At 34.6% G+C, this 119,572-nt stretch overlaps 2 protein-coding genes and 1 long non-coding RNA gene across 3 annotated transcripts; 1 reads left to right on the top strand and 2 right to left on the bottom strand.

Moving 5' to 3' along the window:
- The first annotated feature begins 9,705 nt into the window (after positions 1 to 9,705).
- Positions 9,706 to 39,837, top strand: LOC128238042 (uncharacterized). The gene is made up of 21 exons (XM_052953608.1): positions 9,706 to 9,809; positions 14,467 to 14,566; positions 18,113 to 18,250; positions 20,535 to 20,867; positions 22,662 to 22,757; positions 24,309 to 24,358; positions 24,480 to 24,545; positions 25,198 to 25,311; positions 27,135 to 27,183; positions 27,694 to 27,746; positions 31,010 to 31,028; positions 32,173 to 32,204; positions 32,466 to 32,537; positions 34,884 to 34,926; positions 35,317 to 35,360; positions 36,074 to 36,191; positions 36,352 to 36,414; positions 36,586 to 36,825; positions 37,437 to 37,520; positions 37,907 to 37,966; positions 39,468 to 39,837. The coding sequence occupies exons 1-21, from the start codon at positions 9,729 to 9,731 to the stop codon at positions 39,518 to 39,520; spliced, it is 1,908 nt and encodes a 635-aa protein (XP_052809568.1). The 5' UTR covers positions 9,706 to 9,728; the 3' UTR covers positions 39,521 to 39,837.
- A 7,224-nt stretch (positions 39,838 to 47,061) lies between these two features.
- LOC128238043 (uncharacterized) lies at positions 47,062 to 83,596 on the bottom strand. The gene is made up of 17 exons (XM_052953609.1): positions 83,549 to 83,596; positions 81,428 to 81,511; positions 79,172 to 79,231; positions 78,846 to 78,896; positions 74,375 to 74,417; positions 73,885 to 73,928; positions 73,100 to 73,217; positions 72,824 to 72,886; positions 71,601 to 71,684; positions 66,125 to 66,211; positions 63,911 to 63,997; positions 61,701 to 61,784; positions 55,359 to 55,442; positions 50,403 to 50,462; positions 50,189 to 50,248; positions 48,807 to 49,859; positions 47,062 to 47,651 (listed from the first exon to the last, which is right to left on the bottom strand). The coding sequence occupies exons 1-17, from the start codon at positions 83,594 to 83,596 to the stop codon at positions 47,062 to 47,064; spliced, it is 2,700 nt and encodes an 899-aa protein (XP_052809569.1).
- A 9,891-nt stretch (positions 83,597 to 93,487) lies between these two features.
- On the bottom strand, positions 93,488 to 96,265 carry LOC128236742 (uncharacterized). The gene is made up of 6 exons (XR_008261425.1): positions 96,100 to 96,265; positions 95,262 to 95,383; positions 94,810 to 94,958; positions 94,474 to 94,568; positions 94,122 to 94,253; positions 93,488 to 93,941 (listed from the first exon to the last, which is right to left on the bottom strand). It is a non-coding gene; the product is annotated as an uncharacterized LOC128236742 (long non-coding RNA).
- Between the last annotated feature and the right edge of the window lie 23,307 nt (positions 96,266 to 119,572).

The raw sequence follows: 119,572 nt of genomic DNA on the forward strand, positions 1-119,572 counted from the left end.
CTAAACATTCCCTTTGGCTTACTTCTAATTACCTAATGAACAAATCCAATCCTGACTTCATATATGCGACATTAATTCCCCATTATAAGGAATGGGTGGGCCCCACTGAAAGTAACGTATAGAAGTAACTTGTTGATGTCAGAAACCGGTTAACGAGGCGGCCGAAATTATCTCCGGTGCAACACGACCTTTCATTATATCAATTTTGTACCTGAAACGGGACTTGAATCACTAAAAGAAAGAAGGCGGAAACATACACTAACCTTATTCTACAAGGTTTCATTCTCTTACACCGTATACGTTTCTTTCAATACTTATTCCCATCAGAGTTGGAGATAAAAAACTTCTACACTCTTATGAAGTCTATTAACCTTATATCGTACATTTAAATCACAAGTATCGTCCATGGCCGCTCGTGTAAGATGGGTTCATCTAAACCCGAGCGTAGGGTGTTTTGCGGAAACGAGGTTTACCGAGAAACTTATCCGAGGTGGGAGAAATCCATGTTCTTATTTCCATTTACCATATCATCTTGGGATGCTCTATCACAAGATGGTCTTCTCCATCGTTGCCTTCTTACAAGCATAAACTAAACACGAATAAAACTACAGTACCCCAAGTCTATTATGATGGTGATCCCAAACATAGTGTTGCTCATGTAAGACTGCAATTGCATTGTAACAGTCTTAACGAACCAATGTTCTCCAAAAGCATATTCGATAACCCCAACTGCTAATGCGGTGAAATCGAGGACACTTATTATTTTTCTCTACCTGTCCACTATATCATGCTCAAAATATCATCTTCTTGACCAGTAATCCCATATAAGACATTTTTCATACAAACATTGATATTCCCACAAGTTTAGCACTATATTCGACAAACCGAACGTATCTGATGTACTACATAGATTTAAGCAAACTTGAGTCCACTTATGACCTTACTTGTCTATATCCCCAACTCTCATCGTTGTTTTATCCTTTTATTGGTTCGATATTATTCGCTTACTCCACTTTACCATTCTCTTGTGTCACATCCCCCATCTTATTAATCATATCGCATTTTTGTTAATACTCGATATTACATAACAGCTTAACAACCATTATAAGCAGTTTGACAGGAATGACAGAAACGAGACATAGATAAGCTTTTAAGCCTTCTTATCTATTCTGTATTTTCTTTTGTTGCATGCAAACTGAGCACAATTTGTAATTGAAATATCCGAATAAATATTGTTAAATCCAAAGTTATTCAAAGCTGTCCAGACACTTATTGACTAGGATATAGTGTGTACGACCCTAAAGAAGTAAAAAAAACAACATATATCTAATAAAACAACAATTGTTGCATTTCAGTTTTTGTCAATATAGTTTCGGGCACGACTTAGAAATATTCTTACCATCTGTTTCTTTGATTTCAGTCGTTCTTTTGGAAGTGTTACCAGGCCAAGGCAAATACGCTTTAAAAACTTGTTGGACGGCTGATTCCATCCAAAAGATTTACATGAAATGTTAATTAAGTAAAACATAATATAGTTAGCCGTTTAAAAACGATAATTCAAATGTTTCCTCAGATAATTTATATTCTCAGCTATTTTAAAAGGTGACGGGTTTAACCTCCAGTTTTGAAAAAAATGTGCATATCATTTTCCGAGCATCAACGTAAAATGTACAAAACAAAATCGGGAACCAACATTTACAGAAAATGTTATTTGAATCTAACAGTAAATAAAAGGTCTGAATTACACTAACAAGCACCCGATTTATATATTTCTTATAAACAATTAACTAACAAATAAGGTTCATAGTTCACTTGGCATTTTTGACTCACGATATAAAGGATGGGACCAATGTCAACTATAAACAAAGGCCCAAGATGTAGGAGAATATACTTTAAAACGTCGTATACACAGACGAAAACGAACAATAACCGAAACCGATTAGAAAAAAATACACAATGCTATAAAGGAGATCGACAACTACTACTTTCGCGAGTAAGTATTTTAAAGTGTCAATAAAAACACGTCGATATTTCCAGAAAATACGCTCAAATGGTATTCGATGTTGTTTTTACGTCCATGACTTAAACTCCGTTCTGTTTGGCCATATTTGTCGATGTTACGTCATGTCTTCTAATTTGATTTGAATCAGAATACGTCAGTGTATCAAAATATTTATGTAGTTTGTTTTCGGACTATCAGTACCCGTGTACATTTAGCGCACAGCGCATACCAATCCAATTGACCGACAGTCATCGCGGGTAATAACCAGCCAATGAACATCAGTCGCCATTGGTTATGTGTTTTTCGTGACTGAACATCGCATGAACCCAAACATTTGTTTTCGACGATATTGTGCTCTACATAATTGGATTATCGGATACTATTTTAATATTACATTTTTTATATTGCACTTCTACCTTGGCATTCAGCGTTTGATCACGCAACGTCCACAAATTAATGGCGGGTCGTAGAATCTGGATCTTTGGTCATTCTTTCGTTCATCGTCTACGAAGTATCTACAAGTGTCCAACGACTTTGATTTAGATTTCTGTTTCAGGCTTCTTGCTCGGTTCGCTATTCGGGATACCCATGTGCTTAAATATAATACTTACGGAAGCAATTAGAAGTAATAACCTAATTTCAACCGGACAACGTCGTGTTATTTGTTGGAACAAATGACCTGTACCATCCATCTTTATCCCCTAAACCTATCGATACAGACATCCTCGAACTCATGCAAGATCTGCATTTTTGCTGTCATGTTAAACATGTAATTTTCCAATAAACTGTACACAGAATACGAACAGCACCTACGTTTCTAGCTTTTAAGGGGTTTTGGAGCGATGGGACAACGGTAGGCTCGTTATCCGACGATTAAGTTAATCTATCTGATGATGGGCACAAATCTTTTTACCATAATATGCGTGTGGTCAAAAATGCACTGTATTAGCCTAAATCTATGTAAATGACTGTTAGTGCCCTCAGTCTACTATGTTACGGCAGTAATGTTTGCATAGCCACGACATATTTTGTTGCTTACCGTGTCATCTCAAATATAAGGTTTTAACCTGGTGCTTACATGTGATTACTGGAGACTAGGTATCTCTAACATATTCCGTGAGGTGTTTCCAGCGTTCACAGTCTCCGTCGTAATGTTATTTGTTTGTTTCCTATTAACAACACAGTCAGCCGACACTTCCAGTGTTTAAATAGGGTTAAGTGTCCCAAGTTAGTCGTCCTGATGATTTCTTTCCTGTGTTACTTTTGTGATAATGTGCTGACCATTTATTCACAGTGATATTTTATAAGTGTACCTACGGTTATACTGAGTATTTGCATTCCCGTACAACCCTGGTATGCACAGCGAGTTGGTGTAGAGTCATGGCGCACCAGTATCTAAAATTGCAATAATAAACTTTGTGCCAATCACATCTTATGCCAAATAAATTCGTTTGCATTTTGATTATTGTGTTATAGTTTAAGCACGCACTTATTTGTGTGTGTTTTTCTGTTTTAACCGTAATGTCACATTGTTTCGAGAGAAGCACCTAGCCAAGATAAGGCACCTGGTAACATTTGGACTGTCCGAGGACTTGCTTCGCTTAATCTTTGCATTTCTGTTTATCTTAACCCCCATAATTCACTTTTCAGAAGAGCCTCGCCACCGCCCAAGAAGAAGGTTAAGGACAAAGCAACCACCGATTGATCCATAGGTTCTACCCACACTTAGCCAAATCCACAACCGGAAGTCATTGCACCAGGCCCAGAAGAGCCTGAAAATCATCATATTCCCGCACAACATGTGCCCCACCTTCCAAAGCTCTTCAGCTTTTCAGTGATTCCTCGGATGAAGATTCGTTAGGGTATGGCTCACCAACCATTTTATTTCTCAAGTTAAAATATCTTTAATTCATGACAATTTGGAAGAACAAATTCACTGATCACAAGTTTTGCATCCAAATGAACAAAAAAGCCCAACGGTGCATTGTTCTTCAGAACAACAAGCAGATCCACTTCATCGAACAGTGGACAGCAGCTTACTTACGTTTCGTTGCAATCTACTTACCATATTCCCAAACGGGCCCAATCTTATTAAGTATGCGGAAACAGTAAGTTGTCTTGTATCGAAATGGCCAACTGTCATTTGTCCTATTTGAATCCAGGTTCGCTTGTTTTGAGAGCGGTTCCCTATACCATGGGAGAATATTCACATGGCGTTCTAGGGTATGGCTGTCACAATGTCCAAACCTACCCAGCCGCCCTATCGTTCCACGCGTTCAAGGCTAAACAAACAAACCGCTCAAGTCGGTTTCTCAAAAACACATGTTGGCCATTCAACAGAAGGTTAGTGTGCCATAACAAGCTGTGCTTACACATTTGCGGTTACTGCCGTGGACAACACCCGGCATCAAAGTGCGCATGCACAAGCAAAGACCAAGTAGCACCTCACCAAGCCAAACCCGTATCATTCAAACACAAACCTCAATAGCGGGTGAACAGTAAACACTCCCATTTTAAGCTTGGTTCTTATGCGCTTTAAGTTGGCTGACTACCTAGTACACGGATTCAACCATGGTTTCAATTTAGGCTACATTGGTCAGCATTCGGCATCTTGCTCACCAAATTTAAAGTACTGTCAGTAACTTCATGACACAGTTAAGTAATAGATGGACCAAGAGGTTGTTGCAGACCGCGTCAATGGTCCGTTCTATCCCCTTTTTTTCCAATTTACGTAAAAGCCCCTGGTGAAAACAGCTTCATCTATCATGATCTTAGTTACCCTAAATGTTCGTCTATTAATGATGAAATAAATTGAAACCTGTCCAAAGTTCCGTACTCAAAATTCGACGATGGTCTACAACTGCTCTTCCGCTAAGGGAGAGGTGTCTTTCTTGCAAAAAACTGACATTGCCAATGACAACGAACAACCGTTCAAATAAGACATCTTACTACATTACCTACTATAAGCACATATTGAAAAAAAGAGCGATATCAAATGGTATATCTTCTCAAAAGCGTTAGAAACGCGATTTCAATTTAAATGATTTATAGGCTTGTTAAACAAATATTCTTAAATGAGTATCTGACAGAGGCTATTTGGTTTTTGTCATTCTAAGTAGGTAAACCAACTCAATTTTGCAAACATTTAAAACACTGATGGCGCCACTAGTACGACATGTATGCACGATTCCTTTAAAGACATCACATCATGCTCAATTACTAGAACAGTTTTGCTATCAACATAAAATATTCTCAATGGAATCAACAACACCGAAACTATCATTATTTGACCTGATAGACAAACACATAGGGAACGGCCTAAATTTTAAGAAATGTATGGTTGTTAAATACGTGAAAAGCTAAAAATGGCATATCATTCAATCTGAAATGTTGCCTATTTACATAGAAATGTATTTAGAAATGAATAAGAAGTGTTAGTGATAGTATTTAATATGCATGAAATATAACAATTTATTTATATTTCGTGCAGTTTTTCTACAATCTGATGCCATCAAAAAGTTATAAATCTTTGTTTCGTAGGCCAATGGCAAAACAAGGCTTATTTTTTTCTCCTTAGATTGTTATAATTGGCTAAAACTAATAGGAAATTATATTCATTTTCCGTGACATTCATACTGCATTAAGTACAAATTATGGTGATGCCTTCCTGTTTCAATCAATAAACCGTAAAAAGAAACACGAAGTTTTGTAAGTGTTATTGTAAATTTCATCGTTTGTTTTGCATCAATGTAATTTTCTTGCCTAAGTTAATGTTTACTGTATGTGTATAATTCTAATCTGTTTGATTCATTAATATCTGCATTCCTTGTTGTTTATTTGACGCTATTTTTAAACTTACTGAAATTTACATGGTAGACAACCTTTGTAATTTTCAAATTATAAAAATGTGCAAAAACTGCGAAAAAAGCAAGTGTCGTACGCGATTTGATACAACAGAAAGAAAGATTCAATGTGATGTGCAGAACGATTTTAATTTTATGTTAGTTTTTGAAAATAGACTTTTTGTCTGGTAAGTGAATCATCTGGTGTCTTGTCCCTTTAATGCTATTTCTTTAGCTGTGTGAAATTCGAATATTTCCGTTAATCCCTTATGAATGATAATGATATTTTTATTTACAAATCGAAGTATTCATGCAAGACTTCTGTAACTACCTGACTTTAAGGAAAGATATACTTCTATCTTGCCATGCACTCGCCGAGATATCTGTACCGTATTAATAATACACGATCAGGAGATCAGAGGTTTCCCTCTTATAAAGTGAACTTTGATTTGATCAAGTACCATTTACACGAAGGTAAGCCGGAAGTAAAATGTGTTTATCATTAAATAAAATAAGATCCGTAGGCCAAGCAAAACACATTTGAGTTAACATATATGTTGGACTTCAAGATTTACTATAAAGTTAAGTGGACTGCTAAAGTGATAATAAAAGAGTATAAAAGTAAAGTCAGAACAATATAATATCTTTAAACAAAGGGGTATTTTACAACACCATAGTTCGCATTAAATATTTAACCGGATGACATGCACCAGCTAGCACCAACTTGACACAATTGTCGTTATACATCTAAGGCTTGATTAAGATTAAAATTTTCTGTAAGAAATTCAAATGTTATAAAAGTCTGAACCCCGAGTGAACTCCTGTTTCACTTTAATGTTCCAAAGCGTTTACTCCAACATTAACTGATTAAGATATGTTGATGCATGTGTTGAAAAATTGTGTTGTTTGTACTTTGCGTTTCTCTCATTCAATATCAGTTAGCCTAAAGCCCAAGCCATGTGCCTTTTAACGGGTTTAGTTAATATTTGGCTATTTGGCTTGACTTTATAGTTGCTATTGTATTATTTAATTGATTTCCGTGTTTTCACTCTCGTCAAGTTGGTACTGGCTCCGAAGAGTCGTAACGTTGAAAAATTGCTCGAGGCATGTTTTAGGCTTAACGCTTAATTACACCCCCCCCCCCCCATTATTTATAAAAAAAAATAGACTGATTCCCAAACATTCATAGATAACGTAAATTTGATGTTTGTGTAATCTGTTTGTTGTCATGGTACGTTGTATGTGTCTCGTTAAGTGTATGTTTAGTATTCGCCCTTGTGTCTTTTTACATTGTTTTTTTGTCAAATCGTATGCTACGTGACTTGTCCTTGTAGTTTCAATTGTATTATTATTAGCTTAATGCTCTTTTATTGATATATACAGGGACAGGAGATAACCGATTTAATCCACCACGTGTACTCGTGTTTTGCTGGCGGTAGGCGGTATCCTCACCATTTGTTGATAATGATATTGTATACGTAATAGTCTTTTATTTATGTAATGCTAGTTTGAACTAGGATTGGATACGAGAATAACATATTTGTATTTCTTGTCCTGATTTATCTTCGTAGAGTGTCTGTCGAGTTCATCAGTATTGTTAACATAAAAATACGTATATTCAAAAATGTCAATAAAAAATATTGAAAAGATAAGATTTATTCAACAGGACTTGGACTTGTTCTAAGAACTGATAATCAAAAGCATTTTTTTCCGGAATTAGCGAACCCAAATATACGTTATATGTTACGACGGTTTGTATATCCACTAGGGTCATTTAACCTGGCAATACTTACACAGCATTGCAAACAGAAACGTAAAGTAACAGTGCAAGGATAAACCAAAAAATAAGTCATCTGACAACTAAGCAGCGGTATACCAAACACAGAAACGTTTGGCAACAAAGCAACGACATTACGAACACAGAAACGTTTGGTAATAAAAGAAAATTATACCGAAACAAAACATTTGGTAACGAAGCAAAGACATACTGCCTTATACCGTAGCAAAGATATGACTTTCAAAACTAGTATTATCCATATACAATGCATGCCCTTGTCTTAAACTTAGCGTTTGTGTTTATTTAATTAAACCTAATTTCTATTTCTGTTATATACTCTGTAATTGCGCATATTAAGTGCACCACTGACGACGATAGAAAATTGACTGCCTAGATTAATGAGTGTTTGTATTCAAATCCTAAATTTGCAATAACTAGGCAGAAATAAAATTTACATCCAATTATAAACCAAACGTTACGTAAGCTGCTGATCAGTTATCATGATAATCAAAATATAAATAAATGCGATAAAAGACAATAAACACAACGTTTATTTCTTCATGAAGTGATGTATTTTGGCGTGCTACGCGGGAGAGGTCTAATATTCCTTTTCAGTTGTCCATATATTGTGAATATTTCAACGCTGATTCGTCATTGTGAAGACAGTAAACAAAAAACGAACGCGGATAGTACCTAGACATATTAAAGGATATGTCTACATTCTATTGAAACTTTCGCAGATCTATTTGTTTTTGGTTTCTTTGTAGTATGTTACAAGAGGTAAATAAACATCAAAAACGATGTTTCAAGACACATCCTGTCGGTATCAACAAACTCATCTCGACGATGAAACGAACGATGAAGAAGGCTGGAGGTAATCCAAACAATCGGCTCCCTAATCACAGCGCCAGAAAATACCTCGTCCAGATATTGAATGACAACTATGTTCCTGCAAACAAGATTACGCACATATAGGAAAAAAGAACATTGCATCTATGAACAACTATAGCCACATAAATCCAAATCAACACAAAAGGAAGTATCCAACATTTTTTTCTCCAGTGAAAATACCCCGTCTACTTCCATGCAAAATGAACAGTTTATAAAATTTGCTTATAATGCTCAAGTGCACACGATTCAACATCAAATCTGATTTTGTCTGGTGGATTTAAAAATATTTTTGGTGCTCCAATTCACGCTACTTAGTTCATGTTCCCATCATCAAACTGACAAAAAATCCATGCTGTAATCCACAAGCTTCAAACCAAATTTGCACTATTGAAAGCGATTGTGACTTTGACAATCGGTAAACTGTCAAATGACATGTACACACTCGCGTGATTCCTATGGACGTCACGCAGTTTCTTTGAAAGCATGTTTGCCTAGATTTCGACCTTATGGAATTATATGTTATAAATAGAATATCAAATTAGTGAAAAAATTGTATCAAATTGATTTACTATTTTTTTTAAAAACGTAAAAAACGGCTGTCTCGTCCTTACCGTTTTTAAAATGGACTCGTTTAATACACTCGATACCAAATAAACATTCATTCGAGATTCCTGTATAAAGTATTTTTTACCAAAAAATACCGGCAAGTTATTCCATTCTTTCAAAATTTTGAAAAAAAATACTTGCGCAAATAGATATTGACCGCAAAATAGATATCATAAAACTGTTTACATATAAGGAAATGAGCTTTCTAATCCTGGAAACAACAAAACAATCTACCAAATGCAGACTACCAGTCTATAAAAATCCTCTTTTTTGGCCCTTTCCCTTGTTTTACTTGACACCATTTAAACTTTACGTTTAAGTTCTTACATATTCTGTAAATGTACTACTACAATCTACCGCTAAAGTACTACTTCTAATATTTTCAATCTTTTGGATTGATATTGATGTTATTGTTTTGTATATGATTGTAAAAAGGCATCAGCTAATGCAAACAAAAACCTTAAATGTCAACAATATACAACTGAGGTATGTCCTCAATATGATAACCATATTGGATCTCATTCGTTGTCATCCGATATCGTTACACTGTGTGTTTTTTTATCTGTAGCTTCGCCGTCTTTGTGGGGTAGGCCATTTTATTTTTGTGAAAATGTTCCCTGGGTTCTTGAAAAAGAAAATCAAAGAGAAAAAGAAGGGAGTAATATATGGCAACGTTGAAGGACCATATCGCGTAAGTGTTGTTTCTTTTGCTATGGTAAATTAAGTTCGACAAGAATGACGGTGATTTTTTTTACTTTTATTGTGAAACTGTTTTGTACAAAGTACTACTACTGCTGCTGCTGTTACTGCTACCACTACCTACTACTACTGCATATACGACTACTACTACTGCATATACGACTACTACTACAACAACAACTACTACTACTACTACTACTACTACTACTACTACTACTACTACTACTACTACTACTTCTACTACTACTACTACTACTACTACTACTACTACTACTACTACTACTACTACTACTACTACTACTACTACTACTACTACTACTACTACTACTATTACTACTACTACTACTACTACTACTACTACTACTACTACTACTACTACTACTACTACTACTACTACTACTACTACTACTACTCCTCCTCCTACTACTACTACTACTACTACTACTACTACTACTACTACTACTACTACTACTACTACTACTACTACTACTACTACTACTACATCTACTACTTCTTCTACTACAACAACAAATGAGAATGAATATATTAAAGTGGCACTCTGATTCAAAATCAATACATACACAATCAATACATACACATGTATACGTTTTGAGTGATATACCTTTAACTTCTTACTAAATAATGCATTTATGGTAAATATAAATTACTAATAACAAGATTGTAACTGTGCATTTAATAGCTGAAAACTGAAAAATATTAAATGATTGGTGAGTACTCAAATATTAACTTCCATATAATATCGTAGGTAGAAATACTTATTTTCTGCACATTTTTTTTCCAATTAAACTCGGTTTCCTTAATAAGAACCATTGTTTTTACATTTATTCATCCTTTTTGGTATATTTAAACAAGTGTATTAATTGTGGTTATTATTTTTTTTGGGGAGTAAGATTGCATCTTTAAATCTCTTTAAATAACTGCAACATTGTTTTGTCAATTGCCACTTTAACAGTATCTTGAATGCTTCAATTTATCAGCATAACTTGGTTGCGTATAACCCTAGGCTTTTGTGATTTAAAGATTAAAATCCTAATAATTGGTGTATACTCTTTTTCAAGGACATATAATTGATCGCATAGTCCTTAGACAGAGGTGCATGATATTGAAACTCAGTATATGAAGAGAAAAAGTCTGTTTAACGATTATTGAAACCCTTTATGTATCGCCATTTAATTAAAACCCATTTCCATAAAACAATTTTGCTAATAGCCATTTATAAAACATAGGCAACTTATTGTCTTTATCATTCAAATCTAGTGTGTTACTTTTTCTTGTGACTGGAGAAATAAAGATATTTTAACACATTTTGATGTCAAAACAGGCTAACAAAAATCATCAATTCAGAAATTCGATAGATAATGATGCGATTTTTTATATGCCCGGGACGCCTTATGGTTCTGGTATCATTTGAAACGGTTGTATTTATAAGAGAGTATGTTAAATTATGTCATAATAAAATACTTTTGACCTTGGCAATATTGCACAAAAAATAATTTTACGTCTGAATTCAGTTCAAATAATGACCGTTACAACTAAAATCGCCGCAATGTGACGAAAACATTTTTGTAAAATAAAACATTAACATATTTGGGCAATGATTATCACAAAGCATTGTGTTACCCTTATTATTGAAGTAACAAATGTTTAAACTTATTAATAAAATTGCTTGTTGTATATATCATGTATGTAGTGTATTGGTCGTGTGGTTTTGTGTTGTTGATCCGTGTTTCTGGTTTGTAGTGGATTTTTTCTGTGCTCATCATTGGTGTTGACCCTGTGTCATTGAACGGAGGTTTATGTTTTATGTTTTGATTTCCAAATTTGTTTCTGTAGTTTTTTTATATAAATATTGTATATAAACGCAAATAACATTAAGCTAACTTGACTAAATATCATGGCAAAAGAGGGTTAGTATAACTTTTTGAGGTCGTCTTCTATCTGCAGACGCTTACAAAATGGTTTTGATTAATAACATTTGGAGGGCCTATTAAACCAAGATTAACGCCAGAACAAGTAATATTATTGCTAAAATTGCATGAATTATTATGTCAAAACTAGTATATTCTTAAATGCACAACTTAATTTGGATTGCGGTTGAAACTGGTATTAAGGCGGTATAACAACGGCTGATTTTTATCTAGACATGAACTAACCTACTTTTTTTCAAAAGGTTATTTCTTTGTGCAAATAATTTAATAGTTTGTCTCAGTTACTCGTCTAATTTACACATTTTACTGAGTTTTCAGAGTCATTGCTTGGACTATTCCCGGTTTCCTTAAATGGCTGTTTGTTGAAAGTGGTGTCGGCGACCCATTTCTTGAGCAGTTAATACGTTTTCATTACACCATATACTGTATATTTCACATCGATACATATTCTGTTTTGCACTTTTAACGTTATATCTGGAAATACTCATATGGCAAACATGCATTGTTCTTGAACACTGACTTAATCTTTAACTGGGATTATTGCTTCCATTCCGATATATAAACATATGGAGATTATTTCACAAAACAGTTTCAGAATCGTTGTAAGTTATGTATCCAAACCAAAATAGTTATTTTTAGCACACAAGATCCTCCATGTTTTCATAGCGAAATTATAATATATAGCGGAAGAACACAACGAGCTTCCGGGAAAGCCTAACAAACACAAGAAGCAGATGTCGTTTTGAATAACATAACAAGGATGATTGTAAAAAGGTCAACAAAGAAGCTGCAAGAATAATTGCCGGTGCAACGAGACTAGTATCATTTGCAAATTGATACACTGAAACAGGACTTGATCGTTTGATAAAAATTCTGCGACGAAAACACAAAATACTTGTTTAAAAGATGTATAACTCCCTCATTCTGTTAAATTTGTCAGAACACATATCATCAAGAGACGGCGTCACAACATCATAAATTTTCGTAAATCATCCAACTTGATGATCTTAAACTCACTTTTTGTCTTGTTCCTTTCTTGCGTCTACTATTTCTGAATGGAATGCCCTTTCGTAAGATGTTGGTTCATCCGCATTCTTGCCGTCTTTCTAGAATACACTAAACAAGAATATCAAATCAGTTCCTGATTTCTGCTACGATAGAGACCGCAAACATACCGTTCATCAAGGCTGCGCATGCATTGTAGTTACCTAAAAACGAAAAATAGTAAAAAACTTACTGCCAATTTGAAGATACTGAGGACACCTACTATTACACATACCATTACTTTTTAACTTGTCCACACTATCACATTCACACAAGGTATGTTTCGACCAATTTCCAACATTTTGATACTTTTCTTTCCAACAGCTACTTTTCGGTATAAAGAATGCAACAATTGAATTTTACAAGACACTAATTGTCATGGTCAGGCTTACAGCAGTCAAACCAAACCTTTCTTAACATAAGTTATAAGTTCATACCACAACTAGGCCATTTCGAACTTTTCTCTTTCAACTTCATTTCTTTATCGTTCTTTCTACTAATCTTTCATATGTATCATTAGTATTCATTACATCAGTTTAACATAATTATTCTTATCAACATATATTCAACGAGATTAGTGTGGACAGGTTAACTTCACCCCAGCAGTCCGTTTTTGTTATGTCACTTTTGCTATCCATGCACTTGTCATTCGTTTAGCTCAGGTAGTCTACATGTATGTACGATGTTGTGTATGGGGTGATGTATTAAACTGATTTATATATATATTATTTATCAATTTGTTTTAAAACATTCAGTTTATTATATAACTTTCTGAGAAGTTTATCGTTTCTTATCATGGTGAGTTAATTTATGTCGTTAAATAGTTAATTTAAATAACATAATACGATGTAAAAAAACAAAAAGCACATCCGTACAAATGGTTTATTTATATTAGATATAATTTCATACAAAAGACTATTAGCTAACTATATAACGACATAAGTTAACTCATAACAAAAACGGACTGCTGGGGTGGAGTTAACCTCTCTACACTAATCTCGGAAAATATATGTTGGAACGAATATGTTAAACTGATAAGTATTGATGTTAAACATTAAGATTTAACCTAGACGTCGCTTATTATTAAAAGATAGTGTCAAATATGAGTACAGCTGCATTTTGCATTGCATTCTGTTAAAGTTGTCTTTTATCAATTTGCTAACATCGTATCAAGCCAAAAAGAATACCATGCCTGTCAGACCATGAAGTGACATACAATATGATGGGAAAACAATTCGAAGAGGATCTTGCAGCAGGCGGTGAGAGGTCAATGCAACTAATCTTCAGATCAAGAATAAGATCATTCGGTCAAGCAGTTCGTGAGGAAAAGTCGTCTAAAGATTTTGTTTACAACTTGATAATGATATCAGGCTGCCATAAACGCTCAGGATCTATAACAGTTGCCTTAAATGTCAATTTCTTTCAATAATAAGCGACGTCTATGTTACATAATCAGGTTCAATAAAAGCTCCGCTCGTTGTTTCAGATAAAAAGTAGTTAATCTTTAAATATCTTTAGCATGCCTGATGTGCTACCACTACTGATTACAGAGCACAAGTTTGTTTTGACCCTCATAATTTTTTAAGCACTAGTGTTATAACAATAGTTATTCAAAATAAAGCATGTTGAAATATTTATATTGATTAAATTTTACAGAATGAAGAACCGGAATATCTAAAGCTGGTCGAAATTTACAGAGGGGATATTCGACTTCGTTTGATTCCGAAACAAATTTTACACTTGCTGTTTTTAATCGGTGAGTAATGAAATACTGAGCAAACATAATAGAAGGATATACACATATAATTCACAACATTGCATGCAGTTATTCAAAGCACTGATAGTGGTATTCAGATTCAACTAAACTTGTATTCTAGTGTGTTATTCTACAATGCCTGTTTACTTAATTTTAAGAAAATGTAAGCACAGTTGTAGTACATGAAATACTCCTTCATTTTCAGACAAAGCTTGAACAGACAGCAAAAACACATAAATTATTTACAAATGTACATATTTAGACCATTTAGAGAATCATTATAAATATTCATTAGCATAAAACTCACATACGCAGGGGTGAATATTGCACACAAAAACATAGTAATACAGGGGAAAATTACCAAGCTTATTAAGAAGTTGGAGTATGAAGGCCAATACATGTATGAAATCTCGTATATAAATGGATAAAGATACAGGATCTATGTTATTCCATATAACAAACAATGCTTCTTGGTATAGTTCGACCATTTAGTTAATTTCACTGCTAGAGACACCGACAGAAGGGAGAAAACCGAAATGAAATAATTATCTATTGTATATCTGAGCTTTCTCCCCTGTAGTATATTATTTATACAATTTATAGATCCAATGAGATCACACAAGAACTGCAAGGAGTGCAATGAGTGTTTTCAGTTTATAGGAGTTTTCCATTTCATATCCATGTTTTTATACGTGTGTTTTACTTTCAATAAACGCATTTTATTACATACTCTTTGTAACACAATGACCCTCGCCAATCTGCTAAGGTTATTACTCGTGTCTTTAGCTACTAAGTGGTCAACATGCCATAGCGTTATTTTCATTGGAGCTTCATTACCGTTACCGGCAGGTTTCATTTTGGTATTCTAAGAATATATGGAACAGTTAATCTCGTTATCATATGTTAATAACGGACCTAAGGCTTGGATAATAATTATCAAATGATCTGCCTTCTGATAAACTCATACATTACTTGGTACCATCGAAGATCAATCAGCAACGGCTAAGGTCAATCGCTAATGGCTATTTTACCTTCTTTACTAAAATCCTATCAAAGGGGTTTGGTCTAGTCCATTTTGACGTCACTAAATATATCGATTGACAAGCTCCTTTTTGTGGCGATAGCCAGTAAGATACTTTGGTTATTGTCACGTGAGATTAACTGTATCACATGATCTCATTAAACTATTAAGGGGAAATAGAAAACATTTCAGATTGGTCAACTGCAATTTGGGTCAATTGTGAAATATAAAACACTTACTGTATCCGGATTTTAAAAGGAGGAGTTTGGAGTCTGCTTCTCGTTAGGATAGTCGAGAATGTAACTGGGTTTAAATCTTCAGGTATACGGACTGAGATTAGGCAGTCTGCCAGCTTAAGATCTCAAAGTCAGCTTTGCTCTTTGTTAATAGAACAAATTAATTGAAACTAAGAAATAAATAATTGCTAACAATAAAACTTGTATCATCGGACGTGGTTAGTTTTAACTTTATTTAATTTTACAACGATTGTGAAACAAGCTATTACAACTTATATTAATCACTCTCGTTGGCACGATGTTGCGCGAGAGTGTGGTCTTGTGTTGTGGGGGTAACCGGAGTACCCGGAGAAAACCCACTTGTCCGGCTTGGTGACCACTAACCAAACTCACATGCGCCCAGGCGGGAATCGAACCCGGGTCGCCTTGGTGAGAAGCGAGTGCGCTAACCACTGCGCTCTCGCTTCTCACCAAGGCGACCCGGGACGTGGTTGTTTTGACTTTATAACTATACGATTGAACGGCTTAGTGTAAAAGACGCAGTTTAAAAGTGAGGGTGCTACATCTTACATGAACTGATTTTGTAAATAAAACATTATTCCAGGTGGTATGATTTAAAGTCTGATTTTAATTGAATTCTGGTACTTTCGAGTATGTTGTTTAACTCTACATGCACTCAGTCGATTTCTAAAGCTCAACCTTAAATCTTATAAATATTTTAATGGCATATGTTTCGGATTATGGCAGTGTTTCGAGTATTATGAAACACTTCGTTGCATTCAACAATTAAAATCATCTGAATTCAATACGTTTTAAAAGCGTGTTAACGTTTACCTTTAATTGACGTTTGTATTCAAAACAACTTATTTTCCTCATATTAGTATAAATGCCATGTAAACACGTCCGATAATCATATTTATAGTTGTAAGATGAATACAGCATCTAAGGGCTTGACGCATAATTGCCAAAATAAATAAGGCAGAGTGAGACATACCAAGAAAACGTTTGCCCCGGACAATGCAATCTTGGAAGTATATATAAAAAACAACAGTTATGTTGTGGTTCACAATATATTTATATTATAGTAAATATGTTACAGTGTAATGATTTATTGTTAAACCCGTGTAGAATAACAGTGATTAAAGTTAACATTATATTTTACTGCACTTTATGCACAAGTAAATTGTAACCACGCCCCCATCGGTCCGGGGAATAGAGGGAACTTTGAATTTCGGTCCAGCCAATCCAAGGTAAACATCGACGTCCTGTGGGGACAAACTGCTGGTAAAATCACCGCAAAATGTCCCCGCATCCTGGGAACATCCAATTTAAGGCCTACACCCCGCATTCCGGGAAATCCTACTCAAGGCCTATACCACCGCTATTTCTAGAGCAAAAACAAAACCACCGCATTCATTCGGCAATGCGGAGCCACCTGGAAGGTGGAATTTTTCCTCGCTATCCCCGATATACCCCCGGACCTAGGGGGGCTTGATTACACTTGTCTGGTGCTTTCTAAGTGAAAAGAAAAGCCATCTAAATATGACGTCAAACAATTTCTAAAACCAATGAAACAAAACGATCCCTAACCCTAACATTTGTAGGGGTCTTATTCTTGTTCATGCTTATTGAAATATTTGTATCTCAAATCTCTGACACTGTTAGAACTTGAGTACACTTGTATTTCCTTACAATCTGAGATCATGAAGAGTGAGCCCTTGTCTTGCCTTCAAACAAATATAATAGCATTTTGTTCTTTTACTTTTGGTGGGAAACACAATTGTATAACAAGGGCAACTTCAACCTTTCAAGGCTTTTAAAATAAGAGACTGATTTCTTCTTAAATTAAAATTGAGTCTAATTAGTATATGTACATGCATATTAGGTTTAAAACAGTAAGTAACAATTATAACGTATATTCTACAGACAAATAAAGAGAGTGCTGCATTTTATGCACTACTTCGTCCAAAAATGTTTTCATTGTACACATTTAGATTTAAATTTGAGATTCGAGGAAAGTCATACATGCGGTTATCTTCGAGTCTACATGTACAAGTTTAATGAAGAAGTTCGCAAACGACCTTTAATTTCAACTGCAACTTTCAAACATATGTGGTACTACACGTTTAAATGCACGTTCACGTCGCGTGTCACAACCTCCTTTTACTATCAACTATAGTGGCTTACTGCAAATGTACAAAAAACAATAATATAATTCAAATATGTGACAGATAATTTTACCTTTAATATAATTTGTGTATCAAATTAAAAGTATAAACTTTTTTTCAGGTGAAAGCGAAAAAGAAAAAATAAGAAAAATTGGAGATATTGATCCAGCACTTGCAACAGACCAGCTTCTGGATTGTATAAAGTCTTCATCAGATCCAGGTCGATGGCGCGAGTTCCTAAATGCTCTTGAGAAATCCAGTATGTTAACGCGGCTAGAATGTGCTTCAAAATGTATTGCCATAGATAATAAAAAATCTGATAATGACCACTAGTTATGTACGTGAATGTTGTAGTGTAGTTCAGCATAATTTAAACATAAGGCAAAGTGTACTTTTAAACAAGAATAAGGGTATGAAAAACGATCTTTATAGATAATTACCAGTTTCACACCACCAAGCAGGAACGCGACGTCGAATCGAAGTCGGATCGACGTTTGAATTTATTTGCGACGCCGGCGTCTATTCCTTTTAAAAAAACAACGTCAGAATACCGACCAAAATCCAACGTCTATCCGTAACGTAAACTTTGCAGGACTATTTTTACTTGCCTGCATAACGTTTCCGTCATTTACATCGAACGTCATAACAGATAAACACGCGAAACGCCGCCGTATTCATGGTAGATTGGGAAACACAAAGCTTTAGTTTATGTCCTGTACAAACTCCATTGCCGTGAATTTACTTAAATAAGGTATTGCAACTATATTTAAATGTCTTACTTGTCGATTTTCTACATTTTTTTCGAAAAATGTCTATAAGTTTATATGAATTGAAACCACAAGGCCTCTAAAGGTACTTTTGAAACCCAAAATATAGTCGTTTGCCTTAAATATCCGAATGTCGTCGCTTATTATATATTTTACAATTCCTTTCAAAAGATTCGTTTCGCCTTGCGAAAGGATGATTCATTGATACCAAAAAAATTAGCTTTTTAAATATGATTTCCCTAAGGAATCGGATGCAAATAGTCGTTAAATCATTGCTGTCGCAGGTTAAACAAACTGTGCGGTCGTCTGCATCCGGAATCCATATATTTTGTTTCAAAATGTTCTCAAAAACATCATCACCAACAATGACAGACAATATACTGAATGGAATCCCAAAATTAAGTACCATTACCGTAAGGAAAGAAAATACTGAATAAAACCTGGTTTGTGTCAAAGGCGCCGTGGTCATTCACATTTATGCCTTCGCCAACTTTCTTGCTCCCTTGTATTGAACCGAAATCATATAAAAAAATTTTTTTACCCTAACGGTAGCAAAGAAGGAAAGGGTGTTAAATGGAAATTAAAACACAAAAAAAGGATTAAGTAGTATACATTATTATATAATATGACATGGAGTTAATATGTATGAGTTCGTGCGTAATAAGTCTACCAATTAAATATTTTATCGTTTATAATCGACAACTAATTCTAAGGCATATTTACCTCCGATATATATAATTTCACTTTGTATTATTTTTTGAAGACATTTTGTTAAATGCCACCATTTTTTTGTTTGTTTCAAACATTCAAAACTATTTATAAACAACATATTGAAACTCAAATCAAATCAAATTGCTGTCCGTTTATATTTACCTGATTTTTTTCGCTAGTAGTAGGGCTCGCTTCAAGCATAATTAGGTAGCATAACGGTAAGATTACGTTTGATAAAAGGTCAAAATTGGTAAAGGGTCGGTCGCTCTCGGTCGGTTTAAGATCTGAAATGGGTAAGATCCCACCGTCGGATAAAGTCATTAAAAGAGAAAAAGGTCATTAGACGTCGTATAAACGTTTTGTGCCTGCTGGGAAAATAGTTAAAGCCTATTTAGTATCAGTCCAGAAATTTATATAAACTGCAATTCTCTTTAAGTCCAACTCGGACTTTCATTGCCAAACTTGTTAAAACCTCTAGTTATTGCACACCGGTAATCGTAAAGCTCTACCGTTTTAGGCATGCATATGTAAAGTTACTTTACAAAGAATGCCGTTTGTTCCGACAAATTCACAAAGGTAAGATGGGTAAACGGTCATAGAGGAAAAAATCATACACAATTAAATCCATAAAGAGGCAACATGTTTAAAACAAAACCAGTTTCACTAGCGTAATTAAAAGAAAACAGACCAAGGAGTTTTCCAAAAAAAAAATAAAAATAAATGATATTATTCGTTTAAAAGCACATACATAAACAAAACAAATCACTTCGATAAAAAAAGACAGAACGGCAAACTAGTCATTATCGCAAACCATAATTGAACAAAATCAAACACACAAGCGATAATCAACTATCTCCTGTTTTGCTAATTCAAAGTAGGTCGGACGGAGGGCATATCTCGACCTTTATATAGGTAGAGGTAGGATTTTAACAGGCATATTGACTTGACATTTATAACTTTACTTGTATTTTCCTAATGTGAATCATGTCAGTACATTGAGTTTCATTTGTGAAGACTTCAATTATTAAGTACTTCCAATAATTAAACCACTTTATTCTGATGCAGAGTTTATTAGTCTCCTGAAGAAAATAAGACGCCGAGATGTTGACGATGACACGGAACAAAGAAATTACGTATCAGTAATGATGCCGCAGCTTCGAGAAATGATTAATCCTCGAGAAATAATGGCACATCTTTTGTACCATGATCTCTTGATATCGGACGACAAGGAAGAAATAGAATGCGTGATGAACAACAAAGGAGCCATTGAAGCTTCGGAAATGTTACTGGAACGAGTGTCTGGAAAACATCCGAATTGGTATCCAGTACTTACAAAACTGTTTATGAAGCATGGACACACGGGCGCTGGGAATATGCTCTTGGATGGTTTGTGCAAAGGTTAGTCTTTTCAGTACTGAAAAGCCTAGCCAATTTTGATGAAACTTTACAGCGTTGTTTCTTGGGTGGTGCGCTTTTATTTTTGTTCAACGAATTAAATTCCATGTAGAAGTCTGGTTACCATGGCAATCAAGGGAAACCTTATTTGAAATAATTATTTACAAAAACCATCGGGCCCTGAGATAAGATATTTGGACAAGTTTCTTACATACTTACATACGGTAATCTTTGAAAAAACTTTTTGTCTGAAACCGCTTGGCCAAGACCCACGATATTTTTTATTTACCATCCTTGTTTACAAGGTTCGCATATAATTATAAAAGTAAAATCTCTGAAAATCTTGTCTTAAACCGCTAGGCTCAGACCCTTGAAATTTTATAGGGAGTATCACGCAGTGGTCCTCCGCTAAATTTGTTAAAGTTTTGCCTCAAATGGCAAAACAGGCCAAGCCCTGGGGTTCATGATTAGCATATAGACTTATGACCGGATTTCTTTGACGTTTTGATACTGCCCTGGGGGTCACAAGTTTCTTACATACTTACATAGGGAAATCTTGTCTTAAACCACTAGGCCCAGACCATTGATATTTTGTATGCAGTAGCATACAGTGGTCCTCCATCATTTTTTTTTATCATAATATGCCCTGGGAACAAAATTTGCCACGCCCTGGGATTCACAATTTTCCTACCGCCTTATAACGGAAAATCTTTGAAAATATTCCTTTTTGATTTGACATGGCCCAGACCTTTGATTGTTGATATGTAACGCCATATGATGACCCTCTAGTCAAGTTTGTTCTTATTATGTCCCTGGTGTCAAAGCCGCCTCTGACCTACATTCTTAATTTTAAAGCTACATTATTGAAATTTTAACCATGTACACAGTTTTGAAACAAATATCAATGTTGTCCTTGGATGACATTGACTGTTACCTTTTGACCTACCTTATTACTTTTGAAAATTCAGTAATAAAATTTGGACCATATGTACAGTTTGAAAAAAAAATATCAATGTAGTCCTCGAATAAATTTACTACTTCAACATTGAACAATGTTCGATCAAAGTGGTATGCTTTACCTTATTATTTATCAAAGATCCTTGTTAGGTTCTCATGTTAAGTTAATTCGATTTAACGCTAAGCGCAATTGACATAGACAGTTCCATGTAATTAACAATTCATTTAATTTAAACTTGTATTCAAGCCTAAGTTACAATACTACTAGTTCTGATAGAAAATCAAAAGGCAGGAAAAACAAGGAGATCAAACTCCAATATGGTACATCATTAGATTATTGACGAGTGATATATGGCCCATTTTTTTAATTTTAATGTACAAATCCCGTTAAATGGCACAGACATAGAACACAAAAACAAATAATCACAAACAAGAAACATGGAGCAACAGCACAAAACTCAACAAACAACATGCTGCTCAGGCTGGAGGCTTAATTCGTTTTTAGCAGAGTTCTGTATATGGTCATTTAGTTTTTGAAATGGCTTTTTTAGTTTGTATTTTTTCTTATATTTTGCCTTAAATTGGATACCCACTTCCATTAAGCTTTTATTATTTTTCTAATTAAAGATTTATTTTCGCATAAATGTTGTAGATTTAAAAAAAATATTGTTGAATCGCCAACCGAACTCATGTTCCACAGACTAGTATGTCTGTTTTGATTTGTACGTTGTACGTTCTGATTTTACCTTTATATAGAGGCATTGTTAAATGTTAGACTGCAGGGGTCTGTCTGTGTAATTTATATTGTTCTGTTTGACACAAACGATTTCGCAATTACAGAAAATACACCTTTGGGAAGGTTTCTACCTCGTTCTGAGTCCGACTCAGAGTTATTGCGAACCGATTACAAATCAACAACAGCAGAAAAAGGAACCAGTAAGTTAATTCGCTTTATGTTCATAACCTAAAAATAAAGATTGCAGCTTGTTTATTTAAATTTTAAAGTTATATTTCATTCGATTACATGCACGCTTTTCGAATTTGGTGATCTGACTATAGTTTGCCGCTCGTTATTTATTACTTCATTTACAATAACAAGAAATGTTAATTATAGATTCTTCGTATAACTTTTGAATATGATTCTGTACAAACCCTTCATTTCTGTGTAATTTAGTGCAATACAACCAGTAAATAGACATTTTTGCCTCATGCATTCTTTGAAGGAAAAGTTACCAATTTAAGTATTCTACCTCGAAACGACCCTCTTTTGACAAAAGTATTAAAGTCCGAAGTACATGCTAAAAGAAAATGAATTGTTTGGATAGAAACTTATTTTAGCACAATACAAAAAAAATATGGCACATCTATTGAGTCAAACATTTGAAATTTTGGGGTTTATTCTTTATAAAACTAATACCAAACAACACATGTTTTCTACACATGCATCGTAAACCCCCATAGCACCCAAGGCCAATTCTATTTTAACTACTTGACATATTCACCTGATTTTAATTTCAAATACACACAAATTAAGACCTTATAATTTCACGTTTTTTCTAAACTTTTCACTTAACACATCCTTTAACATTTTGTTTTAAATACATACGTTTTATTGTTTACTCTCTAACACTTTTTCCCATTTTCCATCATGTCACCTTTAGCACATTCTTTTTCACACTTAACCTATTCACGGGTTTCACTCACATCCCTTCAATTTCGGGTTACGGCACCATAACATATGGCAGCGTTTACTATAGGTCTTTGATTTATAGACCAATTGACCACACTAATTTTGATTTCGTACATGACTAAACTATATTTTACGTCACATTGAAAATTGTTTTATGGTTTAACATATCATGAGAATAAAAACACAAATATTTTTAATTCATCCTTCAGTTTACAACAATCAAAATTTTCCATAATTTCACTTACAATATCTTTAATGTTAACATTAACTTTAACTAGTGTAATATTTGTCCCTTTGTTAAACCTTTTAACATAAGGCCTTATAACTGACACATACTATTTATTTATACTAAGAAAATAATCGCCACAAAGTATTGTAATACTCGTGGAAGACATGTAGTTACCTAACATTGGTGAGGAGCATATATATATAATAAACTGTAAATAAAGTGAAGTGACATCCGTAAGGAGCATATGTATAACCCATAAAATAATGAACCATAAGGAGCATAGCTCAAGTGATAGAAAATTAACAGTAGTTAGCAAACACTTAATAAATCGTTACACATTTACTTATTGACTAAAATGCAAAACAAAATATTATCAATCGATATCCGTGTATTGTCACGACAATATGTTAATATGTAGATGTAAAAATCGTCCTAAGCTTTTTTAAATCAGACAATCGGGCTTTATGTAAAATAAGTTTGTATATACAAATGAGGGAATAATCCCACTTATTTCATTCAAAATCTCGGATTATGAATTTTTATAACAATTTATTTCATATTCTTACAGAGAAACGACATGCAACACATTCAGAAAACGATTATACTGATAATGAATTGGTGAGTATTTCTTCTACGTATATTTGTAGTCCGTGTTTGTTGAATGCTCCTGTATATTAAATATAAACCTTTTAACTTATATATGATATTATAAATTTGCTTATCTGTTTTTTTTCATTAGCGAACATGTACTGATGAATGGGATGATGAACGGATATACGCGGATATTGGAGAAGGTGATCTTGATGTAAGTTTTACAGATCTGATTTGCGCCTTCTGAAAAAAGCAGCATAAAAATACAACTTTTGGCGGCGTCGGCGTTATTGGAGTGTTGAAATTCATAACTTTAAACTTTTTAAATTTGATAAAACGCCTATTTTGGCCAAAATTTACCTATTCAATGGCGTTATACAAATAAAAAAAAGATATCAATACAAATTAATTAAAGAATTTACATAATACTACTTATTTGTTATCAATTAAAACAAAAACAAGATCTGAAATAATACTTATGAATTAGAAAGTCCTTAAATCTATGTAAAGCTCATTATAATACTACTGAATAAAATATTGCATTCATGACTTACAAATATATTAAACAGAGCTTTAAAGACAAGTTATTCCCTTATAGTACCTACAAGGTAAAACTAAAATCAGTTTTATTAATTCACATTAGTTCCAACTTATTCTCAATGTGATATGTGACAAAATTATGTTTGTGATGTTATCAATGTCCTTGTATGAATTTTTGTTTTAGAACGCCATATTATAATGGTGATGTGTCTTTAGCAGAAAACAGTTGTGCGTTTTTTTTACAATTTCCTCTCATGAATGTTTAGAATATGTTAAGCGCACAACAATATTCCAATATATTTATAAAACTCCTTTCTTTTTTCCAGAGTCTAGATGCCAACAGATATTGTTATAAACGTGGGCTTAAAGATGAAGGCATTAACAAATCATCGTCAGACAGATACGTAACAACGAAACCACCAGTGAAAATGCGCAATGAGGTATTATATTCAATTATATATGTACTGTTAGAACTTATATTGTGCCTATATCTACTCAGCGGCTACTTTGCCATACAGTAATTGCTACAACCACGAACGTCATACGATGATGATAAAAACACGTGACGTAATCCAAAAGGTTAAAATTGTTATTTTTTGAAAACAACGTTAGTTAATGGCACTTTAATTACAATATTGCATTCATACGTCTGTATATATATATATGTATATATGCACACATCACCATATGAGAGAGAGAGAGAGAGAGAGAGAGAGGGGGGGGGGGGGGAGAGAGAGTATGTGTGTGTTTGTGTGTGTGTTGATTTCAGTGCCAGATCGTATTTTATTTCACGAGGGTAATATTAATAAATATTTTTACCAGTGGCGAAATATTTTTCTTACTTCTAAAGTTTGTTTCATGATGCATGTGTATTCAATCATCCATCACTGTCAGACACCAGCCTAATTCGTTTGAAGACAGGTCGTGAAGACCACGCTAGATTGTTGACACATTTTGAGGCGTGGGTTGGGTAAAGATCAGTTAATATGTTAATTGTTGAGTGAATATACAGGAAAGTTCGTTTTGCGTATTAAAAAACGACTCATAGTTCAAAAACATATTTTAACGATGATATAAACTTGTATATCTGCTCGAGCAGTTGTTTTCGTCTGTTATTTGTTTAGTGTGAAAACGAATGTTCAACTTCAACGTTCAAGAAAATGTTTGAAATACAGGATTACCGATTTGTATTTCCAGTTATGTCTTTATTTAAACCTCCGCAAAGGTTTTTAATTTCAAATTATCTTTTGCAACCTTTTATGGTCCAAAGGAAAAGTGTTTAGTTTGGATCAGGGGTGAGTAACTCAAAAGTAGTTTTGAACGTTAACATAATCTTGAAGGAAATATATATATCTTCGAGTGTGACAGGTATAACGTATAACTCAGAGGCGTATCTCTGTTAATATATCGTAAGCATTTAAAGTTTCTTGTTTATTCCCGCATACGATTACATTGAATTACAAAATTAATCACTTTATAATGTACAAGTACTGCGTCGGTCCTAAACAAGGACCTAAACTTAGCAATCGTTTTGATTTTTTTTAATTAAAATTACTTCATTTAAGCAGAAAGTAATACGTATATAAACTACATGTTAAAATTAATGATGTTCATTCTAGTGAAATATCATCCTGAAATGGTGTGTCGTATGTAACCCAGCCGACTGTAAGGTAGGGTTTTGAGTGATGCGCATACGCTCTCTTGAATGAATGCCTTAGAGCACAATGGACGTGTTCTCGAAATAAGAGAACTTGAAAAGCAACGATAGAGTTATTCTGTGGTGTTTAAAGGGTTCAAGTTTAGTGTTAAAGGGAATTTAGGACGAAGGGAACCAGGACACCGAAAAAAACATCTGTCATCAGTTTTGTTTCGAATAAAGGAAAGCCAGAATACAGGCTGAAACTTTGCCTTTACGTACAATGTACTTAAAAAATCAATAATGATGAATCACGTCCGGGCGAGACTTAACTGACTTACGACAATGGAGTTGTTGATCTCACAATCGAATGATAATTTATTATTTCCATTTACCTGTTATGTCTGAATTTATTTGTGTAGACAAGCTCGATGCTGAGACATGATTGGTGACACAATGATCTTCATTTTTGCATCCATGTACGTGCGCGTTCTGAACAAATGCTTAGAAATAATAAGGTTATTTTGAGCTTAATGTATGAAATCACGTGTCATGCAAAAATGAATACAATGCATTAAAACTTCGTTATAACATGTTGCTATCATTTTAAAAATATTTTATTTTCAGGTAGAAGCAAGAGTTCATTTCAGTGGTGGAGCAACCTTTTCAGAGGAAGGTAGGTTAAGCTTTTAAAACGGGCTTTGAGGTTGGTTGTAGAATTTTGTCAATTAAATACAAACGATTTTTTTTTCTTTCAACAATAAATATCGTTCGTGTTTATAAATGTTGGCCGGCTCTCACGCTCAAATTAAACTTGAGCACGCACAGGGCTGGTACACAATTTCAATGAAGTCATTTCCGAATGGCTTGAAGCATTTACCTAAACATCTTCAATGAACTGTCATTTTATTTTTATTTTGAGCATATTATTAAACAAAAATCTGTTTGTTTCCATATATAATCGCCGAAAATATCATCGTGTGAACGCCACAAGTAAATAAATCACTCTTGTATACACGAATCGCAAATTTGAGCGTTTAAAATAATTTGGTGTTATATATTGCGGTCGTAAACGCACAAAAACACAACTATTTGAGGGGAAGCATTATTATAAAATGCTATGTTTTTATGCATTTTCGCAGAAATCTTCTTAAAAGACTGTTGTTGTCATGTTGTTGTCTTCTAGGTAACCAATATACCTCCGAGTTTAAAGCTGCCGAAGCCTACCAATATGCATATGTAAGTTTTTATCTGATTTGTCATCCACGTTAGTACTTACTTTTGTATATAGGACTCGGGCTCCCACTTTACACATTCAGAGAAATATGTGAAGTAACATTCCACTTGAAGAATTTGGGGCAAACAGTTTGATTCCCTTGGTACAAAAAGTGATGTATGTACACTAATAATAGCTGTAAGCGTAAATTTCAGTCTTTAATAATTTACATATAACATAGACAATTCGGTATATATTGTTAGATAGTGAAGATCAAGATAAAATATTTCTCGCTTCAAATGACAACAAATAAAGGTTTGCACAACGCATTTAAGAAATAATGCTGCACTTTCATTAGAACTATTTAAAGAACGGCATGACTTTTGACAAAATATTAATTAATGCGTGCATATCCATGACAACCACTAATTATCACATATCTATACGCAGATTGTTTTCACTACGCACAAAAGAGTTCCAGCGAAAAAATGCATTTTAATTCTATTTTGTTTTAAATGGGGTGGTAGAATAAACATTTACCATGGCCGTTCGTGTAAGATAGTTTCATCCTAGCTAGATTTAAGAAGAACAGATGAGGTTAACAATTAAAAAATGTTAAGAGACGTAATCAACGATATGTTGTTTAACTTAAAGTAAATTTGTCTTGAAGCGAAACAATAAAAAATAAATATATTTACATGTGAATAGGGCACAGTCCAGTAAACATAAGCAAACGTTACCAAAACCGTATTCCGAACCACGCGTTTCATTACTTATTAAGAATTAAGAGTAAAGGCGCCTTTGAATCCCCAACAAAAGCAGTTGCATGGCTAGTGCGTGTAAGAAGTCTTTGTTTGAGTCAAGGGTTAAGTGCTCGTCACAATCCTTTAATAGTCAGTACAGTTTTAAAAGTGGTCGTAAAACTGCACTTTATTAAAATTAGGTGGTTTAATATAATTAAAGTAGGTTTAAATTGTTCTTGTTTCTCAGACTATGCTTTTGTTTATTTCATTGGCATGGATTGACTTTTTCAACTTTCTATCTATATTTAATAGACTCGTTCGGCTCTATATATCTGCTTTTCACAAATGGCTTGTCTTACATTCTAAATTCATTTTCGCTGTTGCGATACGGAAGCGATAGTAGTTTGAGCTCGCGATTCGTTTTTGTCTCTCTTCAAACCACCTTTGGATTTGCGTTTGTCCTCTTGCACACATCTTTATTGCTACTACTTCACTGTCAGTGACACTCACGAGTTTACTGACCGAGGAATGTTTATTTATGAGTACCTTTACAGTAGTCGAGATCTGCTTCCAAACCAAACTATTACCCAGTTCAAATGTTTGAAAACTTGGAATTTCGCATATAATCTTGAAAGTGGGCACACTTTCCGTTAATAAGTGCTTGCCCTGTAGGTCCTTCCCTCCAACCACATTCGCACTGTGCCTCATTCACAAAACGATTCCTTCTAAGTTAAATGTTTACACTGTATTGAAGTCAAACATATCTGTCGAAGAGAGGCGATAAAGAGCAAAAATTGTTATTCATATAGTTCAACAACTTTGGCAACTTTCAATCAGGTCTTTCATTTTTCCTGATAGCTTTGCTTTTCGTTTCGTCAGCTCTGTCCGTAGCTGACTTAATGATAAAATTCTGCATTTTGGCTTAATCATGGACAGCTATAGCCAAGTTATGTATTTCTCCATTTTCACATGCTATGGACATCCTCTTGAGGTATACTTACATAAGCGTTGCTTTTAAGGACTCTATATAATTTTGTGTGGTCTGCAAGGAGACGGGGCATTCTTAGAACTACTTCTGATACATCATTCATATAAATGACAAACATGAGGGAACATACGTTTGAGCCCTGAGGCACTCCATGTATAACATTGCTGCACTGAGATGTAGATCCATCATTATTATTCCTACTACTATTTTTTTTCTTATACCGAGAGGAATCTTCTGCTCCATTTGAACAATTTCATAAGCTTTCAGTTTATGTAGAAAACGACGGTGTGCTATACTATCAAATTCTTTCGTATATATTCAACTATCAATGTTTCATCCAATGATGCTGTCCAATCTTCCAAAATTATTATTCATATGTCTATTTAATCACCGTGATTCTAATCATTACAATTGTGATTTTTGTATGATTTTTGATATAGGATCAAGTATACGGATGTTTGCAAGCTTTTATGCAATGTCTTCGTAGAACAATAAGCACTTTCGATGTCTTGTTTCTGAGTATACAATACTAGACAAAGTATCTGTAATTTCTTGTATTTGAAATTATTTTCCAAGCATGGTATTTTTTTTCACCGCCCGTACCGCAAACAGAAATAATACATCCATCTTGGTTTGATGAATCTCCCTTTTTTGGAATCGAGAAGAATAAATTATCAACACAGTGTTGTATATTTTTATAAAAAGTGTTCCATGAAATGCTTACTTCAAAATATTTCATTTCATACCACTCAAATACATATTTGCCCAATATAAAATAAAAAATTCTAACTTATGTGATTTTCGTAACATACAAATCTTCTTATTCTTACAAGATCACTTATTTTGGGACTTTCAGAAAGTTAAACCACTATGGAATGCCTGAAATGACTTCATTAAACAACGATCCATATCGTTATAACGACAGAAATAGCCTTTTTCGGTATTTCTTATCTTATTAATGGAAGTTTATATATTCTCAATGAAATATCGAAATACTATCCCATCATTCAATGCCTGTTTACAATACTCTCCGACAAAAACTTGAAGGAGATATTGAACAAAACGATAGATATGATTCCCACACTCTCAAATGGAATGTATTAAAAATTATGATTTTTTTATAAATAATTAAAATACTGATTGTATGTAGAACCAAAATGCATATCATATTCCTTTTACACAACCATGTATAGTAAAAAGCACCAATAAGTGAAAGGGACGTGCGGGTGTGTGTATTTGTCTGCGTGCCTGCGTGTGTGCGTGGTGTTTGCGTGCGCGTGCGTGATTAGTTTTGATCGTCTGAAAATATGAAACACTATAGATATGCTTTTGGTTAATAATATCTTTGAGATTGTTATTCACTTATTATAATATCAATGTACAAAATAAAAGAGAAAAAGTAATAGTCGTAGTAGCATGAGCTGTAGCAGCAGGAGGACATCAGCAGTGGGGGCGATAGAAGCAGTAGTTATAGTAGTAGAAACACACACTTGACACATTGTTTAGTTTTAGTTAGGGTTTTATGACACTGTTTATAATTTATTTCAAATTTCAGGGCTTTTATGATGATACAGGTAAGATATTTTTATGACAATTACGTGGAACACATTTGATTCGTTGAAATATATATGTTTTTTAAACAGACATTTTAAATAGCCAGCTTATTGCAACGAAGATAACAGAACATTTATCTTAGAAAAATGCGTTCGAGATGCATGAAAAGCTTTTAAACAATTGCTTAGTTAGGTTATTACTTTACCATAACGTGAAAAATACTTGTATTTTTTATCGAACGTATCACTGTGACATGATTTCAAAACTATTTGTATGTGTACATGTTCATATGGTTTGTTAATATTATACGTTTGACAATGTTGTCAACTTTGTATAGCAAACATCATGGAAATATCTTCATTACATAAAAAAGTCCTTTTTATTCCTGGATTAAAGGTGTTACATTATAATAATCCATGGAAAACATACAAGTTAGGCCATTTCCTTTAAGTGTAAATAAACGCAGTTTGAATTATATTCTTTTTTTTTCTTTCTTATAATTATCGTCTATAAGACAATGAGCAGTGGTTGGACAACTCAAATTATTCCGGATACTACATTCCTGCAATGCTTATGGCGCTGAAATGTAATTCATTTTCAGCTTGTGCGATTGGGCTTATCATCAGTTAAGGTGAAATAATAAGGTCCATTTTGTTATTTCTACCAATAAAATTGATGTTATATAACGAGCATTCGTCATCATATAAGACACAACTTTATTTGACTCGTCCATGTATTACATGACGACTCGTGACAGATTATATATGTTTACTATTGCACGATTTATATTCTCCGTACATAGTATTATATCGATCATTACTAAGAACAGACCTGCATTTTTTATAATGCAGAAATAAAAGGAGTACTGATAAAAAACAACGCCGCATGATAGTATGCCCAAAATACGTTAAAACTGCCCTCACCAATCAATTTAAAAGCTGTACGTGTAGGTTTTTTTTAAAATATTATCTAGTTGTTTACATGAGTAAATGATGCCTGATACAGTTTCATAGCAGTTTGTGTGTATATTGTTTTCAAATGCCCCTCATATTCCTTTATATCTCGAATGTATGCATAGCCTCGTCGTCGTCATCACGACAAAATGTTCCTAACTTTACATCATTCTTATTGCAAAGTAACTGTGTTTCTGTTCTCTTTTTCAAGCCAATGAAGATGATAAGAGCAAACGAACACAGGTAGATATTTTGATTTTACCTAGCGCTGTTCAACAGCATATCCATTAATTTGTATGTTTAGAGATGATGAATAAGTATGTACATGCGTATACATTGTTGTGTCTTTATAGTTGATATATTAAGGATAAAAAAATCCAAATGTATATCGTATAAACAGCATCCTTAATAAAATATTTACAGTACCATTTTGTTCAGAATGTAAACATTGCCTTACTTTCCTATAAACAGTTTAAATATTGGTAATTTGATATGAATTCCCAGATATACAGCCTGATATCACCTACGCCGCCATTGCTCCCACCCCGTGGGACTACAGGGACAAGGCCGGATCTGGTAAAAATGCTAGTAACGTGATTAAAAGTTTGAAAAATTATAAATGTTGCGTACCAGTGTATATAATATAACAAACAATGTTAATCTGTTTGTACAGCATGACATTCATATGTATCACGTTTGATTTTGACAATTTTGAGCATTTCTTTTCACATCTTTACAAAGCTTGATAACGATATTTTGTCACATTTTGTTGTTATCACTCTTTTTTATTATGGTCCGTGAAATGGCGAGATTTGCCGATAGATAACTGTAACCTATCTTATTAAATCTTCACTAAATTTTGTAATAATGTAAATCGGTATTATACTTATTAAGGAATAGGTCTGCTTTACTTTGTGGCGCCGTTTAAAAATACAATAAACTAAATTGTTTTACTGTTCTAGTGACTAACGTCCTTTTTTATAACAACCTTTTGACAATCTAATTTCTTCTCGGTAAATAACGCTTGTCTTTTGTCCGTGAAACGAGATATACACCTATATTTTATGTTTTGCAGTAAAATACCGTTTTTTTATCAGTGAAATACGTTATATAAACTGCCAGTGAAAATGCAACTATCATGACTTCTTTTAATAGTAATAGTAGTTACTTTTTTTGAAAACATGTTTAGAGTTCAACAACAAAACAAGACAACATCTGAATCCCCAACTCCCGACTGGTTGGTAGTTGAACATTTGCGAATAATCGACTGAAAATGTTCTAATATCTGACTGGTGAATGTTCGAAAAATAGTGATTTAAAACAGTGTTTCTCACAAAGATGTATATTTGTACATGAATCAAAACAATAAATGTGTTGACATTTTTCACAATTTGAAATTAAAGCCCGGTCTAGGTTCCGACGTCCGCTCGTACAGGGCTTCGATGTCATTTCCGAAATGACGTTACGTGCGCATACAAATTGACGCGTTGTTCTAAAAATGTGTAACTAAATGACTTTTGTTTTTAATTAAAGATATCTAATAGAAAGAAAAATTGTTTGTTTCAGTGTAGGATAGCAATTTATTTCATTTCGTGAAGACCAAAAAGTGAATATTTCACTCGTGGTACGCGACTCGAGAAATGTAAATGTCTTGTTACAGGGACAATACCTATAGTAAAACAGTTGTTTAGAGATAAATAGCAATGGCCCAAACGACAATTTCAATCAAAATAATTCAAACAATGTTGATGCCATTGTTCACTTGTTTTAAATGACGCTTTTGTAACTCATATAAACTTTCGGATTTATTTGTTTTATAATGGGCCTTCTTATAATCGAACGAGCGCTCGAGAAAATACCGAGCAAGGATCAAAGATCAAGAGCTTGAACTAAATATTAGATAGATGTCACAAACTAAATTAAATGTAATACTTGCAAAATACAATCGGCATTACCTAATCAATTAAGTTATACGATTTAGGATATATAACTACTCGTACGATACGATGGTCTCTGTATGGATACAAACTCAATATGCTAGACTATTTCATTTGAATTACTGAACTGATTGCTGTGCTTTTGCTTAAATTTAAATATATATTTTAATAGAACAGTTGAAAATACAGGAACAAGCCCAGTAGCTAAACAAAAAAAAAACTAACCGTGTTTACGTTCCAAGGTTTAAGGACTTTGTTATGTTATGTAATGTTATGTTACTTTACAGTATGGTTATATTGTTTTTCAAGCTTGTAATAAAATATTTGTATGGCTGTGCAGTAGGATTTTAATGCTTTATGTAAATGGAGTCGACAGTATGGATGTCGACAGATGATTCATGTATCAAGTTAATCAATACTGGGCGTGGGTGTAGATATTTAATCGAAACCCAATCCTTAACGGCGAATGCATTACCTTGAAAATACATGTTTCTAGCATTTGCCACGGCTTGTACTAATCAACACACACCTTTAACAGAACGAACGCATAAACTAATGCTATACTATCTAAATATGATTTTGAGAAGGCAATATACAACGCATATGATAAAACATACATTTACAGACTTCATACGTTGTACCTGTAGTTCCCATTGCTTTATTTGAATATGGTATATATGATACACACATACTAATGAATGAAGGATCAGGTACAGATTCTATTCGTAATACGTACCATTACTTTTTGTTTCGGTGTTATTTTCCAATTTTGAGTTTAAGACTTTAATCAGCTATTGTATCCAATATTGATCAAACTTAATAGAAATGTACCGCTGCATTAGAAGGTGTGTAGCCCATAGAATTCGTGCTTTCGCCTCAAAGGTCAATGTCACATTTAGGAGCTAATTGGCTATCACGCCGACAAGGTTACATTAAAGGCATCTGACACGTATATATCATTTCCTCTTCTTAATTGTTTTGACAGGTGTCCAATACCTTTCCAGATGACGATGATGAAATTTATGAAGGTATTTTATTATTTTATATTTTATTTACATCGGATATTTGTTCATAAAAATTTACTGTTCACTGACTGACATACACAAAGTAGTTTGCTATCACATCAGGCATGTGCAGTTTGTTGTTTATTTTATGGAATGTTTGTTCTGTTTTTGTAGTTTCATATGTTGTGTGCCTTTCGATGCCTACGACTTGTTCCCTTAAACAGGATCTTCGTGAACTTTTATTTCAACTATAATTCTAATGTAATTCGATGCTGATTGACGTATACATACAAAACATAATTGTGTAGTATATTTGAAAAATAAGCGTGCTTGATTGTTTTTCAAATGTTATATATTCGATATTAATTAGCTTGGGTAAAATGTAGCTATATAATTAATATCGTCTATTTCTAGGGTTCGACTATGTGCAAGTTGTAAAAGAATACGATCCGAAATATGTAAGTATTTAAAAGGCCTCGCTCACTGATTTGGTGTTGGCAAAAGTGTTTTCAACGTTTGTTACAACTAAGCTGTTTTCCGCACTTTTTATAAACAAACTCCGAATAAAAACTGACTTATACTCATTTGTACATAATTTTGTAAATCATGAATGCATTCAATTTTCAATAGAATTTGAACATAGTTGTGTTTTAACCAAATAGCTAATTATACACTAGAGCTCTTTTTTGAATATTGATAATGAGTTAACATTGATTTTGTCAACCTTTTATACGAAATACTTGTTTTAATATATTACGCTATAAAAGGTGAGCGAGACCCTTTAACACTCATCAGCAGTTCTCCTTATGATATTCAGAAGCACTTTATTCCGAAACAAATAATGCATTTCGGTCCTGTTAAAACATAATAATACGTTTTGAGCCTTTTGGCAAACTGGCCTTGTTGATTGGTTTGCGTGTTGCAAAAAACCTAACGTATCGTTCGCTATGCCATGTTTAATACTTTTGAGTAACGTTACTACCTATATCTCACTCATGATTTTCTAATAAACGCCTCATATAAATAACATGTATTGTCTTTAATAATTATAAGCATATACGAAAGAGATTTTTTTTTTTATATACTAGAGCCACTCGTCGTAGAATATTACTTTTTAAAGTAATTCAGCGTTTGCATTACACCGAAGTTCAAAAAATCCTTCATTCCTTAGAGCGGCCAGCACTCCTTGAAAGTCGGAGATGTGTATCGCATTCAAAACCCTCTACTAGATGGAGATGACGACGGCTTCTATCGTTCGATTGAGGGCAAGTTAATTCCAAAAGACAATGGTAAGTTTACGCATACTATTTTACAAAAAATGTTGTTTCTATAACTTATGTTAAAATGCGAAGCATAATTCTCAAATTTGCGTCCATCATCACATGTATTTGGCAAGAATGAAATTTAAATCATAATTGCACATTAATTTGTAACTGATTTTTTTTGCAGTGAAAATCTTTCAAAAGAAACCAATACCAACGCCGAAAAAGAGGACTATTTTCCCTCATGAAGGTACGGGTTTTAAGGCAGTTTGAGACTGGCACAGTGTTTGTTTTGTTTATTCATACCCGCCCCTCTCTCTCTTTCTCTCTCCCTTTCTCCCTCTCTCTATATATACTCTATACTTTAGTATACAAATCGAAACAAATAACCACGAGATAATTAATTACTTTCATTTTTAAGATACCGGTTACACACAAATTCCCAAACCCGATAAACAGTTGCCTCCATCAGAAAAATCACAACAAAACGATACTGGTAAAACGTCCGACAGGGAACTGCTGATGAATCTATTAGAAGCGAATAGGAAGATATTGGAATCCCAAGATGAGATCAAGTCTTCACTTGCAGAACATCAGAAAATACTGAATGTGGTGTGTGAAACACCTGTTTACCAGGAGTATTACAATTCAACACAGACAGGTAATTGCCTCTTTAAATGTCTTTTTCAGTTTTTGTTGTTGTTTTTTTTTACAATTTCCGGACGGGAACCAGCGTTGGAGCAACACTTTTATGCCGCTCATATTCGTTACACTGAAGCTTGATGTCAAGTCAATTTTACGTATATTGTCTTCAGCATTAAGAATAATAAAAAAATGGTTTCTATAATTTACTTGTGTTATACTTCGGGCATTTTTCATTCGAACACTCGTTATTTTGTGCCTGGATAGTAAGTGAAAAACCCTCAAACTCGACAACATCTTGGCTTTTACTGTAAAGATTCCATCCCTGATTGCTCATTTTTTTTTACAAAATCTTGTTGAAACTGGAAAGTTTTTAAGTACATAAGTAACTGCATCAGGTTGAACCTTGAGGTGTTTTAGTTATTTCTGGTGAAAACCGCGGAGCCATGACAATTTAGAATAGTTTAAAAGTTGTTGTTGTAGTTGTTGTAGAAAATAAGTCCCAAATGCTAATCGGATGTGACAAACAAAGAGTAAGATAGATATGATTTTTTGAAATGTGGTTTAGTGATTTAAATAGCCAAGTTACTTTTCCAATACTTTATTTTATATACACTTCTTTTTCTATAGGGGGATGTCAGCTACCGCAAACAGAAGATGTCTACGAAATGTGCAAAGACGAAAACGATGAACTGTATTCACAAGCTGAACCAGGTTTGTATTACTCATAAAATTCATAAAATATATCAAAAAGTTACCTTGTCGGATCCATAATCTAGTGACCTGATGCTTGACTGTCCACCAGAATACCATCAAGTCTATGCACTATGCCAACATTCTGCTACTCACACTTGGGTTGATGTATAGTGCCGTCGTATAATAAACGTACACACCACGCCCTGTTATGCGTACCTATCAGTGTCATGTTACAAGATATATATCAGAGGGTTATAGCTTAATTGTAGCATGTACTCATTAAAATGGTATATCATATTAAAAACATCGTTTACATATTATAAGGATGTTCACAAAGAATGTTTTTCTTTAATTCTTTATTTGTTTAACAATTATGTTGTGTAATTGACCTTTTAATTGCCTAGATGTTCCAGCCCTCGATGACGGCGGAGAGGAATCCGATCATTATGTCGAAGCAGACGCAGGTATACATTTCATAGAACATCTTCAGTTATTTCATAATTTAAGTCTGTATCGGTCAATGTAAACGAATTGAATAATTGTATGAACATTAAAGTGAGAATTTTGAATAAAGTCAATATAAATAATGGTCAATAAGTTACGCAAGTAATACAACAGTATTTAGGCTATGAAATGACATAAGCAGTTTTAAAAAGGCCTCTCATGTTTCACTTACCCTCGCATTGCCCTTTAAAAATGTTTTTTGAACGTGCATTGTCAATTACGGAAGGCTTTTTATCTATTGAACGTTGTCACGGACGTTTGTCTTCAGATTACAGCTGTACTGTATGTGTTTAACATATTCATATAATCAAAACCTTATTATTTTTCGTTCTTTTCGTCATTTTATACCGGGTATAATTTAAACTACATTCTAACCAATAAACATTTTATAGGCTTGCATCGCATCTGCACATTATATTTTATGCAATTCCACACTGTCTTAAATCTGACGAATGTTTGAAGTTATGAAAATGATTGTGACAATGACTCGATATCTTTTTATAGATAAACATACTAGTTTAGATTTGATACATTGTAGAACGATTTTGAGCAAAAGTTTTAATAACAAAGGCCACTCGTGTAAGCACGAAGTTTCGCGAGAGGGCGTTGTTGAGTTGTTGGGGAGTCCGGAGAACCTGGAAAAACTCCCTAATCTTGCTTGGTGACCGCCAACCAAAATCTCATGTGCTATACAGAAAATTCAAATGCACTGAAGCATATTTTGAAGCCCAACAAAAGCTGTGCCTCACAAATATCTTGCACGGTTAATAATGGTTTAAACATGCAATGAACATACTTATATTATATAAATCAGAACTAAATTTATAAAATATGTGTATCGTGACATCAAAATAATAAAAAATAGATGAAAAAATCATGTTTAATAGTATATAACTTATATAAAAATGAGATTGAGTCATGAATAGACAATTATGTAGATTTAAGCTGATTTATAACAATTCAGCGTTTTTAAGCATGCCTACTTCCCGATGTGTTCTGATTTAATAGTAGGGATATTGGTGAGGAAATTATTTTTGTTTTAATAAAATGATAGCTTTAAGATGCAGATATTCTCACTGCATTATTTAAAATCACGAGTCACCATATTGCTAGACAAAATCGAACATCAACGCGTGCACATCTTGGACAATCGTTTTCAAAATAGCGTGACGCATATAATATATGTTTTAGATATAATATCATTGGTGTCATTTGGATAGGTTTGAAGTGTTAAAATAAAGCTTTATATATATGAATTGTTCCAGTAAAATCTCAAAAATGATTCATAGATTTCTAACTTTCGGTACCCTCTCGGTAAATTTTTTAATCGATATCCCGAGAAACCATCAGTTATCTTCTGTTTCTTATAAATATCGTTTGTACGTATTCTATGAATGATGTAAGGCGGCTTATGCATTCTTTAACATTTGCATAGTATTGTATTACCTTTTCTTTTTGCAGATGGAAACTTGACCATCAAGACAATGAGTAATTTCAAAAACATCAGGCTATAAAGTGGACATTTTCAAAACGAAGAGTGTTTGACGCGAACATCGCGAATTATTAGGAATTTTAGTATGTTTGTCATATTTTACCAGTTCAATTATTTAATAACTATACTTATAAGGTATTTTGACTTCTGATTTTACTCCTAATTTTGAATCCTGATTAACTCCTGAAATTTGTCCGCTGATACAGTAGTCCGTGCTTTACGATTTGTTATTGTCTGCTGCAGAATATATAGATATGCCATAGCAATAATGTGTCAGAGTTTTCAGCAGTAAGGCCTCTTTTGGGATTTCATAATATTTAGAAACTGTCTATTAGTTAAATGGTGATATTTAGAATTTATGATAACTATTATTGGATGTATTTAGATAATGTTAACCATATGCTGAATAGTAAAAGTTAGAAAGATATAATGTGTTCATTATTGCTCTAAAAGTAAAGTTTCTCAAGTGCTGATGGATATCTTGCAGTGATATTGTTATTGTTCACGTGATATTCAACATAAAGGTAAAGTGTTTATTTCATCCACCTTAAATCATGACCACTTAAATTTCTCAAAAGTGTAAGGACAAGATATTTCAATAGTTTATCAAAAGAAGAAGCTAATGGGTCATTATTTGTACAGATGGACTTTGATACGGTCGATAAAAGTGAAACATTGTCAAGAGTAACAGTGTCTGTCAAAAGTTGATACCAAAACTTGAAGCTCAATCAGAGAGAGTAATTGTTAGTAATAATTCTGTGACAAATCAAATAAAAAGGAGACCTTTATATGGATAATGATTACAGGTGTTGATTCAGGTAGTGCAGTAAATGATTTGTATCAAGTTTCGAAGCATATGTTTTATGAAGCCAGTATAAACTTCGTGAATGGGCCTCGAACGAGGACAAAGTGAATGAAATGATACCGAAATATGACAGAGCCACCGACGAGTGCATGAAAGTACTAGGCATGACTTGGGTGTAAGAGGGTTGGAAAACACATACAAAGCAAACCGTTTTGAAACAGATAGCGTCTGTGTTTGGTGCTTTAGGTTTGTTCACGCCCTTGACATTGAAAGGAACATTGTTTGTGCAAAACTTGTGGATCAACCGATTAGATTGGGTTGTAAGTTAGAAGACGCTGTCGTTGAACGTGGGGTGGAACTAAGAGTTGACAATTTCAAAATATCGGAACAAAGGTTAAACAGATGTGTGACAATATCTAACAAAACTAAAACCGAAATAAAGTTAGTATGTTTTGGTGATGCGTCTGCAAAAGCGTTTGCAGCATGTTTTAATCTAGTGCAATTAGGGTCAGATGTACAAAAGTCTGAACTGATCTTTTCCAAAACACGTCTTGTAACTACATCGCCAATTACAATTCCGAGATTTGAATTGATTGCTACACTTATCGAGGCCAGATGCACTGATTTCATTCAAGATTAAAAGCTAATTGAAACAGTAGATTTGTTCGCAGACTCGCAGTGTGTGTTAAAGTGGAAACATTCAGAAAAGCAGTGACCAGTGTTTGTTCAAAAAAGAGTGAAAGATATTAAGCGTCATAACAATGTTCAATTTAAATTCGTGAACACTAATGGAAACCCCACTGATTTAGCAAGTAGGGGATGTGTGTTCCATTGCTTGTAAGAAGACATACTTTGGTGGAATGGACCAGATTATCTAGTGAAATCAATAACGGAGTAGCCAAGTGAAACAGATATAGCTGATGAAAGTACGAATACAATATTATCTATACACTCCTACGCGCAGGGTACAGAAGGTAGAAAATTCAGCTCTCTATGAGCTTATCAAATAATGCTCATACTGAGCCAGTTTTTGACCACTGTGCGCAAGAGTGTATAGTTGTTGACGCAGAACCAAATCTTGTGACAAAGCCAAATAAAACACAAAGTTAAACAGTTCCTTTACCAGCCCCGTTCGAAATAAACATTAACAACTATTCCTCGTTGACGAGAATAATTCGTGTGACTGCAATGGTACTGAGATTTAATAACAAAATAAAAGGTCAGAAGTATGAAAGTAGCTCACCTACTTCAGAAGAGCCAGAAAACGCTGAAATAATGTGGCTGTTGCACATTCAAGGAAAGAATTTTGGTGAGATTTTAAACCAATAAAGAACAAACAGGACAATAATCTCACAACACAACTTGTTGTTTTTTTGACAACGATGGTCTCCTGCGCTGTAAGGGGCGTCTAGAAAATGCAAATCTTAAGGAGGCTGCTCAATTTTCTAATTTGTTACCGTCTAACGAGACATAGACTAAACTTTTGATCGAACAATCTCACAGACATTTACTTCACAGTGGCATACCTCACACACTTAGTCAAATTAGACATCGATTCTGGATCCCACATGGTAGGGCATCAGTGCCTTCTATGGTAAATAGCTGTGCAGTATGTCGAAGATACCAAGGCGGGCCATATATAATGCCACTAATGCCAGTATTGCCTGAGAAGAGAGTCTCAGAATCTACCCTTTTCTCTCGAACGAGACTTGACTATCTTGGTCCGATCTATGTGAGAATAAATGGACACTTGAAAGTTTGGGTGTGTATTGTCAAGTGTTTAGTGACCCGAGCTGTACATTTGGAGGTTGTTGAGGATTTGTCTGCAAACGAATTCATATTGTGTTTGAAACGATTCATAGCTCAAAGAGGGACACCTGTTGAAATCATCAGCGATAATGCTCCCCAGTTTAAGCTTGCTGATAAAACATAAGATCACATTTGGAAACAAATGATAAAATGTGATGATGTTGAGGGCTATGTATCGAGTGAAACTATAACTTGGACGTTTATAGTAGAGCTTGCACCATGAATGGGTGGTTTCTACGGAAGGTTGATAGGCATATTAAAACGATCGTTGCGGAAAACAATAGGAAGTAATCAATTGAATAATTTTCAATTTCATACAATTTTGAAGGAAGCAGAGGCAGTCATGAACTCTTGCCCATTGGTGTATGTTTGGGAAGACATAGAGTCTTCCATTACACATACACCAGCAAGTTTTTTTTTAACTTTAACCCCAAGCATTCTTATGCCAGAATTAGAAATGGAAGAGGATACAGATTTTTGTCAATACGAAAGCTCTGAAAAAGGTTTACTGGAAATTTGGCGTAAGGGAAACAAATTACTTAACATTTTTTGGAAAATACGGTGGGATGATTATCTACTCAATCTGAGGGAGAGAACTCAAATTGAACTTAAATGTAGTAGAATTCAATTCAATGTAATTCCCAAAACAGGTGATTTTGTACTAGTTAAAGACGATATTCCCAGAGGGAATTGAAAATTCTGGCGCATTATAAATCTTCAACAAAGCACAGATGGTGAGTTCAGGTCCGCAAAGGTTAAACCTGGTCGAACTATTGGACGACCTTTGAACTTGCTTTATCCTTTTAAAACGTCGGAACTAGCAGACGATAATGCTGGACAAACTGCGCCTACAGAGGTTAATATTTCCTACCTATATTATAACAAAATACATTTATAAAAGTACAAATAAATACAATAAAAAATAATGATGATAATCATATTAGTTTTAAATACAAACGAAGAGAGGAGAAAAGGAAAACTGCACGATCATAATGTATGCACTCTCTTTATTTATAATCACAAAAAGGCAATGTTAAAAACATATAAAACCATTAAACATAGATTAATTATAGAGTGTGTGAATTTGATTCTGTAATAATCCCATTTTTTTTAAAATATTCAGTGTTATAAAAAAAGATCTCAAACTATTTCCTAATTATTACATTAAAAAACACACACAAAACAATATTTATTAAAGTAAATAGCTAATATACTCAGGATTTACAGTATGTTAAAAGAGTGTAATTTTACCTTTTAGCATTGATACATGCTAGTTAGGTTGTATAACATATTCGAAGACATAGTATATTATTGTGGACATTAATAACGGGCCTATCGATACCGAGATTTCTTAAGAGAATATTATATTACCAGGTACCGACTGTGACGAAAAACCCATTATCAACATTTATCAACATAATACGGTACCATAAACTGTAATACCGGCTTTTCCCAATTTCGATATAAGGAATCGGGTTTTAGCACCACCGCCGGATGGATCTTAACTGAAATTTCTGCGATTTGGTTGAATGACGGGTTATCGTGTGGGCTTAAGTAATTGTTGGGTTACGTACAGTTCCTACATTTTATCATCAATACTGTTATATGTAATGAATTTATAAGTTTACCACCTATTAAAAATCAGATTATTTCAAATAAGCAAAAAATCCTCCGAAACCTTTTTCTGAGCTTTGATGAATCAGGTCTTAAGGTTCGTAAACCAAGCTGTAAAAAAACCGTAGCCTACGATTTTGGGGGCGAGTTATTAAATACCCATTAATTGTGCCCAAAAGTTTGTAATAACGGTATAAGACATACGTTTCTTTTGCATCTTGATGTTTCCCTTTTCTTTATCAGTTTTTACAATTGTTTATTTGTAAAGGTTTTTTTATCAAACAAATTTTATAAAACAAATTTACAATACTAATTTGGCTGGTCCATTTTGATCACGTGATCCTTCATTGAACACCATTGAGACCTATCTCAAACTAACGTCGCGTTTCAACGCGACGTCAATGAACGTTTTAAGGCGTTTTTCCTAATTATGGCTTAATTTTAGCGCATTGTACATTGAGCAAAGATACATCCTGAGTTTAGAATGCTGCAAATGGTTTTGATTTAAAAATCACAGCGATGGCGACTTGTGTCAATAAAGGATCTTAGTCGTTACTTCATTAATTTTCATCTGTTTGAACATGTAGCATTGTTGATTGTTCATTGTTTCTTCCACTTTCAGTTCAGGTTTTGTACTGGCTATTCAAACAAATAGGTAGCAAAATAATGAATATGACACTATGATAGTTTCAACTTACGACTTAAATTTATTTAGATCTTTATTGAAACGGCCACCGGGCCTAGGGCCTACGCAGTACTTGTACAATAGTCCAGAGTAACTAATTATTTTATGCCGTGCATTTAAATGCTGGGAAATGTTTATGGTATGCAGCGATTTTAAGTGTATGCGGAATAATCCAGGAACTTTAAATGATCTCCATTTATTCGCAGAGATACCTCCGTTAATCATATAAACCATACACACTCAAATGTGCGTTTATCCGAATTTAACAACACCGAGATGGAGGTGAACATGTCTAAACCATACACATATGGCAGTTTCAGACAGAAAAAAGATAACAAAGGTTTATGTTTTCATATGGTAGTGAATGGTTAACCCATAACCAAATCAATATTAGTTCTGTTAATAATTAGTTTTGTAATAGCACAAAAGCTGGACGATGGAATGTCCTTAAACCGGATGTTTAAAACTTGACCGAGTGTCGCATCCTCACTCCAATTCCCTTCCTGTACACTATGCCTTTCAATCGTATATTTATAAAGTCAAAACAACCACGTCCGATGATACAAGTTTTGGCAGACTGCCTAAACTCGGTCCGTAGACTTGAAGATTTAAACCCAATTACATTCTCGACTATCAGAACCCTAACCAGAAGCAAAAGTCCTCCTCGACCTCCCAAACTAAGGTTTTATACTCCCTTATTGGCCCAAATTGTAGTTGATCATTCAAAAGTGTTTCTTAATCCCCTTAAAAGTTTAACGATATTATGTGATACATTTAATCTCACGTGACAATTACCAAAGTATGTAACTGGCTATCGCTACAAAAAGGAGCTTGTCAATCAGTAGTTTTAGTGACGTCAAAACTAATTAGACAAAACCCCTTTAATATGATTTTAGTAAACAAGGTAATTAAACTTATTTCTAGACAGTACTTACAATAGCCATTAGCGGTTGACCTTAGCCGTAGCCGATTGATCTTTGATGGTACCAAGTAACGTATGAGTTTAGCAAAAGGCAGATCCTTTAATAATTGTAGTTTACATTACAATACAATTTAGTACCTCCTCTAAGCAATATTTTTCGAAACATTTCTAGCAAGCTAAGGTAAAAAGTTAAATAATAACTTTTTTACCAACTTTTTTTACTAATCAATGCTATTTTTCACTATGTACATTATAATTCTTAAAAAGTTTCTGTTTAAAATGTATGGTTTCATTATCCTTAATTTATACTCATGACAGAACTAACCATGCAACAGTGGTATGTCAACTAGAGGAATCATGTATGCTTATCCAGCTTACTTTTTGTAATTGCTTGCATGCAGATCAAAAGAAACGGCGGTTGTAAATACTTTTGCCAATAACCTATAATAATATTACCTATTTAAAATTATAGGCTTTTATTTCCAGGTCACCAATTCATTGTTGTGTTTTTTTTAGGCATGTATGTTTGTTTTTCATGTCGGAAAATAGCTCATTGAACTAATGTTTATTGTTATCATATAAACGAAGATTCTTGTATCTTGTATCCTGTTACCGACATGACCGGATGTTCAGGACGGCGACTTATGTTTTGTCATTTTCGTCGATTAACGACTATATCGTGCTTTCATAATACGATGAAATATACAGAGACAGGTCAAACAGCTAAATTTTGAGTCCGTTTAAGTAGAAAAGTTATGCGATGAAAACACATTATTATTAATATACATTGCTATACAAATCAAGCGTTTGTACACTGACATTTTTAGTGTATACAGATGAAGGAGATGAACGATGTATCTCCGCCTAGGTCCCCGATCATGCGCCAGATGATGTGAAGGATCCGGCTACAACTACAATATCTAAAGGCTGCGTAAACTCATTGAAACATTGTATATGTCATATATTCAAACATTTAAAACCATAAAACAGAATTATCATTAACTAAAGTGTAACAAAACAATATGGTCAATAAGAAAAATGCATTACAATGGCTATAAAATGATGTATCAAAATGTAACATAAACATTTAAATAAGATACTCGCACATAATGATAGGCCCCTTAAATTAAACGTATTCAAATAGGTTTACAAACATACAATCACCAAGAAGGGTGAACATATTTTTTAAACGATACTAATGAATAACATACGGGGTTTGTATAAAAATGAATTTTAATACAGAAATGTGAAAGTGTCAATGACTAATTGGAATCTAGTTAAGACAAGTACCTTGATTCACTTATTCCAGTGATTACATAGGTAGGGTCAAATGATATTTTTTTATTTGTTATGTAAGAAATCGTTCGACTCGATATGTCCTTTTCTTTGGTCAACATACTATACATCATATGTTCATAACTGTCAAGTTTAACTCTGGATTATGCAAACTTCCCAAAATTAATATTGACCACGTAATGTAATACCAGTTTAAACAATTTCATTAATTCAAAAATGTATACTACATGGACATGCCCATAAACGAAACATTTAACAAACGTTAAAGTTAAAACAGGTTGTTGTGTGTTCTTGTTTGTATATGTATGTAATGATATTTTGCTTTAATTCACTGAGTATACGACAAACATGTTTGCTATAGAGATTTAAGATCAATTTACTATATTTGTATGTTAGTGTTTGTCTTTGTTAAATGTCTTATACATATGTCCTTTATTGTTTATTGCTTTTGTCCATTTCGGCGGAACTGTTGTTTTGTTGCTGCATCATTTCTACTAATGCAACTAATTTCCCAACATTATTGTCGATTCGTGCCATTCGCTGATCTAGCTGTGAGTACATGGTCTCTAGTCTCTGTAAAGCTTCACTATTTTGCCTGGGAGTGTTGTAAAACGAATGAAACTTCGTGACATTGATGTGCTTCAGAATCGGACAAATCGGAGAAATAATAGCAATCGAACTACCAACTTCCCCTCCTGCCACCATTCCAACACACGTTAAATCGTCTATGTCTTTGTCAATAAACACGAGAGCTCCTGAATCACCATAATTAGCAAATTTCTTGTTTTGATCAGTGCCTAATGGAGACACCGCGAATTGGTTTAGTAACATGATTTCGAATTTATCATGTGTTTTCCATAACAGACGAACTTCCTTTACAGCTGTTATTGGAGTTTTGAAGAGCGCTTTTCCTGTTGTTGAACGAGTTGATCGCCCAAATTTCCACAAAGGCTTGTCGGCTGTGCGGCTCACACCACATACATTTCCGCTCTTAAACTTATACGCAACATCATGGCACTGGTCTGAAATAAAACTAATTGTTAGTAATTAAATTCATCGAACTGGTGTCTCCTCACCCATTACTATTATCAGTAGTGGAAAAAAGATGTGTAAAAGGTCAATTCACATTTCATTACATACAGTTTATTTTGTGAAATAGGGTCTGTGTTCCATCGAGTAAGTTAAAATCTTTAAGTGATACCGGTCGAATATATCCATAAATTTTGAATCACCCTACATATCAAGTAAATTGGGTTGTCATAAAGTACAATATTTTGTACATCAAGAACATTTGGTAGAAATGCTTTATTTTTTGTCATTATCTCTTTACAATTTTACTAAAAAATAAATGAAATATAAGGCTCTGTAAACTTTAACAAAGGGAAGATGATCAGCACTATCATGGCAATATCATGCAAATTACAGAGACAAGCTCAGTTACAAAATATTTCAATATAGACCTTATTTAAAGACACTATGCAGAGGCATATTCAGGAGTTGAAGTTCTAGCACTGTTTACACATGCTCATTTTATCCGGTCCGAGGAAACGGAACGACATTTTATTTTAACAAAGATCAACCAAATGTTTTAAGGCGCAAATTTTAATATATATCAGTTAGAGATTTCTAAAGATGTACGGATATCCCGGCTATAGTTTTTTAACTGGATAGAACACAAATTGCTATCAAAACAACTTTCACATAACACATTATGACTACAAAGAGGCAGCAAGGGAACAATAAACCACACAGCTATGGTTTTAAACTATGTAAAATCGACATTACATCAATAAAGGCTTCAACTTCAAAGAGCTTTCGCTTCCACTCAAAACATTTCAAACCCTGATGAAAAGTATATTGATTTGAATATCAAAATTTACAAATGGCAATTATGGATTTGAAAATATTCATATTATTGTTTGTTTCTTGTTTACTTAATCGTATTGTTACTGAACTAGGTTAGATTTTAGTTTAAAGTTTGATGTCTATGATGGCTTAAAATACATGAGGAAAAAATATAATAACACGGTGCGAACGAGAGTGATGGACGAACGGGCAGGGTGTTGAAAAACTGGACCCGTAATTTCGGCGGGGCTCGAAAACGTCACATAACAGCTCCAGAAGAATGCAACTTAAACCATCTTAATCAAGCAATTATATTTAGCATGTGTAATTACCATCGATCTTCTCAGCTGGAAATATTCCGTCTGCTGGATATTTCTGCTCTATCTGGAACAATGCAACATCAAAACCTGATTCCAAATGGCCGCCTACTTTATAAAGTACTTCCACAAGTTGACCGACCTCATCGCCATTTTGAAGTTTTGCAGGTTGATAAATTCCTCGCCCACGAGTGCCCTCAGGCCACTGTTGTAACATAAGCCGTCCATCGTGTTTAACACAAGCTTCATACTCTGCACGATCCAGACACATATGCCCGCTTGTTAATCCACACATTCCATATTCCGGATGATCTATAAAACCACCAAGAGTTCCAATATCTTTGCTTTCCCCTCTTCCTATTTCACACCCAATCGGTAATTTGTCATGTGGCTCATGCGCTAAACGTCCAAACGTAACAAACGCACCCTCCATTACGTCTGTTCTAATTCCATTCAGTCTTGCCGGAAGTGGTTCCTCCCTTATAGGAATAAAGTCCTTGGCATGAACACAGAACACGATGCAACATTCAGATTCTCGCACAAACGAATGAATCTTTTTCTCTTTGTTTCTCTTAGATTTCAATGGAGAAGCTGTGATGACACTCAATAACGTATGTGTCTCTAGTAAGTGTTTAGAACATTGTGCAATAGTAAGTGCGATAGTTTCTTGACATTCGTCTGAAATACTATGACCTTCTTCATATACCGTATCCAATAAAGTCTTCAATTCATTGCTAAACTTGTTGAGAACTCGTATCTCTAAACAATATGACACCGAATCGCATAGAACGAATGAATATGCCGCTTTGCTAACAGTTACAACAAAAATAATGTCGTTCTCTTTTTCGACCTTGAATGCTGGATATATATGAAGTACCTCATTGTTCAAATTAAAAATGTGATCAAATGTTTCTTTCAAATGACTTACAATCACATCACATGCACGAGATACAATATCTGATTTCCTACCATGTCGAATGCACAATTCGTTCAACTGCCATTGAGTAAACAGTGTTTCATTGATGACTGCAAAAGGTTTTGCGGCTTCTTTGTGGTCTTTCAATTGGTCTAGGTGAAATAGTAAACAACTTAATTTAGATTAATAATATATAAACGTATCGAAATATTTCAATTATTTAAATGAATATAGGATAATCCGTTTTACTTAATCATTTTAATTTTTTTTCACTTTTTATGTTCAAACAAATTTCAAATGATTGCAAATATTAGAGAACCCTACGAAAGTTAATGTTTCCATTGTATCATTTGCCTTATGACTGGATATTAAAAAAAATACTTGTAAACATGCACGCGAGAAGCACCTTATTAAATAGTGCACACAACAAGAATAAGCATTTAGTATCACCGTATAATTAAACACTCACTGTTACACTTACCAACGTTTACGTTTGGTTCCAACAAATCAGTTTTCAGAGAGTCCATTTGAGATCTACAATCTAAATATTTTAAGAAATAAATTGGCGTTTTTTTAAATGGTTGAGTTCCTTTTTTACAAGAAAGTTTTATATAGAGATTAAACGTTTTTGCCGTGCATATGATGCTTGTGATTATGTTGTTTTATATTTTAAAGCTAAATGCACATATTTCTACCTTTGTATACCGCCATGGTTCCGACGTCCTTTTTCATAAACTCTGGTGTTGTCCGAGTATCTTAAAGAGAAGGCATAACTCATTATAAAATTATTCTTTAAATGTTAAGTGTATAATTCAATTTATTTACCGGAATGCCGAAAAGTTAATGTTCACGAGAAATGATTGCATATATAGTGATTCAAGTATCTGCTTTATTGTTAACAATTCTTTCGTATTCTCCATGTATGCTTTTTATCGGAAGACCTTGGTATTTTTTTTTTAGAAAACAAGGATCTATATTCTTCCCAAAATCAGCCTCCAGTTCAGGAACTATCGCTTAGTCTGTAATGGTTGCATGTTCGTTTAACTGTGAACACTAGGGACCGCGTCTAATGAAGTTGGCCGAAGACAAGCATGCCAATTACTGATGGTATATTACAAGCAGTTAACTACAAATTGACGAATAATGCGTTTTTCAGTTCGGAATAGTTACTCCTGCTGAACCCAAAGCTTATAAAAAATAAACTGTAACGTATATAAAAGAGATGTTGTTGATCCTAAAAATATCATTTATGACACCCTAGAGACAAAGCAACATAATTGCGATGCATTTCATCATTATAATTAGTAAGATTAATGCAATTGTGATTACCATGTCATGGTAAAGTTATGTTTAATATGCTGATGTTTTAGAATCAAATGAAAGTAAAATCACTGCCCTTGCTGGAAAATCACTTATTTGAAATGGAACATAACAAAATAACTCCAACAATCGTTCTGACCAAATGGTGGTTTGGCGATTTCTGACATGATTGTAGACATGATAGGTAAATGCCACATAAAACATCAAAATATATTTGTAGGTAACAAAGATATTTTCATTATGAATATTATACAAATAAACTTTCAAAACATATTTTAATAAGTGATGTATCTAATTGCCTTAGCGCCAGCATTCCTATGTATACAAATATGCAGTGACCGTCTGCTTCAAATCAACAATGTTAAAAATGGCGAGTCTGGTTTGTAAAATACAGTTAACAATTACTTTAAAAGGTGTAATAGTGCTTGACAATATATTTCGCCATCCCTTCCCATTTCCTATTGCATTTTACGAACTAACGAACTAACAGGATTTAATGAACGAGTTATCAATGTATATGTCATTGGCTGACATTCCATAGCTCCGCCTCCTGGCGATATTCCACTAATTGGCTGTTACTCTACCTTATTATCCGATTAGAAGACGACCGATTATGAATACACAGATCGTCTTCTTATTACACAAACACACAATAAGCTGTCATATGGCACGGAAAAGCCACATGGGAAGATGAAAGGGCAGTATGACATATTTGAAGTAATTCAATGGGGCAGCATGGTGACACCCAGCGGGAAAACTATTATTATAAGTATTGCGTAATATGTCTCAATTATGACAGCGGATCAAGGGCTTTCGATCTTATGTGATGATTGCAATATTAACAAGGGCACGAAACGGGATAGACGGCGCTAATAGAGCATTTGTGAAAAAGGCACTATTCAAAACGGGGGCAGGCAGTTTGAATAGGGGCAGGGGCGGACCGCCCTAAAAACGGGCTTGCTGGAGCACTGCATGATATTGACTTAGTTGTGCAAACGTTTTGCTTTAGCCACAAAAGGAACTATATATTTATATTAGAATAAAACGTGGCACATACCATGTCAGAGTAAAAAACAACACTGACATTAATATTTATTAAGCCAGAAATGTGTGTAAAATCTAAACTTTTGTCTACCTCACCAATACTGGAACACTTGATATTTAAAAAAGCAATATGCACATGTTCGGTCATACTGGTTTCTGATACATTCTTCATGATTTTGTTTTCAAATTGATCGCCGGTTATCTTTTTTAAAGATCATTCTTGTTTCTATTATTGAATAAATGAGTCCCATGTATTATGAACATACATACAGTCATGTTAACAAACTTTATGTTAAGTTCTGATAAACAAGTGTTCATAGAGTCTGCCGAGATGTATCATCTGTAATGGATGCCACGTACACCACATTGTTCGTTCAAAATATGTTCATTGATTCCTTTACGATGCTTACATTATCATAAGATTTGAAATTATTTTTATGTTTGACCTTTGTAAATTAATCTGATAAATGTTTTGTATTTGTCTACAACATTACTCAGTGATAATTCTATTGTTTAATTGAAATGATTTGTTCCCTCATTTAACCACATTTTAGTGGGTTTTTTCTTTCTTCTAAACATACCATATCAAAAGCCAGCGATTAAATATCCACTCATTATCGTTCGATAACGTTACAACTATATTCATCTATATTGAACGCTATTTATTTAACCCTGTCTTTGATAATATGGTACACAACAGTAATGTCAGCCCCAACCCTCGTTACTGAAATTATAATCTCATACCGATGCTCCTGTATAAGGGCAAATCTGTTTCACCTTTCGTGTTATGTATGTAGGTAAAATATATATTATTATGTATTTCTTATATATTATTTCATTTCATTATATATCATTTGTACGTTTACCCTAACCCTGTATAGATGTATAAAAGCAGAAATGAGATCTTACTTCAATCACACATAATCGGACAATAAACCCGGTAGATAGCACAACCGGACTCTACACCAGTGAATGAAAGAATGTTATTTTCTTATATTAAGACAAATGTAATAAAGTATGAGAATGTAATTAGAGCGTGATCGATCAATATCAATTTTTGTTTGGAAAACTATAAACGTTAAAATAGTATTTGTCAATAACATGTTTTTTCCAATATACTTCACTCAAGTGATATTAATGTAAGCGCCAATCAGCATAAGTTACATACATAAAAAAACATTTAACCATAAAATCACTTCACATTCCTGATAAGAAAACACTAAACTAGATTTGTGTCAGATATATACACATACCTTCATAAATGCAGTTGTATATTTCTCTGAAGTTTGATCTATATTTGATTTTAATTTAGTAAAAAACAGTTAAAACACGCAGTAGTATCGACGGACGCACGGACGGATAGTCAGTGCAGATACGTTATGCATCTCTTTGTTGTTAAACACATATTAAGAAGAAAAAATGGTGGAAGTAAATCGCTTAGCTGTCAGTCCAAACTAACTTGATGATAAAAATTACGAGTTTTACCAACTTGATCAGCTGATAGTCTAAAACTTAATATGATGAATTATTATCAAAACAAAAAAGGTACGTACTAGAAACATACCACTCTCTAAGCGATTACTGCTGTATATATATATATTCGCTTAGTTTACAAATTAGAACACAGAAGATTTAAAATTGTTCGATTATGTTTCGGATATGTTTGACAAAACATGTTGCTTTTTTGGAATTGTTTCTGAAAATGGGAATTTTAAGAGGCTGATTTTGGGAGAATTCGCCTTGTTTTGTATAAATATTTAACAAAGTCTTCCGATAAAAGGCATAACTTGGAAATACGCGATAATTGTTAATTACTGTCTATTTGTAAAGAGTCGTCGTAAAGTAACAGGCATGACCTTGATAACAAAGATCACGAACGGAATGTCATAGCAAATGTATGTTAGCCTATGACTAATTGCTAATTGAATGACGACATCACCATTACCCCTGTCAAGCTGTATCGACTAAACTACGTCTTTCGTCTTGAACAATTAACGAAATGTCACTTTATCTTATTTGAAGCCGGACTAAAGTCATCGCAGCTTGCGTCTCGTCGGGATATGCCTCAAAAGTTTTAAACTAATTTCAATATCCTCCGTTCAGAAACGTCTTGTCCGAATCTTGCAATTCACTGTAGCACTCGTACAACTTCAATACCAATTAAAGCTTTTTTTTCCTATATTTCTGCCTTGTAGTTTTATTTATTAGCATACACAGATTCGACATTAAAATCTAATTGGTCCAACAAAGCTCTTTGATAATCTTTCTTCTTAACTTGTTACGTATTGCGTGCTGACTTTCATTTCATACATATATGAGTTTCCCGTACTGATAAGAATATACTTGAATTATTGAATTTAACCATTTAAATTGAATCGGGGAGTGGAGCATAATATACAAAGGAAGATAACTTATTAGTATCACCTCAGATTTATTTATTCCAATAATTAATCATTCTAGCCTGAATAATGATATCTATTGGATATCTGTTTAGTGGGTGGTCTACACTCATCATATTTCAAAGTAGCCGCAATGTTCATTCGGAAACGAGTTAAGACTCACTCCGGATGGATAGCGCAAATCAATAAAACATATTGACCCTTAAGTCTAACTGTTTTCGACGCCCTTTTTTCATCAATGTATGTGTCTGTGCTTCTACAAGGCGCGCTTCATAGCCAAAAACAATTAAATATAATTAACAAAGTTAATATACTAGTTAACGCTTTTTAATGCTTTGATCATCGATGCTTATGCACCAGTCAATTGTAACCACGGCCCCCGTGGTCCGGGGAATAGCGGGGACTTTCGGTCCAGCCAATCCCGGCTAAAATCCCAGCCCTGCGGGGAAGAACAGATGTTAAAAGCCCCGCCAAATGCTCCCGCACCCCAGGGACCCTACGTAATACCCATTCCCTGCTATATTTAAAGCGAAGACAAAACCACCGCATTAACCCTGCACTGCGGTGCCGCCTGAAAGGTAAAAACACGGCCCATTTCCCTGGCTATCCCCGGTATGCCCTCGGACTTGGTGGGCCGTGGTTACAATTGACTGGTGCATTACACAACAACTTCTCCAACTGATAATGCCAAGAGTGTAACAGTCATTGGAAATTGTTGTGGTGTTGGGGGTGTACTTTCATTTTATGTCAGTGCTGTTTGGACGTAGGCATAGTGCATAACACTGGTTCGCAGTCAAGCAATAGATCACCACACTACGAACCAAACACGGTAACCTGTAGAATATTTGACGATGGTCTGTTCTATAAATTGTTATTAGTGACACAAACCTGGGCCAGCTTCCGAATAACGTTTTTCATCTTCGTCTTCGCAAGTTGCATAGTCGTCGTCTATTTGCGGTCGCTGGTTATCATCTATAAAAGACAAATGTTATATATTGTACTGATAAAGTAACTTGGCTATTATTAGTCACTAATCCACATATGTATTAATAAAGTATTCAACAAAACATGTGTGTTATATATTGCAATTTCACTATGAAACATGATTTATCAAAGTTGATATTTAGTTGAAATTGTATTCTAACCGCACCATATGCAACGTAAATGATGTAATACCGAGAAATATAATTTTCTTAGTTTGAATGAAATGAATAAGAAGAAAATTAATTTCCCTTTGTTGAAAAAATGTCCGATATGTGGCGTTCATAGTTTCAAGTTGCACGCGGAGTTTTGGCGCTGCAAGTCATTCAGCTTTGAACACATGACAGAGTAACAGCGTTTTGTTTAAGTTGAAATTTCATAATAATATTGATAGTATAACGAGGATTATCACTGATGGATCAAATATGTATGTAAAATGATTACAATTTTATGATATTATCGAGTGACTTGATAAAATAAGTTATATTTAATTGTATAAGTAATGTTGTATGTTATAATATACATCAGTCAATGTCCAAGTGCTCTACTGTATTTCAATATTTGATATAATTGAATGTTTTTAAATGATTTTGTCTTGTTTGTTATTTTTAAGTAATCGTTGAGGACATGGAGTGGGTAATGGGAATGGCATTACTTTTTTCGGGGTAACTTTACGAAATAGTGTAACTATATTTCAAATAATGGTTTATACAATCCGCCTTTTAATAATCTATCGCAAAGCATGACTTATGGGCTACGTAAGGTTTGTAATCGCTATTTGTAAAGCAATTGACAAAAGTAAAAATATTTACGTTTCGAGTGAACCATAATGTACAACATTGGCTGTAAATGTCACGAAATCAGCCCCAATTTCCCCTGACTTAAAGCTCGGGCCTTACGCGTGATGAATTGGAACACAATGACCCAATTCAATTTTGTTAAAAGCTTTAGGTATAATTATTCTTATAATCACGAGACTTTTTTTATTGATAAAGAATAATAATTTAATGATATACTTTGTTACAATAGACGGCTTTATATAGCGCATAATTTTGCAATAAGACATGGTTTATTTAATTCATCAAAACAGGACATCCTACCGGCTACATAGTCGATATACATCAGGATTTAATCATAACGCAAAACAAATAAAAAAAAACAATATACAACAAAACAAGTGTCTGTAATTGTTTTGCCTCAATGTTTGGTAAAAAGTGAATCGTAACAAACCTAGAGAGTGCTTTTTAGAAAAAGCGTTTGTCTCCGCTATTGTGTGGTCGTAACTGAGAAAAATATGATAGACATGAACCAACAGTGAAGTTTGGTTTATTCACCCGTATAAAATAGTGAAGAGAAAACAGGTGTTAATGATTAATCTTGGAAAATGTAAAAGAAGTTTGTATTGCATGAAGTTCCTTGGTGCAAGCGTTATTCAATTATTGATGGGAAACCCTTTTCAGCTCAAGGTCATCGTTGACCTACTGATCACAAAATCATTAGGCATAATCTACATGACCAACTTTCATACTAAGTATTAACGTCCTGGGTGCAAGCGTTCTTTAGTTACAGAGCGGTAACCGTTTCTTCACCTCAATGTCACAGCGTTCTTGACCTTTGACCAACTGATCACAGAATCAATAGGGGTGATCTACTAGTCATGATCGACTAGCATATCAAATAATACTGGGTGCACGCGTTATTTTTGTATTGAGTGGAAAAGTGTGACGTACAGACTGACAGACTGACTGACTGACTTATGGACTGAACACAAAATCAATAGGGGTCATCTTCTAGTCATAACCAACTTGCATACCAAGTATGAAGTTCCTTGGTGCAAGCGTTCTTTAATAAATGAGCCGTAACCGTTTCATCACCTCAAGGTCACGGCGACCTAGACCTTTGACCTAGTGATCTCAAAATCAAAAAGGTTTATTTACTACTCATGACCAACTATCACCTTTTAATCACAAAATCAATAGAGGTCATCTAATATTCATGAACAACTAGCATACCAAGAATGAAGTTCCTAGACCCAAAGGATCTTTAGTTATTGAGCGGAAACCGTTTCTTAAATTGAAGATCACGGCGACCTTGACCTTTGACTTACTGATCTCAAAATCAATAGGGGTCATCTACTAGTCATGTTTAACTTGTCTACCAAGTATGAAGTTCCTTGGTCTAAGCGTTCTAAAGTTATTGAACAGAAACGAAGTGTGACGTACAGACTGACATACAGACTGATGAACTGACTGAAGGACAGGGCAAAAACCATATGTCTCCCCATAAATGGGGGTGACATTATAAGCATGAGGACCAAGGGCCACTTTCAATAGGTTATGAATGAAATTTATGAATTAGACAATTTGACTAGACAGGTTAGGATTATATTAAATTTAAACTTTATGCAAAAATCACCGAATGTTTAAAAAGAAAATGAGGATCTAAACAGAAAGATATATACGAAAGTAAACGTGTACATATGGATTAGTAATTCTCCGCGTTGTGATATGTTCGTCTTATTCATTATTGTTTTATTGTTGTTTTTGTAAATCCATGGAATATCTTCACGAAATTAAAGATATACTGATAGGCTAGTGCTATTTGAAAGTTTACAAAAAATACGCTGCAAATGCACCCAATTTATTTACAAATTGGATTATTTGATTGCAATTACTCCCGATATTTTAATATGTTTGGATGCGTACAGAAATATCTAATAATATACTTTAAACGTTGATCATTAAAGTTCCTACAGACAAGGACGTAGTGAAAAAACCTTTCTAGCGTCCTGTTTGAATTGGAATTTTTAAGTTTGCGAAAGGATATTGCTTGTTTTGATGAGATCAGTTTAAAGTAAGCCTCAAACGTATATGCTCCTTAATAGCAATGTTTCCCCCTTTATTTGAAATTGTCATGGACTCTGACCATACATAATTGGTCCAATAAAGCTCCTTTAATAATCTTGCTTCTTTTCTTGTTACGTATTGCGTGCTCACTTTCATACAGATATGAGTTTCCCGTACTATTACGAATATACTTAATTGCATTTAGCCATTTAAATTGTATCGGGGAATGGAGCATTGCATAATATACAAAAAAAGAGAACTCATTATTATCACCTCAGATTAATTAATTCCAATAATTTATCATTTTAGCCTCAATTATGATATTCATTGGATATCTGTTTAGTTTCCCATACAATATTCACGCAAGTGTAGACTTTCTGGATTTGGTGATTCTATGTAACAATGATAAGTGGATTCTCTCAATGCAAAATATATTTCTTCAAGGCCCCAGATCTCACAGGAGTACGTATGCTAAGATATGCACTATTGTATCGTTAAGTCAGTTTTATAACCATTGTTTACATAGTTATTTTTCAGCTTACCTAATTCACAAAATGCCTTTATGAAACAACTCAATGATTTATTCCCTGAGTTAGTAGGGGATGGAAAACCTAAAATAAAGAGTACAGTGTTTGTGAAAGATTTTATAGAAGGTGGCTTTAATATGATAGATGTTGTTATTTATAAGTATAGTTAAAAAATAAAATGGCTTAAAATTATATAATATATTATAAATGTTAAGGTTTCATAATGATTGCTAGTTTGTTTGATATGGTTAAGATTTAATTTAGGTAAATTATTTGTGGAAATATTTTCAAATACATTTTGGAAAGATGTGATAAGAGCATATATGTTATATATACATAATACACATGTTACTATAAATACTAACATTTTACTATAGAAATTCGTCCCCGCAATATAAATGATTATCGTCTCCGCCCGTGAGATTATCACGGCACGTCAGGGCGATTATGCCATAATTGCCTAACGATGAAAAAAACGTGCACACTGACGTCATTTTCACGAAAATAAAATGGCCGCCGTATACTTGGTAGGGAAACATTTAACATTAAAAGCATTAAATTAAAGAGTTTAAAATGGAACTATCGGTGCAATAACAGTGAAATTAGTTTTACCAATAATCACTCCTTCCGTCTTTCAGTAACGAGTACTACCCGAAACCGTACCGGATGTTTACATTCGGTAAAGGTCATAAGGCAGTGAGACAAGAAAACATTTTGTTGAAACGTTTTGTTTTATTTTATTCGCTGAGAAATGTCAATTGTTCCAGCGAAATGGCTAGGGTCATTCAAGCTGAGATTCTTATGAAACTGACCTATGCTTGATCGACCCTAGCTGTGCTCACCTATTGAAATGAACATCACAATCAGCCGATGTAAAACAGGAAATATTTGAAGAATGGAAAAATTGCAGGCTTATTGATAATTCTGAAAACACGTACGAAAAGGTTTGCTATTTTGATTTCCAGTCACTCGTAATTGTACGCAGTTAAATGTCATTCAAAACCTTTTTGTTTTATCTCATTTTTAAGAGTTTAAGACTACATGCTTATTATATGGCATACCCTTCGTTATTCCACAAAATCATGTTTTTAAATCCATTTAAAATCATTGACAAATGACAAAACATATGTATTATACAGGATAATACATGGTTGGCCATGGCTTTTGGTTGATAATTGCCCCAGTGAAAAAAATGCCCTCGGGGTAATTATTCCTTCCACTGGGGCAATTATAAAAGCGATGGTCAACCATGTATTATTATATAAATAAAACATGTACGGACATACTAAAATAGTTTTAGCATATGTCTTTATTCTATAAAAATAACTTTAAAATGGAAACTAGTTATACACATCTCATAAAATAAGAGGTTACGGAATTTAAAGGACTTAGTCGATTAAAATGGTAAAATGTATGGTCTAAGTGCTGTAGAACTGATGATTATATATATCACAATCTGGTAAAACAGGACCTTAATAGATTTCTTTACAAAACTTTTATTATAAACAATGATATTCCAACTAGTCAACAAAGGTTGGTGTTTTTGTATAAAAATATCAATATAAAACGGAAAGTTGCCTTAAGCTATGGTTTCTATTGCACAAGAGACTTTTCATTCTATTGTTACAAACAAGAATACTTCGCAGAATACTACCAACAAAACCGTTACTATATCAAATTAAATAAGTTGATGATAGCTTCGTTGTTTTTGTAAACGCTGTGAGAAAAGTCTTCTTTTGGGGATTGTAAAAAGTATAGCCTTTGCTACAGCATATATTACTGTATTCCATTGATCCAATTATTGTCATAGATAGTCTGTTTGTTCCTCCTAGGGTCTGGACTTATTTTTCCTAGAATTCAAAAAGTTCACCTTTTTGTAAACAAAACCACATGTATACCAACAGTGCCTGGGTTTATAATTAACCTTAGACTGGCTCTGGATATTTATACTAGCACAAACATATCAGGTAAGAAAAACAGTAAGTTGACGGCTGTAGAACGTTCTCAATAAAATAATACTAGAATAATATTTCAATATAAAGCATACGTTGACAATATGTAATATATTTGCATGTTTAATTTTCTTTCTTTGTTTTCAATTCTTTAAAATCAGGTTTTTTGTACAATGTTTAATACCATACAGTAAAATACTTTTATGTACCTATGAATGTTACTTTACATGTTTACTTAGTGAATGTTGTTGTATCTACTGTTTGAATAAACGAAAATGCCCATAAAAAAGAAACTTAAAAACATGAATTTGTATCAGATATTTAATTCATGAAACATAAAATAAATTTTAGATTAGTAAAATGTAGAATAAGAACGAACTTCAAGTGCCAATTATATGATACCGTATCGTGTATCATCCCACTGAAGTCAAATGGATAGTCTACACTCATCATATTTCAAGGTCTCCGCAATGTTCATTCGGATACTAGTTAAGACTCATTCCGGATGGATAACGCAAATCAGTAAAACATATTGACCCTTAAGTCTAACTGTTTTTAATGGACGCATTTTTTCATCAATGTATGTGTCTGTGCTTCTACAAGGCGCGCTTCATAGCCAAAAACAAATAAGTATAATTAACAAAGTTAATAACCTAGTTCGAGCTCTTTTCATGCTTTGATCATCGATGCTAACAATACAATTCTCCAACCGTTTATGCCCCGAGTGTAACAATAATTGGAAATTGCTGTGGTGTTGGGGGTGTACTTTCATTTAATGTCATGTCAGTGCTGTTGGTACGTAGGCATAGTGCATAACACTGGTTCACAGTCAAGCAATATATTTCCACACTACGAACCAAACACGGTAATTCCTGGAATATTTGACGATGGTCTATTCTATAAATTGTTATTTGTGACACAAACCTGAGCCAATTTCCGAACGTTTTTCGTTTTCGTCGTCGATGGTTGCGTAGTCGTCGTCGTCTATTTGCGGTCGCTGGTTATCGCCTATAAAAGACAAGTGTTATATATTGTACTGAAAAAGTAACTAAGCTATTATAACTCACTAATCCACATATGTATTAATAAAGTATTGAATAAAACATGTGTGTTATATATTGCAATTTCACTACGAAACATGTTTTACAAAACTTGATATCTATTTGAAAGTGTATTTTAACCGCAAACTTAGTGACGCTATACCGGGAATGACATTTCTTTTTTCGGGGTAAATTTACGAAATAGTGTAACTATATTCGTAGTTACCGTAAAGTTGTGGTCGCTGGAATTCGCCTATAAAACAAGTGTTATATTTTGTAATGACTAACGTTGTTTTAATGAATCTCTAAACCACAAATTCATGTACAAAGTATTGAATATTCTACGAAAAAGTGTGTGTGTAATATATTGCAATTTCACTATATAAGAAAATTCACTAAAATAGATATTTAGCTGAAATTGTATTCTAACCGCACCATATTTAAACTTGATGACGTTATACCGAGAATGGCTTTATTTCTATTTGGGGTACAATATCGGAAACAGTGTAACTATAGTTCAAATAGTGGGTTCATCATGTTTTATACAATCCACTTTTTAATAAATTACCACATAGCATGACATATAGGTTACAAAAGTTTTCGAATTGCTGTTTGTAAAGAAATTGACAAAAGTAAAACAACTATGTTTCGCGTAAACGTTTATGTACAATAGGCTAGGCTGTAGCTTTTTGCATAAATATTGGCTGTAACTGTCACGAAATCAGCCCCGATTACCCCTGACTTGTCGTACGGGCGTTATGCGTAATGAATCGGAACAAAATGGCCCAAATTATTTTGTTGTACAAATGATGAAGATTGCATCATATCCAAATCAAAATACAATAAAATTAGTACGACTACAGACGATTTCTCACGAAAACTCAAAAATCTGATTCAATTCTTAATTGAAAAGCATATTGTTTAATAGATGCGATCATTCCTGTCTATTTGTAGGGAATCAAAAAATTACAGCCATGACCATGCTTACAAAGATCACGAACGGAATGTCATATCCAATGCATGTAAGCCTATGACTAATTGAATGATGACATCACTTATACCACTGTTACGACTTAACTACGTCTTTCGAGTTGTACAATAAACGAAATGTCACTTTATCTTATATGAAGCCGGACTAAAGTCATCGCAGCTTGCGTCTCGTCGGGATATGCCTCAAAAGTTTTAAACTAATTTCAATATCCTCCGTTCAGAAACGTCTTGTCCGAATCTTGCAATTCACTGTAGCACTCGTACAACTTCAATACCAATTAAAGCTTTTTTTCGTATATTTCTGCCTTGTAGTTTTGTTAAAACTAACATTCACATATTCGACATAAATAATCTAATTGGTCCAACAAAGCTCTTTGATAATCCTTCTTCTTTTCTTGTTATGTATTGCGTGCTGACTTTCATTTCATACATACATGAGTTTCCAGTACTGATAAGAATATACTTGAATTATTAAATTTAACCATTTAAATTGAATCGGGGGGTGGAGCATAATATACAAAGGAAGATAACTTATTAGTATCACCTCAGATTAATTTATTCCAATAATTAATCAGTCTAGCCTGAATTATGATATGTATTGGATATATGTTTAGTGGATGGTCTACACTCATCATATTTCAAGGTCTCCGCAATGTTCATTCGGATACGAGTTAAGATTCATTCCGGATGGATAACGCAAATCATTAAAACATATTGACCCTTAAGTCTAACTGTCTTTGACGCACTTTTTTCAGAAATGTATGTGTTTGTGCTTCTACAGTGCGCACTTCATAGCCAAAAACAATTAAATATAATTAACAAAGTTAATATCCTAGTTAGAGCTCTTTTTATGCGTTGATCATCGATACTATCAAAACAACTTAACCAACTGATAATGCCAAGAGTGTAACAATCATTGGAAATTGTTGTGGTGTTGGATGTGTACTTTAATTTAATGTCATGTCAGTTCTGTTGGTACGTGGGCATAGTGCATAACACTGGTTCACAGTCAAGCAGTAGATCACCACACTACGAACCAAACACGGTAATTTCTAGAGTATTTGACGATGGTCTGTTCTATAAATTGTTATTAGTGACACAAACCTGAGCCAGCTTCCGAATAACGTTTTTCATCTTCGTCTTCGCTGGTTGCGTAGTCGTCGTCGTCTATTTGCGGTCGCTGGTTATCACCTATAAAAGACAAGTGTTATATATTGTACTGAAAAAGTAACTAAGCTATTATAACTCACTAATGCACATAATGTATTAATAAAGTATTGAAGAAAACATGTGTGTTATATATTGCAATTTCACTACGAAACATGTGTTACAAAACTTGATATTTATTTAAAAGTGTATTTTAACCGCAATCTAAGTGACGCTATACCGGGAATGACATTTCTTTTTTCGGGGTAAATTTACGAAATAGTGTAACTATATTCGTAGTCACCGTAAAGTTGTGGTCGCTGGAATTCGCCTATAAAACAAGTGTTATATTTTGTAATGACTAACGTTGTTTTAATGAATCTCTAAACCACAAATTCATGTACAAAGTATTGAATATCCTACGAAAAAGTTTGTGTGTAATATATTGCAATTTCACTATATAAGAAAATTCACTAAAATAGATATTTAGCTGAAATTGTATTCTAACCGCACCATATTTAAACTTGATGACGTTATACCGAGAATGGCTTTATTTCTATTTGGGGTACAATATCGGAAACAGTGTAACTATAGTTCAAATAGTGGGTTCATCATGTTTTATACAATCCACTTTTTAATAAATTACCACATAGCATGACATATAGGTTACAAAAGTTTTCGAATAACTGTTTGTAAAGAAATTGACAAAAGTAAAACAACTATGTTTCGCGTAAACGTTTATGTACAATAGGCTAGGCTGTAGCTTTTTGCATAAATATTGGCTTTAACTGTCACGAAATCAGCCCCGATTACCCCTGACTTGTCGTACGGGCGTTATGCGTAATGAATCGGAACAAAATGGCCCAAATTATTTTGTTGTACAAATGATGAAGATTACATCATATCCAAATCAAAATACAATAAAATTAGTACGACTACAGACGATTTCTCACGAAAACTCAAAAATCTGATTCAATTCTTAATTGAAAAGCATATTGTTTAATAGATGCGATCATTCCTGTCTATTTGTAGGGAATCGAAAAATTACAGCCATGACCATGCTTACAAAGATCACGAACGGAATGTCATATCCAATGCATGTAAGCCTATGACTAATTGAATGATGACATCACTTATACCACTGTTACGACTTAACTACGTCTTTCGTGTTGTACAATAAACGAAATGTCACTTTATCTTATTTGAAGCCGGACTAAAGTCATCGCAGCTTGCGTCTCGTCGGGATATGCCTCAAAAGTTTTAAACTAATTTCAATATCCTCCGTTCAGAAACGTCTTGTCCGAATCTTGCAATTCACTGTAGCACTCGTACAACTTCAATACCAATTAAAGCTTATTTTCGTATATTTCTGCCTTGTAGCTTTGTTAAAACTAGCATTCACAGATTCGACATAAATAATCTAATTGGTCCAACAAAGCTCTTTGATAATCTTTCTTCTTTTCTTGTTATGTATTGCGTGCTGACTTTCATTTCATACATATATGAGTTTCCAGTACTGATAAGAATATACTTGAATTATAGAATTTAACCATTTAAATTGTATCGGGGAGTGGAGCATAATATACAAAGGAAGATAACTTATTAGTATCACCTCAGATTAATTTATTCCAATAATTAATCAGTCTAGCCTGAATTATGATATGTATTGGATATATGTTTAGTGGATGGTCTACACTCATCATATTTCAAGGTAGCCACAATGTTCATTCGGATACGAGTTAAGATTCATTCCGGATGGATAACGCAAATCAATAAAACATATTGACCCTTAAGTCTAACTGTCTTTGACGCACTTTTTTCAGAAATGTATGTGTTTGTGCTTCTACAGTGCGCGCCTCATAGCCAAAAACAATTAAATATAATTAACAAAGTTAATATCCTAGTTAGAGCTCTTTTTATGCATTGATCATCGATGCTATCAAAACAACTTCACCAACTGATAATGCCAAGAGTGTAACAATCATTGGAAATTGTTGTGGTGTTGGGGGTGTACTTTCATTTAATGTCATGTCAGTTCTGTTGGTACGTGGGCATAGTGCATAACACTGGTTCACAGTCAAGCAGTAGATCACCACACTACGAACCAAACACGGTAATTTCTAGAGTATTTGACGATGGTCTGTTCTATAAATTGTTATTAGTGACACAAACCTGAGCCAGCTTCCGAATAACGTTTTTCATCTTCGTCTTCGCTGGTTGCGTAGTCGTCGTCGTCTATTTGCGGTCGCTGGTTATCATCTATAAAAGACAAGTGTTATATATTGTACTGATAAATATACTTGGCTTTAATAACTCACTAATGCACATATGTATTAATAAAGTATTGAAGAAAACATGTGTGTTATATATTGCGATTTCCCTATGAAACATGATTTATCAAAGTCAAAGATATTTATTTGAAATTGTTTTCTAACCGCACCATATGCAAACTAAATGATGTTATAACGAGAAATATAATTTTCTAAGTTTGAATGAAAGGAATAAGAAGAAAATTAGTTTCCCTTTATTGAAAATAATGTCCGATATGTGGCGTTCATAGTTTCAAGTTGCACGAGTTTTGGCGCTGCAAGTCATGTAGCTTTGGACACTTGACTGAGTAACAATGTTTTGATTAAGTTGAAATTTCATAAAAATATTGTTACGTGGATTATCACTGATGGATATAATATGTATATAAAATGTTTACAATTTCTTACATATATTGTAAGTTAATGATATTATTGAGTGACTTGATAAAATATGTTATATTTAATTGTATAAGTAATGTTATGATGTACATCAGTCAATGTCCAAGTGCTCAACTGCATTTCAATATTTGATATCATTGATTTTTTTAAATTATTATGACTCGTTTGTTATTTCTAAGTAGTCGTTGAAGACATGGAATGGGAATGACATTACATTTTTCGGGGTAACTTTACGAAATAGTGTAACTATATTTCAAATAATGGGTTTAAACAATCCGCCTTTTAATAATCGATCGCAAAGCATGACTTATCTGCTACGTAAGATTTGGAATCGCTATTTGTAAAGAAATTGACAAAAGTAAAAAAATATTTTCGTTTCGAGTAAACCATAATGTACAAAAGGCTCTGCTGTAACTGTCACGAAATTAGCCCCGATTTCCCCTGACTTAAAGTTCGGGCGTTACGCGTGATGAATTGGAACACAATGACCCATTTTTTTTGTTAAAAGCTTAAAATATAATTATTCTTATAATCACGAGACGTTTTTTTATTAATTAAGATTAATAATTTAATGTTATACTTTGTTACAATAGACGGCTATATATAGCGCATAATTTTGCAATAAGACATGGTTTATTTAATTCATCAAAACAGATAGGACACCCTACAGGCTACATAGTCGACATACATCAGGATTTATTCATAAAGCAAAACAAATTTAAAATCTACATACAACAAAACAAGTGTCTGTAATTGTTTGGCCTCAATGTTTGGTAAAAAGTGAATCGTAACAAAACTAGAGAGTGCTTTTTTTTAAGAAAAAGAGCTTGTCTCCCCTATTGTGTGGTCGTAGCCGAGAAAAAATAAATGATGGACATGAAGTTGCAATTTTGGACCGGAGACGAACCAACAGTGAAGCTTGGTTTATTCACCCGTGTCAAATAGTGAAAAAAGTGTTGTTGATTAATCTTTGAAAATGTAAACGAAGTTTGTATTGCATGAAGATCCTGGGTGCAAGCGTTATTTGATTATTGATGGGAAACTATTTTTCAGCTCAAGGTCATCGTGACCTTGACCTTTGACCTACTGATCACAAAATTATTAGGAATAATCTATATGAACAACTTGCATACTAAGCATTGACGTCCTGGGTGCAAGCGTTCTTTAGTTACTGAGCGGTAACCGTTTCTTCACCTCAAGGTCACAGCGACCTAGACCTTTGACCAACTGATCTCAAAATCAATAGGGGTGATCTACTAGTCATGACCGACTAGCATATCAAAAAATACTGGGTGGAGGCGATATTTATTTATTGAGTGGAAACAAAATGTGACGTACAGACTAACAGACTAACTGACTGACAAATGGACTGATCACAAAATCAATAGGGGTCATCTTCTAGTCATAACCAACTTGCATACCAAGTATGAAGTTCCTGGGTGCAAGCGTTCTTTAATTATTTAGCGGTAACCGTTTCATCACCTAAAGTTAAGATGACCTTGACTTTGACCTACTGATCTCAATATCAATAGATGTCATCTAATAGTCATGACCAACTAGCAAACCAAGTATTTAACAGTTATTGAACAGAAACCTTTTAAGCTTAAGGTCACTGCCAACATAACATTTTTTACCTGAAGGTTACCTTGACCTTTGACCTTTTGATCTCAAAATCAATAGGGGTCATCTCATATTCATGAACAACTAGCATACCATGAATGAAGTTCCTAGACCCAAAGTACCTTTAATTATTGAGCGGAAACCGTTTCTTCACATCAAGATCACAGCGACCTTGACATTAGACCTACTGATCTCAAAATCTATTTGGGTCATCTACTAGTCATGATCAAATAGTCTATCAATGAAAGTTCCTTGGTCTAAGCGTTCTACAGTTATTGAACAGAAACGAAGTGTGACGTACATACTGACATACAGATTTATGGACTGACTGAAGGACAGGGCAAACACAATATGTCTCCCCATGAATGGGGGAGACATTATAAGCATGAGGACCACGGGCCACTTTCAATAGCTTATGAATGAAATTTATGAATTAGACAATTTGACTAGACAGGTTAGGATTATATTAAATTTAAACTTTATACAAAATCACCGAATGTTTAAAAAGAAAATGAGGAACTAAACAGAAAACATATATGCGAAGATAAACGTGTACATATGGATTAGTAATTCAATGCGATGTGATATGTTCGTGTTATTTGTAATTGTTTTTTGTTATTGTTTTATAAGCCCATGGAATATCTTCACGAAATTACAGATATACTGATAGGTCAGTGTTATTTGAAAGTTTACAAAAAATGCTCTGCAAATGCACCCAATTTATTTATAAATAAGATAATTTGATTGCAATAACTCCCGATATTTTAATATGTTTGGATGCGAACGGAAATATCTAATAATATACTTTAAACTTTGATCATTAAAGTTCCTACAGACAAGGAGGTAGTGAAAAACCTTTCTAGCGTCCTGTTTGAATTGGAATTTTTAAGTTTGTAAAAGGATATTGCTTGTTTTGATGAGATCAGTTTAAAGTAAGCCTCAAACGTATATGCTCCTTAATAGCAATGTTTTCCCCTTTATTTGAAATTGTCATGGACTCTGACCATACATAATTGGTCCAATAAAGCTCCTTTAATAATCTTGTTTCTTTTCTTGTTACGTATTGTGTGCTTACTTTCATACAGATATGAGTTTCCCGTACTGTTAAGAATATACTTTATTGCATTTAGCCATTTAAATTGTATCGGGGAATGGAGCATTGCATAATATACAAAGAAAGAGAACTCATTATTATCACATCAGATATAAATTTATTCCAATAATTCATCATTCTAGTCTGGATTATGATATTCATTGGATATCTGTTTAGTTCCCCATAAAACATGTACGCAGGTGTAGACTTCCTGGATTTGGTGATTTCATGTAAAAAATAATAAGTGGATTCTCTCAATGCAATCAATATTTTCTTCAAGGCCCCGGATCTCACAGGAGTACGTATGTGGCAATACAGTGTAGTTAAGTCAATTTTATTACCACTGTTTACACAGTTAGTTATTAGCTTTCTCAATCCATCAAATGGTTTTATGAAACAATTCAATGATTTATTCTCTGAGTTAGTAGGGGACGGAAAACCGAAAATAAAAAGGACCGTATTTGTGAAAGATTTTACAGAAGGTAATATAAATATGATAGATGTGTATATTATAACAATTAAATGGCTTATAATTATATAGTATATTATAAATGTAAATGTTTCGTAGTGATGGCTAGTTTGTTTGATGTCGTTAATACATTTTGAATTAATGTAATTAGAGCAACTACGTTATATATACATAAAACATGTATGGACAAAGTAAAAGAGTTTAAGCATATGCCTTTATTCTATATAATAACTTTAAAAATGAAAAGCAGTTATACACGTCTTATAAAATAAGGGGTTACGGTATTTATAGATATTATTTGATTTAAATGGTAAAATGCATGGTCTAAGTGCTGAAGAATTGATGGTTATTTGTATCATATTTTGGTAAAACAGGACCTTAAAAACAATGATATTCCCACTAGTCAACAAAGGTGGGTGTTTTTGTATAAAAATATCAATATAAAACAGAAAGTTGCATTAAGCTATGGTTTCTATTGCACAAGAGACTTTTCATTCTATTGTTACAAACAAGAATACTTCGCAAAATACTACCAACAAAACCGTTACTATATCAAATTAAATAAGTTGATGATAGCTTCGTTGTTTTTGTGAACGCTGTAATAAAACTCTTCTTCATCTGTTTTGGGGATTGTAAATCATATATCCTTTGCTACAGCATATCTTACTGTATTCAATTGGTCCGATTATTGTCACAAATAGTCTGTTTGCTTCTACTAGGCTCTGGAAATAATCATTTTAGGTTTGACTGATTGTTCCTCGAATTCAAAAACTTCACCTTTCTTTGTAAAAATTACAATTGTTCCAACAGTGCCTGGGTTTATAAATAGCCTTAGACTGGCTCTGGATATTTATAATTGCACAAACATATCAGGTAAGAAAAACAGTAATTGGCCAGTTGTGGAACGTTTTCAAAGGATTATACTAGGATAATATTTCAATATAAAGCATATGTTGACAATATGTGATATACTTGCATGTCTATTTTTCTTCCTTTTTTCATTACTTTCAAATCATGGTTTTTTGTACAGTGTTTAATACCATACAGTAAAATACTTTTATCTGCGTATGAATGTTACTTTGCATAGTTTGTGTATGTTGTGCTGTTTGAATAAACGAAAATGGCCATGAAAAAAAAGAAACTTAAAAGCCTAACATTGTATCAGATATATGATTCATGAAACATTAAATAAATTTAAGATTGGTACAAAATAGAACTTGAACGAACTACAAGTGCTAAGTATATGATATCGTATCGTGTATCATTCCACTAAAGTCAAATGGATGGTCTACACTCATATTTCAAGGTCGCCGCAATGTTCATTCGGATACTAGTTAAGACTCATTCCGGATGGACAACGCATTAAATAAAACATATTGACCCTTCATTCTAACTGTCTTGGACGCATTTATTCGACAATTTGTGTTTGTGCTTCTACAATGCGCGCTTCATAGCCAAACACAATTAAATATAATTAACAAAGTTAATATCCTAGTTAGAGCTCTTTTTATGCATTGATCATCGATGCTTATACAACAAATTCTCCAATTGATAATGCCAAGGGCTTAACAGTCATTGGAAATTGCTGTGGTGTTGGGGGTGTACTTTCATTTTATGTCAGTGCTGTTGGTACGTAGGCATAGTGCATAACACTGGTTCACAGTCAAGCAATAGATCACCACACTACGAATCAAACACGGTAATTTCTAGAGTATTTAACGATGGTCTGTTCTATAAATTGTTATTAGTGACACAAACCTGAGCCAGCTTCCGAATAATGTTTTTCATCTTCGTCTTCGCAGGTTGCGTAGTCATCGTCTAGTTGCGGTCGCTGGTTATCATCTATAAAGGACAAGTGTTATATATTGTAGTGAAAAAGTAACTTGGCTATTATAAGTCACTAATCCACATAATGTATTTATAAAGTATTGATAGAAAACATGTGTGTTATATATTGCAATTTTACTATGAACCAAGATTCATCAAAGTTGATATTTATTTGAAATTGTATTCTAACCGCAACATATGCAAACTAAGTGACGTTATACCGGAATGGCATTACTTTTTTCGGGGTAACTTTACGAAATAGTGTAACTATATTTTAAATAATGAGTTTATACAATCCGCTTTTTAATAATCTACCGCAAAGCATGACTTATGGGCTACCTAAGATATGAAATCGCTTTTTGTAAAGAAGTTGACAAAAGTATAAAAAAATACGTTTCGAGTAAACGAAAATGTACAATAGGCTTGGCTGTAACTGTCACGAAATCAGCCCCGATTTCCTCCGACTTATTTTACGGGCGTTATGCATGATGAATCGGAACAAAATGGCCCAATTTAATTTTGTTGTACATATGATGACGGTTTCATTACACGGCAATCAATAGTACAGTTAAATAAGTTTTCTTTTCGTCGGAGAACAAACGCCGAGTTACGCGACGAAGAACGACTTGACGGATAAAATACGTCTTGCAGCGACAGTATGTGCGGAGTTTTTACTCGAGTTTATTTGACTCTGGGTGGGAGCTCTTCTCGACCCGTATATATACAATATCGTTTAGCAGAGCTAAATCGTTTTAAAGAATTCATTTCATTATAAAAAAAATTGAAAACTAGATGCTTTTTAGCATTATTTATTCATCATTGTTTTAAACCAATATGCCGTTAAACACTTATAACACTTACTATACATGAACTCAGTCAAACTTATTGCGTACACTTGTGGCAACGTGTCGCACCATATCGTTAAAATTTCTATTTTTGCATTATTTTCGATGAAATATGGAGTTTCAGTTGTGAAATAACAACAGTGAAAATATCAGTTTATATGGTTTATCGGATTTTGGAGTTTACGTGTAACCGTCATCTTTAATGTAAAGTAAATACATCCTTGGTTAGTATATATTTATTATAAGGATGTAGAGTGCATAAAGGAGAACAAACGCAGTACATGAATCAGACTGCTTAATTGACCGTACCTCCATGAGCCAAAGAGGTTCTTTTTCTCGGCGGTGGGATTGGCTTCTTGTGAAAGGTTTTCACTGTAAATGAAAGTTTCAATTTAAAATTAATTTGCGAATTCAAAGTTCTTGCTTTGCGAATAACTCTCTCAAATATATAAGGTATGTTCCGCCGCATTACTATGGTTTGTTTTGCCAATATTCTTATGGACGTAAACTAGATAATTTGGCATCGCTTTCCTTGGAATAGTTATAGAAACCACATGTTCTGTGCAATAGTATGTGTAAACTTACCGTTGCCTTTTGGAATTAAATTGCCCTCTAACGAACGATAGTAGCTATCATCAACTCCAACAAGTCGGGGATTTTGAATACGATATACTTCTCCGATTTTGAGGGAATGATGGCCGCTCTTAAGAATAAAGGATATTTATTAATTATGCTGAGTGTTAACAGAAAGAAATATTTTCACGATGAGTCAGTCTTATTACATCCAAAGTTAACTTTGTTTCTGTTTCTTATACGCTTATGATATCTTTAGGACAAAACATGTAATTTGTATGCGGTGTTAATATGAAATTCGCGTGAGAAAATATAGCGTCGTAACGTCATTTAAAACTATCATAAAAAAATTCTGTGAAGCTACATTAGTGTTTATGTAACACGGAAACCAATGTACATGGCTAGTAAATAGTGCCACTGCAGTTACATTATATATTATAATAATATTATTGTGTTTCAAAATTACGTAAACACAATATATGTGTTGGGGATAAAATAACATTTAATTTTATAAGAATATTTAATTGATGATGTGTGTTAAATATTGACAAAATTCTTGTAACAATGATAAGTTATCGTCAAATGTTCAAAACAGAGTTTTAATGTTAGGTATAGGGTTAAAATGGGACAGAAAATGTGCTATGGACAATTTAATGCTTCCATTACACAATTCTACAAAATGAGTATCTGCCGGTTGCTGTTTGTTTATAAGCATATAAGAACATCTGTAATTAAACAACTTTTGAAAAAAGTGTTGCCAAAATTAAATCTGTAAGCGCGTTCCTTTAAATACTTACATATTTCGGATCGTATTTCTTAACGACTTGCATATAAACAAATCCTGGAATATATATTATGTTAATCATATTCCAAACTTATGTTATATCAAATAAATAAAATTTGCTAAACTACGAATAAACTTAAAATAGCAATTGTTAAGAACATGTTTTCTCAAATGTATTACCGAAAAATAAACACACCATGTAAGATCTCGTATGTGCCGCTTAACTGATTATATGGTAGCAATTCATGCAAAATTCAAATGCTTTTTCCGACAATTAAGGTCATACAATCAGTATATCTGTAAACATTATGCAGTAGGAAAAACAGAAGAACCTGGTTAGAGGAATAAGAAATACGGCCTTACAAACCATACAATATAACACAGACAGACCACACATTCGTTAAAAAACATACTACACATACTTAATAAGCTAGCACAAAACTAAATTAAAGTCTGTTGGTGACCATTCTATAATGGAAGATACATCCAATACGTACAAATACCTTCATAAATGTCCACATCGTCATCTGGAAAAGGAGGGGCCACCTGTCAAAATATAAACAAGAAGGAATGGTAGGAACGATTCAAATGCCCTCGAAGTGGCCTTGTCGAAATAAAAGCCAACTAAACACGAAAAGGACAATGATCTTAGATACGATAGCACAAATTCTATTCTGGTGACAACCAAAGCGGCTATACAATTCTCCGAATATTTATCAAAAACTACAGAAACAAGTTTGGTAGCAAATAGTTTAAACATAAAACCGGTTTAATGGCACTGGGCAAACGCCAAAGACATAGAACATAAAAACAAAAAATCACAAACAAGAAACATGGAAGAACAGCACAAAACTCCACAAACAGCACATACATACATACTAAATATAAATAACTAGGTATGTTTATCAAGGATTGTTAGGTACCGCCTTGGAACGGTCAGTAAAATGTAAATTTACTGGGGGTTTAAAACCAGTGTAAGTGCAAAAACCTCACTCTTATCCCAACAATCCAAAATAAAGAAAAAACGCAAAAGATAAATCTTATCAAAGTATGCTTTAACTTGAGGAAACTTAACAATAAAACAAATAATAATAAACTTATAGGTAAACTCCAAGTACTTCTATGATTAGATATCTCAACCCTATCTGCAGACGGAGGGATACAATTCAGAGCACTTACTGCAAAAACTTTTCAAAGATACGATGCAGTCATTGTTTGAAACTATGAGCATCACACACAGTCTGCCTTTTAAGTTAAAAGGTTTAAAACTGTGTGATCATTGAGTTTCATATAAAAAAGCAGCATTGTACTTAAACTGGGAACAAATAAAGAAAACATTTTTAAAAATAAAAACGATATGTATTAGCTAAACCTTTCTTCCAAATGATTACCTCAGTAAAATTTTAAAAGAAAGAGTCTTCACACGCCGGAACATTCTTAGCCAGCCAAAAAATGTTTTAAAGATAACATGAATCTGCAAATTTTTCATAAAATCAATGCACTTAAAGTTAGTTATGTAAGGACGCCATATTCAACTTAAATTTTGAATGAGGAATTCATCATCGAAAACAGGAAGGCAAGTAGTCTTCAAAGTATTGCGGTTATATCAAAGGTTTAGATAAAATCCAAGCAATTCATTGAGTCTATCTGCCCAACTAGCTGCTGAAACATTTTTATTTTACGAATTTTCTTTATAACATCACCATCAAAATCGGGATGAGCAATACTGTTAGCAATCAGCGATTTAAGACAAATTTAGAGAAAGTTTTGCTTCATTTATGATATCTGAAACCCTGCTTTAGAAGTTCTTCCGTCATAAGTTTACTGTGAGAGCATACTTGAGTATGTGAAGACTTGGCTTTTCTCCAATTAGTTTCCTAGTCGGTAAAGTAAACGTGTTCCACCCAGAGGGTGTAAAATGTCCCTATTTCGGGAGGTTCCCTGGCAGGACCTAATTCCTTCTCATCTTTGTTATTTGAACCTATTGTTCTAAGGGTCAGGTTGACCGTCCTCAGCTTAGTTTAGGTTAAGTCGGGTGGGAAGTTTCTACCATAACCGATACAGCGACATAAATTACCATTATGTCTGACCAAATGTACAAAAGGATAAAAAAATGTCCCCAGGTGCTCAAACATGTACGTCTCCATTTTCCGGGAAGGGTCGGTCATCCATGGGTTAGGAGAGGTCGGTCATCAATGGGGGTTATTAGGGTATGGTCATCAGAGGGTTTTGGATCAGGGATGTAGGAGAGCGTCCATATGAGCCTTTGAGGCGGTTTGGTAGGACCATGAGAGACAATAACCAAATTTTAACGGGAGTATTACATTCATAATTCATTCACTCGTTTAGTTGCCATCACGGTATAACTTGTCATAGAAACCTTTTTTAAGTTACAGTCGTGGTCCTTTTGTATTTTCCCTTATTGTTTGATTTTCCCATGCTGTGGAGTCTTGTTGTCAATGGAATTCCAATACTTGCAATCACACGCTCAAGTAAGCGGTACTGTACGTATATAATTAATTATAATGTGGTTTGGAGTTCCGGTCATCAATCTTCCTTTGGTGTAGTTGTTGGACTGTCGAGATAGGGCAATGGGTTCCTGTGGTTATTGCCGTTTCTTAATAGAGTTTTAACCCTGTAGTCCAAGGTCGGTTGTAACCTGTGATTAGGCTGTGGTCAAAGTGTTTAAAAGACGCCGGGGTGCTAATAAATAAAATGGGGGGGGGGGAGTTTTATGATCAAGTGACCGAAATGTGATCCAGTGTTAGGATACTCCTGATTGGCTGCCGGGAAACTCTGGGGTCACGCTTATGAACACAGAGAACCAGGACACCAGAACAACTAGACGTACTGTAACAGATCAGCTGATCCAAAATCATGAATTGCAAGTCTGATCACTACATGTGTCCTTGACCATTGTGTTGTTGGTGCTTAAATACAATATAAAATACTAATTGTTCCAGACTCCGAATGTTTGAGCTTGTTTTTAGTTATCGGGGTTTACTGTGTTTTGATTGCAATACATCATGTCAACTGTCCAGCGCAGTGTTAGTTCAGTGCGTTTTGGTTCCTGCCAAAACGTAGGGGTCACTCTCCCATATGTAGAAAAAGAACGTTTAAATTTATTTTGTCAGAGGGCGCTTCCTGCATTTTGGTTGGTCAGAACTGTCCCTTGGAATAATAATTATATGCAAATGCAAGATTTGCCGCCTTGCAAGGGCAGTTGAAGTTAAGATTTCGGAAGGTTAAGTACGAATTTTTAAATCGATCTCACTACGTTTTTGGCACATATATCATTGTTTAGTAAGTTTACTTTTGTTTTATTTGCCTTCGTTCGTAGGAATCATTTGTTTAAATAATTTTGTTCTAAAATAATTACATTTCTTATTGTTAAGATAAAATGCAATTACATTTCATTGTTAAGGTAAATAAAACTGTATCTCGATCACTAGCTGCAGGAGTCCCACAATTCTTTGTTAACATACCATCTATTGTGTTTTGTTAATTTTCATATGCACGAATGAATTTGTATACATTTTTTTTGTATTGTATGTTAAACTGAGAGTATAAATGTTTAACTTTCAGATAACCACTTTGCTAGTATATTCTACGCTCCAATTTAGATGGAATAAACGTTAGGGCGTATATTGCATCTTTTTGTTGTTGTTGCCCAAGACACAGAAGTGAAGCTGCCCTCTACAGCTGTGACGTAGTGCCGTTGTTTTGTCTCATCAACAGTTATGGAACACACGCTCGTGTTGCTAACTTTTACACTAATTAATCTAACGTCTGATCATTTTAAAACATTTAAACAAATTTCATGCAAAGGATTGGGCGAACCGTAATAAATAGCAATATTGATAGCATAAAACCAACCTACCTGAATGTTTACTACAAATAATTAACTATTTACAGAAGTTGACATTTTAAGTAAACACACATTATTTCCTGTTTTATTCGGATACTTTCTTCTTTAAAGGTTACATGCGTTATGAGTCACCAAATTGTTCCAGATTTAGGCCACTTTCATGAACAATGATACGATGGATTTCTGAATCAAATGAATGGTTACATTGTGTGAGAAATGATTGAATGTTTAAAATTGTTGCATTGGTGTGATCTTTTAGTTTGGACATATAAATCAACATGTTTTATCCCCTGTTTTAGTTTGTGCAAACACACACTCAGCGAAACTACTGAATAGCTTATTAAAGTCATACCCAGCGACGCAGGACTGGAGACGTTCATGTATTCTAATAAAGTCATTGACAAAACAATTCTAAAACTAGCTCATTTTATTTTGTTTCACAAAATTAAATAAAACCAGTACAACAGTAGCTAGAAAATGCATGATTATTTTGGAACCATTTTCTGCAGTAAGTATAAATGTTTGCTGGAGTAACACCAATTGGACTGATGGGTGGTATTAACATTGTGCAGATTCGGCTAGCGGAAAATATTACTTCACGCTGTTATTGCTACCTTTGATCACAAATTCGTATCGCAATATAAACTTCTCCGTATTTCCCTTATTGCATGTTGTTCTGAGGGGTTGTTTTTCGATATTGTAAATTAAGAGTAGAAATAATTACAAATCTTTAGGCTATTTGAATTAACATTAATGACCAACGTTAAAACGGAAAGATAACTGCATAAGGTCTGTTTTTCAAACTTTTAACAACCGCTCATTAAAATGTTAAAGGTTAGTTAACAATTGCGAATTTCACAATATCGAAATGTTTATAGAGGTAAATATGCACAATACATATCGGACAAAGTGCAATATTGGGTTTTGTACAACCTCGAGTAGTACATGTTATGAACTTCTCAAGAGCTTGTTAACCCCTTGGCAAATTTTAAGTAGTTATATTGCAGCCCAAAAGCTAGATGAAAACAAGTCTATAAAACTGAAAGTTTTAAACTTGACCGGAGTGTTCTAATCACCAATCGTGACTCACAACGCCAATCACCTACGAGGTGATCCTCCTTGACGATAGGAATGATCTCTGCCACCACGTAAAAAAACTGGATTTAAATATATAAATTTTATAGCAATATAAATTTTGAAAATTAGTTCTTTATTTGCAATAATTGAGTATAGTTTCATAGAAAACCTTAAGATATGCAGTACTTCGGTTTGAGACAACTGTTTAAGCTGAACTTTATTAATTGAAGTATATCATCAAATTAAAAATTAAATTAAGTAAACGCTGAATAGAGTAAGTCACAGCGTAAGACCTCGCGGTAAAATTCAACCACTTTGTGATCATTCTTTATACATTAATATTTAAATAAATTACCTCATCGCGCATTTTCCTCATCAGCACAGGTTTATTTGAATATATGTTTGCCTCAAGCCTCTGGAAAACAAAAAGGGCTTTGTTAATATATCGGATTATTGTAAGTGTCTTCTTCTCTTATTTTTTAAGAAATAACTAGATTTATTTTCAGTAGGGCGGACAGTCATAACCGTACAAATTAAGAAATTGTTTTCTGCTGCAACAAGAAACAGTACACTAGTAATATGGTTGAAAATGACGTAACCGTTTTCGCAACAGAAAACAAACAAACAGGTAAACGTTGTTAGTAAAAAGGGATAACGATGCTTCATCTTTTAATATGAGAACATGGATATACCCACAATAATTTTCCTTATACTTGAATGTCTCTTTGAATTCACGTTGTTCTAAGCCAGTACAATGGAATGTGAATGAGCATTTGACTCCCAAATGTATCCATTACACTCATTATTACTATGATAAAGATCAACACAAAGCGTCATTTGTACTTATAAAAATGTGCAGCACAAAACATTTTCTTAAAGAGATTGAAAGTAGTTTAATCGATGTTCATACTTCATCCGTTTAGGACATTTCGAATCAACTTTCCGAAAATATGTAATCGAACCGTAAATAAATTGTCGGGTTTTCTGAATATGAAAATATAGTTTAGAGTCAACTTAAACGTTTACGACTTAATCTCGGCGTTTGTTTAGGTAAGAACCTTATTTCTTGCGTTTTTTAAAGCATATGTTCCAACAAATAGTTAACTAAACATTAAATGGCATAGAGGTGACAAGAGTTATTTTTTTATCTCGTGGCCACGACTTACGCTCTCGTTCCCATGACTTAGTTATGTCATGGCCACTACTTTCTTACTCGTTCCAACGACAAAGTTATCTCCTGGTCATGAATGAGTTATGTTTGGGCCAAAAGATAATTATGTCGTTGGCACAAGGTAGTATGTGGTGTCAACGATATACTAAGTTGTGTGAACGCGTTAGGAAGTCGTAGCCAGGAAACTTAGTCCTGGGAACGCAATAGTACGTAATTAATTCTAAGGGACATTCCAAAAAAGTACATGAAACTCACGCCCGATCTAAACAAACTGTGAGGAACGTATTAAAAGTAAACTGAAAATAGCTAAAGAATTGAAGACTGCATGCTCAGTAAGAGGGTGTGAGGGATGGGGATAAACAGAGCAGGTTTGTGTTAGGGGGAGTCACTGGAAATGGCAGTGCGGGATTCAGAGCAAATTTTGTTTTTTCACTCTACGGTTTCCAGTCTGTGGTAGCAGTAGAAATTTCAGGAGCACATATTTTTACATAAAGGAGACACCGGTTGGACATAGGGTAGGGGTTATACAACTCCAATTACACCGACGGTATATAAATCGGCTCTACATACCATACAAGTGCCGACTCTAAATGAACTTTAACACGTATGAAAGTTCGCTTAGTGTTATAGTTGAGAGGTCCGCCTCACTATGTGCTAGTGTGAATATTTCTCTAAACATGCAACCAGATTACGCCCCTCCTGTAAGAAGGAATCTGAGTTGCATTCACAGCACATTCAGTCATTTTGTTGGATATAATTGTCATCGAAACTGCGAGAAGTGGCTATATGAACTAATGGTCAAACGTTGAGTCTTCGAGGCGAAAACAAATCAAGATCGATAATCATATGCATTCGGAAATACTACGTTGAGCAATCGGCGGAGACAAATACAAATCTCCCTCCATTTTGTATGTAATTACTATATCCGTAATAGTTTCTTGTGTATAGACAGTAGTTAAATATAAATATGATACATCAGTGGGATAATGCGATATATGAATATGTTTTCCATGCAATACGGAAAAATAAAATAGCGAATAAATATCATAAAAATCATGAAAAGAAATTACATTTAAGTAATAATACAGTTCTTACCATTTGCAAAACCAATTCTCGTTTTAAAGAGACTCATACTTCACAGCGGCGCAAATAACAGGCCAGGGGACACTCTTAACCAATTTATATCAATCGTTCAATTTTCGTTTTGTCCAAAAAGGTTTTTGCGCATTCATAAAACTTGGCCATTTTACGATGTGTTATTTCACCCATCCATTGTTAAGTGTGTCTTTCTGGCCTGCTTGGCGATGGCTTGATTCTCGTTTAAATCGCAAAGAGCGTGTTTTGAGTAAGATACACGGGATTTTAGACGACGAAACCTCCACGCCACCAAAAGTTGATCATTTATCCCGCCATAACTTAAGAGAATACTGTTAAACTTACATCAAGTTCAGCTACGTCAATATCCGTGTATATCCGTTCACCCTCTTCTTCTTTTACTTCTTCTTCTTCTTCTGAATGTCGGGGCTGATTTCGTGACAGTTACAGCAGAGCCTTTTGTACATTATGGTTTACTCGAAACGAAAATATTTTTTTACTTTTGTCAATTTCTTTACAAATAGCGATTCCAAATCTTACGTAGCAGATAAGTCATGCTTTGCGATCGATTATTAAAAGGCGGATTGTTTAAACCCATTATTTGAAATATAGTTACACTATTTCGTAAAGTTACCCCGAAAAATGTAATGTCATTCCCATTCCATGTCTTCAACGACTACTTAGAAATAACAAACGAGTCATAATAATTTAAAAAAATCAATGATATCAAATATTGAAATGCAGTTGAGCACTTGGACATTGACTGATGTACATCATAACATTACTTATACAATTAAATATAACATATTTTATCAAGTCACTCAATAATATCATTAACTTACAATATATGTAAGAAATTGTAAACATTTTATATACATATTATATCCATCAGTGATAATCCACGTAACAATATTTTTATGAAATTTCAACTTAATCAAAACATTGTTACTCAGTCAAGTGTCCAAAGCTACATGACTTGCAGCGCCAAAACTCGTGCAACTTGAAACTATGAACGCCACATATCGGACATTATTTTCAATAAAGGGAAATTAATTTTCTTCTTATTCCTTTCATTCAAACTTAGAAAATTATATTTCTCGTTATAACATCATTTAGTTTGCATATGGTGCGGTTAGAAAACAATTTCAAATAAATATCTTTGACTTTGATAAATCATGTTTCATAGGGAAATCGCAATATATAACACACATGTTTTCTTCAATACTTTATTAATACATATGTGCATTAGTGACTTATTAAAGCCAAGTATATTTATCAGTACAATATATAACACTTGTCTTTTATAGATGATAACCAGCGACCGCAAATAGACGACGACGACTACGCAACCAGCGAAGACGAAGATGAAAAACGTTATTCGGAAGCTGGCTCAGGTTTGTGTCACTAATAACAATTTATAGAACAGACCATCGTCAAATACTCTAGAAATTACCGTGTTTGGTTCGTAGTGTGGTGATCTACTGCTTGACTGTGAACCAGTGTTATGCACTATGCCCACGTACCAACATAACTGACATGACATTAAATGAAAGTACACCCCCAACACCACAACAATTTCCAATGATTGTTACACTCTTGGCATTATCAGTTGGTGAAGTTGTTTTGATAGCATCGATGATCAATGCATAAAAAGAGCTCTAACTAGGATATTAACTTTGTTAATTATATTTAATTGTTTTTGGCTATGAGGCGCGCACTGTAGAAGCACAAACACATACATTTCTGAAAAAAGTGCGTCAAAGACAGTTAGACTTAAGGGTCAATATGTTTTATTGATTTGCGTTATCCATCCGGAATGAATCTTAACTCGTATCCGAATGAACATTGTGGCTACCTTGAAATATGATGAGTGTAGACCATCCACTAAACATATATCCAATACATATCATAATTCAGGCTAGACTGATTAATTATTGGAATAAATTAATCTGAGGTGATACTAATAAGTTATCTTCCTTTGTATATTATGCTCCACTCCCCGATACAATTTAAATGGTTAAATTCTATAATTCAAGTATATTCTTATCAGTACTGGAAACTCATATATGTATGAAATGAAAGTCAGCACGCAATACATAACAAGAAAAGAAGAAAGATTATCAAAGAGCTTTGTTGGACCAATTAGATTATTTATGTCGAATCTGTGAATGCTAGTTTTAACAAAGCTACAAGGCAGAAATATACGAAAATAAGCTTTAATTGGTATTGAAGTTGTACGAGTGCTACAGTGAATTGCAAGATTCGGACAAGACGTTTCTGAACGGAGGATATTGAAATTAGTTTAAAACTTTTGAGGCATATCCCGACGAGACGCAAGCTGCGATGACTTTAGTCCGGCTTCAAATAAGATAAAGTGACATTTCGTTTATTGTACAACACGAAAGACGTAGTTAAGTCGTAACAGTGGTATAAGTGATGTCATCATTCAATTAGTCATAGGCTTACATGCATTGGATATGACATTCCGTTCGTGATCTTTGTAAGCATGGTCATGGCTGTAATTTTTTGATTCCCTACAAATAGACAGGAATGATCGCATCTATTAGACAATATGCTTTTCAATTAAGAATTGAATCAGATTTTTGAGTTTTCGTGAGAAATCGTCTGTAGTCGTACTAATTTTATTGTATTTTGATTTGTATATGATGTAATCTTCATCATTTGTACAACAAAATAATTTGGGCCATTTTGTTCCGATTCATTACGCATAACGCCCGTACGACAAGTCAGGGGTAATCGGGGCTGATTTCGTGACAGTTACAGCCAATATTTATGCAAAAAGCTACAGCCTAGCCTATTGTACATAAACGTTTACGCGAAACATAGTTGTTTTACTTTTGTCAATTTCTTTACAAACAGCAATTCGAAAACTTTTGTAACCTATATGTCATGCTATGTGGTAATTTATTAAAAAGTGGATTGTATAAAACATGATGAACCCACTATTTGAACTATAGTTACACTGTTTCCGATATTGTACCCCAAATAGAAATAAAGCCATTCTCGGTATAACGTCATCAAGTTTAAATATGGTGCGGTTAGAATACAATTTCAGCTAAATATCTATTTTAGTGAATTTTCTTATATAGTGAAATTGCAATATATTACACACATATTGTTGCCTCAGAACATTTTCCGTATATATCATACTTTAGCGTCATGATCGATACAAATCGGTACCGCGATGCACGAAGCGATGTTCCATATCGGGCGCAGATCAATAAGGCCCAACAAAAAATATAACACACGATACTTATAAATGGAGACAACATGTGTCGACTGAGTTTTTGAACTTATTTGATATAAATATTGAATTAAGCCTCGAACGTATTCAAACAAAACGTAAACGAGGCGGTCGCGCTCATATTACATGTATATTAATCGTCTACATATAATATGCGCTCAAATCAAGAATTTAAATCTTCTATACAAGCTCAGCCCGTTTGGTGGGATGACGGATGCGTTGTATTGAAGCGCAACAAGTATTCACTCTTACGTCGCTTAAGCTACACAAATGATGAGCAATATTTTGCTACATATAAAGAAGTGCGTAACAGGTTTAAATCACTTAAGTTTGTAGATCTAAACAGATTTTGCATCAAATTGACCGTAAAATGAACTGTTACGAGCAACCAATACTCCAAAACAGTTTTGGTCATTATTGAAGTCTTACGCACGCCAAACTAATTAAATTCCTTGTTAAATAGATTGAAGAGTGGTTAAGATATTTTAAAGACCTATTATTTAAAGATGGTCAGTTTAACTTGTTAAATAATATGAAATAAGGCACTGCCTTAGACGGTCTCTAGGTATGTTATCAACTGCAGAATCTTTTAATGCAGTACCTTTTTTCTTAGGTAAACAAGTGACAAAGGCAAAAGTTCATTTTATATGACATACTATGACTTTGACTACACCAATTAGATTATTAAGGTGCATAACAAGTGAGGTTAAGGCAATGCAAAGCAGATTTAATATTTTAATGTTTGAAAAAACTCATAATAACAAACACAAGTATATTAATTTACCTAATACTAAATATCATACAAGCATTTACAGTACAAATAAATGATTCCTACTTTAAACATAAGAAGGTAAACGAAACAGATTGAGTTTACTTAAAACTAATTATAACAGTTATCTGACAATTAACCTGTAATAAACTATTTTAATATGTAAAATAGCATTGTGTATATTTTAGATTTTTAAGGTTCTGCAAATAACCTGGAAAAATGGTTTGACCAACTCAGCAGTTTGAAATATATATAAATTCCCTGTTGTTGATGTTGTTAGCACCATTCCATCATTGAATATAACGATGTATGCAGAAAGTATGAAAATATTTAATTATTTAAAGTATAAATCTTTAAACTCAATTATACATCTATAACAGTTAAAAAAAACAAGAGGGCCCTGACGGCCCAGTATCGCTCATCTAATCCAGTACAGATCATCAAGAATAACATCTGATCAAGTTCCATGAACATATGGTCATGAATGTGGCCTCTAGAGTGTTAACATGCTTTTCCTATTACTTGACCTGGTGACCTAGTTTTTGACTGCACATGACCCAGATTCGAACTTGGCCTAAAGCTAATCAATATAAACATTCTGACAAAGTATAATGAACATACAGTCATAAATGTGACTTCTAGAGTGGTAACAAGATTTTCCTATGATTTGACCTAATGACCTAGTTTTTGACCGCACATGACCAAGATCGAACTTGGCCTAGAGCTATTCCATATAAACATTCTGACCAACTTTCAGGAAGATACAGTCGTAAATGAGACCTCAAGCCTCAATTTCTCGAAACGTCTTAAGTCCCTTATAACCGGATAAAGCTAAGCTCACTATTTTTAGTTTTCATTAATTTGTATAATATTTACTTCTTTAAGAGATTTTATATTTTAGATAGGAATTATATATATGTTAAATTAAACCATTTTTCATTTATCAAAATTCCATTCAAGTATGTATTTTGAGTATTTGAAATATTAAAAGCTACTTAAGCCTGTTAAGCTTAAGAATATTCGAGAAATTGGGGCCTAGAGTATTAACAAGCTTTTCCTTCAATTTGACCAGGTAACCTAGTTTTTGACCACACTTGACCCAGATTCGAACTTGACCTAGAGATTATCAATATTAACATTCTGACCAAGTTTCCTGAAGATACAGTCATAAATGTGACTTCTATAGTGTTAACAAGCTTTTCCTTTAATTTGACCAGGTGACCTAGTTTTTAACCTCAGCTGACCCAATATCGAACTCGTCCAAGATTTTATTGTGAGTAACACTCTGACCAAGTTTCATTAAGATAGTGCCCAAACTGTGACCTCTAGAGTGTTAACAGTCAAATTGTTGACGACGGACAACTACGACGGATGACGGACACAGGGCGATCACAATAAAAAAACAAGCACATAGATTATTCAACAAAATATTAGTTATTGTTATTGATACATATATATTTATGATTTAAACTTGTAATATATGCACAATAAAGCAATTTAACTGTTCACAACATTATCAGAACAAAAATGTACTATAATTATGCTTACATTAGCTCATTCATAAGCTCATTCAGTTTAAAACTACAAAAAGTGTATACTTTGCCAATACACTTAATTATTCAGAACGTATAAGGCATTGTTTAAATTTTAAAAATGTCACTGTATTTTAGACATAGACCCTTCCACGCCCCCCCCCCCAGCAAGAGTTTAGCAGCCTACTGACAAGATGACTGTAATAAACTATGATGTATTGATCTATTGATAGGGGAATACTCTCCAAGAAAATTGACACTTTTCTCTGCATTTGATACATATGCAATTCTTGTCTCTTATTTAAATTGTTCATGATGATTACAGTACTGAAGTTATCGATCCAAGATACATAATGCACTCTGGTATAGGGTACTGAAGTGATCGTCCCATATGCCAACTCTGGTATCCTGGATAAAATGTTACTGGTGAATACAGTACTGAAGTGATCAAATCCTGATGCCACTCTGGTATCCTGGATAAAACTTTACTGGTGAATACGGTACTATAGTGATGAATTCCGATCTGAAACAGATTAACACCTATTTTAAACTCAGAATATAATAAACAAGGGTCAATTTGTTGACATTGACGCAGATGAAGAGACTATCACAATAACAAATGAAGTCACCGTTGTTAAAAATATGTAAATATGGCCTAAGACCACAGTTATTCTAACTATATGTTTCATATAGACACTAACCAAGCTTACAATGTATCTCTTCAAAACAGTATTTTCAAATAATATTTTTGCAAAAACAGACTTCAAAACTTCTATAGTTCAATTCCAGGCTGTATGCAACACATACTGAAAGTTTGGCAATGATATATTAAACACTTTAGAATGAGTATAAGCACCTGTGGTGTTTTCACAAAAAGCAGAAAGAGCCATTTCCATCAATCGGTAACTTTTAAAGAGCCATTATTTCCCCATGCATTGGATTAATCTGACCAAGTAAAGTTTATATATATATATATATATATATATATATATATATATATATATATATATATATATATATATATATATATAAGACAGCACCATAAAAATGGCCTGCCTACTCTATTAAGATTTTTTCAAAGCAAAATAAGATTTTTCCACTTTATCAGCTTAGCGTTTATATAAAAAATGACATAGAGCCAAACTGAAATGCTTCCAGGGACAAATGGCGCAGCAAAGAAAATGGCAAAAAACACCAAAACTGAAAGATTCATGACAACTGCTAGTGTTTTCATGTATGAGATGGATACATGATGTAGAAAATGCAGTGATAGCATAATTATGCTAAGTTTATAAAAAATGCTTAAAGTATCTGTTTTGAAGGCTAGATTTGCCTTAAAATTAAGATTACAGCTCTTAACCAGTGTCTTTATGTTGCTTATTTGCACCTGATTAGTATAAATCTCACTCTTTGGAATCATTTACACATACACAAGTACTACAAAGTTAACTTACATCTTCATTCTGAAATATTAGATTCAGAGCTGCAATTCCTGGATCTAGATTGCAGGACCACTGCCATGGGCGAAAAGCCGCAGCAAACTGGAGCTTATTGGCACATCATATTCTGCATGCAAGACACAAAATCAGTGTTGGACACAGAATAAGACTATCTTCTTCTACTGTAAAAGTATTAAAAATGCCTGTAAACACTCATTTGAGACATACATAACCTTTTATGTAGGAATTATGCTCCAGTCAATTGTGAACACCACCCAAGCCCGGGGAATAGCGGGGACTTTGACTTTCAAATTCCCCGCCCTGCAGGGAAGAAATGATGTTAAAATATCCACCAAATGCCCCTGCACTGCTATATTTTGCACCAAGACAAAACCACCGCATTTACCCAGCACTGCAGGGACACCTGAATGGTAAAAACACAGCCCTTTTCCCCGGCTATCCCCGGTTTACCACTGGACCTGGAGGGTCCAATGTTACAATTGACTGGTGCATTAATGCGATAAATGTGCAGAAAAGTTCATTAATTTCAAAACAATTAGGACGAAAATATTAAGTATATAGTCTTTTGGACGATTTGCAATAACTTTTTTAACAACTCAAAGGTTAATCTTTACTAATCGAGTACACAGATGCATTTTGAAAGCCTTTAAACCAGACTTTCTTAGAAATCTTTCTTACTTGCTGACAATATTCCTTTCTAAAAACTCCTTGCCAAGAACGGGTATGGAATTCCATCACTAGACCATGTTTTGATCAGCATTGGTTCTTGTCCTTGACAATACCTCTGTGGCTTTAGCAACCAGGCTGGCTATAGAAATAAACAATAAATTAGTGTTTTAATTCATTAAAGCTGCACTCTCACAGATTGAACGTTTTGATCAAATTTTATGAAACAATTGTACCGAGATTCGCTACAGAAAATAATCTTTTTGGTGCCAATCTGGTGTACCCTTTAAGGCATTTTGAGTGTATTTAGGTTTTTTCTTTAATGCATAAAGGGAAAAGGTACTTATCTCAATCCCCCTGCTCCCTTTTTATTGCTTTTGCCATCAGAGATGTAAATTTATTCAATGTATTAACTTCAAGTAAATGAATATATTCATGAATGATTGACAGTATGAATGAATGAAAAGTAGCAATATTTCTTTAGATAGGGATCTCATTGTGTTGCTGTGATTGTTTAAGTAGATGTTTTTCATGTTCATAAGCTTAAAGTCATAAGCACACTTAATGAAACATAATTCTGCATCATGTGTAGTAAGTTGTGATACTTGTTTGCAATTAATGCAATGTTTGCTTAAAAGAGCAAACAAAATGTGCGAATAGATGCACAATACGGTCCAAAGACCATTAAAGGTCAGCAGTTTTATTAGAAAATGATATTATCTCAAAGCCGCAACAAAAACGGCATGAAAGAAATTCAATCCGGAAAGAGACAGTTCATCAATGAGCTATTGAAATAAACACTGATCATGATGTCATAACAAGCGAATGTTTATATCAAAGAGCAAGAAACATACTGGCAATTTATTTCAGGGAAACCTTGACAAAAGTCTGGGTTTTTTCCAAACTTATTGCCTCCAGTAATACATAACATGGCAATACCTGCATTGCTGAAAATCTGTCCACAGCAGTAATGTCAAAAACCAGGTGGCATGGATGCATTCTGAAATACAAAAAAGTCTGTAATTTGTGCTAATCTTACATATCCCATTTACAAGTGATTTACACTGATATCTAAACTATAGTAACACAACTTCTTTATGACCAAACATATTGCTATTGAGCATTAGTACACTGTATGTACATGACTTTTTTATTTTGTATGTCATGTTTCTTTGCCCCAATTTATGGAAATATTTTATAACAGGTTCAAGCTTTTTAAGTCCGTTACGCTTAAGATTTATCGAGAAGCTGAGGTCTTATGCACCAGTCAATTGTAACCACGCCCCCCCCCCCAGGTCCGGGGGTATACAGGGGATAGACTGGGAAATGGGCCGTGTGTTTACCTTTCAGGTGGCCCGCAGTGCCGGTCGAATGCGGTTGTTTTGTCTTCGCTTTAAATATAGCGGGGAATGGGCCTTACCTAGGGTCCCTGGGGTGCAGGGCCATTTGGCGGGGACCTTACTATCTGTTCGTCCCCACAGGGCGGGGATTTTAGCCAGGGTTGGCTGGACCAAATGTCAAAGTCCCCACTATTCCCCGGACCTGGGAGGGGGGGGGGGGGTTACAATTGACTGGTGCATTATCGCATGCAGATTTGAGTGAATCGCAGAGAGTGTTTACAGTATTTACTGTCAACAACACAAACTTCTTTAGGCATCTCATTTAGACTTTTTTACTTATTAACAAGCAGAAATTTTGACACAATGGCAATTTTACAACAAACTTGACCATGAAATTGAGTGTGAGCAAGCCAGTACAGTTTGACTTACCATTTTGGTGAAACATTACTAAACGGCGATGTCTATTAAAAAAATGAAGTTGCACCAATTTTTTTAAGGTGCAGGTCTAAGAAAAAGCATGACGGTCTAAATATAGAGGTGCAGTTGTATATTAAAGATGTGCACCTCCATCTTAAATATAGAGGTGCAGTTGTATTTATGTTTTAAAATATATATAGAACAGAACGTATGAATAAAGAATTGCACAGCTTGATAACATACAGGTGCACCTGTAAAGTAAGTGTATTTTAGTAACATTGATGATTCTCTCACAAAGCCATGTTGTTTCATTGTAAGGGTATGGCAACTCTCACTCAGTCATGGGGGTTGTTTGGCAGGATGGTTCGCCTTCTCCACACCCTGGACTGCTATTTAGTTACAATATTTCACACGATCTGTGGCCCACAGCAAAACCATCAACCCGCATTTGCCGATTTGTCTTTCAATCACAATCTTGCACTCTTATGGTGTCAGCCTTCCTCTCAACATATTCAATCACAATCTCTCATCTCCCATAGTGTTTCTTGGCACGAGGGGTCACTCGGCACTATGTATTTGCAATCTTTCACACAATTTATGGATCAAAGCAAAACCATTCATCTTTACAGTCACAATAGCTCACAAAGCCATGGTGTTCGACCGCAACCGTCCATTTATCTTTTCAGTCATAATCTTGCGCTCCGCCATGGTTTTTTTTTGGCAGGAGGGGAAACCCCTCCCGCACCCTCCCCTTCCAACTTCTTAATTTAATAACATCTGTCACAAAAACGTGGTGTTGCATTTCAGTTACCTGGTATTTGGACTGCAGTTGTGGCTACCTGATTGGGGCGATTCGGTCCCTTGGATGATCTCTTGGTCTGAGAATTATAAAATATGTGTTTGTCACTGTGTACTCTATGATACATATAATAAACAAATAATCCACTTTTGGTCGTATATTTTTACATATTAAATATTTTAATATTACATACAATCTTTATCATTCTCATGGTGTCGGACCGCAACCGTCCATTGATCTTTTCAGTCATAATCTTGCGCTCCGCCATGGTTTCACTTGGCAGGAGGGGATACCCCTACCGCACCCTCCCCGCCCAACTTCTTAATTTACACAAAAGTGATGTTGCATGGCACAAGAGTTCACCTGTCACACAATTCCTGTATATCTTTAAAGTTTCAATCTCTCTACCAGCGTGTTGGTAATTGAAAGGTGTTCCAATCCTTTGATCTCAGTCAAAACATCTCACTCATCCATTGTTGAGGTTCACAGACGGTACACCCCATCCATCTTTTCAGTGACAATATCTCGTTCAGCCATAGCGATTTCTGAACTGGTCAACCGCATGTCATAAGTTTATGAAATTGATATCTTTATTGTATGATTTACTGAAAAGTGTTTTTACAAAATAATCATACTGTACCTGGCTGACGTGACAAGCTCTGCTATGTGTACCGGTATAATCCATGGTCGTAATTAAATCGGTAATCCAACAGGAATTAATTCTTCGCAATTTCTATCCGATCAACAACTGTCAAATATCTAAAAAGTATCGATATTGTAAAGCCTAAAATGATAGCTACTAACTGTCAAGTGTGACCTTCGTATAGAATGGTAAACAATGCGTATGAATATCTTTAATAAACAAGTGAAAACAAAGTATATATCTCAGACAATCTATAGAAATATGTTTTATTTGTATTTTTGAGTTTACCAAAAGTATTCATAGTAATTGTTTATAAGCATATGTGACCAGTCACGGGATTTTTGGCCCGAAACCACTTTTTGGGCGAAAATGAGATATGAGTAATTTCTGACTGTACTATTCTTTAGGATAAAAATACTGAAAAGAAAATTCAAAAATTCCTATTTTTAACGAAACTATGACAAAAACTAGAAGGGCACTTGGTTAAGAAACAGCTGGAAATTCGGTATAGTTCAAGAAATTATTGAAACATTTGTATTCACAGATGCTATAAATATTCATCACTACAATATACACAATTGCCACATTATAACGACAACAATAAATTTTCAAAACCAATCTCAATTATTATTGAGAAAATAAATGAAAATTAATTGGTTACCATGGCAACCATTATTGAAAAAGGCGTTTTGGGGTTAAATTTGCATTTAAATATACAATAAATGCCATATGAAGCATTCAATAATAATTGATTTGTTAATTGATATACTCAAACCTTACTGTACATGGTGTTTGTATTTGGCATTCAAAAAAAATCCGAATAAACAAAAACTGTTCGCCAAGTACCATGGTTTATTGGCAATTTTTCACAATAAATTGACATTAGGTTGGAACTTGCACCTAATACAAACCAATGTATATCTAGAAGTTAAAGTATGTTACCCCTGTAATTTACTATAATTTATCTTATTTGAATGGTATTTAAGGGTTTGTTTTTTATTCTGGTTACCATGGCAACAGGCCACAAACATGATTATAATCACACCAACTTTACCAATTTACCTCAAATGTGATTTTTTGTATAGTCATTCATTGCTCATAAAACATGAAATGGTAGTATATATACTCTTAATTAAATAAACATAACAATCCTACACAATTTACACTATTGTAAAATTAGATCAGTTAATAAATGGGCACATTTACATTTTACAAAAATGAAAACAATTTATTTAACATGCTAACTACTTAGCATGTACACGTCATTATGTAGTTTCAAGAGGTATGCAATTGGTCACATAGTACATGACAAATTATATTTTCGATGCTTATTCATAGGTAAAAGTTAAAGCTGAAAATGTTTATAGGGTTCATGAAGGTTTTAAAAATAAAGATATTGAAGAAAATCTGAAAGGTTGCTAAGGTACATTTTATCAGGCTGTGAAGTAACTAATATTGACAAACAATACTATAAATGTCTTCAATTCAAGCATTTATAGGCTTCAACTGCCAGATTGTTTTAAGTTTGTATTAATAATAATCATATACTGGTCTCCATTATGGCAGAGGGGCTCTACCGTCAAAAGACAGGGTGTAGCACCCTTCTATCAATCATTTGCTAAAACCACAGTTTTTTCACTCAAAATCACTGGTAGCTTCATATCACATGAACATGTTTCTATTGAATAAATAATTGTCAATAAAGAATTGATACACGCTTTCATCAGCTCAGTAACAGGCTCATTCTCAAATCTTATATTTAGTTTATAAAGATCACATATCAGTATATTAGCTTTTTCACTTATTTAAGGGATCAGAGCCTTTTTGCATTAAGTCCTTTTAGTTGGATGTGTTCAGGGTACTCTCAATGGAAAAGCCATTGTTGTGGGCTTGTCAATTTTAACTTCAATCTCACTGTCCTTGGCATGCTCTCTCATGAATTCACTCACTGGGTGGTCAGCTGAAGTTCTGCAAAATAATGTTCATATATGTACATTACTTAGTGTTTGGAATAAATTATGCAAATTAATTTGAACATCAAAACTCACATCTGAATAAAATGGACAAAATATCTAAGATTGTTTTTGACTTATGTTCATAGATATACATACACATGCAGTGATACTGTCTATAATACTTTTGTTATACCTGAAGTGATGATATTTCCTTAAGTTTGGAATGGACTTCAGGGGTCACTTGGTGTACTCCAACCAGTCAAAGAATATAACCAGTTTGCCAAGGTCATCAATCCACAAAGGATGTGTGCTGCCTCCATTTGGTCTGAATAAATAAACATGTTGTTTATATTATGATATAATACCTATTGTTTTTACATAAGCTTTCTTTTACATAATAAGGTATTATAACCAACTTCAGTGTTTAAATAAAGTACCAAAAGTCAATATTTGTATACACAAAATCCTTTAATTTGGCTTTAAATCAACATTTAAAGCACCAAAATTAAAAACAAAACAAAAAAAGCTACATTCTTACAACTTACCTTCCACAGACCAAATCTCACACAGCACTGAACTTTATGTCACCTGCATTCATTTAAGTAAATGCTGTTTCTCTCCCTTCAGAATACATCAGACCCTTAAACATAGAATTACATACAATTTATTGAACTGATTGCCTTCAATCCATGACATTTAGAGAAATAAGAGAACAGATTTAAGCCCAACTATTTTTATAAGACTCATGAATATTTTGAGATTTCTGATTACTTGTATTGAAAAAATAATAAATTTTACATTGTTTTGTTATTCTAATGTTCTCATGTGTCAATATGCAGTGCATAGGTGATGTACTTCAACACTGCTTTTGTCAATCATACCCAATGACTGCATTGTTTTTATTCCACCCAACATAGTTGTCAATGTGCAGGTATGCAGAGTCTTCTCTATATGGATGTTGTTGAAAATGAGGTACCACACCATTGGCCACATAACAGCTAAACCCTCCATCACTGAGATATCTGTGAACCTGAAAAAACACACTTTGAAATAGAAAAGATATATATATATATATATATATATATATATATATATATATATATATATATATATATATATATATATATATATTTAAACTTTAATTTTATGTTCAAGTAAGAACTTTGAATAAAGGTGATATAAAATATTTAAACAAGAGCGCCGCAGAGCAAATGTGAGCGCTTCTCTGTTTTTTCAGTGAATTTACAAAATATAAAGGTTTTCCATTTCCCCAATAATAATTTAGTCAAATGGCAAAACTGTATTAACCACTCAATTTGTAAATAAAATTTACCATATGATTTACAGAACACTTCAAAGCAGGGCACTCTTGCTGTGCCTAGTATGGGTAGAAGACCTGCTTGGCATAGTCAAAGCTGTAATGGATTGTTGTTCTATGTACAGCAGGTGCTTGACCTGAAATTTACATTTGATCATAATGTTCTAAAGATATGTATTAACAGAAATACAAATCATTAAATGTTTATAGTTGGGGTGATGCCCCGGCAGATCAACATGTACACAAAAATGCATGCCAAAGAAATTTCCTGTTAGTCTGAATGTCATGCATACTCAAAAAGCAGCTTGCAGCTACAGTCATTAATATTGGTCCTGGCTTTTAGAGTATTGTGCTCTAATTCTAGATAAACATTTCCCCCATCTGCATTAGTCTTTTATTTTCATAATCATCATGATCATCTTCATCATAACATATTTTTTTTTCAATGTACCTTAACCTCATGAGATGGTTTGTTATGCACATAAATCAACATTGCAAAAAAAAAGTTTATCTACAACTTTAAATTCATCAACATAGCTAAAAAGAAAGTTAAAATGCAATTCAAAATTAATTCGTAAAATCCATCAATACTTGTGTTGATAGTTGGCCGCGGTAAGATGATGAAAAATTGATTATGTCCTTTTTCAGTCATCATAAGTATGCAAAAAGTGAATATCTGCTAGATTTTGATCTGTTTACATTTTCAATGTCAGACTGTCAAATTTCACTTCCGCTTTCTTTTCCTGCGATCAATTTCCATCCATTTGACCGAATTTAGAATATATTGCATTACATTAAAGATATACACATTTGTTAAATTATATGCTTAAACAATGAAAATAATTCTACTTACCAACAAATTCCTAATTTGATGGAAAATGCCTTTGGTTCAGCTTGACCTACATCCTCAAATTTGGGTTAAAAAATAGCTCATGACAACTACGGGAGATAACACCAAAAGTAATAAACAATACGAAAGAAAGTGGTTAAAAAACACTATTTCTATGAACATTACATTTTAAAGACTATATTTGACTGAACAATATAGGGTGACAAATTGTTTAATGGTTGTTATAACGATAAAACCTTCGTTACTTTCTTATTTTTTACGCTTCAACTTTGCGCACGTTTTTCTCGATATCGAGGCTATCGGTTTCGGGCCAAAAGTCTCATGACGCGTCACATATTTTGAATTATTTTAATAACTAGTGGGGCGCTATTTCGCCGCATCGCATAGTTTAAATTTCATGGGCCTGTTTTCTTCCGTGTCGTCACGCTCTGATGACGTTGCTGTCCGGCATGCACGCGCTCAATATAGTTTATGAACAGAAAAAAATACTGGTTCCATCACTTTTACGTCTTTTTTTCAGGCTGATAGTATGTGCAACTTTTGAACGAAAGTAGTGCTATGTGTGACCGTCATAGGGCTCTGCCGAGCTTCGCTCGGTTTAGAGCCCGTATAAACACGCATGATATACATAACCATGACATGGATTCAGTATTGAATTGTCCTATTACAAACGAGGAAGTGTTTCGGAGTATCGGTAAACTTAAAACGGACAAGGCATGTGGCGCTGATGGAATAGAGGCAGAGATTTTTAAGCACACGTGTGACCAAATAGCACCCATCGTATTGATACTTCTTTAATAACATTTAAGATAGAGAGTCATTCCCAGATGCTTGGTGCGAAAGCATTTCGGTGCCTATATTAAAGTCAAGCTCGAGAAACGATCCATCTAATTATAGGGGCATTTCTCTCATCAATGTCATGTACAAAATATATTCTTGTATCAATGTATGCAAATTTGACACCCACCCCAACTTTCGTGGTCAGATGCAAACCACCAATTACCATTGCGCGCCAGAAAAGCAGTTTTCGCTATCAAATCTTACGAAAGACCATTTGGTCGCTTTTAAAACAAAGATTTTTTTTAACTATTTGACTCTATGGTTGTTCCATCCTGACATATAGAGCGGAGATCTGGGGTTGTAGTTACCCCCTTGAAATCGAAAGAGCTTAAAGTTCGTTCTTTAAAACTTTAATCGGTCTAAATATAAGTACTAAAAATTGTTTGGCACTAGGTGAATATGGTCTTGTTCCGCTTTGTGTGATGTATTATTCAAAATGTATTAAATACTGGTGTAGATTCTGCATATGCAAATACATCGCTGCCCTAAACATTGTTACGTAATGTTAAAACGTTAAGACGATTTTGGAAGAATAAATAGGGTAACAGAAGTTAGAGAATTCATATTTCAGTATGAATTTGGCTACGTCTGGCTATGTCAAGACGTAAACGACATCAATAATTCACTTAATCGACTGTATGACTCAGGGGTGGCACGACACCGTTAATACATCTTCAAGATGCGATCTCTATAAACATGTAAAATCCTTACTCAATCCGGAAAAAATGTATTTCCATAAACTTGTCACACAAAATTGTTCGTGCGCTCGCGCGATTTAGGCGTTCAAGTCACCGGTAAAATATCAAAGTTGGTCGGCATCTTAACATATACCATTTTGAATATATAGTTTTAAATAATGTTTAATAAAAGGCTACAAGTGCCCAACCTTTTGACATGCACCCCTCCTTCGAAAACTAAATTGATGTAGTTTAAAATGTTAAAGCTGCACTCTCACAGATTGACCATTTTTACATCATTTTAATTTTTTTTGTCTTTGAAAGAGCAATTTTTCTCGTAAATATCTGCAAACCAATGACAAAAGACTGCTGACAAAAGATCAGAGCACAGATAATCATATTTAAGTTCGAAAATTAATGTTTAATGGCTTAAACCGTTACTAACGGTTTGAGAAAAATGCATAAAAAATCAATTTTCGAACTTAAATATAAAAATCTGCGATTTTATTTTTTGTCAGCAGTCTTATATAACTAATTTCTATGGATTTTCGAAAAAAAAATTGCTCGTTCCAAGACAAAAAATAAAAACGTTGTCAAATGGTCAATCTGTTTGAGTGCAGCTTTGAGAGGGTACTACCCAAAGAAATGTTAAAAATTCAAGTCCGAAATGATGCATTTTGAGAGTATTTTATTACGTTTTTCTTCGATATTGACATGAAAAATAAACTTAATCATTGATTATATGATTATTTAGTTCATAAATTCATTTTAATGTTTATGAAAATTCTAAGAAATCGACTTAAAAGACACATATAATAGACTATAACAATATCGCTATCAACAAATAACGCAAACGCTTCCTATTGGCCGTCAGCAAAACGGGAGTTGAAACATTGATCTAATAATAATACAATGAATATACTGATTCCAGTCAAATGTCACAAGGGTGAATGCCCAACAGCCACTGAAAGATAAACCTAAAAGGTACCAATATTTATGCGAAAAACTACAGAAACAAGCTCAGTAGTAAAATGTTTTAACATAAACCCGGTGTTATTGGCACTGGACAACCACCAAAGACATAGAACATACAAAAAAATCAAAAACAAGAAACAAGGAAGAACAGTACATACATGTTATTTAAAAATACACTAGGCATGTTTATGAAGGATTGTTAGGTACCGCCTTGAAACGGTCTGTAACTAACACAAAATTTACACAAACATTAAACTATCGTTTTCAATTAATATTTTTTGAAAATGTTTAGCATATTGGGAAGGGAGTACATCATATTTAGCGTTCAACCTCAGACTTGCCTCGTCGGAGCCAGTACCAACTTAATGTGAGGAAAAAAGGATATACATTTAAAAAAATACAATGGAAACTACAGGGACGAGCTTAGTAGCTACAGCACCATGTTTAAAGGTACTAGGCTGAGGCCTTGCTAACATTAAACGGGAGACAACACATAGATTTCACACAGACAGACAGCATACCTCAAATAGCTGTATTAGCAAGTGATGGAGTCATCGCCTCGGAAAGGCCAGTTAAACAGGAGTTCAAACTCTACTTTCATATGATCAATTTGTATTCAAACTCCTGGGCAGTAGTACTGGGCGATCGGCTGGAGATTCATTATCGATATATCGGACAGGAAAACTTATTAATCGGAGTGATCAATATTTATCAAACAAATAATGTCCATTTTGTGACATTTTGCATTTACTTACTAGGTACTGGTAAATAAAATTACACTTTTCGCATGGCTTAAGAATCAATAATATAAGGAATTGAAAAATTTATGTAGTTTGTAGCGTAATATGTTTTTCCAACTAAATGCTAATATACGACAAATTGTCAACACACAAATCAAAAACAAACATGAGATAAACTCTATGTAAACTTAATGTTAAGTCATAAAACTGAATAGTCAATGCATCATGATGTCAGTATCTGACTTAAATAAGTTGATTACAAACTCATAAAATCATAAGTGCATTTACACTCTCAGCAATAATGACTAGTTATATTGACTAGTAATGCTAGAAGTTCAACATTATAATATTAAAGAAATAGCAAGGCAATGGAATCATCTCTGACAAATTGTTAAATTCTATATTACTAAATAGATAATGCAACTACAGCTGAGATACAATTCCTCCTCAGTTTCCAGGGAAACAGTATATAAATTCATAAACTAGAGTACAGGGCTGCGTAAAATTATATAAAACGATTCTACTATGTTAATTCATCTGTATCCACATTCCATCAATTGTTGGTATCATGTGATAAAAAGGAAGTTAAGAGTGTTTGTAAATATATGTATGAAGTATTTGTTTACGCAACTCACTTATAAATAATTTAACTTAATCTGGTAGTTATGAAACTTTCCCTCACTGCCAAAGTTAACATTATAATTATTTTGTATTCAATTCGCATTATCTTTTTGCCTTCTTTACATTCTTTTTTATAATATTATGTTTTTAAGTTTAGATACGTGACATTTTTATATAATATATATACCTATATATATCACGACCACGTACTCTTGTATAAGTCGAATTAACTGTCGGTTCTGTTCTGTTCTGTTCTGTTCCTATATTATATATCAATGCTTATTCTGAAAATAATGTAATGTTCTATGCTTTTAGCTTTTTTACCTATATTTCGAACTGCCATGAACCATGTTTTGAAATTGTTGTGTTGCGTTGTTGTTTTCATATAATGTATGTTTGTTTTTGACAAGACGTCTTAAAAAAAGTCTTGTTGATCTCAACTCCTTACAACATTATTTGAATTATATTTATAACAGAGTTGGTCTTAAGATTTCCCAAGCTGGTGTTTTCATTCTCCTTCTCTGAATTCAGTGATGATTGTTGAACTTTCATTTCAATAACTTTCTGTTCAATAGTATTTCCCCTACGGTTTTCGATCGAAGATGGGATTTTTGTGGGGATATAGGGTTATACTTCAAACAATCATACAAAGAAACCCTATTAAATGTATATTTTGTTCTAAAGAATAGAAGTCTCGCATGTGTTTCTTTGGCTCTGAATCGGGTTTATGGTTGTCAAAATGTGGCGCTTTGAGAAATGAGTCGGCTTCATTAGAATGCACATAAAAGTATTTTGCTTTGAATGGGCTTGTATTTTATGGAGCACAGATTAGGTTTAATTACATCTATCGATAAACTCTAATTAAATGGGATTCATGGATGCTATATTGTAGTCTGCTTGGCACTAAGTAAGCTTTACTGAAGCTGCAGATGTGTGGTTTTGGTCTCTATATTGGCTGTATGGATGCATTCATGTGATCTCTTTTGTATTGAGTATGCGCGCGATTAGTGCATGGGTATGTTTTGTAAATGGGGCGTCTGGCTGCAACAAGTAGTATTTTTTTGCACTGCAAAAGTGTTACGAGAAAAACACAGTTTTTTTCTGCTCTGAATCTGCTTCATGTTGCGAATATGTGGTCTATTTGGTATTGTGGAGATTTTTGATTAAATTGGACAATACTTTCCTGCTTTCCTGTGTTCACTTAAGGAATTGTTATACGCTGGAAGGGTGGTTAAGGATGCCGGTTGTAATGTTGCTTTGTTGTCTGCTTGACACATGAAGGACCTAACTGCAGCTGTAGCTGCATTTGTGTTTATATGGAACTGATTCGGATGAGGAAAGCCCTCTTGTGGTATGTTTGACATAAGATTCAAACATTGCAGCAGAATTTGATTAACTGGGCACTGAATTGACTTCATAACCTATATAGGATTTATCTACACTTAATGGTCCCCAGTATAGAACAACTAGTGTTTTGATATATGTTTAATACCACGTAGGCGAATTTGCACCTTGGGTTATCTTTTGATTTAAAACATTGAGTTATATCTAATACTCTTATTCACTGATTTAATTTTGCAGAATTTAAAGGAAAGTTAAAAAGATATGTGTCTTTCAAAAACAGAAATGTATTACCGTCAGAAAAAATAAACTGCACTTATATACGTTTATTTCATTCTTAAAAAAATACAAGAATGTATTTTTCACTGAAAAGCCCTGCAAAATTAATATAAATACCCTAATATCGACCTTTGTGCTTATACATGAAATACCAGGGGTAAAATTCAAACCGCCTCCTGACTAAAGGCAAGTTTGTTTCCATGGGTATTTTCCCATATGGGTATTTGCGTTTACATGCACATATTGCACATGGGGTTAATGTGCACCCATAGAGGTAAATCTTTTTATATAAACGTAAGTTTATACTAAAAGTCAACCAGTATACTATTTAAATCTCTTGGAAACAGCAACAGAGTCTTGTCAAAGAATGCTTTTAACTTGAGGGAACTTCACACACACAAAAAAATAAATAAAACAAAATACAGACAGACCCAAGTACTTCTATTATTAGAGATCCCATTTGTCTGTGGTTATTGTTTGAAACTATAAAAATCAAAACAGTCTAAGCAAATGAATGGTTTAAAACTGAATGTCATAAAGTTTCATAATGAATAACATTAATGTACTAACTCTGTGGATAAACAAAGAAAACATTATCAAAAATAAAAACACAATATAAATTTGCTTAAGTATTCTTTTAGATCATAAACTTAAGTAAAATATTGAACAAGGAACGTCATACGCTGAAGCATTTCGAGTGGATAACCCGAATGAAAAAGTCAAGAAGTGAACTATATTTAAACATTACATTTTCACTGAATTATAATTTTATGGCAGCCATTTTTAAAATTTCTGGAAATAATCGATCAATACCACGCGTTTGAAATCCATACAACTTACTTTGACGAGCAGTTTGATATAAAAAATGGCCTACTCCTACTCCTTAAAACCACCCCTCTTTGGCCTGATTGTCATTCCATTACTACGTACGGTTATTTTCAAGTTATTATTATAAGCATGAGGTGAAAAATGCCTTTTGTTGTTATTGGAATCGGTTTATTATCAATTTCTATAGCAGAGACTATTGACAACATTTATGCTATACATGTTTTTACAACACGTTGATTTAATAGCATTTTGACACGTTATGAGCACCTAGTAAACAAGTTGCTAAAACCATGCTGACGAAATTTCCTATAACACATTTCATGCAAAACCAAAATAATTATATTTACGATATATTTATAAACAAGTTGAGTGCAGAATGGTAGACACAAGACACAAATATTAACCGTTATGAATTAAAGACTAATGAAACTTGCAACATAAATATACTCTTAGAAAAGTGCTACGTTTTAACTGTCAGTAGTAGTTATTCCGATTATAAATGGGATATTACTTGCTAAATATATTACTTTCTTTTTTACACAAAAACAGTTTATGAAATTTCTTGAACTACTAATGTAAATGAATAATCAAGTATCATATACTATTTCAATTAGAAAATAATGATAAAAGGAAAAAAAACTAGTTGTGGAATAGTTTTATAGCTATTAATGATAACCTTCGTTGCCCATGTCATACCCAAAGTGTCGTAACCTTGCGCGTGATTATTTCTATCATGCAATGAATACGCCGCGGGGTGGGCCATAAAACCATTATCGTACAGTTGAATACACATTTTCATGGCATCGGTTTCAACAAATTTTACATAAATGTTCAAAACAGGGCCAATATATATATATATAATTCATTATTTCGAGTGCATATGAAAGAAAAAACAATTCTGCATCGTAATCCGCTTGAAGTTAAGCGATTGAATGTCTATAAATATCTTTTAATAGCAGAACAATTTTTAGCTTTTTTATGTAAAAATCATACACTTAAAAAAACATCATCTTCAAGGGCAAGAATGATCCTAACAAGTATGTAGGAACTAAGTTTATCTGTTGAAAGACTAATTCGTGAGAACTGTTTAACCATATTTTCCCTATATTACTCTATAGGCACTTTCGCTTCAGAGGATTTCTCCAAAGTTGGCAATGGAGTTAGATAGCGGACAAACACAATTAGGTTAAATTAGACGACTCGAAGGCAATATATTATGAGTTAGAAGTGCGAGCTTAATATATTTAAAATATTATACCAATAAACATTTTCATAATGTTTGTTAAAATATTACATAACAAGTATATAAATAAGAGAGGGAAATTAACGCCCTGACGCGCACGAAGACGCGGGCGCGAACGACTACGACGCCCGATAACATAATCATTGTATGTAAGCTATGCTTGCAGGCGCCATTCCAACACAAATCATACAACAATTTTGCTTTCTTTCGCTTACGGCTATGATTCTTTTCCACCAAATCATCGCATTACACATGGGTCGTGGTAAGACGCCGTACATTTTCAAACAAAAGGTTATTTATATGTGTAAGTATGATTCCCATTAACCCGTTGACTATGTTAAATGGTACTAACTTTCAACCCTCAATGTGATTAATAAAAGGCTGAATTTAAAAATAGTTTTTGAATTCCCTAACAAAACCGCTATTTCTAAATAAACCCAAGTAATAATGTTCACATTGTGGTCAAATTTGACAGCACTTGAAAGAAATAAAGAACACAATGCTTCTCAACAAAACCGTTGATACTTAAGTAAAAAGAACACATAGGTTAAGGCTTCAAAAGACAGAAAACTTAGTTGAATGAATGAGGTAAGGATTGTATCCATCTATTGCTAATAAGATTTTACTTCAATGTATACCGGTTTGTGCAATAAAGCTAAAGATTGTATCCATCTATTGCCGATAAGAATTCATTTCAAATTATACCGGTATGTGCAATAGAGTGTCGGAATGTTGTATTCGGTGGATACAGTTAGAAACATTAGCATTTGGGTGACAATATAAGCATGATCACACCAAATAAATTCATGCTCAAATGTCGCTTGATATTATTTAGAGATAGCATATTTGAATGTAAAAACCCAAAACAAATATTATATACGTATACCAATACGAGTTGTATTCGTGCCATACGTATGTTAGTTTTTCATCTTTATTCTGCGTAAATATATTTTAATAACAGCAAAACAACATTCAAAAGACTTATTATAAAATAAATACCCGACATATTTTTTATATAAATAAATAGTTCTTTTTTTTTTAAATAGAACGAGTTTGTAATTTTACAACCGCCAAATAATTTCCCATTCTTATTTTGTTTTGACTAACCTTACAGACACTTAAACCAAACATTTTAACGTCATTAGTAATGATTACGCTAGTGCAAGCTTATCAGGTTAATTTGAACTAATTCTAGGTGCATTACCTCTCGTTTCCATACGGTTTTGCACAAAGGAGAAAACCTGTACTGTACATTGTTAATATGAAATAATAGGCTAAGCGATTATATACATTTTCACGGCGTTAAAATCTGCATAGGCTTTTCGAATGGTTTTAAACAAGGTTCGGGCTTTTACAGTTTAAACGACCTTAAACATATATAAAAACTTTATAATGCAACGACATCCAGTTATTTATTGCCCAAATATTTTAATGGCATTTGTTTCCAAAATAACGGCGTTCCTAATTTTTATGTTTTTTATTTCAATTGAAATGACCTTTTGTGTAATATTTCAAAAGTCCGTTATATTATTAATTAACATACTATTTATATAAAAGTACACATGTCAACTTATTTAACATACAAGTAAAGGTTTGTACGCAACAAAGTGAATAAGTGAATTAAAGAAGCACTAACTAAATAGAATTTGCGAACGCAATAGAAATATTGCAGTGTTTTAACTTAATAGAAGTAGAAGCAGTAGCAGCAGCAGTTGTTTTAGTAGCAGTAACCCCTTATTAGTATTCTTATTGTGCACTACTGTATAATGTTATGCTTGTATATAAATCAAAATCTTTACATCTTTTAAGATAAATTATTTCGCGAAAACTTAACCTTACGGAACACAATCATAACGGAAATAAATTTCGCACTTCATTTAAGATATCGTAGAAAACAACACTTACTTGGTATGTACCTTCAACGTTACCATATACTACTCCCTTCTTTTTATCCCTTTTCTTTCTCAATAATCCAGATAACATGTTCACAAAGTTAAAATGGTGTACGCACAAAGACAGTGCAACTCCAAATAAATGCAGTGTAACGACAGGGCGACAATGAATGACATAATCAATAATTTGTATCATATAAAGGACGTACATTGCATATTTTTGTGGTTTTCGGTTTTCGTACTCATTAGCTGGACATTATTATTTTTATTATTCAGAAAAAAAGGTAACAAACAAAATATCGATCAAAAACAAAGTAAAAGTAGAAGGCAGCAGTACTTTATTACAAAGTACGTGCATTAATGTATCATTTATTACTTTTTGGGGTATTAGTTTGGTATTGATTTTCAAGTAAAACAAGGAAAAAGCTAAAAGTGAAAGGTTTTTGACATACTGGTATTCTATATATGCTTGATTGTTTTGTTGTTGCTGTTGTTTATAAGATAAGGCAGCCCATTTTGTTAAAGATAAAAATTAAGCTTGTATTTTTTTTCTTTTTAAAAAAGTTTTGTTTTCAATATATATTCGTATGTGCAAGTATATTTTTCAATATAACGATAGTTTGGAATCATTGGTTTAAACATATTTTATTCAACATATCTCTATATACATATAATACACGTTAAATATAATTTAAGTATTTGCATTAATATATTGAATCGGATTGAAACGAAAGCATAGCTTATAAAGTTTCTCTCCGTGAGAATTAAGTTACACGTTATGCAGAGTAATGAGAAGGTTAGACAATTTTAATTACATGTATATATGTTGTTAATGAAAACATGCAGAATATTATCTTAAGAGAACGAAAGAAAGCGTTTGAAATAGTGTATAAAAATGATGATTTGGGTAACAAAAAAAAGATGGATGGATGAAAAAAAGTAGACAGAGCGAGAGTATATGTAAGTTTGATGATAGTTAGATTGATGATAGTTGGGTACCTGTACCGTTTGGTAGAAAGGGTCAAGTCTGGGAATATAGCATAATCAGAAGCGTTTCGAGTTTTGTAAGAAGCTATGAACAAAACTGAAGATTTTTGAGTTGCTCTCGTTGTTAAGGGTAGGATCACCGTTGAGAATGATATCAATGTCAACACGTGTGATTCTAGACATATCACGAATTAAGGTTTGTCGAATATCCGTATACAAGGGACAATGCAGGAAGAAGTGAGTGCTACTTTCAACTTCACCACATTCGCATAGAGCAGAAATTATTATGTTTTTGCAAAAGAGGTGATAGTTAAGGGCACTACAACTAGTACGCAGTCGAGCGTGGAGTACCTGCAAGCGACGGCTACCGTTGTAATAGTATGGAGGGCAGACTGAAGATTGATTTGAAATAGATCTCTTGAAAGAAGCAATAGAAGGGCTGTCCCGCACATCCCGAGAAAGTTCATTCCATGCACGTACAGAAGAAGGAAGGAAAGAGGAAAAGTAAGAACTAGTACGTGACATAACCGTTCTTGTATTAGATGCATTGCGTAGTGGATAATTATGAGAACCAACAGTTTGGGGTGTAAGGGATGATAAATACTCAGGTACAAGGCCGTTGTCCATTTTATAGAAGAGACATAGTTTGTGATTGAGTCGTCTTTCTGAAAGAGTAGGCCAGCTCAGTTCCTTGTGAAGAACGGAAATAGATACTAGCTTTGTAGCCCCACAGACGATTCTACCGGCCTCATTTTGAATCTTTTGAAGTTCATTTTTTTCGTAGTCTGTACAATTATCCCACACTGTATCAGCATATTCAAGAATTGGGCGAATGTATGAAAAATAGATAATTTCTAGACATTTTCTGTCCAAACGGAATTTTAGCTTTCGCATGATGCATATGCGTTTGAGGGCCTTACTTCTAATGTACTCAAAGTGCTCGTGCCATGTACAGTCACTGGAGAGGACCAAACCAAGATGTTTGTGCGAGTTAGTTTCTGAAATTTGTTGACCATACATAGTTAACTCGGGGTAGAAACGAGGTTGTCGTTTTCGGGAAAACAAAATTGACATAGTTTTTGCAGGGTTAAAGGTTACTAACCATTTATCAGCCCAAGTACTTATGCTATGAATATCCCTCTGGATTATTTCAGTGGCCCTCAGGGGCTCATCAACCAGAATGTATAGACTGGTATCGTCTGCGAATAACCTAATATTACTACCAATATTAACAACAATGTCATTTATGAATATAAGAAATAAAAGGGGACCTAGAATGGAACCTTGCGGAACACCGGCCTCAAGTTGGGCCCAACTAGACCTGGAGCCAGGGAGAACTACGCGTTGCCTACGATTACTGAGATAGTCACGGAACCACGATAGTAAGTTGCCATGGACACCTGTTTCTTGAAGCTTCACAAGCAAACCCTTGTGCCAAACTTTATCAAACGCCTTGCTAATATCAAAAAATACTGTTCGAACTTCAAGGCCATCATCTAATGCCTTGCAAAAAGTGTTGTAAAGGAAAGTAAGTTGATTAACAGTGGAGTCACCTGGCCGAAAGCCTGACTGAAACGAGGTTAGAAAGTTTATATCACGAAGATGGTTAAAAAAATGTTTATATACTGCCCGCTCGAACACTTTTTCCATTGTATTAAGTAGGGAAATAGGACGATAGTTTACAGGAAGTGTCGGATCTCCCTTTTTGAAAACTGCACATACATTGGCATCTTTCCACTGCTTGGGAAACTGACCGGTAGAAAGAGATGTATTAAAAAGGGCACACAGCGGGCGAGCTAAACAGTGCGAGCATTCTTTTAGTATTCGGTTGCTTATTCCATCAGGACCTGAGGCTTTGTTTATGGGGAGGGAGGTTAAAATGTCGGTGATATCACTTGGTAGCAAAGTTATATTATCAAGATTATTATTACCGTAGCGATTGTTTACCGGCGGAATGACATGACCACTATCGTCTAATAAAGATTGGTTTCTAAAATGTGTATTGATCAGTTCAGCTTTATCAGCGTCATCTAGACACAGTTCTCCGTTAGTGGGATCTTGAATTGCATTGATACATGGCTTAGATTGAGGATTAAGAAAAGATTTTAAAATCGTCCACCAGCCTTTAGATTGGACAGACCCAGAACAAATCTTTTCTGAAAGATTAGAATAGTAAGTTTCCTTTGCACTCCGAATGGTCAGAGTGGTTTCGTTTCGAAAACTTCGAAACTTATCCCAAAGTAGTGTTGAGTTTTTACTCTTAGCATTTTTATAGTACCGTTTACGCTTGCGAATGAGATTTTTTAAATGCAAAGTCATCCAGGGAACGTCGTCTGGTCGAATAACGACTGTTTTAGTTGGGATACATCTTTTGGCGTGATTCAAAATTGCGTTAGTTACATTGTCAGTGTATGTATTAATATTTGGATCAGAAAGAGAGTCCCATTCAGTATTGTCGAGACGAGCTCGTAGCTCCTCGTAGTTACCCCTGTCGTAAAACCATACTTGCCTCGGAAACGAGGTTGTCTTACACTTAGCGAATTTAAGTATTCCAAATATAGGACAATGGTACCGAATATTGGATGGGAGAAAAGGATCCCCAACACCCGAAGATATTAAGCTATTAGTGTTTGAAGCGAAGATCAGATCTAGTGTGGATGAGGTATTTTCAGTAAAGTTGGTCGGCTCGGTTATAACTTGCGAAAGTCCATAGACAGAACATAAGGTTTGAATACGCCTGGAAGAACTTGAGTTGCTTGAGTTGTAATTAAAATCACCAGTTATTATGACATCACTGATTCCTGTATCAATGGCAAGTCCCACAGAGTCCTCTATAGAATCACAATACGCGCTAGATGAGTTTGGTGGTCTGTAAAATGTCCCAAATAGTAAACGCTTACGGCTTTTCAAAGTAATTTCGACCCATATGCTTTCCAGGCAATTGATTTCTAAGTCTAGGCGGCGAGTGAAGTGTATACTATCCTTGATAAATACACAAACACCACCATGACTGTCGCCTGGTCTATCACGTCTCTCGACCGTGTGATAACCAATGAAAGATATATCTTCGCAAGAGATTGATTCATTAAGCCATGTTTCAGAAAAAGCTATAATATCAAGTCCATTCAGTTCAGAGAAAAGTATATCAACCTTGTTTTGCAGGCTTTGTACATTGTAATGGATAAATGAGACGTGATGTTGTGACAAGAGGAGTTTTGATAAATCTGAACTGGATTCTGTTGAACATGATGAAAATGAATCGGGACCAGGATTACGGTGAACATCACCAGATAACAATATGAGCTGGACAATCCATAATTCAAATACAATGGCAGAGAAAACTGAGTAGACGGCTACAAACCATAACCCGTTACAACGGAGTTTTATTACATTAGGCTGGATCTTTTTTCCAGTGGTTGGCGTTGAGTATGAAACGTGGTATGCCTTTAGAGAAAACAGGGCTAAGACGTTGAATAGGATTGGGATGGAAAATATTAAAACTATACTGATTTTCCAATATCCCCCGACGTATAACTTTGTCAAACCGGCTACCGACGACCAATTATTACACAGTGCGTTCATGAAACAGAATGGATAAGAAACAGAAACAAAGTCACCGCCGATATCCGGTTGACGACATTAAATGTTACTGGCGAGTACCCATATACTATCATAAGGCAAGGAGTATGAAGACCAAAGTGTGAAGAAAAGAAAAGTTTACAGAATGATGGAGATCTAGAAATGTGACAAGTAAGAATAAACAAAAAAAAGTGATGTGTCATGTGGAAGAACCTAAGAGCGTAATAAAACCTTGGTCCTTAAAAATGATGATTAATAACAAATTTCTGAAAAACTGAAGTGTTAACAGATGTTGATGTAAACAACAATAGTATGTACAAAGAATTACATATACCTATATGCTAAATTAAAAGTTTCAATAATTTGTAACAAAAACAAATGGACTGTATATGCAGTGAGTGATCGGTTCATAATTAGTTATAGTACAAAGTAGTTACATATGTATATATATATATATATATATATATACATATACATATACATATACACATATACATACATATATACATATATATATATACATATATATACATATATATATGGAATCATTTGTCCGTACATTGAACAAAACATGAAACGTTTGTCAACATACAACTTTAATTAATTTTATTTCAATAAGTTAATCCTTTGACTGATGATAGTTCTTTAATTTCTTCCACAGGTTTTGTTTTACAGGGCACTCTCAAGAAAGTGTGGACTTTACTACATTGCTAGAACACAGAACGCTTATACCAGAGTTGGCTCGTCTTACCAAGTACAGGCCGGAATAGTAATATTTGAAGATTATGAAACCTATATTGTAGAAAACATTTGGTCAATGGTCAACTCATCATAATATCATACATTTGGTCAAGAGATTTCATGCCATCAAGTGAGTATAATATCTTTACTCAAGAAAACAACGAAGATGTGTTCAAAGTGCTAAAGGAATTCGTACATTACTTATTATATTTAGTTTATTATTGCATTTATTAATATTCAGAAATGTTCCGGATGATGAACTTGTGAACATCAATACTTTTGGAAGGCGGACATTTTTACTACTGAAACCTTTCAAAACAAGCCTATGTTGGTACTTATTAATTCATTATTTTAAATAGTATAATTTATTATGGTTTAAATCATTACAAATCAATACAAATCGAATTCTTTCACTAAATTGTATTTTAGTTTCTTTCGAACTCTCTTCTTAAAACATTATGATGCAAAATACATGTTTAAAACTATAATTAAAATATTCAAATCAAAAGTTAAAGCAATATGATATGCATGGTTCGATGATTTATTGAACACGGATAAACATATAGCTTTCTGTCAATTTATATTTATATCATGCTTATGTTTTAATGCGATATTTAAGACAATTTCAGCTGGCTAGTGAACGTAAGCCTGACATCAAAAATAGTTAACACATTGTATTAAGATACGATTTCCATGCAACAAAGCAATAATTTGCTAATCAATCAATTACTTGCCAAAGTTTTCCAACAAGAAGATTATATTGAAGTTGCACAATCAAATCCCGTTGTTGGGAGATTTCAGAATAACAGGCCTTCTTTTTTCCTCCTTTAATTTCACTTAAGCTACCGCTGTTCCCTCTACTTCATAGTAAAGCATGCAGTCCGACATGATGTTTGGTTAAATGCGTTTTGCTTGGCCTTCAAAGTTTTAATATGTTTACTTACTACTTCAGTGTGCAAATATTGATCTAATGAATACTAAGAATATATATACGAACTTCTTAACTGTCGGGATTTATTTGTTATATGTTCTCCATATATCACTTGTCTTCTTATCATATTTACTACCAATTCTTTTAATTGTGCTAAAACTAAATATAAAAATGAATTTGAAATTGATATGTTGCAAAACATATTGTTTAAATCAAATTAAAGTTTAATTTTTTGCAAAGGCATCGTGCATTAATATCTTACGGTACAGGCATTTTGGAGGAATGCCTGTATGATAGAAAAATGTCTTTCTTTTAAGCAATGTAGTTGCTGCAGTATTGCAGCCCTTACTCGACTTGTAAATCCTTCCAATAATAACAGTTCTTTTTACATTAGGGATGAACTCAAATTTGGATTCTTGACGTATTTCTTCAGTAGAGGCCTTCTAAACCTAATACAATCAGTCAGATATCGTCCTTCTAAATATATTGATTGGGATTCTGAGAAACTGCATCTCTAGTTCCTGGTTTCAATTTGTCTTTACCTTTCCACGCCAAATTGGTGAGTTTATTTTAACAAAAAAGGAAATTCTTAAAAACCAGCACCTAATTTTTTACATAAATTAACGGATTTGCAATTGACAGGATTTAAGCGATTGAGTGCGCTTTAGTGTCTTTAAAGGCAAAGAAGAAAAACAACAATGACGCTGTTTTATTTCAATATTTACATTCCTTAATTTAAAATGTATTTGAATTGCCTATAAAATACGATGAACGATAAATGATTGTATTTATATAATCTCTTGAAAAACTTCAACATGCAAGCTTTCAATAGCCAAGTGTTTGCACAATTTTACATGTCAGCTTTAAATAGCCAAATGTTTGCACACTCTCACATGTTTAAATAGTTTTACACTTTAGCCATGTTATTTAAATACTCGCTATATAGACCGCTTCCATAATTATATGAGTGATTTGTTACCGTGGAAACAAGCAAGGGGTCCATAGGGAGCGATACGACAGGGTTGCCTAGATATTGCCCGAGGTAATTGCACAGGTAAATAGCCATGGGTTTTAGGTATGGTCTCGGCGAGCCCAGTTCGTTTTGACGCATTTTATAGCACCTTCAGGCCCTTTAAGGGTGCCAACAGTGACTGTTGGTAAAGCTAGAACCGCAGTGTTATTATGTTACGGTGTTCACACTGTAGTAGTAGGGTGTTAAGATGCAAGCAAAGGAGTGGGATGGTACAACCGCGCTAGCACTCAGTGGTATGGCGGTACGGCGCCAGCGCTCAGTGGTATGGCGGTATGTTGCCAGCACGACAGTGGAATGGCAGTACGGCGCAAGCACGACAGTGCTATGGCGGTACGTTGCCAGCACGACAATGGTATGGCAGTACGGTGCCAGCACTCAGTGGTATGGCAGTACGGCCCAAGCACGACAGTGGTATGGCGGTACGGTGCAAGCACGACAGTGGTATGGCGGTACGGCGCAAGCACTCAGTGGTATGGCAGTACGGCGCCAGCACTCAGTGGTATGGCAGTACGGCGCCAGCACTCAGAAGTATGGCGGTACGGTGCCAGCACTCAGTGGTATGCCGATACGGTGCAAACACGACAGTGGTATGGCATTACGGCGCCAGCACTCACTGGTATGGCAGTACGGTGCCAGCTCGACAGTGGTAAGGCAGTACGGCGCCAGCAATCAGTGGTATAGCAGTACGGCGGCAGCACGAAAGTGTTATGGCAGTACGGCGCCAGCACGATAGTGGTATGGCGGTACGGCGGCAGCACGACTGTGGTATGGCGGTACGGTGCAAGCACGACAGTGGTATGGCAGTACGGCGCAAGCACCCAGTGGTATAGCGGTACGGCGCCAGCACGACAGTGGTATGGCAATACGGTTCCAGCACGGCAGTGCTATGGCGGTACGGCGGCAGCACGACAGTGGTAAGGCAGTACGGCTCCAGCACTCAGTTGTAAGGCGGAACGGCGGCAACACGACAGTGGTATGGCGGTACGGTGCCAGCACTCAGTGGTATAGCGGTACGGCGGCATTAATCAGTGTTATGGCAGTACGGCGCAAGCATGACAGTGGTATTGCAGTACGGTGCCAGCACGATAGTGGAATTGCAGTACGGCGCATGCACGACAGTGGTATTGCAGAACGGCGTCAGCACGACAGTGGAATGGCAGTACGGCGCATGCACGACAATAGTATTGCGGAAATGCGTCAGCACGACAGTGGAATGGCAGTTTGGCGCAAGCACGACAGTGGTATGGCAGTTCGGCGCCAGAACGACAATGGAATGGCAGTACGGCGGCATCACGACAGTGGTATGGCAGTACGGCGCCAGCACGACAGTGGTATGGCAGTACGGCGCCAGCACTACAGTGGTATTGCGGAACGGCGTCAGCATGACAGTGGAATAGCAGTACGGCTCCAGCACGAAAGTGGTATGGCAGTACGACGCCAGCACTCAGTGGTATGGAGATACGGCGCCAGCAATTAGGTAGTATGGCGGTACGGCGCCATCACACAATGGTATGGCGGTACGGCGCCAGTACTCAGTGGTAAGGCAGTACGGTGCCAGCACTCAGTGGTATGGAGGTCAGCTCAAGCACAACAGTGGTATGGCGTTACGGCGCAAGCACAACAGTGATATGGCGGTACGATGCCAGTACAACAGTGGTATTGCGGTGCGGGGCCAGCACTCAGTGGTAGGCGGTACGGCGCAAGCACGTCAGTGGTATTGCGGTACTGCGTCAGCACGGCAGTTGTATGGCGGTACAGCTCCAATGCGACAGTTGTATGGCAGTGCGGCGCCAGCACTCATTGGTATGGCGGTACGGCGCCAGCACTCAGTGGTATGGCAGTACGGCGCATGCACGACAGTGGTATGGCGGTACGGCGCAAGCACGACAGTGGTATGGCAGTACGGTGCCAGCACTCAGTGGTATGGCAGTACGGCGCATGCACGACAGTGGTATGGCGGTACGGCGCAAGCACGACAGTGGTATGGCGGTACGGTGCAAGCACTCAGTGGTATGGCGGTATGGCGTAAGCACGACAGTGGTATGGCGGTACCGCGCAAGCACTCAGTGGTATGGCGGTATGGCGCAAGCACAACAGTGGTATTGCGGTACAACGCCAGCATGACAGTTGTAAGACGGTGCCAGCACGACAATGGTAAGGCGGTACGGCGCAAGCGCTCAGTGGTATGGCGGTACGTAGCCAGCACTCAGTGGTATGGCAGTACGGCGCAAGCATTCAGTGGTATGGCGGTACGGTGCCAGCATGACAATGGTGAGGCGGTACGTGGCCAGCAGGACAGTGGTATGGCGGTACGTGGCCAGCAGGACAGTGGTATGGCGGTACGGTGCAAGCACGACAGTGGTATGGCGGTACGGCGCAGGCACTTAATGGTATGGCGGTACGGTGCCAGCACTCAGTGGTATGGCGGTACGGTGCCAGCACTCAGTGGTATGGCGGTACGGCGCCAGCTCTCAGTGGTTTGGCTGTACGGCGCCAGCGCTCAGTGGTATGGCGGTACGTTGCCAGCACTCAGTGGTATGGCGGTACGGTGCCAGTACGACAGTGGTATGGCGGTACGGCTCAAGCACTCATTGGTATTTCGGTACGGCAACAGAGCTCAGTGGTATGGCGGTACGGTGCCAGCATGACAGTGGTATGGCGGTACGGCGCAAACACTCAGTGGTATGGCGGTACGGCGCAAGCACTCAGTGGTATGGCGGTACGGTGCCAGCTCTCAATGGTATTGCGGTACGGTGCCAGCATGTCAGTGGTATGGCGGTACGGCACCAGCACTCAGTGGTATGGCAGTACGGCGCCAGCACTCAGTGGTATGGAAGTACGGCGCCAGCACTCAGTGGTATTTGCAGTACGGCACAAGCACGATAGTGGTATGGCAGTACGGCGTTAGTTCGACAGTGGTATGGCAGTGCGGCGTCAGCACGACAATGGTAAGGCAAAACGGGGCAAGCTCGACATTGTGGTATGTTGCTGAGGTGCCAGCACCCCAGTGTTAAGATTAAACGGTGCTAACACCATAACGTGATGGTGTTTCGGAAATAGCATCGCAATGACATGGTGCAATTGTGCTAGCTTCCGATTGGGATTTGTTGCGGTACAATCATATGTACAGTGATATGATACAACAGGGTTAACACACAATGATATGGTGTAATGGTGCAAGCACATGATTTTGATGGTGTTACGGTGCTAGCATTAAAGTAGTAAGGTGAAACGGAGCTTGAATTGTCGTGTTTTCAGATTTCATGAAGCTAGCACGGCGTTGGCATGGTGCTAATATGTAAGCACCTCAGCGGTATGATGTAACGGTACTAGCAGCGAAGTGGTATAGTGATACGGGGTAAATACATCCCTAGTATGGTGGTAAAATGCTAGGACAGTTGTGGGACGGTCATACGATGCTTGCATCGCAGAAGCATGCTGATACGGTGCTAGCACCTACATGCTGTGGTGTTACCGTGCAGTTGGTTGGTTTTACGTTGGTAGCACCGCTGTAGTAGTGTTATAGTAGAATTAGCTAACCAGTTTGATGTTAACACAGTACATAAACCGCAGTGGGATGGTATGACAATTCTGTGACTTCGGTTGGGTGGTATAATCATGCTGGGACCGCAGTGTGGTGGAGTTACGGTGCTAGGACCACATCGGAATGTTGTGACGGTTCTTGCTTCGAAGTGGTATGTTTTTTTCGGTGCTACCTATGCAGTTGTTTAGTTATACGTTGCTTTTGCCGCAGTGGTATGGTACTATCGTGCTACCAACTCGATGGGGTGGTGATTTGGTGCTATCGAAGCAGTTGGATGGCGAACCAGTACGAGCACCGCAATGATATGGTGATACAGAGCTGCCAGGGCAGTTGGATATCAATAAGGTGCTTTTGACGCAGTGAGATTGCTTTGCGGTAATAACGACGCAGTGGGATGGTGATAAGGTGCATCCGACGTAGTGGGATGGCGTTATGGTGCTGTCGACGTAGTGGGATGGCGTAACGGTGATACCGGCACAGTGGGATGGTGTAATGTTGCTACCGACGCAGTGGTATGGCGTCATGGTGCTTCTGACGTAGTGAGATGGCATTACGGAGATACCGACGCAGTAAAATGGTGATAAGTGATACCGACTCAGTAAGATGGCGTTATAGTGCTTTCGACGTAGTGGGATGGCTTTTTGGTCTTCCGACGCAGTGTGAGGACGTTTTGGTCGACCGACATAGTAGGATGGCGTTACTCATTTTAATAGTTAAATAGTGCTAGCGCAACATTGGTATTGTTTAGCGGTGCTAGAACCCTAGCAGTATGGTAGTTTGGTGCAAACAACGCAGTTCTATGATGGTACGGTGCTAGCACAGGAGTGTGATGACGAAAACTAAAGCGGTATGGTATTTCGATAAAAGCACTAAAGCGGTATTTCGGTGCATGCACTGTTACACAAGTCCATTTACGTGTTAGTATCGTTATTCAATCTAACAGCGATGTAAGCACCGAAACACTATCCATCCGCGATTCTAGTACAGTAACACCATCAAACTGTTGTGCTAGCACCTTATTTCCAGACCACTGTTGGTTTAATAGTAATAACACCGAAGGGGTTTGGTGATGCGTTCCAAGTAAGACATTTGGATGGAGTAACGCGATGTGTGGTGATAACGTGTTTGAACGACAATGTTATGACTGTTTGTTACAGGGTTCTCATTAAGAGTTGGTCGAAACATCCCGACAATAATGTGAACTTGCCAGCTTGGGGAGTCCAGAGGCATGGCTCCCGATTTCTTTTTAAACTGAGCATTTCATTTAATATATTCTGGACCATTCTGATGGCTTGTGAACACTAAAGCCCACAGTGTTGGCATAACCTTCATGAAACTTGGTCAGATTAGTTGTCTTGTCAATTGTAAAACTGGGTTACATGGGGTCAAGAGGTGTGCAGCGGGTCAAATCTTAAAATGAAAGCTTGGAAACGCTCTAGAGCCAACATTTTTGGCTTCGTCGTCAAGGAACTTGGTCAAAATGCTTGTTTCTATAACGTAAATAATTGATTTGATCAAGTGAGATTGTTTGTTTATGGTAGGTCACTTGATCAACTGTTTGAAAATTCTTATGAACACATTTGAGAAACATTTATAGTTCAAACCTTAAGAACCTTGTAGTTTTACACCAGTGACTACATGTTAACTCAGGTGATCGTCCCAGGGCTCTCTTGTGTATCTGGTCCTACTGACTGTCAATATTCATGACGTCTTAATGACAGTAAAATGAAGACAATACATAATTGTAGTCTAAAAGACCATTGAATAATCTTTGCTACTATATCTCCTTCACACATAGTCTGAAAGGGGCTGTTTTAGCAGCCACATTGTCTTGTCCTGTAGCGTCCAAAATGTTTGGGTTTTTTTGCATTGTGTTTTTTAAGACTCCTTTTCATGCTGAAAATGTTTTCTAGATGAACTTTAGTAAAATAAATATTTAACAGATAGACTTTTATCATACTGACGAGGGGTATTATGTAACAGTCTTGTACTAATTTTGAATGTATCCAACTACGTCATATCACCATGGATTAACGGAATCTGAATGAAATGTAGTTTTAACTTCGTCACAACAACACTCTCAATTGTAACTGTTTGATATGATGAGCACGGTGGCAACAGAAAATACTGGTGTCAAGGTCACTGGTACTTAAAAAAGGAAGACAAATTACGGTCCATACATTGACTTTGCATAGACCCATTGTGACCAAATTTAACGTAGATTAAGATCAAGGATGGATCAAAGGCAATTTGTCAGTGTTGTCATTGTTTCTAAAAAAAGGTTTTCCGGTCCATAACTTAAGTTTTCACCGATTTAGTGTGATCAAGCTTAGTATACTGGAAGCTTATATGAACTCAAATGTTGGTATTGTTTAGGGTCAGCGAGGTCAAGGTCAGAATATTTCAAGACCGAATAACTGTATAAACAATCTACTTACTTACTTATGTAATAGGGAACTATTGGCTTTTAGGTAGGTTATTGGAAAAAAGGTTATACTACTTGCCCTGTCAGTTTAAAGTTTAAGATCAAGTTGGGATTTTTACTAATAGCTTCTTTACTCTTCAATAAATTGACTTTATACTTAACACAATAATTGACAACCATTTTACAATAGTGTTACATAACATTATTTCTTAAATGCAAATTATGGCCCCTGATTGAGGAGCTTAGGTTAAAGTTTTCAGGCACATTGTGTCCGGTTAAAGTTTAAGGGCAACTTGGCCGGTAAAGTCAAGGTCAAAGTTACTGTTACTTAAAGTATAAAATACAGTTGAAACTGAATCTCACCATAAAGGCTGAAGTTCTTCTGTCAATCATTGAAAACCTGGTTAAGTCGCATTGTGGCGCTAATTGTTTACTTTTCAATTTGACTTGTTTATTGCCTTTGACAGGTACATAATACATCATTATTGTATTCAGTATTGTGAAGGATACCTAACATGAACTTAAGACCTGCCAAAAGTGTTCAATTTGGGAACCTAAAGAAGCAGAACTGATTTAATTTCAATTGACATACATTTTACAATATTTAATATATTTTAGCAATGTCTAAAGAAGCCGGCCACTTTATAAAGATAAGAACGTCATATTTGTGTAAATGGTCTGGTTTACAATTTCTGATATATTTGTTTCCACTGAAATGGGCAGTAACCGACACAACGATTATACGAGAAGCATTTAAGGAACCCCTACGGAATATATCCAGATATAATGTCATCATATAC

The sequence above is a fragment of the Mya arenaria genome, chromosome 6 (genome assembly GCF_026914265.1).
Source record: "Mya arenaria isolate MELC-2E11 chromosome 6, ASM2691426v1".
In the NCBI taxonomy this organism is placed as follows: Eukaryota; Metazoa; Mollusca; class Bivalvia; order Myida; family Myidae; genus Mya; species Mya arenaria.

What these genes read in the sequence shown, in the direction of transcription:
- LOC128238042 (XM_052953608.1), top strand. Translation starts at nt 9,729, where the DNA reads ATGTTCCCTGGGTTCTTGAAAAAGAAAATCAAAGAGAAAAAGAAGGGA. An exon ending in CAGGGACAAGGCCGGATCTG is followed by an intron (nt 32,538 to 34,883) that starts GTAAAAATGCTA and finishes TTGTTTTGACAG; the next exon opens with GTGTCCAATACCTTTCCAGA. An exon ending in AAGAATACGATCCGAAATAT is followed by an intron (nt 35,361 to 36,073) that starts GTAAGTATTTAA and finishes TTCATTCCTTAG; the next exon opens with AGCGGCCAGCACTCCTTGAA.
- LOC128238043 (XM_052953609.1), bottom strand. Translation starts at nt 83,596, where the DNA reads ATGACCATGCTTACAAAGATCACGAACGGAATGTCATATCCAATGCAT. An exon ending in TTATTCGGAAGCTGGCTCAG is followed by an intron (nt 66,212 to 71,600) that starts GTTTGTGTCACT and finishes TGTCTTTTATAG; the next exon opens with ATGATAACCAGCGACCGCAA. An exon ending in ACGTTCGGAAATTGGCTCAG is followed by an intron (nt 55,443 to 61,700) that starts GTTTGTGTCACA and finishes TGTCTTTTATAG; the next exon opens with ATGATAACCAGCGACCGCAA.